We start from the raw sequence: 144,179 nt of genomic DNA, 5'->3' as shown, positions 1-144,179 counted from the left end.
ATTTCAAGGTAAATATACGACATGACAGTATTACATATCTCCAAAAGAATTGTGTATCAGTACACTCACACCCCTCGAGCAATAAGTGCGAGTAGAATGATAGGACTACCCCACTCAAGCAAGAAATTAAATCAGGAGTCAAGTGAGTCTGTTGCAATGAACAAATAGCAGGTAAATATTTGCGTAGGGAGGTAAATACCATGGTACGCTTCAGGGAGTCACGTATTCCATGATATCACCGGAACCGTGGCCATTTTAGACCCATGTGTGTATACATATCACGGTAATTAGTAAGCACAATATCCCACAACAATTTGTCGTGTAGATACAAAGGTGCAAATGTTAACTCTGGAAAATTGTCCTGTAAAGAAGGTAAAGCTCTAAAGAAATTAGATAAAATGAACAAAATATGAGTGGCACACCACTACAAACTCAGGTAGTACAGCCCATGCAATGTGCCCAAAAGGCAGACCAGGAATCAGAGGATGCCATTCACTGGCCCCAGCCTGGCCCAGAGGGCCCAACAATCAGTGCCTGTTGCAGTTTTGGACACACTCCAAACTTTGGTAGGACAACCGGTCCTCATCTCCATAAACTGAGTAAGCTCCAACAGGGATCCAGTTCCAACCATAATGAAGAGTTATAATCACTAGGTAGAAAACTTTTGTATAAAACGCTCTTTGTGAACAAAAGGTATGCATCTTAATGTGCAGGCACAAAATTAACACAGTGTAATGAGGTTCTGGAAGCCTTCATGTTGAACTCCTAGGGGCATAGAATGGGCTGAGTCGTCCTCCGCCGATGGCCTCCTGGCCCGATGAAAAGCATTCTCGTTGGCATCCAACTACGACGATGCATCCGATGCATTTTCAAGGAAATGTGATTGTCCTCTTGCGGTGATACAGAGCCTGGCAGGATATAGCATAGCGTATGGGGTCTGCAGTTTTTGTAGACGCCTTTTGACTTCAGTAAATCAGCCCTGCGTCTCTGTACATACAGTGCCTTGCGAAAGTATTTGGCCCCCTTGAACTTTTCAACCTTTTGCCACATTTCAGGCTTCAAACATAAAGATATAAAATTTTTATTTTTTGTGAAGAATCACCAACAAGTGGGACACAATTGTGAAGTGGAACGAAATCTATTGGATTTTTAAAACTTTTTTAACTAATAAAAAAATGAAAAGTGGGGCGTGCAAAATTATTCGGCCCCCTTGCGTTAATACTTTGTAGAGCCACCTTTCGCTGCGATTACAGCTGCAAGTCGCTTGGGGTATGTCTCTATCAGTTTTGCACATCGAGAGACTGAAATTCTTGCCCATTCTTCCTTGCAAAACAGCTCGAGCTCAGTGAGGTTGGATGGAGAGCATTTGTGAACAGCAGTTTTCAGCTCTTTCCACAGATTCTCGATTGGATTCAGGTCTGGACTTTGACTTGGCCATTCTAACACCTGGATACGTTTATTTGTGAACCATTCCTTTGTAGATTTTGCTGTATGTTTGGGATCATTGTCTTGTTGGAAGATAAATCTCCGTCCCAGTTTAAGGTCTTTTGCAGACTCCAACAGGTTTTCATCCAGAATGGTCCTGTATTTGGCTGCATCCATCTTCCCCTCAATTTTAACCATCTTCCCTGTCCCTGCTGAAGAAAAGCAGGCCCAAACCATGATGCTGCCACCACCACCATGTTTGACAGTGGGGATGGTGTGTTGAGGGTGATGAGCTGTGTTGCTTTTATGCCAAACATATCGTTTTGCATTGTGGGCAAAAAGTTCGATTTTGGTTTCATCTGACCAGAGCACCTTCTTCCACATGTTTGGTGTGTCTCCCAGGTGACTTGTGGCAAACTTTAGAAGAGACTTTTTATGGATATCTTTGAGAAATGGCTTTCTTCTTGCCACTCTTCCATAAAGGCCAGATTTGTGCAGTGTACGACTGATTGTTGTCCTATGGACAGACTCTCCCACCTCAGCTGTAGTTCTCTGCAGTTCATCCAGAGTGATCATGGGCCTCTTGGCTGCATCTCTGATCAGTCTTCTCCTTGTCTGAGCTGAAAGTTTAGAGGGACGGCCAGGTCTTGGTAGATCTGCAGTGGTCTGATACTCCTTCCATTTCAAAATGATCGCTTGCACAGTGCTCCTTGGGATGTTTAAAGCTTGGGAAATCTTTTTGTATCCAAATCCGGCTTTAAACTTCTCCACAACAGTATTACGGACCTGCCTGGTGTGTTCCTTGGTCTTCATGATGCTCTCTGCCCTTTCAACAGAACCCTGAGACTATCACAGAGCAGGTGCATTTATACAGAGACTTGATTACACACAGGTGGATTCTATTTATCACCATCAGTCATTTAGGACAACATTGGATCATTCAGAGATCCTCGCTGAACTTCTGAAGTGAGTTTGCTGCACTGAAAGTAAAGGGGCCGAATAATTTTGCACGTACCACTTTTCAGTTTTTTATTTGCTAAAAAAGTTTAAATTATCCAATAGATTTCGTTCTACTTCACAATTGTGTCCCACTTGTTGGTGATTCTTCACAAAAAATTAAAATTTTATATCTTTATGTTTGAAGCCTGAAATGTGGCAAAAGGTTGAAAAGTTCAAGGGTGCCGAATACTTTCGCAAGGCACTGTACAAATAAAAGTCAGGGTAAAAGGAAATTCACAACCCATTAAAGTGGGCTGCAGGGGAACTCTATGAGCTATTTCAACTATATACAATGTGGTAAAGACCTTCTTCCCAAATATCTCAATTAGCCACTGCTCCAGTCTATGGGGTCTCTAGCCCCAACTTTTTCAGGGAGACCCACGATACGCACATTGTTATGCCTCATACTATTTTCAAGGTCATCAGCCTGCATGTCAACTGTTTTAATCAGCCTGGTATTAGCTTGCGTTTCCCTGACTAGAGGAGGCAGGGGAAAGTGAGACTTTTGTGTTTAGTGGAAGCGGAGGATATATAAACCATAGAAAAGGACAGATGAAAGTAGTTAGTTGTGGAGCTGGTGGAAAAGTGCATTTCCTGGAGGCAGGCTACATTGATTTTTTGAGAATGAAAGTAATTAAAGGCCATTTTTCTTCTAATTGGAGAATTAAGGCTTTGCACCTTTTAAGGTCAAAAGTTTGAGAGCCATGGGTATGTGTGAATATGACCACATGGACACATATGTCCACATAAGGTCCAGGATAGAAATTATCCAATAAGATTCTGGCAAGAAAACCAACCAGGGTCACCAGGCAATTCTGTCCAATTCAAAGATATTTATTATTATCCTGCAAGGCCAAGCTAAGAGTCACCGCATGGGTATAATCAGGGCTCAAGTCCTGCGGGAACGCATGGGAAATGAGTTTCTGTACTTTTTCCACAACAGGAACTCAGTTCCCGTTAGCAGCTGCGTCCTGCAAGACTTTGAAGTATGCGAGCTGTGTGGCAGGTGCTACACCAGCAGCCGCTGACACATCTCGCAATAGTAAGTGCCGCACACCAGGGGTGAACTGACCATTCAGGCATTGCCAGTAGAGGGCCCCATGACAGCTTCCTCTTCGATCTACCTGTCAATCACAACTAACTGATGGGTAGATCAGGTCCCTGCTGTTTAAGAGATTGTATTTAGTCAGATCTCTCGTGATGCGCTCCTCCCCGCCGGTCCCTCCTGATTTTCTGTCTCCTCATCCTCCCCCTCTCAGTCTCCTGCATACTTGCTCTGTGTGTCCTGCTGAATCCCCCCCCCCCTCTATCTTCAGTGCTATATGATGAGAGAACCCAGAGGAGGAGCACAGCTATTCTGCTCACAGGACATCCAGGGAGAGAGGTGAGCCGAGGGAGGAACATCAGTTTGGGGTGGTAAACTGAGCACAATACCTGGCCAAGTTTAATGCCAGGAGGGAAGTTTATGTGGAAATAGGTGAAGGGTTGGAATAGCAGTGAGTGTGTGTTGGAGCCCTGCAGAGTTTGCAGCCCCCCAAGCTAACATACATCTCCTAAGCAGGAACACATCACTATCTCCCTAAGCCTTCTGTCCAGATAATGTGCAGTTAATTTATGACCTTTCCTTTTAACCCTGTGTTATCCAAACTCTGTTCAATGAAAACTCACCACATAAACACTCTATATACAAAATAACATTCCCCAATAAAGATCAGAATATGATGTTCACATTTGCATGGCAGCACAATTGAATGAATGCTGATTATTCAGAGAATTACCGTATTTATGTTTATTGAGGATTTTTTTTTGTTATGTACTAATAGTTAAGCTTCATACACACAATACGAAAATTGGATGAAAAATACCACTTTTGAAGTGTTCGTGCATATGAGAGTGTCTTTTTTTATTTATTTTTTGTTTGGGAGTGGATCTTGGGTGGGAGTTCCCACACTTTTTTCCCCAGGACTTGATCCTTGGGTATAATCAGCCATATGACCATAGCATGCACATCAAAACATTCAGGGAGGAACACTTGAGCCACAAATTTACAAACAGGCAGCTCCACAACCTCCTCCTAGAGGTGAACATACAAAGTGTAGTCTTACCAATTTCAGATGTCCTGCCTATCAGGAGCTGTGGCTGTTTCCATTTGTTATATTTAATGTTTGGAATGTTAGGATATACATAATTTTTTTATGTTAAACAAAGGTTTTATTAAACATACGGTGCATACATGTTGTATTGACTTCATACATAAACTTGAAAAAAACGTTGCATGTCACAAATACTGTATATAAGAAAGCAGGTACACTTTGCCATGAGGATGAGTTCTATGAGTGTATATATTACAAAGAAAAGAAAATCGTTCAAAGGTACATGTCTTAGCCCCTGTACACACGGTCGGAGATTTCCACAACCAAATCCGTTGGATTTTGCCCATCGGATTTTGTCTGTCGGATCTTGTCCGAAACTGTGGCATACACACGGTCGGACAAAGTTGGCAAAAAATCCGATCTTTCAGAACGTGATGACGTAATTTCGTTACGATGGGACTACATTCAGGCTAGTCAAAATTCTCTACACATGATCGGAGTATGTCCGATCGGCCCAGTTGGTCGGGAAATATTTCCAACATGTTGGAAAATTGGGTCCGACGGATATTCCGAGGGAACCAGTCCGATGCATACCACACACAGTCGGATTATCCGACGACGCGGTCCGATAGGACACATTCCGACGGATTCTCCGACCGTGTGTACAAGGGCTTAGTTGTTGTTTCAATCTGTTATGGTTTTGCTACACTACACACAGGTATCAGACTCTTGTATCCAACGGTCCCATATCTTATTATATTTGTCGGGACAGCCTCTGTTAATATATATACATTTTTTGTATGGTAAAGTAATGTTCACTTCAAGTTTCCACTCTACCATCCTTGGGGTGATTGTCTCATCCATTTTTTAGCAATAATTTTCCTAGTTGAAAATAGTGTCTCGTGAAGACACTATTTTGGTATACTTGTCAATGGTATCAGGTAGGATTCCAAGAAGGCACTGTTTTGGGTCAAGTGCTAGGGGTAAACCCATGGTATCACGTAAGAATGCCACAATTTGCTTTCACAACCTCTGTATCCTGGGACAGACCCAGATTAGATGAAAAAAGGTACCTGTTTCCAATCCAAACAACAGACTTATTGTGGATTGAGTTTGTTTATACCTTGCCACCCTAAGGGGTGTAAGATATGTGTAAAATATAGAGCTGCGATAAACGGTCTGACAGTTTAGGGAATACTGCCTTGCATGCCTCCAACGCCTCCCCCCACTCTTCATCTTCCATTGAACCCACCTCTCTCTCCCACCTAGGTTTCAGATCATATGCTATTTTGGTAGAAATGGGGTGGATAGCATGTTATAGAATGTCTAGATTAACTTGTGAGGGTCTGTGCCCTTAATCACTGCCATGATGGCATTAGGGGTAGAGTCTGGGATTAAGTCGGGAAACTGAGACTGTGTTGCGTGGCAGATTTGCAGGAATCTAAAGAACATTCGGTTTTGGAGGAGGAATTCATCTTTGAGTGAATCAAAGGTTTTAAGGCATCCATCTTTTAGTATGTGGTGTAAATAGAACACTCCCTGTCTGGTCCATATACTTGTGTCCTGCATTTTGGTGAATTCAGGTACGTTTTTGTTGTGCCATAATGGCATGTAATCATTATATCGTGGGTTGTCAAGTTTAGAGGAGGCTAAGTCCCATATTCTCCAATATTGATATGATGTGGTATGTCTGTCCCCCTTGCTCCAACCCCTGTGCACCCACTGCTATCGTACATAGTGGGTCTTTGGTGCGTTGCGCCCATTTTGGACATAGAAGAGTTAGAAATCTCTCACCATCCGTCTTATCTATGTGGAATAACTGCGATAACTGAGATGCAACATAATATAAATTGAAATCGGAGAGAGCCGTGCCTCCCAGCTCAGTTGGATTCTTGAGGGTCTGCCACGCCAGTTTGTGTCTGTTGGCTCCACACACAAAGGGCTTTAAAAGGGCCTCTAGAGATTTAAAGTATTTCAGGGGGAGATATACGGGGGTATGCCATAGTACATAGAGCATCTTAGGGAGCAGGACCATTTTAATTAAATTTATGCGACCCCAAACCCCAAGTGGAAGCAGAGACCAAATCCTTACTTTAGTTTTAACTAAGGAGATAAGAGGTTCTATATTTAGGGAAATGTAATCTGCAGGGGATCTAGATATGTATATCCCTAAGTATTTGATGACATTAACTCTTTGCAGTGGTAAACTGGCTTGGGGTTCCGAGGCGGGAAGCTGTCAAGTGGTAGGATTTGAGACTTTTCCCAGTTAATTTTTAACCCAGAGAATATTCCGAATTGTTCGATCGTGCGGAGTGCAGTCTGCAGAGACAGGCCCGAATCGGGCAAGTATAATAATGTATCATCTGCATACATGCTAATTTTTTCAATCAAGGAGCCCATTTTCATTCCTCTAATCTCCAGGTTTGCTAATCTCCCTGGCTGCACTCCATTGCCATCCGCCATTTATCGGAGCCGTCGTTAGCGGTGGAGGCGATCGGGTCCTCTCCCTGGCTTGGTATGGAGACGAGCAAGGGGAAGATGGCCTCCACCTCTCTCCATACCATTGCAGGGTGGAAGCAATGTCAAAACGTCACTTCCACCCATAGCTCTTAAAGGAATTTTTTTTATTTTTTAAAGATGTTAAATGTTTTTGTTTTTTTCATTTTAGTGTAAATATGAGATCTGAGGTCTTTATGATGTTTACATGCCTTGTAATAGGAATAAAAGTGACACAATTAAAAAAAAAAAAAAACAGTGTAAAAATAAAAAATAAAAGGTAAAATAAATAAGAAAAAAAAACGTTTTCAAACGTGCCCAGTCCCGCTTAGCTCGCGTGTAGAAGCGAAGGCATATGAGAGTAGTGCCCCCGCATATGAAACTGGTGTTCAACCCACACATGAGGTATCGCCGCGATCAGTAGAGCAAGAGCAATAATTCTAGCCCTAGACCTCCTCTGTAACTCAAAACACGCGACCTGTAGAATTTTTTTAAAGTCACCTATGGAAATTTTTAGGGGCAAACGTTTGTTACCATTCCACGAGCGGGCGCATGGCACCGGAAGTAAGTTCATCTTACCCCCCTCCCTCTCGGCAATCATCTGGGACATGTCACAGTGGCTCGTGCATGCCCAGCTGTGAAGTCACAGCCGGGCGTCCACAGTGACAATGCTGGTGCCGCAGAGAGGAGGGGGAGACGAGCGGGGCTTCGTTCCCCCACATTGCTGGACCCTGGGACAGGTAAGTGTCCAATTATTAAAAGTCAACAGCTGCAGTATGTGTAGCTGCTGACTTTTAATTTTTTTTGTCGGAACTCTGCTTTAAGAGGCAATTCCACCTTCATTTTGAACTTACTGTAGAGTGATGAACAAATGGTCACTGAAATTTGTATCCTGTTACTGCAAGTGCAGTTAGAAGCTGGAGTACAAAATCAAAACTGAAAAGGAAAAATATGGTAAATACATACATAATCAAATAATCACTATGCTAACGCTAGCCTTATGCTAATTCTAACCCTAGCATGATGCTATTCCTAACTCTAACCCTAGCATTATGCTAATCCTAGCACTATGTTAACCCTAGCACTAAGCTAATCTCCTTATCCTGCTTGCTATTGTTCCACTTGGATCCCTGACTTCTGGACTGGCTGATTACCCAATCTGTTTTTTGAACTCTGGACTGGCTGACTACTCGATCCGGTTACTGGACTCTGGCTATGCTTTAACTACGCTTACTCTATTTACCTTTTTATTTTTATTTAATAAACAAGTGTGATTTAATTGTACTTCTCTCTCGGTCTGATTCATGGTTTCTGACAGTAGACGAAGGCCATGAATTCAGAAGACTCAGTCAATCCATTTATTGGCAATATTTTTTCCAGATTGGATGAGCAAGATCACTGCATGATTGGCTCTGTGCTGAGGTTCTCTCCTGGTCACCACAATACAGTGAGACATGCTTCCTGAAGGTATCCAAGGTCCTGTACACCTCTTCACTCTCCTCCCTGCCGGAGGAGCACCGCAATTTTAGCGATGTCTTTGATAAAGGTCAAGCCGGTAGTTTGCCTCCATACCGGTCTTATGATTGCACAATTGACCTTCAACCTGGTGCCATACCTCCTCATGGCCAGGTTTACCCTTTGTCGGACTTGGAGGAAAAGGCCATGGAGGAGTATGTTGCTGACGCACTTTCTCGAGGTTTCATCCACAAATTCTCGTCTCCTGCTGGTGCTGGTTTCTTCTTTGTGAAAAAGAAGAGCGGTGAACTGAGACCTTGTATAGATTATAGGGGTCTCAATCGTGTCACGATTAAGAATGCCTACCCGATTCCATTGATTACAGAGTTATTTGACCGCCTCAAGGGAGCAACGGTTTTCACAAAGCTTGACTTGAGAGGGGCATACAATCTCTTGCGCATTAAGGAGGGCGATGAGTGGAAAGCTGCATTTAATACCAGAACAGGCCATTATGATTACCTGGTAATGCCTTTTGGCCTTTGTAACACCCTGGCAGTTTTCCAGGAATTTATTAATGATGTCCTCCAAGATTTGTTGCAGTTATGTGTGGTGGTTTATCTCAGTGATATCCTCATATTTTCCAAGTCCCTGGAGAGCCACCACACAGATGTCTGTCATGTGCTTCAGAAACTAAGAAAGAACAATCTCTATTGTAAACTGGAGAAGTGCAAGTTCCATCGTGAACAGGTTACATTCCCGGGCTATGTCATTTCCACTGCTGGTTTGTCCTACAGTGGCCTCGACCCGTGGGTTTACGTCCTCTGCAGCTTTTCCTGGGCTTTGCCAACTACTATCGGAAGTTTATTTGTAACTTCTCGTCTCTGGTCAAGCCCCTGACTGATATGACCAGAAAGGACGGTAACCGACAGAGTTGGTCTCCGGAGTCCATTAAGAGACTCTCAAGGCTGCCTTTGTTTCTGCTCCTGTGTTGGCACACCCTGATCCTACGTTGCCTTTTATCCTAGAAGTTGATGCTTCTGAGACTAGAGTTGGCACCCTTCTGTCTCAACGTCCTAACTCTGAGATCGCTATGCATCCATGTGGCTACTTTTCCAAGAAATTGTCACCTGCTGAGTGCAATTATGAGATTGGTGACAACGAGCTGTTAGCGATCATTTTAGCTCTAAAAGAATGAAGGTACCACTGTGCCTGTTCTTATTCTTACTGAGCATAAGAATCTTACATTCTTGTCTGAGGCTAAGCGACTCTCTCCCAGAAGGGCACGATGGGCTCTTTTCTTGTCGAGCTTTAATTACATTGTCTCATTCTTACCCAGTACTAAGAATGTAAGGGCTGATGCCTTGTCACGACAATTTTCCTCCATTTCCAAGTCAGAATCGGTTCCGGTTCCTATGATTCCTCCTGATCGTATCTTGGCTACAGTTTGCACTAGTCTTACTTCTCCTTTGGGTGACAAAATTCTTGCTGCTCAGGTTCATGCTCCTCCTGAGAAACCTTGTGACCGCTGCTTTGTCCTAGAGAGTCTCCGTACTGCTGTGCTCCAGACTTACCACTTGCCGTCTTGGGAAGAATCAACTCATTTGGGCCATTTCCCAACAATTCAGATGGCCTAGTCTATGGGCTGATGTTACTGCCTTCGTAGCTGCCTGTTCCGTGTGTGTTCAGAGTAAGACTCCACGACACCTTCCAGTGGGCCTCCTACAAACCATACCCAATGGAGAGAGGCCCTGGACTCACCTGTCAATGGATTTCATTGTGGAGTTGCCCAACTCCCAAGGCAACACTGTTATCCTTATCACAGAGAACGTATACAAAGATGAAGCGATCAAACCATAGTAGATAAAGGGTACCACATCCCAATATTGTATGTTACAAAAAATGAGGAAGGAAAAGGGGAAGAGGGGCTGGAGGGTAACCAACCCCCGGGGCTTTTAAACGGTACCCAAGTAGAAAAATCAAAAATAATACCCACAGAAATAATACATTCTTTTTAATAAATATTCAGTAAGAATTTAAAAATGAAGTCCATAGACAAATAAATGTACAGTCTTCTAAAGGAATAAACTCATGAAATATATATAAGAAAGGTACAGTCCATAGCACTACGAAATGTTACCAGTCCAACACATATACTTATGCTGCAATTTTCTTTTCTACATGTTTCGCTCTTGTGAACTTCTTCAGGATAATGCAGCAGATATTAAAAACATGTGCATATGAACTCGAAAGCCTGTAGTGCAGAGATCACATCACAAGACGTGCAATGATAATATATTGGGTTGAGAAGGCGCATTGGAGAATACCGGACCCCAGAGATCTGATAGTAATTATAGTGATCACCATTGAATCAATCTGGGAACCTCATTGGTTTTCAACTGTAACATTGGTGGTATAGGTACTGCCAGACGGTGTAAAAAAATATATATTAAGGAGATGGATATTTCCACCGATCCCCTGTGGCGAAGAGCCCAGCAATCACTGGGTTAGGCAAAAATCCCCACAGTGCCAGCGAGTTACAGCCCCTTCACACAGACCGAGGGGCAGGACCTGCCTCATCAACAGAGTTTGCTCACAACAGTGCCTTGAATTCTGCCTCCCGATTGTCTACATTTATGGCGAATTACGGTTTCCAACCTTCCATGTTGCCTGACCCGTTTGTTCCGCAGAGTATTCCTGTGTTAGAGGAGCATCGCTAAGGTCTTCGTTCCACTTGGGTACAAGTCCAGGAGGCTTTGCGTCATGCTAATGATAGGTACAGACTCCATGCTGACCGCAGACGCCTGCCTGCGCCTTCCTACCAGGTTGGGGACAGGGTCTGGCTGTCATCTCGCAACCTCCGGCTTCGTGTTCCCTCACTGAAGTTTGCATCTCCATTTATAGGGCCTTTACGTATCCTTCGTAGGATTAACCCAGTGACTTACGCGTTGGACCTTCCTCCTAGTATGCGCATCTCAAATGTGTTTCATGTCTCCTTATTGAAACCGTTGGTCTGTAAAAGATTTACCACCTTGGTGCCATGTCCTCACCCTATTCAGGTTGAGAACCATGAGGAGTATGAGGTACAATACATTTTTGACTCCCGTAGGTTCCATGGGCGCATACAGTACCTGGTGCATTGGAAGGGGTATGGTCTGGAGGAACACTCCTGGGTTTCATCCTCGGATGTACATACCCCTGTCCTCCTCCGCTATGTCCATAGATGTTTTTCCCTCAAGCCCGGTGGCCCTCCGAGGGAGAGGGGTCATTGAGGAGGGGGTACTGTCAGGGCTGAATTAGCCCTTCCTTCTCTGGGCTGGCTGCTCAGCTGTTGGATAATTGCCAGCTCTCATCTCTCTTCACAGTTACCCAGCTGTTCCTAATCCAGCTCGTCTGATCCGCCTACTTAAAGCTGTCCAGCTCACTTCATCTCTGCCTTCGCCTTGGTCACATCACAAGAAACCATCTCTTGCGGTTCTGGTTTAAGACTGGTTTGCTGACATCCCTACTGGCTCCTTATCCTGCTTGCTGTTGCTCCACTTGGATCCCTGACTTCTGGACTGGCTGATTACCTGATCTGGATGACTACTCGATCCGGTTACTGGACTCTGGCTATGCTTTAACTACGCTTACTCTATTTAACTTTTTATTTTTATTTAATAAACAAGTGTGACATAATTGTACTTCTGTCTCGGTCTGATTCATGGTTTCTGCTAACCTCTAGCACTGTACTAACCCTAGCACTAGCCCTATGTTAACCTCCTAACACTATGATAACCCTAACCCTACCACTCTGCTAATACTAACCCTAGCCCTAGCCTAATATTATGCAACCCATCGAAAACCCAGTATTGTCACTTATGAATGCAATCTATACACTAGGGGGAGAACCTCAAGGCAATCTAAAGTGGTGTGAAAAAGTGTTTGCCCCCTTCCTCATTTCCTGTTCCTTTGCATGTTTGTCACACTTAAGTGTTTCGGAACATCAAACCAATTTAAACAATAGTCAAGGACAACACAAGTAAACAAACGTAATTTTGTCCGTCCAAACTTGGTTTTGTCCGTCCAAACTTGGTTTCAGCGGACAGTCCGCTTGTGTGTAGGCAAGTTGGACGGACTAAGTATGGCGCATGCTCAGAAAGGATTTACACGGCCGAAGGTTGCATTGCAGTGTATTGGACATAGTTTTTCTAGTCCCGTCGTACGTGCTGTACACGTCATCGCGCAAGTTTTCAGCGGACTGTCTGTTCATCGTGTGTGGTCAAGTCCGTTCATTCAAAAGTTGAACGGACTGTCTGTCGGATTGTCTGACGAACTTAGTTGGGCAGACAATCCGCCCGTGTGTACGCACACCTGAGTTCAATTTCTCTAGCCACACCCAGGCCTGATTATTGCCACACCTGTTCACAATCAAGGCATCACTTAAATAGGAGCTGCTTGACACAGTAAGGTCCACCAGAAGATCCTTAAAAGCTACACATCATGCAGAGACCCAAAGAAATTCAGGAACAATTGAGAAAGAAAGTAATTGAGATCTATCAGTCTGGAAAGGGTTATAAAGCCATTTCCAAAGCTTTGGGAATCCAGCGAACCACAGTGAGAGCCATTATCCACAAATGGCGAAGACATGGAACAGTGGTGAACCTTCCCAGGAGTGGCCGGCCGCCCAAAATTACCCCAAGAGCGCAGCGACGACTCATCCAAGAGGTCACAAAAGACCCCACAACAACATCCAAGGAACTGCAGGCCTCACTTGCCTCAGTTAAGGTCAGCGTTCATGCCTCCACCATCAGGAAAAGACTGGGCAAAAATGGCCTGCATGGCAGAGTTCCAAGGAGAAAACCACTGCTGAGCAAAAAGAACATCAAAGCTCGTCTCAATTTCTCCACAACACATCTTGATGATCCCCAAGACTTTTGGGACAACATTCTGTGGACCGATGAGACAAAAGTGGAACTCTTTGGAAGGTGTGTGTCCAAGTATATCTGGCGTAGAAGGAACACTGCATTTCATAAAAAGAACATTATACCAACAGTAAAATATGGTGGTGGTAGTGTGATGGTCTGGGGCTGTTTTGCTGCTTCAGGACCTGGAAGACTTGCCGTGATAAAAGGAACTATGAATTCTGCTGTCTACCAAGAGATCCTGAAGGAGAATGTCCGACCATCTGTTCGTGTACTCAAGCTGAAACGAACTTGGGTTCTGCAGCAGGACAATGATCCTAAACACACCAGCAAGTCCACCACCGAATGGCTGAAGAAAAACAAAATGAAGACTTTGGAGTGGCCTAGCCAAAGTCCTGACCTGAATCCTATTGAGATGTTGTGGTATGACCTTAAAAAGGCCGTTCATGCTCGAAAACCCTCTAATGTAACTGAATTAGGACAATTCTGCAAAGATGAGTGGGCCAAAATTCCTCCAGGACGCTGTAAAAGCCTCATTGCACGTTATCGCAAACGCTTGGTTGCAGTTGTTGCTGCTAAGGGTGGCCCAACCAGTTATTAGGTTTAGGGGGCAATCACTTTTTCACACAGGGCCATGATGGTTTGGATTTTTTTCACCTTTAATAATAAACACCTTCATTTACAAATTGCATTTTGTGTTTACTTGTGTTGTCCTTGACTATTGTTTAAATTGGTTTGATGTTCCGAAACACTTAACTGTGACAAACATGCAAAGGAACAGGAAATGAGGAAGGGGGCAAACACTTTTTCACACCACTGTAGGATGGAAAAGGACCTGAGGGTCAATTTAGAAATATCATACTGGTGTCCCCACAATAGGGATAAAACTTTATTGAGGAAGGGAATTGAACAAAACACGTGGCCACTCATTAAAATTACAAGTAAAGAGGTTTAACGTTAAACTACGTAAAGGGTTATTAACTGTAAGAGCGGCAAGGATGTGAAATTCTCTTCCACAGGCGGTGGTCTCAGCAGGGGACATCGATAGTATCAAAAAACTATTAGATAAGCGCTTGAATGACCGTAACATACAGGGATATACAATGTAATACTGACATATAATCACACACATAGGTTGGACTTGATGCCTTGTGTCTTTTTTCAACCTCACCTACTATGTAAGTATGTAACTATGTTGGAATACTCATCTGTGTATAATTCTTGAATTTTTCAGAATAAACTCTCATATAATAGAATTTTACAATAATAATAATAGTGCACTTAAACCCAACTTTACATAATAATAAATAGTGCACAAATGTGATAACTAATAATCCACAAATGTGCTAAATGACCAATTACTAATGCTCATTCCTCTATGAGTAGAGATGTAATCCAAATATACACAGAGTGATGATAATAAAATGTGAAGAGAAAGTTCCAACGAAGAGAAACCACCACCTAGGAATATAGTTCCTATTCACCTTCAAAAAATTAAAAAAAGCAAAAACCTGAGTCAAATAACACTTTTCAGAACATGGATCCTCACTCTGATGAGCTTATAAATTTCCTGTGATTCAGATGGTCAGTTTTTCTCCCAAAAAGATGATTTCTAAATGATTGCTCTCAAAGATAAAAATACACCATTGCGCAAGATTGCTGTGTATTCATAACTTCCCAATTAATAAAAGCTATTCACTCACATTTGATTTGGTTAAAGAACGCTGATTGAATGATCAGTAATGCACGCAGCTTTCCTCCTCATTGTACGTCCGGTATAGAAAAACACCGGAGTAGACGTCACTGGCTCCTCCCGACGCGTTGCATCACCGGTCACGTGACTTTCTCAAGGGAAATGAAGCCATGCGACAATCACGTTTGGACATACTCCGTTGATTAATTTTTTGAGGAAAATAATGATGTTTATAAACATTTCTTCAAATAAGGCTGCATAATACAGTCTGCAACTACCTAAAAACACAATACACCCCATTTTTAATAATTAAAATTAGTAAAATGTTAAAAATATATTAAAAAAATATAATGCTCCACCTAGTGGCGAATAATGAGAATAAAATACTTTCAAAACTACATTTTAAAATATATAACCACTTGCTTACTGGGCACTTAAACCCCCCTCCTGCCCAGACCAATTTTCAGCTTTCAGTGCTCTCACAATTTGAATGACAATTAGTCATGCAACACTGTACCCAAATAATTTTTTTGTAATTTTTTTCATACAAATAGAGCTTTCTTTTGGTGGTATTTGATTACTTCTGAGTTTTTTATTTTTTGCGCTATAAATGAAAAAAACTGAATTTTTTTTTAAAAATTATTTTTTCTTTGTTTCTGTGATAAAATTTAGCAAATTATCAATTTTTCTTCATACATTTTGGCCACAATTTATACTGCTACATATCTTTGGTAAAAAATAACCCAAATTAGTGCATATTATGTGATCTGTGTGAAATTTATAGAGTCTAAAAGCTATGGAGCAAATCATAAAAAAATTATCTGATGTACTGAGGCCCATCTCATTTCTTGAGACCCTAACAAGCCAGGAAAGTACAAATGCCCCCCAAATGACCCCTTTTTGGAACGTAGACATGCCAAGGTATTTAGCAAGAGGCATGGTGAGTTATTTTAAGTTGTCATTTTTTCCCACAATTCTTTGCAAAATTAAGATTTTATTTTATTTTTTCACAAAATTGTCATTGTAATAGCTTATTTCTCTCACATGGAATGTGCATAGCACAAATAATACCCCAAAATACATTCTGATACTCCTGAGTATAACGATAACCACATGTGTTAGATTTTTACACAGCCTGACCACATACAGAGGCCTAACATTGAAGTAGCACCTTCAGGCATTCTAGGAGCATAAATTACACATTTAATTTCTCATCCACTTATTACATTTTTAAAGCCCCTGGAACACTAGGACAATGGAAATGCCCAGAAAATGACCCCATTTTGGAAAGCTAACACCCCAACGTATAATCTATGAGGCATAATTAGTCTTTTGAATGGTTCATTTTTTTCCAGAAGTTTTTGGAAAATGTGGAAAAAAATTAAAACGCATTTATTTTTTTACACAAAAGCAAAGGGTAAACAAAAGATTACCTGTAGTTTTAGTAGCGCAGTTGTCGACAGGAGGATAGCACTGGTCCAGGCAGCAGGCAGGGACTTGGTCAGTGACAGCGAACACAATTTTTCAGGCAGCAGGCAGGGATACTGTCCATATACAATCTAGGGTCAGTACAGAAATATTGTCAGCAGTGCCAAAAATATTGGTCCTGGTAGTAGGCAGGTCCATGTGGTATGGTCAGTGCGACATGACGGCAGTAAGTCCTACAGGCAGCAGGCAGAAGTAGGGCCTCATTCAGGACAGAATGGGGACAGGGATAGAGTCTTCTCCCACCCAAATCTCTTTGAAGTCTCCAGACCCGAATCTAGGAATGATAAAACAAAGAAAATAGTTTTCTTCATCCAGACAAACTATTCTGGAGCCCCTCACATATGTGAGACCCCTGTGTTGAATCCCACTAGTCCAGTTACAGGATACAAGATCAGTCCAAGAGGCAGGCAAATATCATGGTCAAACAGTCCAAGGTCAGTTCCAGATCAGGCAGAGGTATGTACAGAATCGTTAGGCAGAAGCATGGTCAAATAACAGTCCAGGGTCAGTTCCAGGTCAGGCGGCGGAAAGTACAGAATCTGCAGGCAGAAGTATGGTCGAATAACAAGCCAGGGTCAGTTACAGAGCAGGCAGTGGCATAAGGGGTGTGAAGGTGTGTGAAGGCAGGAACTGAGGATTACGTTTACCATACTTCACTAATAATTTATTGAAGTATGGTAATGACGAAAACAGTCACCTATGCAGAGGCCTGGTTGGGAAGGACATTGTGCACAATAATAAGATGTGTCTTTTCTGACTCCTGCTCTGGTACACACCTTACATCTTTTTTTATGTCTTTGGCCTGTTGGTTTGGGAGGAATTTTATCCGGAAAGTGGCGCTCGGAGAGTCGACTATTAACATCTGATCTGATAATTTCTGGTGGGCCATTTGGGAATACAAGGGCAGTGAAAACTTCCTCCTGGTAGCCAAAGAAGCGTTTGGGGTTTTGGGTGGAGTTGCGGTAAATGACATATGAATTATAAATGGCCAATTGAAAAAAATAAATTGCAACTTTTTTATACCAATGGTATGTCCGTCTTGTGGCAAGGTAGGGTTTCATCATTTGGTCATTGAAGTCGACTCCCCCCATGAACAAATTATATTCATAAATGCATTTTTTTTTTATGGGGCCATTCCTTCTGGGGATTTCCACGAATGTATCATTGTGGATAGTAGACAACATGTATACATCCCTTCTGTCCCTCCACTTCACTACCAGAATCTCCTTTTTTCGCAGACTTGCAATTTCTCCTTTTCTCAACTTCTTATTGACAAGCCTTTGAGGAAAGCCCTTTCTGATTCTTTTTTACATTGCCACATGCTGGCGTCTTCTTCTGGTGAAAGTTGTGGAACAGGGGCAGAGATGTGTAGAAGTTGTCTACATAACGGTGGTAGCCTTTATCCAGTAGGGGGCATATGAGGTTCCAAACAACTTTCCCGCTGGATCCCAAGTAGTCCAGGCAATTAGGGGGCTGCGGCTGGGTGTCCTTCCCTTCGTACACTATGAAGGAATATGTGTACCCTGTGGCTCGGCCACATAATTTGTACACCTTTACCCCATAGGCCCTTTTGCTGGGGATAAATTGCTTTATTTTAAGCCTGCCGCTAAATTTAATAAGGGACTCATCCAACTCCTTTGTTTGGTGGGTCGGATATCTTCCTCCTCTGAGTCACTCAGTGTTTCACTACTGAGGACTGGCTCATAATTTATGTCAGATTCAGAATCCGAATTTGAAAGGGAATCTGAAAAAGAGAGCTCCCTGTTGCTCTCGTCGGCCGTGGAAAGAATTTGGTACACCTCCTTGGCGGAAAATCATCTTTTAGACATGGTTGGTTGCTGGTGGTGATGAGACTGCACAGGTGTCTGCTAAGCCTGCACTGATGGGCAGTGATGAGGTGGCACTGATGTGCACTGATTGATGGCACAGATGTGCACTGATGAGGTGGCACAGATGGGCACTGATCGCACAGATGTGCATTGATGATTGCACAGATGTGCACTAATTAAGCGGTACAGGTGGGCACAGATATGTACTGACATGGCACAGATGGGCACTGATGAGGTGGCACAGATGGGCACTGATATGCACTGATGAGGTGGCACAGATGGGCACTGATGAGTCGTCACAGATGTGCAATGATTTATTGTACGGATGTGTACTAATTGTACAGATGTGCACTGTTGAGGTGGCACAAATGGGCGCTGTTGAGGTGGCACAAATGGGCACTATTGAGGCAGCACAAATGGGCACTGTTGAGGCGGCACAAATGGGCACTGATGGGTCAGCACAGATGTACACTGATTGATTGCAAAGATGTGCACTGATGAGGTGGCACAGATGGGCACTGATTGGTACAGATAAGCACTGATTGGCACAGATGGGCACTGATTGCAGACAGTCACTGATTGCACAGATGGGCACTGATGGGCACAGATGGTGCACTGATGGCACAAGTTGGCACTGATGTGCACAGGTGGGCACAGATGGCACTAGATGGGTCACTATGGGCACTGATTGGGCATTGTTTGGGCACACTTGTGTTTTTTGCAGCAGCAGCTTTAACTCACAGATTCTATCTCCTCACACGCTGTCTCTGTTTGAGGAGAGAGAGCCAGCAATGAGAGATCATCTCATATGTTTACATTTGAGATCATCTCTCACTGGAGGCGGCGATTGGCCGTTTACAGCGATCTGTGATTGGCTGTGTCCAGGAGACACAGCCAACATGGATTTTCCCAGATACGCACTCGCGGGAGCGCGCTGGGAGCCAGGAAAGGGGGCGATGTCAATAGACATAGTCCCAGCAATGTAGATCCGCGCTGTAGCCATCATTCGGCTATAGCGCGGATCTCAGGAGGTCAAAAATCAGAAACAATTAAGATCGAAATCGATATTCAACCTCAGTGGTGAGAGAGTACCAAGCTCAAAAATCCATCTTGATTCACATTTACTTAAGTCTCTGACCCAATGACCCCCCCTCCAATGGGGTTTGTATTTAGCAATTGTGCAGAACTTGAGACCTGTTGGATTTTTATTATAACATTGTAAAAAGTGCCTAGATACACTATGGTGGTTATTTATGAAAGGTAAATCCACTTTGCACTGTAAGTGCACGTGGAAATGCAGTCGCTCTAATGCCGCGTACACACGATCAAACAATCGGGTGGAAAAGTCCGGCAAACTCAAGTCCGCCGGACAATCCCCCCATGTGTAGCCTCCGGCATACTTGTTTGACCCGAAAGTACGGCGGACTTAAAAAGTAGTTTTGCACTCCAATCTTCCCGCCGGACTCGCATTTCGGCAGACAATCCGGCTGTGCGTATGCCAGTCCGCCGTACTTTTGAAATGAATGGACTTTTCCCGCCTGGAGAAAAGTCCGCTCATTTTGAGCGGGTCTCCAGGTAGGCGGGGCACGCGAAGGAGACGCCGCTGGCCCCGCCACCTGGTATGGACTTAAAGGGGAACCCCAACGCCGGAAAAAGCACCTTGTCCCCATGTTGATGAGGACAAGGGCCTCTTCCCGACAACCCTGGCCGTTGGTTGTCGGGGTCTGCGGGCGGAGGGCTTATCGGAATCCGGGAGCCCCCTTTAATAAGGGGGCCCCCCACCCTATGTGAATGAGTATGGGGTACAATGTACCCCTACCCATTCACCTGTAAAATAAAGTACAAAAAAAAACACAACACACAAGATAAAATAGTTTATTGCACAGCTCCGGGGGTCTTCCGTCTTTCATGTTTTTCATAGGGTAATACCTGATTCACTAACCAAAGCCATGTATGTCTGGATGGAGGTGTGGGCTGGATCCACTTAAGTGCTACAGTTTTACGGGCCATAAATAATGTCTCCAGTAGCATGGTCCTAATATGTCTTGGCCATTGCTCCTCATCGAGGACCCCCAGCAGACACACCAGTGGGGTACATGGAACAGGAATTGATAAGAATTGATAAGACTGCAGACAATATCTCCAATACCTGTTGCCAGTATCTCACTATAACTGCACAGAGCCACATAACATGCGCAAAATCCGCACGTGAACAGGTGCACCTAGTGCAGGCAGAGGTAGGTATACGGTGCATTGAATGCAGTCTGACTGGGGTCAGCTATGTTTGATGTAGCATATGAAGGTGGAATCATTAATTGAATGTCTGAGATACAGATAGATGGATGGAGCATGCCTCCTCCTAATCTTCATCAGACAAATTGGGGGACAAGTTGTTGTAACTTGATGCACACCTCCAATGGAGTCCCACTAGGCGTGGCAGAGAGTAAATGTAGATACAAAGTTGAGCTAAGTCCCCTAGGGCCCTGAGATCGAAGCACTCTTATCAGAATTGAATATGTAGCACATGTCAAAGTTGTAAATACCTATAAAAGGTAGATTGGGGCAATACATATTTCCTTTGCAATCCCTCAAAAGAAGCCAATACATTTCCATCATAGATGTTGTCCAGAGAAACTATTCCCCTATGCTCCCAGAATCCAGAGTCCACAAATTGCTTAAATGGGGGAACATTGGATTGTGACAGAGTGGTAGGGCCTCTTTAGTATCCTGAAAATTTGTAATTTTCTTGGTCTCCCTCCACACCGTACAGGCCAATGTCAATATTGGTATGTGTCTTTTTCCCAGTGCGGCCATAGGTGCCTCCAGTACTATCAACAGATGTTTGATTTTAAGGACATAGGCGAGATATGACTCAACCACCGCACGTGTAGCCAGTCCCAACCGGGTTGAAAGGTAAGCTAAATTATTATATCATTAAGACGGAAATGTTATTATTATTAGAAACAGGAGTTTTGGCTGTGTGCTCTGCATATGGGCAAAATTTCCAGGACATCAATGGTGGGCCAGGGACTTACGGAGCAAACGGAGCCCCCCTCTGCACAGGTAGAAAGGGGGAGAACGGGCCCCCCACCCCAAAGCACCTTGTCCCCATGTTGATGAGGACAAGGACCTCTTCCCGACAACCCTGGCCGTTGGTTGTTGGGGTCTGCGGGTGGGGGGCTTATCGGAATCCGGGAGCCCCCTTTAATAAGGGGCCCCCGGATAACTGCCCCCACCCTATGTGAATGAGTATGGGGTACAATGTACCCCTACCCATTCACCTGTAAAATAAAGTACAAAAAAAACACAACACACAAGATAAAATAGTTTATTGCACAACTCCGGGGGTCTTCCGTCTTCGGGGGTCTTCTCGCCGGACTCCTCCGCTATCTTCTTCTAGCTCTTTTGCTAGCAGAGGAGCCTGGCATTCTTCTTCATCGCTACGGCCTCTTCTTCCGACTTCGGGGGTCTTGTCCCCCTCTTCAGTTCTTCTGCCGGACCACCGCGCCCTCTTATAGCTCTTTTACAGGCGGTGGCCCGGTCTTCTGTCACCGCCGCTGCCGCCTTCCATTCTTCTTCTTCTCCTTCTTCTCCTGGAGATGTTGACTCAAAGCTCTCTCCGGCCGCAATGCCAGGGACGCGCTGCGCGGCAACTTATATAGGGACAAGGGGCGGGGTCATCGGTTGATGTCACATGGGTTGATGTCACATGGGCTGATGTCACATGGCGCCAGTCCCAGCATCCTCCGGGACTGTGACATCATAAGGGGCGGGGTCACCATGTGACATCAACCCATGTGACATCAACCGGTAACCCCGCCCCTTGTCCCTATATAAGTCGCCGTGCAGCGCGTCCCTGGCATTGCGGCCGGAGAGAGCGTCGAGTCAACATCTCCAGAAGAAGAAGGAGGAGAAGAAGAAGAATGAAAGGCGGCGGCGGCGGCGGCGACAGAAGACCGGGCCTGTAAAAGAGCTATAAGAAGGCGCGGTGGCCCGGCAGAAGAACCGAAGAGGGGGACAAGAAGAGGCCGCGGTGACGAAGAAGAATGCCGGGCTCCTCCGCTAGCAAAAGAGCCCAAAGAAGATAGTGGAGGAGTCCAGCGAGAAGACCCCCAAAGACGGAAGACCCCCGGAGCTGTGCAATAAACTATTTTATCTTGTGTGTTGTGTTTTTTTTGTATTTTATTTTAAAGGTGAATGGGTAGGGGTACATTGTACCCCATACTCATTCACATAGGGTGGGGGGCCGGTATCCGGGGGCCCCCTTATTAAAGGGGCCCCCGAATTCCGATAAGCCCCCCGCCCGCAGACCCCGACAACCAATGGCCAGGGTTGTCGGGAAGAGGCCCTTGTCCTCATCAACATGGGGACAAGGTGCTTTGGGGTGGGGGCCGCGCGGCCCCCCCTTCCCCAATGCACCCCCTATGTTGAGGGCACGCGGCCTGGTATGGCTCAGGAGGGGGGGCGCTCGCTCGCCCCTCCTTTCCTGGCCGGCCGGGTAGCGTGCTCGGACAAGGGTCTGTTGTGGACTTGGGGGTTCCCCTTTAAGTCCATACCAGGTGGCGGGGCCAGCGGCGTCTCCTTCGTGCGCCCCGCCTACCTGGAGACGTGCTCAAAATGAGTGGACTTTCCTCCGCGTGTGTGGGCGAGTCCGTTCATTTCAAAAGTAGGGCGGATAGTACGGCGGACTTAGCACGCCGTATTAGTCCACTGAAAAAGTGCCGTGTGTGGGCAAGTAGCCCGTTCGGAAAGTCCGACGGACAGTCTGGCGGGAAGTCCGCCAGACTAAGTCCGTCGGATGGTCGGCTACGTGTGTATGCGGCATTAATCTAAGGGGTAGATCTGAAATGACTGGAAGCTCTGCTGATTTTATCATCCAATCATGTGCAACCTAAAATCTGTTTTTTTACTTTCCTTGCATGTCCCCCTCGGATCTACAGCGACTTTACTTCCAAGTGCACTTGCAGTGCAAAGTGGATTCTCCTTTAATATATACCCCCTATGTTTCAAAAAAACATTCATTATATTTTGTATATGCTCCTGTATCCTTTTCCACAAGGGTCGTTTTGTTCTTCCTATATATTGCAATGAACATGGACATTGCAACATACAGTGGTGTGAAAAAGTGTTTGCCCCCTTCCCCATTTCCTGTTCCTTTGCATGTTTGTCACACTTAAGTGTTTCGGAACATCAAACCAATTTAAACAATAGTCAAGGACAACACAAGTAAACACAAAGTGCAATTTGCAAATGAAGGTGTTTATTATTAAAGGTGAAAAAAAATCCAAACCATCATGGCCCTGTGTGAAAAAGTGATTGCCCCCCTTGTTAAAACATACTGTAACTGTGGTTGTCCACACCTGAGTTCAATTTCTCTAGCCACACCCAGGCATGATTATTGCCACACCTGTTCACAATCAAGGCATCACTTAAATAGGAGCTGCTTGACACAGTAAGGTCCACCAGAAGATCCTTAAAAGCTATACATCATGCCGAGACCCAAAGAAATTCAGGAACAATTGAGAAAGAAAGTAATTGAGATCTATCAGTCTGGAAAGGGTTATAAAGCCATTTCCAAAGCTTTGGGAATCCAGCGAACCACAGTGAGAGCCATTATCCACAAATGGCAAAGACATGGAACAGTGGTGAACTTTCCCAGGAGTGGCCGGCCGCCCAAAATTACCCCAAGAGCGCAGCGACGACTCATCCAAGAGGTCACAAAAGACCCCACAACAACGTCCAAGGAACTGCAGGCCTCACTTGCCTCAGTTAAGGTCAGCATTCATGCCTCCACCATCAGGAAAAGACTGGGTAAAAATGGCCTGCATGGCAGAGTTCCAAGGAGAAAACCACTGCTTAGCAAAAAGAACATCAAAGCTCGTCTCAATTTCTCCACAACACATCTTGATGATCCCCAAGACTTTTGGGACAACATTCTGTGGACCGATGAGACAAAAGTGGAACTCTTTGGAAGGTGTGTGTCCAAGTATATCTGGCGTAGAAGGAACACTGCATTTCATAAAAAGAACATTATACCAACAGTAAAATATGGTGGTGGTAGTGTGATGGTCTGGGGCTGTTTTGCTGCTTCAGGACCTGGAAGACTTGCCGTGATAAAAGGAACTATGAATTCTGCTGTCTACCAAGAGATCCTGAAGGAGAATGTCCGACCATCTGTTCGTGTACTCAAGCTGAAACGAACTTGGGTTCTGCAGCAGGACAATGATCCTAAACACACCAGCAAGTCCACCACCGAATGGCTGAAGAAAAACAAAATGAAGACTTTGGAGTGGCCTAGCCAAAGTCCTGACCTGAATCCTATTGAGATGTTGTGGTATGACCTTAAAAAGGCCGTTCATGCTCGAAAACCCTCTAATGTAACTGAATTAGGACAATTCTGCAAAGATGAGTGGGCCAAAATTCCTCCAGGACGCTGTAAAAGCCTCATTGCACGTTATCGCAAACGCTTGGTTGCAGTTGTTGCTGCTAAGGGTGGCCCAACCAGTTATTAGGTTTAGGGGGCAATCACTTTTTCACACAGGGCCATGATGGTTTGGATTTTTTTTCACCTTTAATAATAAACACCTTCATTTACAAATTGCATTTTGTGTTTACTTGTGTTGTCCTTGACTATTGTTTAAATTGGTTTGATGTCCCGAAAACACTTAAGTGTGACAAACATGCAAAGGAACAGGAAATGAGGAAGGGGGCAAACACTTTTTCACACCACTGTATATACTACCCCTTCTGTCCTACATGAAATTAAATCTTTTAACTGGTATTCTTTTTTGGTAGTATTAGAGGTAAACTTAATACATTTTTGCCCATTGAAGTTTGTATTTCTACATGCATAGCACTTTTTACATGGGAAAAATCCTTTGCCCTTATAGAACCAGAACTGTTGGTAGATCTTGAGACATTTTTAGCTATCAGGTCGCTTAGGGTTGGAATATTTCTATATATAAATCGCGGTTTCTCTGTTATTACAGTTCTTAGTTGTCTATCTGCTTTGAGCAATGACCAATGTTTTTTAATTATGTGTTCAACTTGTCTGTGCTGGATATTATAACTCAAAATTTATAGGTACTTCTTGATACTAGCCCACTGTTCTTTCTTTATCTTGGATTAAAGAGTCCCTTGGTAGATTTTATACTTCTTGAATTTTCTCCTTTATAAACCCTTCATTGTAGCCCTTAATGGATACATTTCTCACCTACTTTCTGTGCTTGTTCTAAAAAAAACATTTTGACTACTACAGTGTCTTCTTAAACAAATCATTTGTCCCTTAGGTATACTTATTAGCCATGGATCATAAGCATGGCAGCTATCAACTGGTATGTAACTATTTCTATCTACTGGCTTAAAGAATGTTTTCGTTGTTATTTGATTATCATCTATTTGTATTTCCAGATCCATAAAATGGATAGTCTTCTCCTTGCTCTCATATGACAATAAACATTTTTTGATTATTATTAAATTTTTCAAGGAATTGAATCAAATTCACCATTCCAAATTATAATTCAATCGTCTATGAATCTTTTATAAATTACCAATTGCATAGAAATATTGGGATATATGACTTCATCTTCCCATTTAGCCATAAAAATATTGGCAATGCTTGGTGCATATTTTGCTCCCATTCCAATCCCATTTAATTGTCTTTAGAATTAAGCCAAAAATAGTTATGTTGTAATCCAAAAGCTAGACATCTCAGAATAAATCATTTTTGCTTTGAAATAAAATGACTGAATTAACCCATAGCCCATCTAGAAGCCTGAATCGCTTCCTTATGATTTATAATCGTATACAATGAGGATACATCCTCTTTATCTATCAAATATTCCTGTGTTGGTTTGATCTCAATAGTGTTCACTATGTGGATTAAATGTTTAATAAGAACGTGTGAGTGGTACTAGAGGTTGCATAAATCTATCCACATATTCTTCCAATCTTGCATTAACCACTTTTATACCAGGCACTTAAACACCTTCCTACCCAGACCAATTTTCAGCTTTCAGCGCTGTCGCACTTTGAATGACAATTGCGCGGTCATGCTACACTGTACCCAAACAACATTTTTATCATTTTGTTCCCACAAATAGAGTTTTCTTTTGGTGGTATTTGATCACCTCTACGGTTTTAAATTTTTTGCTAAACAAAAAAGACCAGAAATTTTGGAAAAAAATATTTTTTTGTTTCAGTTTTAAAACTTTGTAAATAAGTAAGTTTTCTCCTTCACTGATGGGCACTGATGGGGCTGCACTGACGGGCACTGATAAGGTGGCACTGATGGGCACCGATGAGGTGGCACCAATGAAGTGGCACTGATGAGGTGGCATTGATGGGCACTGATATGTGGCATTGATAGGCGGCACTGATGGGCACTGATGGGCGACACGGATGGGCACAGATAGGTGGCACAAATTGGCACTGTTAGGTGGCACGAATTGGCACGGATAGGCGGCATGGATGGGCATGGATAGGCGGGACACGGATGGGCATGTATAGGTGGCACGGATAAGCATGGATGGGCACTAATAGGCGGCATGGATGGGCACTGATAGGTGGCACAGATGGGCACTGATAGGCGGCATTGTATTGTATTGTACTAATGGATGCCAATCAGTGCCAAACAATAATGCATGCCAATCAGTGATGCCCATTGTGGGCACTGATTGGCATCCATTGTGGGCACTGACTGGCATACCTGGTGCTGGGCATCCCTGGTGGTCTGGTGGCGTCCCTTGGTAATCCAGTGTGGGCATCCTCGGGGGGCTGGGCTGATAATCAATCAGCACAGACCCCCCGTCAGAGGAGCAGCCGATCGGCTCTCCTCTACTCGCATCTGACAGACACGAGTGAGGAAAAGTCAATCAACGGCTCTTCCTATTTACACTGTGATCAGCCGTGATTGGACACGGCTGATCTCGTGGTAAAATGTCTCCATCTGAGACTCTTTACCGAGATCGTAGTTGTGGGGTGTCAGACTGACACCCCGCAAGAACAATCGCCGTGATGCACTGCCCCGGGGGCGCGCAGCGGCTCAATATCCTGAGGATGTCATATGACGCCCGGTCAGGATTTTGAAACCACTTTTCCTCCGTTATTCTGCTATATGGCGGGCGGCAAGTGGTTAATTGATAATATTCCATTGATCATAGCTCTTCCTGGTGGTTTGGCCTGATCCTTATGTATTTTGGGCACTGTGTATATTAGCGGTACTCTGCATGTTTCCGGTATTAAATATTTTTCTTCCTTCTTAGTGAGTAGATTCTGCGCACTTCCCTTTTGTATTACTTCCTGTAGTTTACTTTTGTACTGTTTAGTTGGATTTCCTCTTAATTTTATGTACGTATTAGTATCATTCAATTGCCCCAAAAGTTAATTGATATAATACTCTTTTGATAATACCACAATGCCCCCCCTCCCTTTATCCACAGGTCTTATTACTACTTTTTAAGTTTCCTCTAATTCTTTTATTCCTCATTTAATGTCTTGGGGATCCTTCATTTTTTAATTTATCTAGATCTTGTGTTACCATTTGGTTGAATACCTGAATATGTTCATTATTATGGACTTGTGGATTGAATAATGGTTTATTTCTTAGTTTACTGTAAATAGTGGCCCCTGGTTTGCCCACTTTTCCTCTCTCAGTCACAGAAGGTTTGTTCAGCATGTATTTTTTAATATTTAGTTTCCTCGTATACTTTTGAATATCCACATACAGTTCAAATTTATTCAAATTTCACTTTGGTGTATATTTGAAGCCTTTATCCAGTGTCAATAATTCAGATGTAGTCAATTCTATTCCACTTAGGTTATAAATACCTTCTCCTACTATTCTCTTTTTCTTTTGGATCTTGTATCCTCCTCGGCATCCCCTTTTGTGTTTGGACTTCTCCCATTTCCTATCCTGTCATGCCGTAGAGGCATTCATTCGTGTCTGTGCTGATCCAAAAAAGAGCATTGTGGTTCATCATCTCTATATACTCTCAATACTTCATACCTATTATGAGTAGGAATAGAGCTTCTTCTGAATTCATATTGATAATGGCCATAGTAACCATGTTTCCTTGATTGATAATATGGATATTCCCCTTGATCCCTTCTCTCCTGATTGTAGTTACTATGGTTACCCTGGTTGCCATAACCACAATCTTCCTGATTCGCATACTGATTATTAGGTTGATTTTGTGATTTCTGATTATTTTTATTTCCATTTTTCCAAAAAGGTCTTTTGGTGATTTGGGCCATGGTTTGAAATTAGTCTTGTTCTGCCACCATGGTTTAGAAGTTCTGGGTCCATTATACTCATTACTATATGGAGGTCTTGTGGGTCCTTTAAAGTCATCCCTAAGCTCTATTGATGGTTCAGGGGTTCTACATCTTGGATCTCTTCTTGGCGACATCATCCGCACCTCTTTCAGGAGAGGTGACCTTTAGAATCATGGGACTGCAATATGGGATGCAACCTTTATCTCCTTTTGTACCTGCATTTCAAGAGATGCGCCCAATACATCAGTACTAGAATTTTCATCAGCAATTAAAACTCCATGTTTACCTTGAGAAAAAAGTACAAGATGGATAGGGGAAGTGTTGTAAATATGGAGAAGTGATACATATATGAGGGAAAAATGCATCAAAAACCCAATATGCATTGCGTTAAATTTAAAAGAGAAGTATGGGAAAAAATTTTTTTGTAAGAATCATACTTACCTAGGTGGATGCAGCATCAGTCCAATGCTGCATCTGTCCCCTTCCAGCTCCAAGACTGGACTGTGCCTGGAGATTTTTACCACTTTATATAATGGGTCATTACCCCCATAACAAAATGGCATTCGTTTAACCACTTCAGCTCCTGAAGGTTTACCCCCCTTCATAACCAGGCTATTTTTTGTGATATGGCAATGGGTTACTTTAACTGACAATTGCACAGTCCTGCGATGCTGTACCAAAATAACATTAATGTCCTTTCTTTCCCACAAATAGAGCTTTCTTTGGGTGGTATTTGATTAACTTTGCAATTTTATTTTTTGCGCTATATAGGCAGTGGTTTCAACAGAGGGCATCGATAGTTTTAAAAAAACTATTAGATAATAAGCACCTGAACGACCACAACATACAGGGATGTACAATGTAATGCTGACATATAATCAGATACATAGGTTGGACTTGTGTTTTATTCCAATCTCATCTACTATGTAACTATGTACCGTATTTTTCCGTGTGTAAGACGCTACTTTATCCTTAAATTGTTAGACTGAAATTCGAGCAGCATCTTATACACGGTCAGTCAGCCTGGGAGAGAGCGTAGATGGTCATAGCTTACGAACGGCTTCCTCCAATCACGAGCCGTATGTTAGTGACGTCAGCTGGAGGTAGAGGCGGAGGTGGAGAGTGCGCAGATGCGATCCCGTTCAATGTGGAGACTGCGCAGATGCAGAGAGCGGAGCGTTTTGAGCCCAAGATGTCACAGAATAATAAAAGTAAGAGACTGTCTTATTCTGCAAAATTCAAACTCAGTGTAGTTAGCTATGCAAAAGAGCATGGGAATAGAGCTGCAGAGAGACAGTTTGGACCTCCCCCCACTGAGAATATGATCAAACAGTGGAGAAAACAGGAAGAGCAACTCCTTAAGATGCCAAAAAAGAAGAAGGCCTTAAGGGGAAAACCAGCAAAATGGCCAAATTTGGAGCAGAGGCTTAAAACTTGGATTTTGGAGCAGCGCCAGAGTGGCTTATCTGTGTCAACCAAACTTATTCAGTGTCAGGCAAGAATGTTTGCAGGCGAAATGAACATTGTTGATTTTACAGGAAAGGCAAAATGGTGCTTCAATTTCATGAGGAGAGAAGGGCTGGCCATGAGAACATGAACAAAGTTAGCTCAGAAAATGCCACCAGTTTAGGAGGATAAAATCCAACAGTTTCACTCCTATGTCATACAACTTCGGAAAAAATATGATTTTGAACCAAGTCAGATTGCAAACATGGATGAGGTCCCTCTCAATTTTGATGTGCCTTCCAACAGAACTGTTGATGTGAAAGGAATCAAAACAGTGCCAATAAAAACAAGTGGCCATGAAAAGACACACTATACTGCTGTGCTTTCATGCTGTGCAGATGGTACTAAACTGCCTCCTATGCTTATTTTCAAGAGGAAAACCTATCCTAAAGAGACCATACCACCTGGCATTATTGTGCAAGTTCAAGAGAAGGGATGGATAAATGAAGACATTATGGCCATTTGGTTTGCAAAGGTTTGGTCCAGAAGACCTGGAGGGCTCTTAAAGAAGCCAGCTCTGCTTGTCTTTGATTAATTCCGAGCACATTTAACAGAAAAGACTAAAAGGGTTGCATCAGATTTGCGAACACACCTAGCAGTTATTCCTGGTGGACTTACAGGTCAGCTACAGCCGCTAGATGTTTCAATCAACAAGCCATTTAAAGTCCTGATGAGAGAAGAATGGAGCAGATGGATGCAAAAAGCAGGTGATAACTTGACCCCGGCAGGAAGAGTGAAAAAACCAACCATTACCGAGGTCTGCAATTGGGTCCTAAACTCATGGCATGGCGTCAAACAAGAGGTGATTGTGAAGTCCTTCAAGAAATGTGGAATCAGCAATGAAATGGACGAAACTGAGGATGATCTCACATATTTAGACAGTGACTCAGAAGACAGCAGTGATGCAAAAGAAGTTGAAGAAATTCTGCCTGGAACTAGTGATGAAGAAGAGAACATTGATGCAACAGAGGTTGAATAAAGTGATATGATGCATAATATACTGGTATGTAAACGTTAATTACTAAATAAAACTGTGTTCTGTTTTACCTGTTTAAAATATGGATTTCTTAATTCTGGGTTGCAAAAGTGGGGGGCGTCTTATACACGGAAAAATTATAAACAAAAAAGACCGACAATTTTGAAAAAAAAAATACATTTTTTACTTTCTGCTATAAAACATATCCAAATGTAAAATTTCTTCATCAGTTTAGGCCAATATGTATTCTGCTACGTTTTTGGTAAAAAAAAAATCAGAATAAGTATATACTGATTGGTTTTCGCAAAAGTTATAGCATCTACAAACTATGGGAAAGATTAATTATTTTTTTTACTAGTAATAGCAATGATCAGTGATTTCTAGCAAGACTGCGACATTGCAGCAGACAAATCTGACACTAAGTGACACTTTTTGGGGACCAGTGCAAAAAAAATGCACTGTTATTGTACTAATGACACTGGCATGTAAGAGGTTAACAATAGGGGCGATCAAAGGGTGTTCCTTGGGAGTGCACTGATGAGGCTGCCATGATAAGCGGCACTGATAAGCATCACTAATGGGGCTGCACTGATCATCAGGGCACTGATGATCAGTGCCCTGATAATCTGTGTACATGTCTCCTTTCACACTTGCCATTTACCAGCTCTCCTTTCCTCACACTGTGACAGCGTGTGAGTAAAGTACTGGAGATAACCGGCAAGTATGTTTATATTGGGATCAGCTGTGATTAGACATAGCTGATCACATGGTAAAGGGCCACTGTGATTAGCCCTTTACTGCAATCACAGAGTGTGCTGGAAGACCGCCCCAAGGGGCACGCGAGGCATGGTTCTGGGAGGATGACCACTGACGCCCTCCCAGAATAACAGAGCTGCGCTGTAGCCGTCTTTCAGCTATAGCGTGGTAATCAAGTGGTTAAGGAGAATTGACCCGACATTTATGAATAGGATTTGACAAGTTTAAAGAGGCAGGCTGGAGACTGAAGTCTCAAATCACACATCCTTGGTAAGCTACAACCTGTGAACCTAGTCACCTATTATAAAGCATAACATCTTATTAACCACTTAAGCCCCTGACCAATTTGCAGCCAAAAGACCAAGCCCCTTTTTGCGATTCGGCACTGCGTCGCTTTAACTGTCAATTGCGCGGTCGTGCGATGTGGCTCCCAAACAAAATTGGCATCCTTTTTTTCCCACAAATAGAACTTTCTTTTGGTGGTATTTGATCACCTCTGCGGTTTTTATTTTTTGCGTTTATAAACAAAAATAGAACGTCAATTTCGAAAAAAATTCAATATTTTTTACTTTTTGCTATAAAAAATATCCCCCAAAAATATATAAAAAAGAACATTTTTTTCCTCAGTTTAGGTCGATGCGTATTCTTCTACATATTTGTGGTAAAAAAAAAAATCACAATTAGTGATTATTGATTGGTTTGCGAAAAAGTTATAGCATTTACAAAATAGGAGATAGTTTTATAGCATTTTTATTAATGTTTTTTTTTTACTAGTAATGGCAGTGATCAGCATTTTTTTATTGTGACAGCGACATTATGGCGGGCATATCGGACATTTCTGACACATTTTTGGGACCATTGTCATTTATACAGCAATCAGTGCTATTTAAATGCACCGATTTCTGTGTAAATGACACTAGCAGTGAAGGAGTTAACCACTAGGGGGCAGTGTAGGTGTTATGTGTTTTTTTATTGTAGGGGGCGTGGCCTGGCATGTAACGTCACTGATCGTCTTTCCCTATAAAAGGGAACAGACAATCGGTGACAGCCACAGTAGGAAGCATGGGGAGAGGTTTGTTTACACAGACCTCTCCTTGTTCTTCAGCTCTGTGACCCGATCGCGGGGCACCAGCGACGATCGCGTCCGCTGGTCCCGTGGCCACAGTCACGGAGCTCAGGACTGGGTTGGGAGTGTGCCGCCGGCAGTGCGCTCCCGACCCACGGCTGGGCACTTAAAAAGCAACGTACAGGTGCGTGCTTGTGCCCAGCCGTGCCATTCTGGCGACGTATATGTGCAGGAGGCGGTCCTTAAGTGGTTAAGAGATACCATACTCGCTTGGTGGGAGGTAAAGACAATTCTTCATAGCCCTGGCCATTTATCCCTCCCCCCCCCCCCCCCCCATACTGTTTATGCAATCTACTCCAGGATTTTCTTCAGGTCCATGAGCTTAAAGCATATTTTAACTTTTCCTAGCTGAGCTGGGATGACACCTACTTCATATTTGTTACATATTCTCATTCACATAGCATAAATGAAAAAAAATGAAAAAATTGCTGCTTACATTTTACTTTTGCCTATTTACTGTATATCTGCCTATTTATATCGTTCCATGTTACTATTAATTCCAAATTATATTTAGATATGATGATTATTATTATTAATGAACATTTTATTATAGTGTTATATTGATTTTTAATTTGCTATAGTTTGGTTTGTACTTTTATTCTGTATACAGCATTTTTAATATTTGAAACTGTATTGAATTTGTTACTGCATGTATTTCATTTATAGTTAATGTATTCATATAACTGTGGAGCTGACTAAGCGGACTGGAGGACACCTCTGTCCCTCTTTTTTCAGTCAGCAGTGCAATTTTATTCATTCCCCTTTTTTTCTTCCTTCTCCTTTTTAATTGCAGTGTTAAATTTGTTCATTGTGTTTTTTGTCATTATGGCATTCACACAGGCTGCAAGCCCTATCACCGTCTGACAACTGGGTCTCAAGTGTGATCTTAGATATGGCGGCTTGCTTCGTTCGGTCCTCTCCCTGATTGACTCCTGTTCTATTAGATTGATAGTTCAATCTAATAGAATGGATGGAGGTGGGGCCTCTGAAATGCGTTGTAGACCAGCCCCTCCCTAGCTTGCCTGTTGGCAATTGTTAATCTAACAGCAGCATGTAAGAGCTTGTGAATCCGCCGCTGTTTGATCTCTCTAGAGCAGGTCCAGGCTTGTGCTCACAGCAGTCCTCTATTCCATACAGACAACTACCTGTTCGCCTGTCAAAAACCATGAAATCAGACCAAGACAGAAGTACAGTTAAATCACACTTGTTTAATAATAAACGTAAAAAGAACAAACGTAGTCAAAACATAGCCAAAGTTCAGTAACCGGAACGGATAGACAGCCAAGCCAGAAGTCAGGGATCAATGTAGTGGAACAGAAAGCAGGAACTGGAGCCAGAAGGGATGTCAGAAACAGGTATGCAGGAGATAGTTTCTTGTGATGTGACCAAGGCGAAGGCAGAGCTCCTCTGGACTGGACAGCTTAAGTAGGCAGGACTGACGAGCAGGATCATCAACAGTAACTGTGGAGAGAGATGGGAGCTGACAATTAGCCATCAGCTAAGCAGCCACCTCAGAGAAGGAAGGGCTGAGCCCAGCTCTCACACCGCCCTGCACACTACACAAACCTTGTATGCTGTATGTAAAAATCTATGATGTAAGTGATTATGGAATACAATTACTGAAGTTTTTACTCATACTCACCTGGCACCCTCCTTCTGTTGTTTGGTTTGGTTTGTCCTTGAGGGAATCCCACACCCTGTTGAGGAGCTGCCAGTGATTGTGTGTGTCTCCCCTACCTACCCATGAATCTGTCCATCTGGCAATCCCTTCTCCATTGCCTTCCATGGACTATTTTCATTTTTATATTTACTTTTATTCTAATTTTATCTTATCCCATCTCCAGTAAGCCTTGACTCACTATAAGTATTTTAAAAAAAGCCTCACTAGTTACTAATTTGTGTGTTGCTTGGTTGTTGAAATACTAGAAATTCCTGGATATATGCCTGTCTGAGGAATAATTAATGTCACACAGTCTCTAACCACAATGTTTTAGCATGGACAAGTTATTACAGTGCACCTTTCCCCTAACACTACATTAGATCTATGACCTACAGTACATACTGTAAGCCCATTTAAGAAAAATATGTCAAGAATTACAAATAAAAATAATCCACAGGTCATTTTTTGCTTTTGGCATCTCCCTGAGATTACATTCACACAGGGGCAACTTTGGATCTGACTTGAAGTCGTCCCAAATTGCCTCAAGTCTCGCAACATGATAAAATCAATTTAAGTGAATGACAGCCATCTTCCGTACACTACTGAAGTCACTCCGACTTCAGAAAAGGTTCCTGTACTACTTCAATCTGACTTCTAGGCAACTTGTACATATTGATTTCAATGGAAGTTGCCTCCCAGTCGGATCCCCTGTCTTAACTGAAGCAACTTTCCAGGAAGTAAAAATAGTTTTCTAGGCCAACCCTTCCCTCCCACAAAGCTGATTATTATGTGATTGGCCACTGGCAAAGTCCCCTGTCCTGGAGGCAACTTCAAGTTGTCTTGTAAGTTGCCTCAAGTTGCACTGTGATTCACACTCAAGTCGTGTCCAAGTTGCCTCAAAAGTCTCGCTGGAAGTCGTGTTGCCCCTGCGCGAATAGACTGTGAAGTTGAGTCTTCCCACAATATATCTTCAAGAGTGTCCCAAATGCCAACTGTCACAAGCTCCACTAAGTCATCTACACCTGATGTGCCTACTTATCCAGACATTTTGGAAAGGCACTTTTGATACTTTGAATAAAAATATACATTTACATTACAGAAGAAAACTTCATCCTGTTTTCAGAAGATCAGTGCCAGTGCCAAAGGTACAAATGCAGTTTATGAACTCACTGTACCAAATTTGATCAGATTTACATTTTAGTAACTAAAAAATGTGTCCTTACAAACTGGCTTTACCTGCACTTGCCCTTTGTTCAAGATCTCTTGGGTGAACTACAGAAACATATCTCTACATATATTAGACACTGTTCAGTCCAAGGAGATCAAACCCTTTATGCCAACATAACACATATATGCAGCCCCACTGCACTGGGCTTTTTCCGTGGGGCTGCATATATGCATATCTCTCTTTGTACTGGGAGTGTTGTCCGTGGTCTTACCAAGAGCCCTATACTAATGTTTGGGACCCGGAACTACCAATTCTGGGTCCCCTGATCACTGTGGTAGCCTCTGATTAGCTATGAAGCCCATCCGTGTTTCTCTCATTCTCTATGAATGGAGAGGAAAGAACAACATCCTTGCAGAGAGAGAAAAAAAGTGTGTGTAAAAAAAAAAAGAAAAAAAAGACCTGGATCAAAGTTTGATCTAGGTCAGTGCCAGGGTTAGTGTTTGGGTCATGTAAATGTAAAAGGTCAGGGTCAAAAGTAAAGGTCAGTATATTTTTGGCATGAACTTTTTTTTACATCTTTTTAAATTAGCACCAGTGGTGGGCCAGATTTCCTTTGCTAATAAAAAAAAAATCAGGTTATATCCATAACCATTTGCTACCAAATGAAAGCCCAATTTGTCCTGAAAAAAACAAGGTATAATGCTCCTGGATGCACAAAGTAGTTGTGATGATATGTACAGTTTAACTAACACATGTCAAAGTTGTAAAATTGTGCTTAGGCATTAGGATTTGCTTTACCCTTAGGTCCATAACTTTAAATCCTGAAGACCATATCTACCTTAAACAATGTCCAAAAACCAACTCCATAATTTTGTGTATGCCTTTAAACATACAGCTTGGAGTCACACTGGAAAACTTGTGACCTTTAGCCATTTCTAATGACGTCTACCAGCCTTCCACATTGCCCCACAAAAATTACTCAATCTCCTGGAGCCTTCAGACCTCATTTTCTAGCTGACAGCTTATGATCCCTGGCCTGTAGTCGACCCTTCACTATCTGCAGTCTTAAATATTACAACTGTAATTCCCTGAATGTGACCTTGTCCTTGGCTGTCTGTGGCCATGTTCTTTTTGTTAATTCTATAGCTTTATTCTACATGGGTATTTATAGGTACTACATCATAGTAAAAAAATTCAAAAGACAGCTAAATTCTCTGGGATACATCACTTATCTTTGTATGGACTGGGCTATGTACAATTCTGGCACCATTTCTGTGTATCTGAACTGCTGTAATCTCAGCTCAATGTGGCATGTCTTTCTTGATATCTAATGCAATCACTGTATCCTGTGTGTTTTAAATTGCATTCCTCAATAAATAAACATTAAATGAAAAAAAATGCACCATGTTATATAGTTAAAAGTTGAGAAAATAGGATTTTTGTACTCACCGTAAAATCCTTTTCTCTGAAGTACATTGACTGACACAGCTTCAGTAATCTTGACCGTAGGGTTATTACGCCACCTTCAGGAGAGGACTAGGCAGAACATGTAATTCATGTGAAAAACAGAACATTACAGTTCCGCCTAGGGGGCGGTCCCTCTGGTAATAACCCCTCAGCCTGCTTCCTGCAGCTCAGTACGTCAACAAGCAGTATAATGTAAACTAATAGGGGAGGGTGCTGTGTCAGTCAATGAACTTTAGTGAAAAGGATTTTACGGTGAGTACAAAAATCCTATTTTCTCTTTCGTTCATTGACTGAACAGCTCCAGTAATCTTGACCGTAGGGACGTCCCCAAGTAGTGTCATAACGAGGGGTGGGAACAGCAACATAACTTCACCCACAACCAGTGGTGCCCCCTAACAGGGAAGTCACCATCTGAACTAACCGCATCAGAACTTGGGGTCAACCAAATGCAGCACAGTGCATTAACATTCAAAAAAGGTAACTTTTTCTTAACAGAAGTAAGAGTGTAAAATTGCAACATTGCACGCCAGCCTGCAAAACTTTGCCGTCAAAGCAGGCGTCAGACGATGCGCTTACATCCACTTTGTAGAACTTTGTAAAGGTGTGAACGGACGACCAAGTTGCGGTCTTACACACTTGAGCGACTGACGCTTGATGTTGGAAAGCCCAAGAGGTCCCAATTGCCCTGGTGGAATGAGCCATGACAGGAAAGGGGGCACCTGTCCCTTCAAGGCGTGTCACGTACCTGGTTGGAGGCCGAAATGCCAAGAGGGCTCCCCTTGCGGCTGAGTGCAGTACACCCCTGAAGTTGGGTACAGAGGGTGTAGTGCCCAGAGAAGCACAGGTTGCCAGATGGATTCCGGAGATAAGAGCTGGTGGGCACCTGAAGGACACCAGGTAATGCAGGAAGCACAGCAGAGTTAAACTATAAGAATCCTCGGTAATACTTGGCAAGGTGTGCGTAAGGAGCAGTAGTGGAAGCCAGGCCAGGGGTCAAACACAGTAGATCCAGCAGGAGGATGAGGCAGGTTGCAGAAACGGGGACGAATCAAAGGTCTAGTATCAAGAAGCAGGCAGGAACAGGTAACTGTAGCGAAGTCCGTGATACAGCAAGTCGGTAAAGCAAGCCAGGGGGTCAAAACCAGAAGAGCAGTTCAGACAGGTCAGGAACAAGCCGGGTCACAACAGGAATCCAAATAGTACCACAGAGGTTCAGGAACACAGGAAGACTGACAAACCAGCAACTGCAGACACCAGCAGACTTCCTTATATAGGCCCATGTGACCTGCTGGTAGAGATACTGGGTCCTAAAGTCCTTCTCCTGCCAGAGATTCTGGGTCCTAGAGCCCTTCTCCTGCTGATGGCTCCCTGACAATTGACTCTATAGCCCGTTCTCCTACGGCCATTTCCCTGACAGTGCCCCCCCCCCCCAAGGGGCAGCCTCCGGATGCCCCAACAGGCCAATGCTTCGGGATGTCTTCTGTGAAAGTCTCGCGCAAGTCTAGGAGCATGCACATTGTTTTCAGGCTCCCAGGAATTGTCTTCGGGAGGGTACCCCTTCCATTTGATTAGGTACTGAACCTGCCTACCCCTCCTCTGGCAATCCATAATGGCTTCGACCTCAAATTCTGTTTCCCCTTCTACCAAGACTGGAGGTGGAGGTGGCTCTTCTCTTCCAGGGAAGGGACTGGGTACAGCTGGTTTAAGCAGGGATATGTGGAACACTGGATGGATCTTGTAAGTATTGGGTAGTGCCAGCTCAAAAGCCACTGGGTTTATCTCTCTTTTGATTTCAAAGGGACCAATGAATTTGGGTCCGAGCTTCCGGGAGGGACATGAGAGCCTGAGGTTTACTGAAGAAAGCCATACCTTGTCCCCAATCTTGAAGACAGGATTCCTTCTTCTTCTTTTATCATGGAACTTTTTATAGTCCTCTTGGGCTTTTCGCATGGCCTCCTGTAGCAACTTATAGTTGGATTGAATGAACCTTAATCGATCCTGGACAGCGGGAGCAGAAGTTTCAGGTATAGTATTTGGAAGGAAGGAGGGATGGAATCCATAGTTTGCCCAGAAAGGGGACTGATTGATTGCTGCATGCAAAGAATTATTGTATGCAAACTCAGCACGGGGAAGAAGGGAGATCCAGTCATCCTGCGAGCAAGTACAGAAACACCGAAGGTACTTTTCTAAGGTCTGGTTAGTCCTCTCTGTTTGACCATTGCTCTGAGGGTGGTAAGCTGAGGAAAGACACACTTCTATTGATAGAGATTTGCAGAGATCCCTCCAGAACCTGGAGGTGAACTGTACCCCTCTATCGGAGACAATACTATCTGGTAATCCATGTAATCTGACAATCTCTTTAATGAACATGTTTGCTGTGTCTGAGGCGGAGGGTGTGCCACTCATCGGAAGGAAGTGTGCCATTTTGGAAAGGCGGTCTACCACCACCATGATGGTGGTGCATCCCCCAGAGGGGGGCAGGTCTACTATAAAGTCCATTGATATTTCTTTCCAAGGTTGTTCAGGAATGGGTAATGGCCTCAAAAGTCGCCATGGCTTGGCATTGCAACCCTTGCTGCGCTGGCATATGGTGCAAGAGTTCACATACTTTCTGCAGTCCTGTCTTAGGCTGGCCCACCAAAATGAGCGCTGAATGAGTTCAGTGGTTCTTCGTATCCCAAAATGCCCAGCAAGTTTATGGTCATGTGACATTTTTAGAATCTGGAGTCTGACTGGCTGGGGAACAAAAATTTTATCCTGGTGCCACAAAAATCCATCTTGATTTCTCAGTGAGGACACTTCTGATCCAGAGCACTGGGTTGAGGCTTGCTTGATTAAGGTCTTTAAGTCAGGTTGGATAAGCAAAAAATTCTGGGTAGATAGGATCGTACTTGGCTCTGTCATTTCAGGGGTGTCCGGAAACATTCGGGAGAGTGCATCTGCCTTCCCATTCTTGGAACCTGGCCTATATGTAATATGGAAATTGAACCTGGAGAAGAACAGAGCCCAGCGGGCTTGCCGAGGTCTTAAACGCTTGGCTGTCCTGAGGTACTCCAGGTTCTTATGGTCTGTAAAAATCATAATGGGATGAGCAGCGCCCTCCAATAAGTACCTCCATTCTTCTAGGGCAGATTTAATGGCCAGAAGTTCTCTATCTCCCACGTCATAATTTCTCTCTGGTGGGCTCATCTTTCGAGAGAAAAAGGCTACGGGGTGAAGAAGAGCCTTAGGTCCCTGCCGTTGGGACAGGATTGCCCCTGTAGCTACTTCAGAGGCGTCCACTTCCAATAATTAAGGCAGGGTCGGATCTGGGTGCCGTAGGATTGTGGCGGAAGTGAACAGATTCTTTAATTTGTCAAAGGCTGTCTGGGCTTCTGGAGACCACTGGAACCGGACCTTCTGGTGGGTCAGCTGAGTGATGGGTGCTATGGTGGTGGAGAAATCCTTCACAAACCTCCTGTAGAAGTTAGAGAACCCCACGAAGCGCTGAACACCTTTCTTGTCTGAAGGAGCTGGCCAGTCTAGTATTGCTTTCACTTTCTTTGGGTCCATTGAAATTCCTTCTGTGGAGATAATGAGACCCAGGAATTGAATAGATGTTTTTTCAAAATCACATTTGTCTGCCTTAACATATAGTCCATGTTTTCTCAAGGTTGAAAGCACCTTTTTTACGTGGATTCGATGAAGCTCCAAAGAGGCAGAAAAAATGAGGATATCATCGAGGTATACGATTACAAAGTAATCCAGGAATTCCCGAAAAATGCCATTCACTAGATGCTGGAACGTGGCTGGGGCGTTGCATAACCCGAATGGCATCACAAGGTATTCAAAGTGGCCGAACCGTGTCCGAAATGCTGTTTTCCACTCATCACCCTGGCGTATGCGGACAAGGTTATAAGCGCCCCTCAAATCCAATTTAGTGAAAATCCGGGCGGTTCGTAACCTTTGAAAGAGTTCAGGAATGAGAGGGAGTGGGTATCTGTTCTTTACAGGGATTTTATTGATTTCTCTGTAATCTACACACGGCCGCAATGTACCATCCTTCTTCTCCACAAAGAATATACCTGCCCCAGCAGGAGAAGAAGAGGGTCGGATAAACCCCTTTTCTAGGTTCTCGTGAATATATACTCGTAGGGTCTCCAGCTCATTTTCAGATAGGGGGAAGATTCGTCCAAATGGGATCTCGGCCCCCTGGGAGGAGTTCAATTGGACAGTCATAAGGCCAGTGAGGTGGGAGGACATCAGCCTTTTTCTTGCCAAAAATGTCTATAAACTCATGACAAGCTGGAGGAACATACCGGAGATTACTGAGAGCAGGTTGCACCGCCAGACAGCTAACAGGCTTATTTGAGCTGGGAGTAAAGCAATGCTGCAGGCAATATCCTGAAGAAAGAGAGATTTCCTTCTTGGCCCAATTGATCTGTGGGTTATGTGCCTGCAGCCATGGAATTCCCAAGATGATGGGAAACATGGGGGAACATAGGACATCAAATCGGACAAATTCTTGACGGTATCTGTGGTAGTGAAGATGGGCATGGTTTCCTGGGTGACAACTCCAGAACTGGGCAGGGAACCATCAGCCAACAGAACCTTGAGTCTTTGCTTTTTTTCATAGAGAGGCACACCAAGTTTCTTAGCCAGAGATAAGTCCATAAAACAGCTACATGCCCCAGAATCAATAATTGCTTGTAGCCGAATCTCCCTTTCTGCCACTTGTAAGGAGATGGGAAGAACAAGGTAAGAATGGCAGGATCCAGAGACTTGGAGATATGTGGAAGTTGGTGGGTAGACCTTACTGGGTCTTATGGGGCAGCTGCGCAAAAAATGTCCGGCCCCTCCGCAGTACAGGCAGAGATTGGCCTGCTGGCGGTGTTGAGTAAGGAAGGAACAGGCCGGGCCAACTTGCTTTGGTTCCCTTTCAGAAATTGCAGGGCAAACAGCTGTGGGTGCTACAGCAGGAGAAAACTTGGGTAGCATCTGTGTAGGCTGGAAGGATTGAGCATGTTCAGACCGCTGCTCCCGCAGGCGCCTGTCAAGCTGAATGGCTAGGCGAATAAGTCCATCAAGAGAGTCAGGAATAGCAACTCGAGCCAGTTCATCCTTAAGGATCTCAGACAGTCCTTGGCAGTACTGGAACCTGAGTGCTGCCTCATTCCAGTTAGTGTCAGTGGACCATCTGCAGAAATCCACGGTATAATCTTCCACTGGGCGTTTTCCTTCCCGTAGAGCAACTAAGGTAGATTCAGCGGAGGCCGCACGCTGGGGGTCATCGTACAACAGAGTCATGGCCTCAAAGAAAGTGTCCATAGTATTCAAAGCAGAATTTTTTTGTTCCAGCAGGTTATGAGCCCAGGCTTGGGGTCCCTCAGATAATAAAGAAATGACAAATCCTACTTTCACAAACTCAGAAGCAAAAGTTCTAGGTTGGAGGGCCAGGTACAGTAGGCAGGCATTCTTGAAGGCCCTGAACTTTTTCCGGTCACCGGAGAATCGTTCAGGTGTAGGTATCCGTGGTTCAGGAGGAGGCAAGGAAACTGGAACCGTATTAGAGGAGGAAGAACTAGAGTCCACCAAGGCTGGAGCAACAGGCAAATGCTGCAGCCGATCCTTCAACTGGAAGTAGCCGTCCTGGAGCTTCTGTACAGCTTGTGTAAGGGTGGTGACTTGTTGACACATCATCTTGAGCGGGGAAGCACCTCCGTCGGCCTCGGTCATGGCTGGTTTGTACTGTCACGTACCTGGTTGGAGACCGAAATGCCGAGAGGGCTCCCCTTGTGGCTGAGTGCAGTACACCCCTGAAGTTGGGTACAGAGGGTGTTGTGCCCAGAGAAGCACAGGTTGCCAGATGGATTCCGGAGATAAGAGCTGGTGGGCACCTGAAGGACACCAGGTAATGCAGGAAGCAGAGCAGAGTTAAAGTCTATAAGAATCCTCGGTAATACTTGGCAAGGTGTGCGTAAGGAGCAGTAGTGGAAGCCAGGCCAGGGGTCAAACACAGTAGATCCAGCAGGAGGATGAGGCAGGTTGCAGAAACGGGGACGAATCAAAGGTCTGGTATCAAGAAGCAGGCAGGAACAGGTAACTGTAGCGAAGTCCGTGATACTAGCTGGGATCAGGTATAGGAGAAGACAGCAAGTTGGTAAAGCAAGCCAGGGGGTCAAAACCAGAAGAGCAGATCAGACAGGTCAGGAACAAGCCGGGTCACAACAGGAATCCAAATAGTACTTTCACAGAGGTTCAGGAACACAGGAAGACTGACAAACCAGCAACTGCAGACACCAGCAGACTTCCTTATATAGGCCCATGTGACCTGCTGGTAGAGATACTGGGTCCTAAAGTCCTTCTCCTGCCAGAGATTCTGGGTCCTAGAGCCCTTCTCCTGCTGATGGCTCCCTGACAATTGACACTATAGCCCGTTCTCCTACGGCCATTTCCCTGACAAGGCGTAAGCCTGGACCACAATCTGTCTTTTCCACCTGGAAATGGTGGACGACGAGCTACCGAAACTAACAGAGAGTCTGACTTCCAGAAGGGAGCTGTGGCAGACAGAAATACCCTTAGAGCCCGGACCACGTCCAAGGAATGGAGAGCCATCTCCGGAGGATGTGTCGGTTTAGGACACAGAGATGTTAACACAATGTCTTCATTGATGTGAAACCACCTTCGGTAGAAAAGGAGGTTGCGTCCACAACACCACCTTATCCTTGTGGATAACAAGATAGGGCGACTTGCAAGACTAGACCGCCAGTTCCGAAACCCTCCTGGCCGGTGTAATGGCCACTAGGAAGACCACTTTATGAGAAAGAGTCAACAAGGGATTTTCCCTGTTCTAAAACGGCGGTTTCTGAAGCTCCGACAGCACCAGGTTCAGATCCCACGGGGCAAGGGTGGACGCACCGGAGGGACTACATGCCAGACCCCTTGTACAAAGGTGCTCACTAGAGAGTGAGATGCCAGGAGTCGTTGGAAAAGACAGCCAAGGCTGATATCTGTCCCTTGATGGTGCTTAAAGCCAGTTTCTGTTCTACTCCTCGCTATAGGAACAGCAAGATCCTGGAAACGGAATCGGTGCGCGGACCCCACCCCATCTCCTCACACATAGAGATATAAGCGTTCCAAGTACGATGGTATATCTTCCTAGAAGAAGATTTCCATGCCCTCAACATAGCTGAAATCACAGAGTCAGACAGGCCTCGGTTCCTTAGCACCTGGCCCTCAACAGCCATGCAACCAGTGATGGTAAAGCAGGATGGAGGATCGGACCTTGAGACAGAAGGTCTGCTCGCATCGGTAGCCAGGATGCGACTGCAACCAGGCGTACTTCTGTCTAAGTCTGTTTCATGGTTACTGACAGTACGCGAAGGCCATGAATTCAGAAGATACAGTCAATCCACTTGTTGGTAATATTTTTTCCAGATTGGATGAGCAAGATCACCGCATGGATCAGTTTGCCTTGGCGTTACAAACGCCTCTGAATCGCACGGCTCCCTTGGAATCCCCCACGGTGGCTGCTCCGGTACAACCTGAGTCGCAGGCCATCCCTGCTGCTGCGTCTGTGCAGGCACCTGCCTCGAGTATTACCTCTATAAAAGGTATGTCTGGTTCTGCTCCGCTTCCCCAATGATTTGGGGGCGATCCAGTTCAACGCAGAGGGTTTCTCAATCAGGTTGATATATACTTTGAAATGCTGCCCCAGACGTTTCCTACGGACAGAAGCAAAGTAGGTTTCGTGACATCTTTGCTTTCTGAGGGAGCCTTGGCCTGGGCTAATCCTCTATGGGATATGCAAAAACCTGTTGTCTTGAGTTACCCTCAGTTTGTGGCCTCCTTTAAAAGGGTTTTTGACGTTCCCGCACGCTCCGCTTCTGCTGCCAAGTGCCTTACGTCCATCAAACAGAGTACGAGAACTGTTGCTGACTACGCCATTGAATTCCGTACCCTGGCAGCAGAGGTTGCTTGAAACAATGAGGCCCTCGTGGCTGCTTTTTCTCATGGTCTCTCGGATTCCATCAAGGATGAGATAGCAGCCCGAGATATACCCACTGAGCTGGAGAGCTTGATCTTAATTGCCATCCTCATTGACTCCAGACTCAGAGAAAGACTTTCTCTTAAGGAGCACTTGCGGAAGACTCCTGTACGTTTGCCTCCGAGCTTTGTGGTCCCACCCATGCCTCCCTCACCTCCCATGCCTCCTGGTACTGAGTTGGTCAGTGAAGATGAACCCATGCACCTGGGCTTCACGCGTCTCTCTGCGGATGAGAGAGCTTTTAGGAGGAGGGAGAGATTGTGCCTTTATTGTGGCCAGGCAGGTCACTTTTTGAAGTCTTGTCCTACCCGTCCAGGGAACGCCCAAACCTTGAGGTCCTGTCATGGACAGACCTTAGGTGGCGTTGTTTCATCCCCAGTTATCCAGAAGGATAAGCCCCTGGTTTTGGTCACCCTTTCTTGGGCTGAGTCGTCCATCGAGATACAGGCTCTAATCGACTCTGGTGCTGCAGGCCAGTTCATTGATGCTGCATTTGTTTCACAGGACTCGATTCTGCTGCAGCTGCGTGACACTCCACTTGCCATTGAGGCTCTTGACGGGAGACCTTTACAGCCTGCCCATGTGACTCATGAGACGGTTCCGTTGTCCATGGCCGTAGGGGCTCTTCACCATGAGATAATCCAATTCCAAGTTATTTCCTCACCCAGATTTCCGCTGGTTATTGGTTATCCTTGGTTACAGAGGCACAACCCCTCTTTTGATTGGCTCCGTGCTGAGGTTCTCTCCTGGTCACCACAATGCAGTGAGACATGCTTCCTGAAGGTATCCAAGGTCCTGTGCACCTCTTCACTCTCCTCCTTGCCGGAGGAGTACCGACGAGTGGAAAACTGCATTTAATACCAGAACAGGCCATTATGAATACCTGGTAATGCCTTTTGGCCTTTGTAATGCCCCGGCAGTTTTCCAGGAATTTATTAACGATGTCCTCCAAGATTTGTTGCAATTGTGTGTGGTGGTTTATCTCGATGATATCCTCATATGTTGTGTACTTCAGAAACTAAGAGAGAACAATCTCTATTGTAAACTGGAGAAGTGCGAGTTCCATCGTGAACAGGTTACATTCCTGGGTTATGTCATTTCCACTGCTGGTTTTTCGATGGACCCAGAGAAACTGTCGGCAGTCCTACAGTGGCCTCGACCCGTGGGTTTACATCCTCTGCAGCGTTTCCTGGGCTTTGCCAACTACTATCGGAAGTTTATTCGTAACTTCTCGTCTCTGGTCAAGCCTCTGACTGATATGACCAGAAAGGACAGTAACCCACAGAGTTGGTCTCAGGAGTCCATTAAGGCCTTTGAGATTCTCAAGGCTACCTTTGTTCTGCTCCTGTGTTGGCACATCCTGATCCTACGTTGCCTTTTATCTTAGAAGTTGATGCTTCTGAGACGGGAGTTGGCACCCTTCTGTCTCAACGTGCTAACTCTGAGAGCGCTATGCATCCGTGTGGCTACTTTTCCAAGAAATTGTCACCTGCTGAGTGCAATTATGAGATTGGTGACAGAGAGCTGTTGGCGATCATTTTAGCGCTGAAAGAATGGAGACATCTCCTTGAAGGTACCACTGTGCCCGTTCTTATTTTTACTGACCATAAGAATCTTACATTCTTGCCTGAGGCTAAGCGACTCTCTCCTAGAAGGGAGCGATGGGCTCTTTTCTTGTCGAGCTTTAATTACATTGTAGTCAGAGTCCTCATACGGAAATACGACGACCCTAACTACCAAAGCCTGAGGTGTGCCTTGGCCTGGCTGGACAGTATGCCTAAAAGAGGGCAAAAAGATACAAAGTAGGTGTGATGTGAAAGCTACAAAGAAGGCCCGTAACAATCGTTTAGTCCGGAAAATGCAAATGCCCAGCTGACTACAGAAAAGGGGGGTCACGTATGTAGCTGCTGACATGGAGGATCTCCAGCACCCCATGAACCTGACATAAAGAAAGGACCCCCTGCGAGACCTACAAAAATTGCCCAGGAACCAGATGAATAACAGAAGAGGGATTAGGATTCCAGCCTGGTTTGGCAAGTAACCTGGATGTGAGAACAACTGTTAGTAGTGAGAGGATGGAGAAAGCGCAGATCCACGGAATGATGCAGAGAAGGCCAACTTACTTACCCGACACTCAGGCTAAGGTACAGAAATATGACCACAAACCCCTAAGCTTGCCCATCTATACCAATGATGGGGAAGCTGTAAGTAGTAAGAGAGAAACTGCCTAGAGCACTAACTGGGAACTGCCAAGGGAAGGAGACAGGAAGTCTGAGACACCACGAGAACCTGGCCGGTAACTGGTAGGCGTGCCAAAGAGAAACATCCCCGATTCCCCTCCCTTGACGGTTAGAGAGGGTGAGCCGCAAAAATGAACAGCTTGACAGGAGTTTGTAGGTCCTGAAAACTGGTCCCCTGATGAAAACTACATGGAATTGGCAGATGAGGCCAAATTGCCGATGCAATACCCAGCGAAAGCCATGAACATGAACCTATGAGACCAACCCGCCTTGTGAGAAGCCCACTGCAAAATCTGGATAAGAACCATTGGCCAGATTGATTACCTGAGATGACACTGCCCCCAGTTCTACAAGACACTGAAAGAAATTCCAACATCACCTGAAGGTGCACTGAGAAGAACAGGAGTCGCAGCTGAAACCTCAGTGCAAGCCTAACGGGCTATGAACCCCACCATCCCGACTAACAAATAAGAGAGCATACAGAAACTGCATGAACTGGGTTGAAGAATCCTGCACGAAACATGCGCTGCACTGGTGGATGGAAGAGGTTGAACAGAGTTGGGAATAACCCCCTGAATACTGCCCCCCCCAGCTGAGGCTGGGAAAGGGGTACCCTGGTGATAATTGAGCTAAGAGTTTGGTCCCACCCCTAAAAATGGGGTGCTACCAAGCACTGAACCCCCATACGACGGAGAAGGGATGAATGTGCACCGGCCTCCTCCGCAACCCACTCCAAACCCTGAACCAAGTAAACACAACAAGCGAAAAGAGAACAGACAACCAACACACAAAACAATACCCCTACGTACCTGACAAGTATGAGGATGTAAGTGCAGAAATGACAAGACCAACAGCGCGTGAATGTGAACCTAATGCTGACACAACCCTAGTGTATGTAGCGAGTGAGCCCGAGCAACCTGCAGCGCCAAAACAGGTAATTAAAAACGAACACTCAGGGCTGAGGTACCCACAGACCATGGTGGGTAGTAGTAAAGGTATGGTGAACGTGCACGTATGACGTATGGTATACGGGCGAGAAGATTGTGGGACGACAATCAATTAAAAACGAAACCTCAGCCCGTATGGGTCCGTAGACGTGACGGACCCTGGATGTGTGCCCTAGCTAACAGACATACTACGAACATCAAGCTATGACATGAAAGTTACAAACAAAAGCTATGACAGAACAACAGAGACAGATAGCAAACAAACCCTTCGGGCTAGTGTACCCACAGACCGTGGTGGGTGGACATACAAGAGTGAAGAAATAAGCATGCAACGTATGACGTACAGTATACGGGCGAGAAGATTGTGGGACGACAATCAATTAATAACGAAACCTCAGCCCATATGGGTCCGTAGACGTGACGGACCCTGGATGTGTGCCCTAGCTAACAGACATACTACGAACATCAAGCTATGACATGAAAGTTACAAACAAAAGCTATGACAGAACAACAGAGACAGATAGCAAACAAACCCTTCGGGCTAGTGTACCCACAGACCGTGGTGGGTGGACATACAAGAGTGAAGAAATAAGCATGCAACGTATGACGTACAGTATACGGGCGAGAAGATTGTGGGACGACAATCAATTAATAACGAAACCTCAGTCCGTATGGGTCCGTAGACGTGACAGACCCTGGATGAGAGCCCCAGCTAACCTACACTACGAATGACAATAATGCTACGAATGGAAAAGCTATGACAGAACAACAGAGACAGATAGCAAACAACCTTCAGGGCTAGTGTACCTACAGACCGTGGTGGGTAGATGTACAAGTGAAATGAAAAAGCATGCAACGTATAACGTATGGTATGCGGGTGAGAAGATTGCGGAACGGCAAACAATTGAAACCTCAGCCTGTATGGTCCGTAGACGTGACAGACCAGGAAATGAGCCCTGGCTAACAGAAAAGCTACGTACAAAACGCCATGACAGAAAGCAGACAGGTAGCAACAACCCTCCGGCCTAGTGTACCCACAAACCGTGGTGGGTAGATGTGCAAAGAAATGAGCGTGCACCGTACGATGTGTGTTATACGGGAGAGAAAATAAAGGGACGACAAACAAAATGAAACAAACCTCAGCCCGTGCGGATCTGACAGAAATGCCTGGACAGCAAACGCTATGACGGGAATGCAGGACAGCAAACGCTATGACGGGAATGCAGGACAGCAAACGCTATGACGGGAATGCAGGACAGCAAACGCTATGACGGAAATGCAGGACAACAAAAACGCTATGACGGAAATGCAGGACAACAAAAACGCTATGACGGAAATGCAGGACGGAAACGCTAAGACGGAATGCTGGACGGAAACGCTAAGACGGAAATGCAGGACGGAAACGCTAAGCTGGAAATGCAGGACGGAAACGCTAAGACGGAAATGCAGGACGGAAACGCTATGCCGGAAAAAACCTGGACCGAATGATATGACAGAAAAGCTGGACCAACGAAAAGCTGGACCGAACGATATGATAGAAACACTGGACCGAACAACTGACAAAAAGCTGGACCGAACGATATGACGGAAACCCCTGGACAGAGCGTGATGACAGAAGAACGCAGAGACAGAAACCTGGGGCTGAGTGCCGTGATAAACCCCGTGACTGAAATGGGTGCCTGGACGTGCAGGGGGGTACGAGAGTGCCGGGAGGTGAACAGGTGGGTGAGTGCCCCCCCATGAAAACTGGGAAGCGTGTGGGCATCCCCTCTATGGAGCATGGCGAGAGTTTCTGGGAGGTGAACTGGCTGGCAAGCGACAAGTGGACAGAAAAAACGCTGAGACAGAAAACGCTGGACAGAACGCTGTGACAGAAAATACTGACAGAACTGTTGAACAGAAAATACTGTGACCGAAAATGCTGGACAAAAAACACTTACGACCGAAACCTGGACAGAACGCAGGCTGTGATCGACACATAGGCCAAATAAGCAAATTCACAAGAGACAGCAGCAACCCTGGCAGACCTGCTGTAATGGTGATTGCCCACCCACGGACTGACATCCTCTGTTACAGCAGCAGAGATGTCAGTGACAGTTCACCCCCAGAGCACCGTCGCGCCCCCCCCCCTCTCTGGTGGAGCCAGAGGAGAGGAGCAGGAGGGGACAGAAAACTGACCTCCCCACGAGGTGTGCGGCACAGATGCCAATCCCCAACCCCCCCCCCCAGAATCGGCGGGAGAACAGCAGGGGCAAGCAGAGTGCATAGGGAGAGAGGAGCTGCGGGGCAACCAATCCCCTCCCACACACTGGGAGAAACGGCGGGTGCCCCGCACATGAGGGGGAGCCGGCGGCGGCCGATCACCTCCCCCCACCAAGAGGATTGGTGGCCGCTCTGCACATGCGAGGGGAGAGGGGGAGCTGGCGGCGGCCGATCACCTCCCCCTCCCCCCCCATCAAAAGGATCGAGCTTGATCTACCCTGATAAGACAGGGGACATATCTGTATATATACACATACATACACATGAGACAGTACGGTCCTGGCAATCCTCCCCTATATTGGACATGTCAGGGGTCACATTGTACAATACATATATGAGACGGATCAGTCCCAGCAACACTCCCCTATATTGAGACCCAGTAATCGATGTGCAGTATGCCCCCTCTATATAGGAAAATGACAGCAGCCGAACCCCCCCCCCCAGAAACCAGGAGAAGCGGGCGGGAGGCCCCCACAAGGAGCAAGACCCCCCCCCAGGACAGGGGAGCTGGCGGGCAGCCAAACCCCCCTCCACCCGGCGGAACAGCGGGAGAAGTGGGCAGCCCCCACGTGGAGCCAGACCCCCCCCAGGACAGGGGAGCCAGCGTGCAGCTGAACCTCCCCCCCCTCCAGCTGGCGGAACAGCGGGAGAAGTGAGCGGCCCCCACGTGGAGCCAGACTCCCCCAGGACAGGGAAGCCGGCGGGCAGCCGAATCCCCCCCTCCCGGCGGAACAGCGGGAGAAGCGGGCAGACGGCATGGCCCCCTCCTGGAGCCAGATCAGTGCGGCAGAGAGAGCTGATGGGCGGCCGAACCCTCCCCTCCCCCTCCCGGTGGAACAGCGGGAGAAGCAGGCGGCCCCACGTGGAGCCAGATTCCCCCCCCCCCCCCACAGTGGAGCTAACCAGCAGTCAAAAACCCCCCTCTCCCGGCGGAACAAAGGGAGAAGTGGACGGGCACCCCAGGACAGGAGAGCCGGCCAGCAGCTGAATCCCCCCCTCTCCCGGCGGAACAGCGGGAGAAGTGGACAGGCACCCCAGGACAGGAGAGCCGGCCAGCAGCCGAATCCCCCCCTCTCCCGGCGGAACAGCGGGAGAAGCGGGCGGACGGCGCAGCCCCCTCGTAGAGCCAAGCTGATGGTGGCTGAATCCCCTCGTGTGAACGACAGGCAGGAAGGCCCCCTCGTGGAATGGGTTGATGCGGATGATGGGCAGACTCCAGCGGTGCCTCCACCCAGAAATGAGCCGACGAAGGCTCTGATGGAGGAGGAGGGATTTAAAGCCCTCAGACTCCTCCTACAAATTCAGGCTAGCCTGCGGCCAGCCTTCCAACTTGTCTCATTCTTACCCGGTACTAAGAATGTAAGGGCTGATGCCTTGTCACGACAATTTTCCTCCACTTCCAAGTCGGAGTCGGTTACGGTTCCTATGATTCCTCCTGATCGTATCTTGGCTATGGTTCGCACCAGTCTTACTTCTCCTTTGGATGACAAAATTCTTGCTGCTCCGGTCCATGCTCCTCCTGATAAACCTTGTGACCGCTGCTTTGTCCCAGAGAGTCTCCGTACTGCAGTGCTCCAGACTTACCATTCTCCCAAGGCAGCTTGCCATCCTGGGAAGAATCAACTCATTTGGGCCATCTCCCAAAAATTCTGGTGGCCTAGTCTACAGGCTGATGTTACTGCCTTCGTAGCTGCCTGTCCCGTGTGTGCTCAGAGTAAGACTCCACGACACCTTCCAGTGGGCCTCCTACAACCCATACCCAATGGAGAGAGGCCCTGGACTCACCTGTCTATAGATTTCATTGTGGAATTGCCCAACTCCCAAGGCAGCACTGTTATCCTTATGGTGGTTGTCCGGTTCTTAAAGATGTGTCATTGTATTCCACTTAAGAAGTTGCCCTTCTCTAAGGAACTGGCTTCCATTTTTGCTCGGGAGATTTTTCACTTGCATGGGCTACCCAGGGTGATTGTCTCGGATAGGGGCAGTCAGTTTATCTCCTGGTTCTGGCGAGCCTTTTGTGCCCAGTTGGGAATCCAGCTTGCGTTCTCTTCTGCGTATCACCTGCAGTCTAATGGGGCTGCAGAACGAGCCAATCAGTCCTTGGAGCAATTCCTACGTTGCTATATTTCTGGCCATCATAGCTGGTCTGACCTATTACCTTGGGCAGAGTTTGCTCACAACAGTGCCTTGAATTCTGCCTCCCGATTGTCTCCATTTATGGCGAATTATGGTTTCCAACCTTCCATGTTGCCTGACTCGTTTGTTCCGCAGAGTATTCCTGCATTAGAGGAGCATCTCCGTTGTGGTCGTTCCACTTGGGTACAAGTCCAGGAGGCTTTGCGTCATGCTAATGATAGGTAGACTCCATGCTGACCGCAGACGCCTGCCTGCGCCTTCCTACCAGGTTGGGGACAGGGTCTGGCTGTCATCTTGCAACCTCCGGCTTCGTGTTCCCTCACTGAAGTTTGCACCTCGGTTTATTGGGCCATTCCGTATCCTTCACCGGATTAAGCCAGTAGCTGACACATTGGACCTTCCTCCTAGTATGCGCATCTCTAATGTGTTTCATGTCTCCTTATTGAAACCATTGGTCTGTAACCGATTTACCACCTTAGTGCCACGTCCTCACCCTATTCTGGTTGAGAACCATGAGGAGTATGAGGTACAATCCATTTTTGACTCCCGTAGGTTCTGTGGGCGCATACAGTACCTGGTGCATTGGAAGGGGTACGGTCCGGAGGAACGCTCCTGGGTAGGGATGAGCTTCGTGTTCGAGTCGAACATACGATCAACTCGAACATCGGCTGTTCGCCCGTTTGGCGAATTCCGAACATTATGGGCCGTTTGCGCCGAATTCGTGTGGCGCTCACGGCCCACAATGCACTGCGCCATTGCAGTGCCTACTCCTGGGTTTCATCCTCTGACGTACATGCCCCTGTTCTCCTCCGCGTATTCCATAGTCGGTTTCCCCTCAAGCCCGGTGGCCCTCTGAGGGAGAGGGGTCGGGGGGGGGTACTGTCAGGGCTGGCTTAGCCCTGCCTCCTTTGGGCTGGCTGCTCAGCTGTCGGCTAATTGCCAGCTCTCTTCTCTTTCCACAGTTACCAGCTGTTCCCGATGATGCTCGTCTGACATGCCTATTTAAAGCCTTCCTGCTCACTTTTCCATTGGCCTTCACGTTGGTCACATCACAGGGAACCATCTCCTGCTGTTTGTTTCAAGACTGGCTTGCTGAAATCCCACCTGGCTTCTCATCCTGCTTGCAGTTGCTCTCCTTAGATCCCTGACTTCCGGCCTGGCTGATTACCCAATCTGGTTAATGAACTTTGGACTGGCTGACTACCCAATCTGGCTACAGGACTCTGGCTATGCTTGACTACGCTTTTTTCTATTTACCTTTTTTATTTTATTAATAAACAAGTGTGATTTGATTGTACTTCTGTCTCAGTCTGTTTCATGGTTTCTGACACCAGCAGATCCACGTCTGGTGTGTCCCACCGCAGGCACAGAAGCCTGAACATCTCCGGATGCAACGACCATTCTCCTGGATCCAGCATCTGGTGACTTAGATAGTCCGCTTGGCAGTTTTCTATTACCGGGATATAAATGGCCGACAGAGCCAGTACATGTCGCTCTGCCCACTGAAGGATGTGAGCGACCTCCCGTGCTGCAGCCGAGCTTCTTGTTCCTCCTTTATGGTTGACATATGACACCGCCATGGCGTTGTCTGACTGCATCCTGATCGGACGCCCTCTTAGTCTCATCGACCATGTGGAGAGGCATTGCCTGATTGCTCGGAGCTCGAACACACTGATCGGCAACTTGAATTCCTCTTCCGACCAGAGGCCCTGGGTCGACTGTACTTCCAGTACTCCACCCCAGCCGGCCAGGCTGGCATCTGTTGTGATCACTGTCCAATGTAGAGGTAGGAACGTCTTCCTGGACCGAAGTGCCAGGAATCTCAGCCACCAGAGCAGGGAGTCCCTGACTGACTAGCTCACCTGAATCTACCGATCCAGGGATAACAGATATTTTTTACATTTTGTCAATATCTCCTTCTGCAAGACTCTGGTGTGAAATTGGGCATACGGTACCGCCTCGAAGGATGCCACCATGAGACCCAGGACTCGCATGCAGAAGCACAGCGATGACCACCTGCGGTGCACCAACAGCTTCACCACGGCTCTGAGAGTCTGCAGTTTGTCTGAAGGGAGAAACACTCTCGCTTCCACGGAGTCCAGCAGTAAGCCTAGGTACTCCAGGCGCTGAGTCTGTATAAGCACCGACCTTTTGAGGTTCAACAGCCACCCAAATTCCTGCAGGGTTTGCATCGTGATCGCCACATCCTCCTTTAATTCTGAGGCGGAAGCTGCTCTCAGGAAAAGATCGTCTAGGTAACCCACGATTGCGATCCCACATTGTGGCAACAACGCCAGGTCCAAGATTGGATGTACCCCTTCCTTTTTGGGGACTACAAACAGATTGGAGTAGAACCCCTGAAACCTTTCCGATTCCAGAACAGGCACTATCACCCCGTGGTTCAGCTGGTCCCTTACTGCCCCCAACAGGGCTTCCCGGCGAGCCGGGCCTAAGGGTATGCTGGAGGGTAAAAATCTGTTTGGTGGCCAAGAGAGGAACTCTATCTTGTAGCCCGATGAAATAAGTTCGCAGACCCATTGGTCGGACAGCCGAGAGGCCCACTGGGCTGCAAACTCCCGAAGGCGACCCCCCACCTGAGTGACGGGCGTGGGCAAACCTTCATGCAGAAGCATTTTTGCTCGCTGGCATGTTAGGCTTGCGAGTCCAGGGACGCTTCTGTCCCTCAGTAGTCGCCCTGTTGGACTGGGAGCATTTAGCCAAAGCCCTGGGCAGATGAAAAAGTCTCTTTTGAGCAGAAAATGAGGGCCCTTGCCTGCGGCGTGGCTCCTTACTCTTCCTGGCCTGTGGGAGCAAGGTGCTCTTCCCACCTGTGACATTCTTAATAATGTCATCCAACGAGGCTCCAAGTAGCCACTTACCAAGGAAGGGTAGATCCATCAAGGCTTTTTTGGATGCCTGGGCCAAATCAGGCCCCGCAGCACCACTGCTGACACTGAAGCCCTGGAGAGCAAGGGAAGCGTATCCAGGGCCGCGTCACAAACATGCTTAAGGCCATGCACTAACTGGTCTGCTAGTTCCAGAAGTAGCCTGCTGCTCCTCCAATTCATGGTGCAAAAGTTTTGCCCATTCTGTAAGTGTCTGCGACACTAGTGCTGTAGCCAGTACTGGTCGTATTGCTGACCCCACAACTGTAAATAAGGAAAGGGCCACTGCCTCGGCCTTCCTGTCGGTAGGGTCCTTAAATGCAGGAGTCCCTCTACCAGAATCGTGGTTACTTTGTTTTACCTGGATACTGGGGGGTCCACAACCGGAGGAGCTGACCATTTTATAAGAAGGCTCTCCTCAAAGGGGTAGCGCACCGCCATTCTTTTAGGGACCGAGAAGGTCCGCAGCAGGCTTCCCCATTCCTTGTATATGAACTTATCGATTACGGAAACACCTTAGGTGCACGGGCTGGCTTATGGGACCCAAAAGTAGAGACAACTCAGGGACACAGACCACCAGCGCAGCCCCAAATCCAGGATCAGAGCCCCCTGGAGGACCCCTGCTTACAGGTACACACACCGCTCAGCAGCCCAGCCATGCAGCATCCCCCACAGAGGGGGGGGGGAACATAGGGACATGGAGAGAAGAGAGGGAGGAGAGGGACCCCCTAATTGACCTCCCAGGGAATGCCCAACTGCTCAATCCCACCGAGGCAGAAGAGCTGTACTTACCATCCGGACGAGCTGGGGACATCCCATTACAGACCGACTCCCGAGCAGTACAGGGTGGCTGCTGGCCATGGCACACTGTGATAAAGACATCGGTAGTCCGGTCATATGTGTGCCCCAGAGCGTTGCACTGACTGGCCACCCCTGGAGCCTGAGGGGCATGTCCTGGCCAACCCAGCACGTAGCTAGGGTCTGCACACGCTTGATGGCCAGGCTGAGGAGACTACAAGGATCTAGATTATCCAGCCTGTCACCCAGACGGCTGTTGATAGAAGATCACAGGATCTTAAAATCTTGCACAAAAGGCATAAAATCCAGAAAAATTCCCAGGACCAATGGTCCCGCAGGGAGCCTAGGTCCTTCTCCTTCGCTAGGCAGAAAAAAAACTGAGCTGCAGGAAGCAGGCTGAGGGGTTATTGCCAGAGCGACCGCCCCCTGGGCGGAACTGTAAAGTTCTGTTGTTTTTCACATGTATTACATGTTCTGCCTAGTCCTCTCCTGAAAGTGGTGTAATAACCCAAGATTACTGGAGCTGTGTCAGTCAATGAACGAAAGTGAAATATATTTTTAATGAACCTTTTGTACAGTATGTATCTGAATTATGTTTTTTATGTTAGCTTTTTTCCTGTAAATCCAATAAGTTTCCTATTGGAATTACAGGAACTAAATTTATTTAGGGTAGGTTAGAAATTGTTGTAAGATTTATACCAGTCTGTTCTACTTTGGTATGTGAAACATCTGCTGTGTTAAAATAGCCAATTTATTTGAATTGGTTATCTATTGCCCCACAAAGGACTAAACTTGTGCATGCAGCATTTTAGGCAGGGCACTGCAAAGTGCATTCATGTGTTGCCACTTTTTGTATGCCATTCAGATTAAAAGGCAATGTATATCACCAATGAGCTTAGACCGCACAATGGTGTGAACAAGCCCTTAAGGTTCTATTGCTTTACACAATGCTGTTAGTTTGGATCACAAAACTTGGTGGGTCTAATCACACAATTTTTAGGAGGTAAAATAGGTTACATATACAGTACGGTGCATATGTTTTAGGCAGATATGAAATGCTGTTAATTAACCACTTGGGACCCACGCTATAGCCGAATGACGGCTACAGAACGGATCTCCTTTTCCGGGACTACGTCTATTGACGTAGTCCCGTACACGAGCGGCCTGCACGCCCCCTGAGGAGCGCGCGCGGCGCGCTCTGTGATCGGCGAGTCTATGAGACTCGCCTGATCACCGATCAGAGCAAGGGGTCGATCCCGACCCCTTATGACGTGATCAGCTGTCAGCAAATGACAGCTGATCATGTGATATAACGGAGCCGGTAATCGGCTATTATTCCTCCTCGCGCTGACAGCGCGAGGAGAAAAAAAAAAAGCCGATCACCGGCGGCCATGATCGGGACATCAGTCCTGATCACGGCCAGCCCTGCCAGTGCCCACCTGCCCCCTTATCAATAAAGATGATACAAAAATAAGTGCCCCCCGTCAGTGCCCACAGTGCCACCCAGCAGTGCCCACAATCTGCCTCAACAAAGGTGCTGCACCCCAGTGCCACATATCCGTGCCCATCAGTGTCATCTATCAGTGCCCATCAGTGCCACCTATCAGTGCCCATCAGTCCCATCTATCAGTGGTACCTATCAGTGCCCCTTAGTGCCACCCATCTGTGCCACCCATCCGTGCCATCTTATCTGTGCCCATCAGTGCCGCCTTATCTGTGCCCATCGGTGTCGCCTTATCTGTGCCTATTAGTGCCGCCTTAACTATGCCTATCAGTGCCCACCAGTGCAGCCTATCAGTGCCCACCAGTGCAGCCTATCAGTGCCCACCAATGCAGCCTATCAGTGCCCACCAGTGCAGCCTATCAGTGCTGCCTCATCAGCGCACTTCAATGAAGGAGAAAAATGACCTGTTTGCAAAATTTTATAACAAACTATTAAACATGATTTTTTTTTTTTTGCATCTTTTTTTGTTTGTTTAGCAAAAAATAAAACTCCCAGCTGTAATTAAATACCACCAAAAGAAAGCTCTATTTGTGGGAAAAAAATGATAAAAATTTCATTTGGGTACAGTGTTGTATGCTTGCGCAATTGTCATTCAAAGTGCATCAGCGCTGAAAGCTGAAAATTGGTCTGGGACTGAGGGGGGTTTAAGTGCCCAGTAAGCAAGTGGTTAAGCATGCTTTCAGGAATAGAAGTGTTAATTGTTTATATTTATCAATTAACAACATCAGTTCCTCTATGTATACTTTCACACAGTTTTTGAAGAAAACTCGGCAGGTAGGTTGTTTCAAACATCTTGGAGAACTAAGCACAGATCTTCTGTGGATGTAGGCTGCCTCAAATCCTTCTGTCTCTTCATGTCATCGCAGACAGACTCAATGACGTTAAGATCAGGGCTCTGTGGGGGCTAAACCATCATTTGCAGGACTCCTTGTTCTTCTTTATGCTGAAGATAGTTCTTAAAGTGTAAGTTCACCTTTGCAGAAAATCTGTAAGGGGACCTTAAGCTGGACCCTCTCCCCACCCCCCTCAGTTTCGCTGTACCAGACTGCCACAATCCCCTGCTGTCAGACATGGAAAAGCTGCTTCACCAGTCCAGGGATTTGAAACCCCTGTGGCTTAACCTTGTGTCCGTATCGCTTAGGCATTACAGACACCAAGAAGATTCTAACTGGCCAGCACCTTCACATGGATGGCAATAACCAATCAGAAGCCACCTAATCCATACTGTCAGCACTGCAAGGAATGGAGAAAAAGCTACCAGGATTTCTAATCCCCGCACTGGTGAAGCGACTTTTCCATGTCTGAGAGTGGGGGATCATGGCAGTCTGGTACAGCGTGACCAGGGAGATGGGGTCCAGTGTAAGGTCACCTTGCAGATTTTCTGTAGAGGTGAACTTACACTTTAGTGACATTGGCTGTATGTTTGGGGTTTGTCCTGATGCAGAATAAATTTGGGGTCAATCACATGCCTCCCTGATGGTATGGCATAATGGGTAAGTGTCTGCTTGTATATCTTAGAAGAGGACACCTTTGATCCTGACCAAATTTCCATTTGCAGAAATGCAGCCCCAAACTTGCAAGGAACCTCCACCATGCTTCACTGCTGCCTGCAGATACTCATTATGCCCTGTACACACGGTTGGAGTTGCCGATGGAAAATGTGTGATCGGATCATGTTGTCGGAAAATCCGACCGTGTGTGGGCTCCATCTGACTTTTTCCATCGGATTTTCTGATGCACAAGGTTTGAGAGCAGGATCAAAAATTTTCCGACAACAAAATCTGATTCGCATAAATTCCAACGGACAAAGTGCCACCCATGCTCAGAATAAACTAAGACAAAAGCTATTGGATTCTGGTCCATTTATAGTCCCGACGTATGTGTTTGACGTCACCTTGTTCAGAATGATCGGATTTTCCGACAACTTTGTACAACCGTGTGTATGCAACAAAAGTTTCGGCCAAAATCCATCGGAAAAAATCTGACGGATTTTGTGGTCGGAATATCCGACCGTGTGTACAGGGCATTACTGTACAACTCTCCAGCCCTTTGGTAAAAAAAAACTTCTTCTTGCTACAGCCAGATATTTCAAATTTCAACTCATCAACCCAGAGTGCCCCAGTTCCTATGTTTTCGTGCATAGTTGAGTCACTTAGCCTTGTTTCCACATCCAAGGTATGGCTTTTTTGCCCACAATTCTTCCATGAAGACCACATCAGGCCAGACTTCTCTGGACAGTAGATGGGTGTACCCAGATCTCACTTGTTTCTTCCAGTTGTGTGCTGATGGCACTGCTGAACATCTCCCAGTGTTGAAGGGAAGTAAGCATGTGATGTGAAAGATGTGTCTTTCATCTTCTGCATTAAGTTTTCTTGGCCATCGCTTCTCGGCCTTTTGGCTAAGATCAAGTGTAGTATCTGTTCTTATCAGTTGCCAAAGGAGGCGCTGGTCCATCCCTATAGAGGGTTTGGGCGGCGCTCTCCGATGGTGTAATTTGCATCCCGAAGGATGGTTTCGGTAGGGGCCACGTCGTGCCGCCCGACAGTAAACTGGGGGCCGATGCATGGTCGAGTCTGAGCCATCTGGAAGGATGCACCTGGTGAGGGCGGAGAACCACTGGTCGGCGCCAGGGGAGGGGACCCTGGCAGACCGGCTTGGATTGTGGCAGCTTTAGCCCCAGTCAGTTTTTCGGGAGGGAACGCTTAGCTCTTCTGTTCCAGCAGAGGGGCGGCCGGTACCTTTCGAATATAATTAGGTAGGAGTGACGGGAGTGAGGGTGGGACCTGATGGCAAAGGGTCTCACTAAGCTCGCTGATCTCCATGCCTTTCTGGCTGTGGTGGGGGCTGTCGTAGTCTGGGCTGGGCTGTCGGGGATGCTTTTGTTGGAAAGCCCATGGTGATGTGCCCCTGGAGTGGCAGTCCAGGGGTGCCTTCTTTCACTGTGCGTCAGCACTTTGATTTAGGCACCTAGGTCACGTCACCATTACACGCTTTTTTTACACCTGCCTCTAGGGCCCGGCCTTTTGGCTAGGACCAGAGGAATTTTTGATTCCTGGCCGGAGGGCCGGCCATTGTATCTCACAATGGTCACTTTTCACTCTCCTCTTCACTATCCCTTCCCCACTTTTTATTTATTTTATCTGTGTGTGTTTGTCACTGTGTGTCACTTCACGTTTGATTAGTAGGGTGTCGGTCCTCGGACCAATCCTGAACGTCTTGTGGGAGAGCGGACATAGGCCTTCTGGCTTGGTCCAATCTCCATGAGGGGGGGCCTACCTTCGGGGAAGCCCCCATAGTACCAAGTACCTAGGAGGTTCTGTTTCGGCAGTCCTCCCGGGGAAAGGAGGGATTCCGGTTTCGTCCGGGTCCCACTTGTTGAGTCTGGTACCTCAGTCCCTGTCTGGAGCCTAACGCCCCGGGGGATCAGGGTATGGTCCTTCTTTTGGAGGACATCAGGCACCCGTCTGCACTTTTTAGTGTGTCACTCTTTATGTGTGTGCACTTTTTTTATGCACCGGGTGGAAGTTTTTTGGGTGTGTTTGCACGCCATGGGCTTTTTCAATAGAAAAAAAATTAAGTTTTCTTGGCCATCCACTTTGTCTACGGTTCATTGTGCTTCAAAAGAGCTTGAACAACACATCTTGAAACCCCAGTCTGCTTTGAAATCTTTGCCTGGGAGAGACCTTGCTGATGCAGCCTTGCTGCTGTGCTCAGTCTTGCCATGTTGCATGGCCTGTGATATCAAAACTGTCTTCAACAACCTCACCTTAGTAGCTTTCTCAACCAGTTTTAAGCCTCCTACACAGCTGTTTCTGTTAATGACTGTTTCAACCTACACACCTACATTATTGATAATCATTGGCACCTGTTTGGTATAATCACACACCTGACTCTAATCCTACTAAATCCCTGACTTTGTGCAAGTGTGCAAGGGTAAAAATTGATGCTGGTTTGAAGCCAAAGAGTAGTCACACCGAATATTGATTTAATGTAGAATCTTCTGTTCCCTCACTTTGTACAGAGATAAAAATAAACAATTAAAATATATATTTTTGAAGGCACTACATTTGACTACACTAGTCAGCACCATGACTAGTGCACCTGGATGTCATTGTTCTCTACAGCAGTGGTCATCAACTTCGGTCCTCAGGACCCACTAACAGGCCAGATTTGCAAGATAACTGAAATACATCACAGGTGATATAATTTGCTGCTCAGGGATAGCAGTATTCTAGTCTGCATCTCCCCAAGGTAATACATAAAACCTGGCCTGTTGGTGGGCCCTGAGGACAGGGTTGATGACCACTGCACTACAGTATAAAACAGGGATGCCAAATAAAATTTCAGTTTGGGCCACATCAGCACTATGGTTCCCCTTAAAGTGGTGGTTGTATCTTTAAGACTATATCAATTTATCCAGGGCATTTTTTCTCAGAGAATGGAAGCAGGAGCTCAACCATCTCTCCCCCCCCCCCCGGTGGGTGTGGCTAAATTGCACCAGCAGTGGGAGTATCTCAAAGGGGTATTAAATACCAAAGGTAGGCTATGCACACAGTTCAGAGGTACGCTATGTACAGAGTGCAGGGTTGAGGAGTTTATTACATACAGAGTGCAGAGTTCAGCTCTTTCACAAGCTGATCACATTTCACTTCCATCCCTCATCGGCTCTGACTTCTGCAACACTCTCCCCCTCCCTCCACCTCTGAAAAAATCTGCTTCCACAGGCCTCATCTCTAACCGCCCCCCAAAGCTTCTTTTCCTCTCACCTACCTGGGCCTGGCTCTAGTGCCTCCTGGCAATATAGGCAGCTTGGCCGCCCTCATCTGTAGGGAGATCATTGGTTGGTATGTGTGCACCTGAGCGACTTGCCAGGTGATGCCAGTCCCACACTGCACCTGCATTTCCCTTGTCCCCACTGTGACTGCAGAACAGGCAGGGATCTGTGAGAGCCGCTGAGAGGAAAGCTGTCCTTGTAAACACAGAAGGCTTTTGTGTGTACAAGTGACAGTGTTGAGCAATGAGCGGAGGGCAAGACAGAACTGAAATGACCTGGAGGGCCAGATTCAGCCTGCGGGCTTTGTGTTCGACACATAGGGTATAGAGTAAGGTACTAACACAGACTGTCCTCATTGGTAAGCCAAGATGGAGCCACGTCACGTTTCTCTTAACTTGGTTTTATTGGACGAATTAAATTGTAATCTTGTAATAAATGGGGAAATAAACATATCTTGCACATTCATACATATCATATGTCAATAGCGTTATGTGCTTGAACTTCATTTAATCTTAACAGGTAGAATTTATTTCCCTTATTGCAATATTTTCCTTTACATACATTTTCTTTTGAAAGCACCAAGGAAATCTATTTTGTACAATTGCAGCGTTCATCAGGACAAATATATCCCAAAGGCAGTGAACAGCGCAATATCAGTTACATGTGCAATATACTATAGATAATCTAAATAGTAATATAGATTGAAAGCATAAGCTCACTGCTTGACTGTACATGAGTATTCCTGCACTGGAGTTTCCTCTCAAGGAATATGTCATGGTAATCCTTGTGATGTTACTGTACCCAGCTTGTCAGTATCGCCAACTTCAAGTAACACACATATCTTCCTATTGGTCCAAATAAAGCACACAACACATGTTATGACATGTTTTAAAGACAGTGATGGTAGTTTTTTTTTCAGATCTGCAATAATATTCTGCTTGTAGGAGATTTGATCTATGTAGTAACACTTCTGTTTGATGTGCCTGCACTGAAGGGACATCAATATCCATTCATCAGCAAAATAAGTTCTTGTTTAACAGAGCAGCTATAACAAATGGCAAACAGAATATAAAACATATTTAAAACCAAAATAAAAGTTATATTGCAGCTTACCAGTCCTTAGATAACTTGTCTGCGTTCATTTCCTTTGTTAAGGAATTTTCCCCTGTATTTTCACATGGTAATCCTTTGAATAGCACTTCCTGTCTTAAAGCGGTTGTATACTGTTCTTTTTAACTTTTACCTACAGGTAAGACTATAATAAGCCTTACCTGTAGGTAAAAAAAATATATCTCCTAAACCTGTATAGTTTAGGAGATATTGCCCTCGCAATGCGCTGCTGACTGCAGCGGCGCATGCGCTCAGGGGTATTTTCGGCTGAAAGCCCGGCAGACGCCGGACTTTACCGGCAAGAAATCTCCCACGCGCATGTGCGGGAGTGACGAAATCGCGGCTCCGGCCACTCATAGTGCCTTTTCCCTTGCAGGTCAGAATTTTTTTTTCTGCGGGTTTACTACCGCTTTAAGGTGGCTACACTCATGCCTCCTCTGTAACTATGGGGGAAACCATGGCTGCCACCCAGGCTGTTCTCCCTATTTGGATATGAAGAGATCTTCCTCTTCCTTTAATTGGGGAGAGTGGAGGGAGAGAATTGTTATTTCACAGAAGATATAAGATTTAAGGAAATAAGATTGATTGTGTTTTCATTCCACCTCACAGGAAGTGAAAAAACACTGCATTTACACTGGCCGGATATATTTTGTACTTGCTGAACATGTTCTTAGCCTAAAAAAAAGGAAACAAATGCAGACACCACATCTAAAAGCTCCTCTTAAAAGAGAAGAGCAGGAATCAAATACACATACTCAACTATATGGTTGCAGCATTGATCTGAGCTGCAGCTGTCCCCTGCCGGCTCCACACTGAGAACTGAGTAATCAAAGCCAGCTGTCAGTCACCACTCTGTGCTCTGCCCCTCCAGCACTCACTGAAAGACCAGGATGTGGAGGGGGTGGGAGCAGAAGACTTCATTTTCCAGGTGGCTCACTGAGAGGCTGAGCTAACTGCTGGTCAGGCATCTGGGCAGATGCCAACATTATTGTCGGTATCCTTGCAGAGCCTAGATCAGCTCTGTGACGTCAGTGGGCTAAAGCTGCGTCACAGGGGTGCAGAACTAAGTGAGCTTTGGACACACTTCTCCTTTAAAACATATCTAAACCTCCAAACAAAATTGTAATAAATTGCAGCTTATCAGTCGTTAGATGTGGTGGCTGCATTAGCTCTCTTTGTTAGGCTAAGAACATTTTCAGCAAGTACAGAAAATACCTGTGGATCTTGGCAGAAATGCATTGTCTTTGTCACTGCCTGAGAGCTCAGGAAAAACTACAAACATATTTATCTTTCTTGTCCTAGTCCTTACTAGTCCAATAATTCCAGCCTTGTAATAGATGAACAAAGGAAGACATGTTTTGAAGTCCTGTCTGTGTGACAACCATGACTCCTACCATGGATACAGTGGAGAGTATCCATAAAGAGGCAGAAAGTGTGTTATAGCCAGGATTACCAGTCATTTTCTGTGCTAGCATGGAATAATCTTATCCTGTATGGAACTGGGCAGGCTGGATTTTTGTTGGATATTCTATTAATTTCTGCTGACACGACAGAGGTGAACAACACAGATAACTCTGCAGCTTGTAAATGCGGTTTTATAGGCAGTAGTGACAAAATCTTCAGAGCTTAATTGACTAGTGTAGTGTATGTGCTTATCTATATACAGCCAATCAAAATCCCCAACATATTTCCACCTTGTGCTAATGGAAAACTTCATTTCTGATTGGTTGCTGATGTACATTATGATTTCTCTGATCACATTTTAGAGATACAGCCAGATCAAGCTGACTGTATACCTTTCTAGGTACATTTGGGGTGTACATGGTACAAAACATCTCCCATGTGACCACATCTGCTGAATATTGTTGCTATTACTACCAATTAGATTAGGGGCACAAAAACTTGCAAAACCAAACTAGGTATTGTAGCACCTCCTGGCAATTACCTAATCCTAGTATCTTCTGCCGTTACCACTTATTCCCATGTGCCTGTACCTTACACTATAATAGATTCTTCTCCTACCTCATTTTTGCACTGAAGAATCGACAATACCACAATAAGACCAAATGACATACCTCTTATCACATAGAACAACATACTTATCCTGCTAAAAATCCTTTCCAGTCTCCATCAGACCTGCTCAACAATTCTCTTAAACTGCCTAAATATGAGTCTATAAGAACAGCTGTCAATGTAGTGCTGGACTAAGACAAAAAACGAACTAGCCCTAGCAGAACACATATGAACACAGATTTTGCGAATCTAGTGGACCATAAATGTTCATATGCTGGTATCACTGCTGCACAGAGGTTGCTTGCAGATGTCTGCAAGACGAAATTTTCATCTGCACAAAGACGACTGACAAACGCCAGAATTTCTGGTTGGCCAACCCCGGCTTGTCAGCAACTAAAGCCTTTTATGAATTAGACAACTTTAGACATTTTTAACTGAAATTGCTAACAGTCTACGTTCCACTTTTTATAAAAAGGCCTTTAGTTTAAGTCAAGTGCAACACACATGGGAAATGACAGAACCACATTATGCTGCACAATTCCAGGTTGCTTGTATGTACCCTTATTGTGGTTTCACGGATGTCATTCTTCCATATAACCAGTTGTTTCACTGCAGTTTTGTAGAAGGAAAAAGCTATTCAACAGGATAAAACCAATGTACTCCTAGCAACCTCTGCATTCCTTCTTACAATCCCTGGCTCCTAAAAGTATGAAACTTGTGCATTGTAGTCACACGACTATCCTAAAGGAGAAAAAAAACTCCCAAACCTACCTGGATCCCAACTGTGCATTCTTTACCAGAACCTCTTGTTACCGGAGGCATGGAGCAGATGCTTCTTAGTCACACGACTATCATATGAGGAGATAAAACTGAACTGTCCTGGCTGCTACCTCTGTATATTTTTCCCAGAATCCCCATTTCTTGGTCATAGTGCTGGTGCTCCTATTTTGTTGGCTGCTCAATGGTGTCATCTGGGCAGCTAGTCCTCCACTGCTACTATATAATTGCTCTTTTAGGACAGAAAGTGATGCTTAGTAGAAGACACTGAGGGTTATTTACAAAAACTGGAGCATAAATCTTTAGTTAAAACTTGTTTAGTTGATTAGCACAACCAATTAGATTCTGTAACCATTTGAAAGAATAAAATGTATTGGCAATTATGGAAAATTTGTACTAGTTTTCTTTATCCTGAATTTTGCAGATCAGCCTTACTATGAGCATTCTTGCAATGTGCTTTAGTTTTGACAATGCTTTGAATGTATCAATAGCAAGTAAATGGACCCAGTATCTGTTTTCTTTAAACATTCTAGACCAGAGTACTACTAGTAACAGTATTCAGCAGATTATTAGGAGAGGCAGTGATACTGTGCTTATACAAATACAATAACATTCGCGGGATTGGTTTGATTTACCCCCTTTTGATGAATGTGTGGCCTGCTTAGTAGAAAGATGATTAATATATATTCTTTATTTGTGTTAAGAGCTGCAAAAAGATATGTGTGATTATGAAAAAAATAAATGAATTGAATTTGCAATGTGAAGAAGGTTATAAAATATAGCTGTCCACATAGAAGGATTGTGACTCTTGTATCCTTACTAGTCACTGTCGCTTCTTTCAGCCAGTACGGCATCAGTGTCCTCTGTGATTTGTAGAAGGGAATGAGGATCAGGGCTTTCTCCTCTCAATAGCTCGGTTCCCTCTTCTTCTACTTCATCTCCTCCAACTTCCATCATTTCTGTGGCCTGAACCTCTACTTCACCCTCCCTGATTTTCTTCACATAGAAAGTAAAGGGAGGCACCTTATAGACAGCGGTTTTGGAACGGGCATAGACAGGATGGTCGGGTGTGAAGGACTTTTTAAACTTGTCCTTGGAGGTCTTCATCTTTTCTCGTCTTTCGTTTGTCACAATCTTGGTTCCCAGCTTGGTCATCTTCTTCTCAATGTTGTGCCTGGTCTTCTCCAAGTTCTGCTTGGTCTTTTCCAAATTCTCTTTGGTTCTAACCTTGGTTTTTTCCATTTTTTCCTTTGAGAAAGCTTTCTTTATGTCATCAACTCTCCTCATTCCACTTTTCTTAATTCGTTCAGCTCTAGACACTTCAATGATTTCTTCCACCTCTACCTCTTCATCAGATGACAGCTGTATATGATCTTCCTCTTCTTCCTTATTCTCATTCTCTTGAACTTCTCCTTCTATTTCATGCTTCTCTGTGTCTTTCAAAGACTTGCTGATGCTAAGCTTGGCAGGCAGCTTCACTTCATCCTGAATAAAGTAAATACAAAAAAAAAAAGGTAAGACAACAAATTAAATAGAGTAAAAGTAAAAATATTGGGCGGGAACTACCAATTTTTATATTATATTGATAGGAAACTGTTGGGTAAATCTAGGATCTGGGTGTACTTGAAGACCATAGATGTAATAACAGCATATAATGTCAGTCTTGCACCTTCAAACATTCAGAATACTCTCACATTATAATACACATATATTTAATAGACAGTAGCACAACGCCAATGGCAGCTATAATGCCAAGAAACAGTTTTTCAGACAAGTTCCCTTTAAAAAAGTGTTTGTGCTCTTTAAATCTGAGTCCCAACCGTGTTTTTTAGTTTATTAAAAGTTAGCAGCTACAAAAAGCTTATGGCTTCACGGCCGGGTGATGCACTCTGCTATTGGCCAGGAAATCTTCTGGGACCTGTGATGTGTCCAAGAAGATTGTTAGCAGGGAGGGACCGCCTAGAGGGAGAGGAGGAGTCACCTAGGCAGACGAGAAGAGGAAGCAGGAAGTGGGACAGGAAGTACCTCTAAAAAGAAGGTACCCACCCCCCCAAAATGTGCCATGTAAGGGTGAGAGGAGTGCTTAAAGCCCACTTTTGGGTGGAACTCCGCTTTAAGTGGTCACCTAGGGAGCTAGTTAATAAACAGAGGAAGGTGAAAAACAGCAAAAATCTAAGATGTATTTAAAGAAGAACTCCATGAATTACTTCACTATTTATGGATATACTTGCAGCACCCTGGTGTTGGAACAGATACAGAAGCTGCAGAGTCATGTGCAGCTGCTCTGTCTGCCCCTCCTCTCCTCTTAACCACTCATTTTACTTTTCAGCATCTGAAACTACACATAAAACAAAGACTTTTGTGAACAGACAGCACAGGGAGGTGTGAGCAGTCTGCAACTGCATCTTTCCTGCTAGAGCAGAGAAAGTGTAGCAATAGCTGTACTCCTGGTGCTCAGTAAAACTGTAAATTTTAAAAGTAAAAGATAAGTCAACGAGGTGGCATACACACAGCAAGCACATTTTAAATAGCGAAGAAATTCCCATAATTCTTATTTCATGCTTTGAATATTTACTGTAAATGTGAAATGTTAATTTAGTCAGCTGCGTGAAAGTATAGCAACACAGTATGGACCACAAATTGCAATTATAAGCAATATTTTTCCAAAATAGTAAAGGCTGATCGGTACTCCAGGAAGATAATTTGTATTAAAAAATTTTTTAAAGTCCCCCCAACCTAATTAACATTCTTAAAGATCTCAGATCTCACTATTGATTCTAGCAGTTGTCAGATCCACAGCGCTCTAGCTTTACTTACATTACATGGCAAGCCAACTGGGCCTGATTTGCAAAGCTAGGCTGTTTACTACTGTTATGCTGTGGTTTTAATCCTCTATAGGGCTTTTTATTATCGCAGAGTAGTTTGACTTTAGTGCTCAAAATAATCTCAGTAAGTAAGAAGCTTAACAAAGGCATTTTATACATCAGTTTTTTTTTTAATTACAGCAACATACTGCATTTTTGTTGCATTTTAAGTGTTTCCCGTAGGTTGCACTTGGAACATTTGAATTGTTCATGCACATATTTAATATTTAATTGTTCATGCATATATGGTTTTAACAGGCCTTTTATATGCCTAGATATTTGTATACAATTTATAGGATGGTAGAAGACACCACTTCTCAAAAACAGACTTTACATCCTAATAATACCGAGTTGAATGTGTTAGATGAAAGCCCCACCTCATGCAGGCTGTGGTATGTGACACACATTCTGTTTGTTCATTACTTTTAACTTCAGCCGGATTTACACAATTTTCTGCAGTCCGCCGGCTGCCAATGGAATCATTTTATTTTTTTCCATGTGCATATTATTTTCCATCCCCAGCCCTGTGCCAAAACTCTCAATAAACACACAAAACTTAGCTCTGTCTCACACAAAGTTAGGAAAAAGTATAAGGCCGTTTTTCATAATCTATAACAGTTGAAACTTGATTTGAATTGGATATCGACGCATATTTGATAAAGCTAAATAAATATTTGATTGTCTTGACTACGTTAAATGGATGGAAGTACTGGTTACCATTGGTTACAAAGCCTAACTGTTCCCCAATTTGCCAATACAGTGGTGATTTTCAGAGTCACAAAGGATAAGGTCACACGGGCATTTTTACCATTCATGATCTTGCCAGACAATAAGATCTTCTACAAGAAACAACTTGATGTTTTGTAGTAATATAGAGAAATAAGCCTTTGGCTATAAGCGGTAGGAAGAAAACCTGTTCCTTTATAGGTAATGACCACTCCAACTTCCTGTCTTCAGGAGAAATGTGTTTATCTCACATAAGATTATTTACACCCAATTTGCAATACTGTAATCCAGGTTACCGAGAGATTGCACATTTTGTGCAGGTGTTACAGGGACAGCGAATCAAATCAGTGCTCAACTGATATCATATATTCTAGCTTGGTTAGCAATGAAGAAACTACGAGAAAATGTCTGAGTAAGGCGCCAGATCACGAGGTAAATTGGCAAATTGGTGCGCAATTTCCAGGCTTCTCACTCATCTAGGTTGAGGACCTCAAGGATAATTGTTTTGAGTGGAGAAAATGGGCTGGGTAGTTTTCTCCAAGCCTGATAAAGGTCTTTCAGCTTAGAAGCTTTGCAGAGTATTGGAGGAGTATGGACCCAACCCTGGGTCCATGTTTTGGTGTTGAACAGCACCCGCTGATTGTGCAGCTGTGTGTAGCCCTTATGAATAGGGTGCTGACTAATATTCAAGACTCCACGCTCCCCATGAATCCGTGTGGCTGCAAGAGAGCAGCCAGAGGTGTGTATGTGTTCACAGTGCTTGAGAAGTGCTTGTAGAAGACAGAATCCCCAAGACCCCTTTCACACCACAACGCCCATTGTGTCGGCGGTAAAACTCTGCTATTTTTAGCGGCGTTTTACCGCCGAATTTGCGGCGCATTTACCCTCCGCTAGCGGCCTCGAAAGGGTTAAAACCGCCGGCAATATGTCGCAATAGCGGCGTTTTGCCGGCGGTATTACAGCGCTGCCCCATTGATTTCAATGGGGAGCAGCGGTGGAGGAGCGGTAAACACACCGCTCCTTCACCGCTCCAAAGAAGCTGCTGGCAGGACTTTTTTCTGACGTCCTGCCAGCGCACCACTCCAGTGTAAAAGCCCTCGGGGCTTTCACACTACACACAATGGTGCAGCTTCTTTAGGGCGGATTGCAGGCGCTATTTCTAACGCTATAGCGCCTGCAAAACGCCCTGGTGTGAAAGGGGTCTAATCCTGAGGGAATGAGTAGTGCTACTAGGACACTTAATGGAACATTTTGAGTTATTCTGCAGCATTGGAAGGTGAATACTGAAACCCTGTTTTATATTAAAACTGAACTTTTCTTTGAATAAATGCAGGCAAGGATGCCTTGAAAAGTTTGGCAAATGATTGTGTCCTTAACCACTTAAGGACCGCCTCCTGCACATATACGTCGGCAGAATGGGCACAAGCACGTACCTGTTCGTTGCTCTTTAAGTGCCCAGCTGTGGGTCGGGAGTGCGCCGGTGGTGGCGCGCTCCCGACCAGGTCCTGAGCTCCGTGACCATGGCTGCGAGACCAGCGGACCCAATCGCCGCTGGTGTCCCGCGTTCAGGTCACAGACCTGCAGAACGAGGAGAGGTCTGTGTAAACAAACCTCTCCCCGTGCTTCCCACTGTGGCTGTCACCGATCCTCTGTTCCCTGATATAGGGAAAGATGATCAGTGACGTCACATGCCAGGCCACGCCCCCTACAAAAAAAAACACATAACGTCATACATAACCCCTACACTGCCCGTTAGTGGTTAACTGCCAGTGTCATTTAAACAGGAATAATCAGTGCATTTAAATAGCACTGATTGCTGTATAAATGACAATGGTCCCAAAAATGTGTCAAAAATGTCCGATGTGTCTGCCATAATGTCGCAGTCACAATAAAAATCGCTGATCGCTGCCATTACTAGTAAAAAAACAAAATATTAATAAAAATGCTTAAAAACTATCCCCTATTTTGCTATAACTTTTGCACAAAACCAATCAATAATCGCTAATTGCGATTTTTTTTAACCAAAAATATGTAGAAGAATACGTATCGGCCTAGACTGAGGAAAAAAAAGTTTTTTTTTAATATATTTTTTGGGGATATTTATTATAGCAAAAAGTAAAAAATTTTGCATTTTTTTCAAAATTGTCGCTCTATTTTTGTTTATAGCGCAAAAAATAAAAAACGCAGAGGTGATCAAATACCACCAAAAGAAAGCTCTATTTGTGGGGAAAAAAGGACGCCAATTTTGCTTGGGAGCCACGTCGCACGACCGCGCAATTGTCAGTTAAAGCAACGCAGTGCCGAATCGCAAAAAGGGGCTTGGTCCTTTGGCTGCAACTTGGTCCGGGGCTTAAGTGGTTAAAGCTGAATTCAAGGCATGGCAATTTTTACGTATGTGCATCCTTTCTCTGTTGGGGTCCTCCAAGGTTATTCTTAGTCCCCTCCTATTTTCATTCTACACCTCCTCCCTGGGTCAGCTGATAGCTTCCCATGGCTTCCAATACCATCTCTGTGGTGACAACACCCAAATCTATTTCTCTACCCCTCAGCTTACTCCCTCAGTCTCCTCACATATTACTAATTTACTAACAGATATATCAGTCTGGATGTCACCTCAAACTCAATCTATCCAAAACCAAACTTAGCATTTTTCCTCCACCACATGCCCCTTCCTCTGATCTATATATAATATAATATATATATATATATATATATATATAATATATAAGCCTATCCCTGCATGCCAAGGTGTAGTCCTGGACTTTCCTTTATGCCCCACGTCCAATCGCTGTCGTCTCAACCTCTGCAACATCTCCAAAATACACCCCTTTCTAACCAATGACATAACAAAGCTCTTAATGCACTCCCTGGTCATCTCTCGCCTTGAGTACTGCAACTGCCTTCTCATTGGCTTACCTCTACATAGGCTATACCCCCTTTAATCCATCATGAATGCTGTTTCCAGACTCATCCACCTTACCAATAGCTCTGTGTCTGCTACTCCTCTCTGTCAATCACTCGACTGGCTTCCACTCACCCAACAAATTAAATTCAAAATACTAACAACAATTTACAAAGCCATCCACAATTTAGCCCCCGGCTTCATCAGTAGCCAAGTCTCAAAATACCAACCTAATCATTCTCTTTGTTTCTTTCAAGACTTCCTGCTCTCTAGTTCCCTCGTCACCTCCTCCTATGCTTGCCTCCAAGACTTTTCCAGAGCCTCTTCAATCCTATGGAACTCTTTACCCCAATCTGTCCAATTATCTCCTACTCTATTAGCTTTTAGAGAATCCCTGTAAACACTCCTCTTCAGAGAAGCCTATCCTACCCACACCTAACAACTGTATTTTCATTTTCTCCATTAGTTCATCCCCCACAGTTATTACCTTTGGTTTCACTTGACCCTCCCTTTTACATTGTAAGCTCTAATGAGCAGGGCCCCCTGTGTTGAATTGTATTGTAACTGTACTGTCTGCCCCCATGTTGTAAAGTGCTGCACAAACTGTTGGTTTATATAAATCCTGTATTATAATAATAATAGGTTCAGCATGGACCAATGAGACTATATACGGTATGTGCCATATCTGTGGGATTCACCCTGGACATTGGAAATCACTGTAGTATGCACTATTACTGCAGTGATTACCTCTAGCTTCTGAGTCCTGGGCCGAGTATATATATATATATATATATATATATATATATATATATATATATATATATATATAGTATATATTGTGCAAAAGAAAATTAGGAGTAAATATAATCCTCAGCATCTGCCAGAGTACTTACCATAGATCTTTTCAGGACATGTTTTGCAATATGTATTTTTTATGTTTAGAATTTGAGCTAAACATATCCCTTTTTTCTCTCTTGTCATATGGCTGTAGTGCACATTGTGGAGTGTTTTCTGAAATCTGATGAACAGATCTGCATTATTAGCCAATGCATGTTGTAAATCACTCTAAGCTCACATTACCATTAAAGAGCATCAAAGCAGGCAAAGTATCACAGGCCTATGTAGACTGAACACATGGGAATGTGCTGCTACACTGGACAGAGTTGTGTGTGCATTATGGACTGTATTTACCACCAAAGTACTGTACATTGCATATGTATCATTTTTCTACTGATGTATGAGCACAATTTTCCTCCCCATCACTTCTACAGAATACTATTGATGACATATAGCTATAGAATGCAAAGATCTTTGGATCTAGATCACATTCAAACTGGCTAAATGAGTTCATCTCATAAATGATTTGACACTGGGAACCAATGGAGCACAAGCCAAATTGATCGTTTATTTTAGCAATCATGATGCTGTTTTTTGGAGTTTGGTAAACATAATTGGACTGACTCAGCAGTGATCTAAATAATGAGAATGTTCTGTATTTTGCAGCTGGACAAAGCCCTGGAGGGTCAGTGAAATGAATCAGAGATGCCGTAGTTAAGCCTGACAAGCTTGTGTGTTTGTGTGTTCCTTTATGGAAAATAGAATTCATCGGTACATTAACACTACAGGCGACGGATAATGAAAGCTCATTGTGCAATGTGTAATATTTTGGAAGCATGGGAAAGAATCATCTGCCCACAAAGGCTCCTGCCTCCCCCCCCCCCCCCACTCCATAGTCTGAACATGAAGGCTCATGGGACCCCCAGCGTTCCTGTTTAGCACTGAATGTAGCAGAGCATACGCTGTAAAGATGGTTGGATTGCACTTCTGTTTCTATCATCTGTGTAAGGATGATTTGTTTTGCTGTCTTTAAGGTTTCATGCACATATGATTTTAACAGGCCTTTTATATGAATGAATGAAGACTTGTATAGCGCTGCAACTGCGAACTGATATCTGTATATAATTTATACATTGGAAGTCATTTAGCAAGGAAAAGACAGACTTTTAAAGGCACTACACAGACATCCATTTAAATCATAAAAAAAAAACATTCTATTTGCACTTCTGGTAAAACAACTAGTTTAATAATAATAAAAATAAATCCCAGTATAAAACCATGTGATATCTTTGTACGTGTGCTGGACATTTCATGCATGAAATCTCCACATTCAATGCCTCCCCAATTATCATCTTACATCCACTTATACTGTACAGTATATTTATGAAGCCCTAAACATGTACCATTGTCAGTCACAGTCAGTGTAGAGCTGCTTCATCAGGACTGTCATTGTGGGTAATGTCACTTAACATATGTCTGTATATTTTGGCTGTCTATCCAGCAGGCGCAACAACACGGGCTCAGTCAAAAATCCCACCAACAAGTAAAGGTGGATACAGAGACATGCAGGAAAATGGGGATGCCCCCTAGACCATCAATAGGTAGGGTGTCGCCTCCCTTTTTCATCGCCGCTGCCACCCCCATATTCATGAGTCTGGCCCCTTTCAGGATGCTGGACCCATAAATTACAGCAGCATTCTTTTTTTGAAGCATCTGATCAGAGCCAGAGCTCTAATAGGCTTCAAAACAGGGTGGACTCCGCACACAGAGCATTGCGTTTAGAGCCCACCCAGGTGTGTTAGAAAAGCGAATGAATATCGGCAGGTGCACTGTTTCCCCCCCCCCCCCCAAAATAAATGATCACCAGCCGCCACTGGGGTAGATTATGACTTATGAGGACGATGGCCTATGAAGGCCGCTATTCCAAATCTATGCACAGTTGCAACCCTGACCCAGGAAAGAAGCTCCTAACATAGGATGGAGTTTTATTTGTATAGGCAATCACTGGATTGCCTAGAGCAGTGGTCATCAACCCTGTCCTCAGGGCCCACTAACAGGCCAGGTTTTATGTATTACCTTTGGGAGATGCAGACTAGAATATTGCAATCACTGAGCAGCAAATAATATCACCTGTGATGTATTCCAGTTATCCTGCAAACCTGGGCTGTTACTGGGCCCTGAGGACAGGGATGATGACCACTGGCCTAGAGGTGTTACAGGCCTCCCCACTTCTAGTATATCAATATACACTGTCCTTTGGGGATCAAGAGGTTGGAAGAGGTCTAGATCATTGATTCCCGATGCTTTCCAATGTCTGGAGAGCTGCATGTGCTTGCCATATAAGTGAATAGCTGTACATGGTCAGGCTCTTGTAAATGCAGATGCTTCTTTGAATCGTCATACACCCACGCATGTGCAGCCACATGTATATTCCAAATATGAAGCTCTTGCCAGTAAAATTATTTTATCTATTTTAATTCTCCACTGAGTTGTCACCCTTTAGTCTGCACAGCTACCATTGTACTACAAGGCTGCTTTGTCTGCTCTCAGCACAGGCTCTATGGGAAATATAGTGTAGGACTTGTCACACTATGCAACATTACTGCACAGCTGCTTTCCTGTCTACTGACCCATCAACACTGCACAGGAGGAGAAAAGTGCTCACATGATGGCCTACAAACAGAAAAAAAAGTGCATTTTATAATTAAAACAAATTATACTGTGAATTACTGCAAAACATGGGCTTCATGTGAGAGCTTGTTGATCAGGCTTGGCTGACAGCACACTGGATTGTGCAGGTATCATTTATAAAAGATAATACAAATAAAGAAGTCAAACATTTACATTTTCACCGTTACAACAGGCATATCGGGCTATCTTATCTTTATTTTAGATGATCTTGGAAATCTTTCTCAGATACACTAAAGCCTGCAAGGACCAGCACTGGAAAGATGTGCCAGCTGAACCAGATCAATGTGTCCTTATTTATTGTGCCTTTGTAAAAACAGTTTATTCTTCTTTACCATAGGGATAGGTGTTTGCAATATGAAGTGCAACTATCTTTTCATTGACCTTAAAGACCAGAACCGGTCTCACATTGTTCTACAAACACTTCTGTTTTCCTAAACTGTAACAGCCTCAGCCTGCCTTCATGAACTGAAGATGTCTCAACTTTGACGATTGATCATGAAGTGCCCGGCAGTGGTTATTTTTATATAGTCAACACGTGTAACTTTTACTGCTGGGGTCCTTGTTGACACTGTCTGTACACTCAGAAAGTTTGAAATTCTATTAGTACACAGCAGCTTGTAGATGTCATACAAACTAATAGACACTAGATTATGTATGAAAATGATAGGCCAAGATTCCAAGAACCAATCAGAAATGCGAAAGAAACATTCTACATGCAAATGTGGTACAGTTGTAGAGGACAACCATGTACTCTTGTGTTGAGGTTGGACAAGGGAAGGTGTGATATACACTCTGATTCTGTACTTGCCAAATCGGCTGCAGAAATCTCCCTCCACTGAGTCTGGCTGCATCCATTTTAACTGTGGGCAGCTGAAGCTGCTGCCTGTTCATTTCCTGGATTTACACAGACACACAGAGGCACACCTCCAGCTCTGCAGCTCTCATTGGCTCTCGTATGACTCACCCCCCCCCCCCCCACCCTTCCCGGCAAACTCTCACGAGAGTGAGAGAGAAAGCTGTGCATGATGTCATAAGCCTAGGCTTATTACCAGACAAGAAACAGGAAGTGGTGTGTATACGGTATTTACTGGCAGCAAAAAAAGTTTTACTATCCTAAGTTAAAACAGCAAGGGCAGAAGATTTAATAGCAAGCTGAAAAAATTACTGAAGGTCTTCTTTAACTATGTAAAGCTGACAATAGTATCTGGCATGAATGAAACAGCCATCCAGATGTAGTATATCTAACACTCAGTACACACAAATGTACTTAACATTATACAGTAATATAAAGGGAGAGCAGATGTAAACATAGTCATTGATGGGCTGCTAAAAGGACGCATTCACTCATCAGGTCTGCATTTTTATTTATTGTAGGTGTTGAGGAGGACAAGGGCAGGGCTAACTATTTTCCCTGTATATTAGTTTAACTATAAAGCAGTGGTTCTCAACCTGTGGGACACGACCCCTTCGAGGGTTGAATGCCGATTTGCCAGGGGTCGCCAAATCCCAGGCTGTTTCTGGAGCCTGCACCACTCTCTCAGCCTTTTCGCGACCGCCCAGCTAAGCTGTTCCTGGAGCCTACGGCCGCCCATTCAGTTCACGACATGGCTGAGGGGGGGGGGGGGGGGGGGGGGGCGGAGAATAGAGGCAGTTGACTGGTGAGGAACGTAAAGTGGGAGGGGATGGAAGAGACCCTATCTCCTGATTTTGGCATAGGTGTCACTGCTGCGAGACACCACAGAGTTGGAGACACAGTGAATAACACTGCCTGTGATTATAGTTGCCACTACAAATCTCAGATCAACAGATGACCTTGATCAAGAGCACCTAAGTTGGCTGATCAGAACTCCCCCCAGCATTGCCACTGCCCCCCCCCCCCCCCCACCACCCAACAGAACTGCCACTCATCCCACCCCCCGAAACAAGGAGCAAGAGAAGGGGAAAAAAAAGAGAGAATACATGGATGAGAGAGGAAAAGAGGGAAAGGAACAATGAAAAAGGGAGAGAAAGAATTAGATATAGAACAAGAAAGACAGATAGAGATAGAGGGATGGGGGAAAACAAGAAATTAGGATAGAGAGAGCTAAAAGGGAAAGAAAGGAGAACAAAGAAAAAGAGTGGTACATCCTAAAATGTACCAGAAGGGGGTTTCAATATTGTAGGAGTGGAAGGGACTCAAGGGAGCACTAAACATCCGTGGGTTAGGGGAGCAAATTACTTGTCTTGCCTTGGGTGCTTACATCCTACGCTACGAAAATAATTTTACTGTTAGGGGTCCCCACAACTTTTTTTTAGGGGTCACGGCATTAGAAAGGTTGCGAACCACTGCTTTAAAGTGACCCATCACATCTGCAATGTAAGAAGCTGAATACTTACCTCTCTGGTGGGTGGCTCTCTTAAAGAGCTCGGAGCACAGCTGCTATCGGACACTTTCATGTTGTGCTCCATGGTTACCCCCGCTGACTACAATGTCCCTACAGAACACAGTATTGACATAGCTGTTGGCAAAAGGAATCATGGTGCTTAGTGGAGGATGGACTATCCAGCACACCTAAAAATGCTGGAAGGCAGCAATGCTCCCAGCTTTGCAGGAGAGCAAATATTTCACTTGTTGCCCACCAGAGAGGTAAGCATTCGGCTTCCACTATTAGAGAAGTCACAGGGTTGATTTATCAGAGGTGGCAACCATTTGTACATAGTGCTGCAGCTGCCGGCAAGCTAAGCCGGAGATCTGAGCTTATGCATATTGTTAATGTCCACTATGTACAATGCAGAAGATTGTATTGCTATAGAAACCCCAGAGTGTTGGGTGAGGATAGATTTATGGGAAGGAGCTCCCAGAGAGCCAGCTGCTCCTACCTATCACACTGACATAGGCCAGGGGGCATGCCTGCCGCAGGCTGCAGCACACTGTATATAGATTAATAATCCATGCCATGGCCACAAGCGCTGTTTTTTCCTTAAAATGTGGCTAATCTCTTTAATCACTGAACGTGTATATAAAGACTCGTGTTAAAGAACATAAAAGGTCTTTCATTAGTAATAATGGGACTTCTGTAAATAAAGGTAAAAATTGAGAATCTGGGCACCCAGAGATTTGATAATATCCTATTGGGCTGCTTAGAGCAATCTCATGGTCTCCAAAAATTGTTCTGTGCGTTTTTCAGACACTTTACACTATAGCCATTATAAAGCAAAGTGCAGAGCACAGAGACGATCGCTGTACCCTGTCTGCAGGGTTAAAGGTAAGCATCTGGTTTTATCCCGTTGGTCCTTGCCTGTTTTCACTGCGGAATCGAGAAAACTGATTTAAAAGTACATTCTGCTTTCACATGAGCACTTTGCTATTCCAAATATTTAAGGCACACAGCCTTCCTGTTCAATGGATTTCATTTTAATCCTGCAATTCATCTTGTGCACCTGTCTGATCGCTTGCCAAGTCCATATGCTGTCTGAATTCTTATTTAGTAAAGGTCCTGAGCTGAAAATATTACTAAAGTCAAATCTATTATTTTTAAATTAAAATAACAAACGTTCTACTTACCTGCTCTGTGCAGTGGTATTGCACAGAGTGGCCCTGATCCTCCTCTTCTGGGGTCAATCTTGGCTCCTCCTCCTCTTTTTCAGACTACCATAGCCGGCTGCTGTCCAGTGTTACCAACCTTCCAGATTGAAACTTATGCCGCATACACAAGATTGGACTATCCGAACAAGCAGACCTGCCCACACACCACCGGACTTTTCAAAATGAACAGACTTTTCTCCGTGTGTGGGCAAGTCTATTCATTTAAAAAGTCCGGCGGACTCCCGCCAGAGTCCGGCGGATTGTCCACCGGACTTTTTAAATGAATGGACTTGCCCACACACGGAGAAAAGTCTGTTCATTTTGAACGTGGCTCCAGGTAGCCGGGACTAACGAAGGAGGTCGCCACCTCCATCGGCGAGATTGACACCTTGCTGGCCCCGTCACCTGGTATGGATTTAAAGGGGAAGCCCTACACCCTACGCCGAAAAAACGGTGTAAGTCCATAGCAGATCCTTATCCAAGCACGCAGCCCGGCCGGTCAGGAAAGGGGGTGGGGACGAGCGAGCGTCCGCCCCCCCTCCTGATCCATACCAGGCCGTGTGCCCTCAACATGGGGGGGTGCTTTGGGGAAAGGGGGGCCCCCACCCCAAAGCACCTTGTCCCCATGTTGATCAGGACAAGGGCCTCTTCCCGACAACCCCTACCCATTCACTTGGTGAAAAAAAAATGTAAATAAAAAAACAACACAAAATAATTTATAAGACAACAGTAAAGTTAGCCCAATTTTTATACTGCGAAAGATAATGTTACGCCGAGTAAATTGATACGCAACATGTCAAATTGCGCCCGCTTGTGGAATAGTGACAAACTTTTACCCTTAAAAATCTACCAGTTTTGAGTTACAGAGGAGGTCTGGGGCGAGCGAGATCCCTGTTCTGCCTCCCTGTACAATGATCGCGGGTGGCCGGCGTACATAAAATCTGATGTACCCACGGCCACGCTTCTGCGGCGGGCATGAGTGCCCACAATATCACATGCACGGACCGACATACAGGTATACCGGTTTGTGCAGCCGAGTTGCCTTGCCGCAGTATATATGTGGAAGGCGGTTGGCAAGTGGTTAAGCAAACGCGCAAAAAAAGCCAGTTAATTGCTACACCCAGGTGTAAATGGAGCCTAATGCCCTGTACACATGGTCGGACTTTCCGACGCTAAAATCCGATCATTCAGAACGAGGTCACATAAACCACGTACGACGGGACTATAAAGAGGGCAGTAGCCAATAGCTTTCGTCTCGTAATTTATTCTGAGCATGCGTGGCACTTTGTCCGTCAGAATTGTCTACACACGGAAACTTAAACGATTGGATTTTGTTGTTGGAAACTCAAACTTTGTGTGTCGTAAATTCCGACGGGAAAAAGTCCAATAAGGCCGCACACAATCAGATTTTCCGACAACACGATCCGATTGCACATTTTTCGTCGGAAAGTCCGACCGTGTGTACAGGGCATTAGTGTTGTCTGCCTGTTATTGGCCAGGTAAGAAAGTTTTCAACAGATTCTAAAAAAAAAAAACTAAGCGCTGAAGAAAAGTGTATACAGTGAGGCAATGATCCCGAAAATCCCTGAAAATTCGATTTTGAGTTTACATACACTTTAAAGGAGTTGTAAAGTCAAACGTTTTTTTTTATCTTAAGGCATCCTATGCTTAAGATAAAAAGCCTTCTGTGTGCAGCAGCCCCCCCTGGGCCCCCCTAACACTTACCTGAGGTCCCTCTCTGTCTAGCGATGTCCACGAGTGTCTCAGACATCTGAGATTCTCCCTCCTGATTGGCTGAGACACAGCAGCGGCACTATAGGCTGCCCCTGCTGTCAATTAAAGTGAGGGGCGGGGCCGGGGCTCCTTGTCTGAATGGACACAGGGAGCTGTGACTCGGCTTGGGCGACCCCACAGCAATCTGCTTGCTGTGGGATTACTCTGTGCAAATTCACAGCAACAGAGCAGGTAAGTATAACATGTTTGTTATTTTTATAGGGTAAAAAAACAAGACTTTAATCACTTTAATAATGTTCTACCTCAATATAATTAAGCATATATAATGTAGACCTAAACCTTTTTTTGTAAATTGCATAGAGCAAGTAAGAGTTATAACCACTGTCAAAAAAAAATTTGCCATCTATGTTCCATTTTAGAGATTTTCCTTCAGTTCCTGTCCCATAACAGGAAGTGAGAAGAAATCCCTGCAAATTAAGACCCTCAGATCACCAGAACTAGTGTCCCCTCTGGAAGATTTCCTCTCTATCACTTTTACAGGGACAAATTAAAATTTTAGATTTTCTTTACTTTCAATGATAATGGTAATCAGGACAACTAGAGAGGGTGAATCTCCCTAATGGGGACACAGGCAGCAATTAAAACTGACAAGCGCTCTCATTCCTCTCCACTCTATCCAAAATAAAATAAGAATAATTTGCCTTTAGCTATAGTTTAAGCTAACGTGCCCTGCTAAGGTTACATGTGACACCAATAGCTTGAAACATCCATAAATAACCCAAGTTGGCTAAATATATAATAATAACTGGACAGGTTGTTTTTTCATGTCAGTTGGAGATGAGCGGAGGGGAAGGACGTTTGAGTATTATACAAGAAATGATTTGTTGTGCTTTGTAAATGGCATGTTCATATTACACCTATCTTACGAAACTACACACACAATCCCTTTAATTTTTTTTTTAATTAAAGCAGAGCTTCACTCAAAAGAAGAAGTTCTGCTTTTCCTCCTCCTCCCCCCTCCTCTCTCATGTTGTTTTTGGGGGGGGGGGGGGGTACCTGATCTTGACAAGTACCTACTCCCACTTCTGCTCCGACCACCTAGGTGATCAGAGTAGAGGTTCGCCCCCCAGCTCTCCCCGCAGCCTTATGCGGAACCATTCATGGGGTGCAGTGTGGTTTGCACATGCCCAGTGGGAGATTAACTACCAGAGTTAAGATGCTGGCGCCGGGGAATCAAAGAGCCCAGAGTCAAGTCACGTGAGGACATCGCAAGATCCTGGGACAGGTAAGTGTGCGTTTTTTTAAAAGTCACCAGCTACAGTATTTGTAGCTGCTGACTTTTGCATTTTTGGTTACAGGGTGAAGATCCTCTTTAATACAAACCTGTAAGGTTTCTGAGGTCCACTTAGGCTGGCCATACATGGTCGAATTTCGAAAGAATTTTCTTTTCAAAATCAGAAAATTTGTGTTTTATGATCCGATGATGCCACCACTGATTTAGAAGTTTGGCCAATCAAGCCTTCAATTTCACCTCATGTTGCTACAGAAAATAATTTTTGTGGCTGGGAATTTACTTTTCTTTCTAGGAATTTTCTTTTCTTGCACATGCGCATTTCTTTTTCGACTATATTTCTCGCACGATTCTCACATCATTGATTAGAAAACTGTTTGTTTTTTAAAAAATTTCCAACATGTCCGATTACTCAAATTTGTTGCTGCAGCCCACTAATGGTGTGAAATACGAACAAAAATTCTTAGATAAGATTTCCGAAAGAAAGTTCTTTCAAAATTCGACCCATGTATGGCCTGACTTAAACAGTCTTCACCAGTCTGGCATAACCCAAAATTCTGCTGCCTCTCCACTCTATATTATTTAAGCTTTAAAAGAACACTGAGGTTCTATGGTAAATGATGATTTTGCTTTATGTTACTATTTTTTAAGAAATTGAAGCTGGGAAATGGGAAGTTATACTGTTTCCAAACCATCACAGTGCCTACCCATAATTCCTTGCAATGGGAGTAAATAATGTCCAAGGGAAGCTATTTGTGGAGTGACGGAGTTATTCCCAGGCCATAGTCTGGCTTCCATCCATAACCCGGTTTAGCTCATACAGCTCTTTCTCTTCCATACATTCCTGGTTCACACGGCACCCGACACATCACAAATAGATACAATTTAAGAAATGACATGAGATATATGTAGGGAGCCATTTACTGAGTGGTTGTTGCATGGTTCTTATAGGTATTACGGTATATACATTGATGTTGGTATACTTCTTTAAGCAACTATACCAATGAAATATGTGCTAGAATCCTATCCTGTGCACATTACACATCTGTTATCCACATGATCACACAATAATCTACAATATATATCACAGCTAAAGAGTTTGCTTAGTCCTTTTATTGAATAATTGCACAAAAATCACCTAATGTATATCATATTTTCTCCTGATCTTTTTTTTATTTGATTATTATTTTTTTTATTAAATAGCATGAACATGATAACAAACATTTTGCCAAAACAGCCACCTTTTGGGTTATGGTCCTTTCAAGTGGGATGATAAAGTAATTTTTAAATACTCAGGGATTCTCATCTGTCCAGGGTAAAGGGTTCTGGACTTAGCCGTTAAAGAGGGAAAACTGATTAACAGGTTAACTGATTCCCAAGAGTATTAAAGTGGTTGCAACCCTTACATATACCAGTGAAGGGACTATCCTCATGTGATACACACAGATGAAAAAATTCTCCTACATAAGTTGTATTTTCCTATCTGCAGTCTTCTCTACATCTGTTTATAGTGTAGAATTTATCAGAGCTTGTCAGAGAGTTCCGAAAAAAAAAAGGGGGGGGGGGGGCTGAAGTTATACTCTGCAGAGCTCAGTGAGGAGAGTCCTAAGAGCTGATTGGAGGGCAGAGACACACCCCCCTTCACACAGCTCACAGGAACAGAGCTGAGCCTGTCAATCTGCTGGAGGTCCCTCTCCTGTCACTAATTTTCTCTTGGTGTTAAGAAAAAATCCAGACGTTCAGTGAGATCTTGGGTGAGAAAAAGCCTCCAGCCCTGACTATGGGTACCTTGGACCCTAAAGGATGAAAGTGGTTGTAAACCCACAAAAAAAATAAAAAAATCTGCAAGACAAAGGCATAATGAGCTAGTATGTATAGCATACTAGGTCATTATGAAATACCCACCTTAGATCGAAGCCCCCCACAGTGGTCCCAGTACAAAGCTCTGGCTGGCAATATCGCTCACTTTCAGGTATCACGCGCTCCGACGCTGTGATTGGCTGGAGCCGTGATGAAATCACTCCCATGCATTTGTGCAGGAGCCGCCGGTACTGGCACACTAGCTGAAGCAACGGTACAAACGTGCCATTTCGATCACATCGGCACATGCTGATACAGGGGATATCTTCTAAACCGTACAGGTTTAGGAGATATCCGGCGCAGCTACAGGTAAGCCTTATGATAGCCTTACCTGTAGTAAAAAGTAGATTGTAAGGGTGGGGGGGCAGGGGACAATGAGCAGGAGCCCATGACGTGTTGTATGGGACAGGACACAATGGTGAAGGAACCATATTACATTTTTGTTTTGGGGTTTAATATTGCTTTAAATCCAGCGACCGGGACACAGAAGGACAAATCAGTCCTTGTAAAAGAAGACCTTACCACATCTGTCTAGGACAGTCAAGTGTAATGAGGATCATGGAAGGGCCTTCATATTCTGCAAAGCAGACAAGGAAGTAGAATCAGGGTATAAAAGGCATAGAACGGGTGTACTGATCCCACAGAACCATCAGAGCATTCACTGCTTCCACTGAACCTGGAGGCCAGAAAGTCCACATTACCCCACTTGTAACATCTCCAGGTGTAGGAACCTATGCCCCAGGTCCAGTCACTCCCAGCTGAGGAAGTATACCTGCCAATTGTCTACACCTGAAATGCACATGGCTGACAGAGCTGAAGGCCAGACTCCTCAGGAGGCTTGTTTGAGGATTTAGCAGATTTTAAGTGCCAGGCCTTACAGGGTGGACAGGAAACCAAGGCTGGAGGGTCTAGACATGGAAGCGGAAAAAGGAATTGGACATTTCTTAAACTCTGGTTCGCACCAGAGTTGCTGGGAAGTCACGCTACTACAGCGCAACTTCAAAGCCAACTATCAGTGCGATTTCATGTGCAGCTTGCTGACATCTGTGCGTCTTCATTTAACAGATGTCAATGCAAGCTGCACTAAATTCGCAGAGAAATATTGCAGAATCCTTTTTCAAGTCGCAGTGACTTAAGTTCCATTGCCACAAATGGGGCGCAACTTATGCAACTTTGAACTGTCAAGTCGCATTACAGGTCACACTGGTGTGATCCAGGGATAATAGATAAAGAAGGAACATAGCAATCTGTTCTTTGGGCTTCTTCCACTGAGGAAGAAGGATGTCCTTGCCACCTTTATGCATATACATGCATAAAAAATGCTTAAATAAAATGATATTACTATGTAACCCAATGTTAACCCTACTCAGCGCTAATTCTCTTCTCCCCTTAGCTATTATTTTTTTGCTGCTTTTTTCTACATTTTTTGCCAATGATATTTAAACTTTTTCTGTTTTCATGAGTTTTGTTTGCTATTTTTCTCTTAGTGTCGTATATAAAACAAATGCGCCTAACAGAAAACTGGGATTTCTAAACAGGGCTAATTATAGAATTAAATGCATATTTTTTATTTACAGTAAAACAATTTTTTTTTTCTTTTTACGCTAAGGCCTCTTTCACACGGACGATCCGTTCAGGTCCACCTGTCATTTTTTTAGGTGGACCTGAACGGACACTCCATAGACCTCTATGGAGCGTCGGATGTCAGCGATGACATGTCCGCTGACATCCGATCCGCTCCGATCTGAAAAAGTGTGACGGAGGAAAAACCTACTTTTCCATCCGTCTGAGGATCGGATGACTACGGACTCTACGGTCCGTGGTCATCCGATCCCCCATAGGGGAGAGTGGTACTCTGACAGGTCCGTCCCTGCACAGTCTGTCACCTTCCTGCTCAGCGGGGATTGACGGATCGATCCCCCACTGGGCAGAGCAGGCTCCATACACGGACATGTCCGTGTGAAGGAGCCCAACACTGTTTCAAATAAAAAATAAACCTTTTTTTTTAAATTCTTTTTGTCTATAGACTACATAGAAAATATATTTTGCGAGACAATATTGCCAAAATAAAGAATTGTTTGTACCCTAAGGCCCCTTTCACACATGCGGACATTATGTCCGAATTTCATCCATCCGTTTGCGGATGAAATACGGACATACATGCATTCCTATGGGATAGCGGGTGTCTGCAGATAAACATTCGCAGACACCCGCTATCGTCCGCCTCCGCAACTGTTCGATTCTGCAGACGGAGGAAAATCCTATTTTTCTATCCGTCTGCAGAGCGGATCAGATGAATACGGACAGACGGTCCGTGCTCATCCGATCCCCATAGAGGAGAATGGAGAGCTGACAGAGCGGTCCCTGCACAGTATGCTGGGACCGCCCTGTTATCCGCCGGCTCAGCGGGGACAATGGAGCGATCCCCGCTAAGCAAGCGGATCATCACGGGGCTGATCATTACTGATCCGTCCCGTGTGAAAGGGGCCTAAAAATAAAACAATATATGTATTACTTTGTTATCTTATGCAATGACAAAGTTATTACTGAATGAACAGGTCCAAACTAGCAATATAAAAACTACTCTGACCCATAAAGAGTATAAGGGAAAGGTACAAGAGCTGAACTTATTAAAGGACCCTGCATTCACTATATCCAATTGCCCACAGTACACAGTACATGGAAATACAATTATTTTAAACTGCTAAATACCTTTTCTCATCGACAGTCTTGTGACTTCTATCAGTGTCCAGCAGAGCACTGGTTAAAGCTTGTAGGAGGCATTTTTATTAGCCCCTGATTGTCCTATGAAGATACAGGACCCTTGACCCGCTGTCTGGACAGTTCTGATTGGCCCTGTTTGATAACATGCACTCTCTCTCCCAAGGAAAAAAAAATCTCTAGCAACACACACCAAACTGAGCATGTGAAGCCTGTCCCCAAGGTTCTGTACTATCAGGAAATGGATTGGGGACAGTGAAAAAAGGGGAGGATCAGAGAAGACGGGCTTAAACAGCCTTTTTACACAATGTGGAGGATCCACCCTTAGGTTCCACCATGAGTATAACAAGCATGCTTTACTGCATATACAGGCTGATTTCACTGTTGTGGGTTTTGTAACACTTTAAACTGAGGGCTCTTTTGCTATAATTATACTAAAACAACGTCCCCAACCTGCAGCTGATAGTCCTATTTATTTCTTGCAATTCCCCAGGTTCCTTGTCCAAGGAACAACCAGAACACAAAATCTGTATTAGCAATTAGCATCTAACAGGAACATAAAAGAACAATAGAAGGGACTTGGGCAGGCGTCAGTCATTAAACAATGAGTGTGAGAAGCATCCGGATACACATTCACAGATTGAATGCTTACTACGTAATACTGTACATTAACACTTCACATGGCAAATGTCTGCTTTGTTTTCCAAGTTCTCTGGGGGGGGGGGTTTCAAGATGTACATTAGTACTCGCAAATCTATATTGGGCAAATTCACTTTTCCCCAAAAAGGCTTAACAAGGGAGTATAAGGCTGGGTTATGGGGAGGCCTACAAGCATATGGACATTCCCCAATTCTCCAGATGTCTTTAGGCATCTTTGCATATTGCTAAGATTATACAACAACGCATGGTATACAAAAGTATGTTACACATTTTGTGATGTTACAACCAAAAACGTAAATGTATTTTATATTCAGAATATGTTGGTACTATATAAAAATGAAATAAAAAATGCCCACCAGCATAAAGCATTTTACCATATACGGTATTTCACAAAAGTGAGTACACCCCTCACATTTTTGTAAATATTTTATTATATATTTTCATGTGGCAACACTGAAGAAATGACACTTTGTTACAATGTAAAGTATTGAGTGTACAGCTTGTATAACAGTGTAAGTTTGCTGTCTCCGCAAAATAACTCAACACACAGCCATTAATGTCTAAACCGCTGCCAACAAAAGTGAGTACACCCCTAAGTGAAAATGTCAATATTTTGTGTGGCCACCATTATTTTCCAGCACTGCCTTAACCCTCTTGGGCATGGAGTTCACCAGAGCTTCACAGGTTCTGTCCCTTCCGCTCCTCCATGACGACATCACAGAGCTGGTGGATGTTAGAGACCTTTGAGCTCCTCCACATTCTGTTTGAAGATGCCCCACAGATGCTCAATAGTTTTTAGGTCTGGAGACATGCTTGGCCAGTCCATCACCTTTACCCTCAGCTTCTTTAGCAAGGCAGTGGTCATCTTGGAGGCGTTTTTGGGGTCTAATCATGTTGGAATACTGCCCTGCGGCCCAGTCTCTGAAGGGAGGGGATCATGCTCTGCTTCGGTATGTCACAGTACATGTTGGCATTCATGGTTCCCTCAATGAACTGTAGCTCCTCAGTGCCAGCAGCACTCATGCAGCCCCAGACCATGACACTCCCCCCACCATGCTTGACTATATGCAGTCACACTTGTCTTTGAACTCCTCACCTGGTTGTCGCCAAACATGCTTGACACCATCTGAACCAAATAAATTTATCTTGGTCTCACCAGACCACAGGACAGGTTCCAGTAATCCATGTCCTTAGTCTGCTTGTCTTCAGCAAACTGTTTGCGGAATTTCCTGTGCGTCATCTTTAGAGGGCTTTCACACTGCTGTGCCCATAGCGTCGGCGGTAAAACACCACCATTTTTAGCGTTTTACCATCAGATTTGCAGCGCATTTCGGCCGCTAGCGGTGCACTTTTACCCCATGCTAGCGGCTGACAAAGGGTTAAAACCGCCCGCAATAGCAGCGTTTTGCCAGTGGTAATGCAGCGCTGCCCCATTAATTTCAATGGGGAGGAGCGTTAAACACACCACTTCTTCACCGCTCCAAAGAAGCTGCTGGCAGGACTTTTCCTGACGTCCTGCCAGCGCACCGCTCCGGTGTGAAAGCCCTCGGGCTTTCACACTGGAGACAATGGTGCAGCAGTCTGAGGGCAGATTGCAGGCACTATTTCTAACGCTATAGCGCCTGCAAAACACCCTTGGTGTGTGAAAGGGGTCTTAGAAGAGGCTTCCTTCTGAGACGACAGCCATGCAGACCTATTTGATGCAGTGTGCGGCGTATGGTCTGGGCACTGACAGGCTGACCTCACACCCCTTCAACCTCTGCAGCAATGCTGGCAGCACTCATACATCTATTTCCGAAAAAGATAACCTCTGGATATGACGCTGAGCACTTAACTTCTTTGGTCAACCATGGCAAGGCCTGTTCTGAGTGAAACCTGTCCTGTTATATCGATGTATGGTCTTGGCCACCATGCTGCAGCTTAGTTTGAGGGTCTTGGCAATCTTCTTATAGCCTAGGCCATCTTTATGTAGAGCAACAATTCTTTTTTCAGATCCTCAGAGAGTTCTTTGCCATGAGGTGCCATGTTGGACTTCCAGTGACCAGTATGAGAGAGTGAGAGCTACACCAAATTTAACACACCTGCTCCCCATTCACACCTGAGACCTTGTAACTCTAACGAGTCACATGACACAGAGGAGGGAAAATGGTTAATTGGGCCCAATTTGGACATTGTCACTTAGGGATGTACTTACTTTTGTAGCCAGTGGAAGGCCAGAAGGAAAATGATAAATGGTTTTCAAAATTGTTTAGAAATAAATGTGAAAAGTGGGGTTCCGCTGATGGGGACACAGATGTAAGGAGGGGCTCTGCTGATGGGGACACAGATACAAGGAGGGGCTCTGCTGATGGGGACACAGATACAAGGAGGGGCTCTGCTGATGGGGACACATATGTAAGGAGGGGCTCTGCTGATGGGGACAAAGATGTAAGGAGGGGCTCTGCTGATGGGGACACAGATGTAAGGAGGGGCTCTGCTGATGGGGACACAGATGTAAGGAGGGGCTCTGCTGATGGGGACACAGATGTAAGGTGGGGCTCTGCTGATGGGGACACATATGTAAGGAGGGGCTCTGCTGATGGGGACACATATGTAAGGAGGGGCTCTGCTGATGGGGACACATATGTAAGGAGGGGCTCTGCTGATGGGGACACATATGTAAGGAGGGGCTCTGCTGATGGGGACACAGCTGTAAGGAGGGGCTCTGCTGATGGGGACACAGATGTAAGGAGGGGCTCTGATGATGGGGACACAGATGTAAGGAGGGACTCCATTCATGGGGACACACATGTAAGGAGGGACTTCGCTGATGGAGACAAAGATGTAAGGAGAGACTGTGCTGGGGGCACCTGATGTAAGGAGGGACTCTGCTGGGGGAACCTGATGTAAGGAGGGACTCTACTGGAGGCACCTGATGTAAGGAGGGACTCTACTGGGGGCACCTGATGTAACGCTAACCACACCCCCTTAGAGCCACACCCTTTAAGTCACGCCCACGATACGCTGAAACACACGCTCATTTCCGCAAAGTGGGAGGGGTCAAAAAGGAAGGTGCCCCCATCCTAAAACTTCACCAGCCGTCACTGCAGCTGAGTGAGCAGAGAACTCTCTAAACTTTTTACGTGAATGAATTGTGAAATTCTGCATAGAGGTCATGAAGGGGGTTGAATCGAGATCACGATTTTTTAATGACTACTAACGCTCCTACACTGCCCCAAAGATATTGCTTGCAGGTCTTTTTTTCGGGTCATGCAAGCGCACCACCCCAGTGTGAAAGGGGTCTAAGAGGCTGGCATCACCAGCTGCAACTGTATTCAACTGGAGGTACTCCTTTTATCATGTTCTAGGTAGCTCACCTTATGAACCCAAGGCACTTTTAACAGATTTACCACAGAACAAAAAGAGAGACTGATATTGCGTTACAGTTATTTTTCATTAAGACACCCTACCCTTTCACCTGAATATTAAATTAATCCCAACTACTCTGCATGGGAACATCTGCAGAAAATTGTCAGTTTCTTAAAATCCGTACAAACTACCAATGTACTGCTGAGAGCTGTAGTAGTTCATTAAGGCTGCTTTCACACTGGGGCGGACGGGCATTGATGGTAAAACGCTGATAGTTTTAGCGCGCTTTACCATAATTTTAGCGGCACTATTCAGCACTTTTAACCCCTGCTATCGGCCGAATAAAGGGTTAAAGGGGTTGCAAAGCCTCATGTTTTTTTAACCTTAATGCATCCTATGAATTAATGTGAAAAAACTTCTGTCCATGAGCCGCCCCCCAGTTTTATTCACCTGAGCTTGTTCGTTTCCCCCACCGGAGACACACTCTACCTCTCTGCCCAGGGTTCTTGGCTCTTGATTGGATAGATTGATAGCAGCACAGCCATTGGCTCCCACTGCAGTCAATCAAATCCAATGATGCGGGCGCTGGGGGCGAGTCGAGCATTCTGTGTCTATGGAAGCAAATGCTGGACTCAGGCGCACGCACACAAGGTAACCCCCCCCAGCCGCGAGCGCCATTGGGGACCCCAGAAGAGGCAAATCGGGGCCATTCTGTGCAAAACAAACTTCATAGTGGAGGTAAGTATGATATGTTTGGTAATTTTCTTTTTTTTTTAAACAAGGGTTTACAACCCCTTTAAATGCACCCATGTAGTGCTTTGCATGCGCTTCGGCAGCGGTGCACATTAATTTCATTGGGCAGGAGCGGTGTATACACCTTCACTGCCCCAAAGATGCTGCTTGCAGGACTTTTTTTTGGCTACTTTCACACTGAGGCGCAGTGTAAAGTACACCGCTCACAAAGCTCCCCATTGATTTCAATGGGCAGCGGCTCTTTGTGGGTGCTCTTAACCCTTTTTGGCCCGATAGCAGGGGTTAAAATCCCCCGCTAACGGCTGAAAAGCATTGCAGATTTCATGCATCCCCTGCAACAAGAATGTCATTTTTGGCAAGTTATTTCCAGTAGGAATATGTCTAAAGGGATGCAGGCCCAGCAGCTTTCCTCATTGGTGCCCCGCAGCTGCCACAGGTGACTGATAATTATGAAAACACTCCCATTAGACCCACTGAGCACAGAAGCACACACAAACACACAGGGATTTCTTCAGAATAACAAAAGGTAGGAATTTGCGACAAAGGTTGTTATAATCCTTGCAATGTATATAGAGCACCCAGAGGGGAATGTTTTTTTATCAACAAAAGTGGAGTTACACTTTAAATATGTCCGTATGCTTATGGTGGTCACACTCGCTTTTATTTTATTATCCGATCAATGTGCGATTCAATTAAAGCAATCAAATCTGTAAACTATTGAACAGCCATAACTTCCCTCCTAATCGATTTAGACTCAATTTAGATAAGATTCAATCAAACTAAAGCTTCATACACACGGTCAGATTATCGGACAAATTTTGGTCCGTTTTTTGTTGCATGCTGGTCTCATGTTGAAAGTGAAGAGGTTACTTTCATACGAAAACTCTCGTACAACAGAATTCAACTTCAGAAGTGATGTCATATGTTGAATTGTTTTGTATGTATTCTTTCATTACTGAGCAAACGTAGTGTTGCTCTTACGATTTTTTTTCGGGTAAAAACTGTACTAATTTATACGAAAAATCGCACATTGGGGGTTATTTACTAAAGGAAAATCCACTTTGTGCTGAAAGTGCACTTGGAAGTAAAGTCGCTGTAGATCCGAGGGGGACATGCAAGGAAAATAAAAAACAGCATTTTAGCTTGCACATGATTGGATGATAAAATCAGCAGAGCTTCCCCTCATTTCTACCCCTTAGATTTAGAGTGACTACATTTCCAAGTGCATTCCAGTGCAAAGTGTATTTGCCTTTCGTTAATAACCCCCATTGTGTTCACGTACAATAAATATTTTATAATCTGCACATACAGTTTTTGTCGTTCTGAAAATTCGTAATCAGCTGTCGAAAGCACCAAACTAACGGCAGATCGTTCGTCAGACGAAATTTTACTTCTGGTTTTCTTATCGTGTGTACAGGGGGGCCTTAAGTCGATTGGTCAGGACAGACAATTATCAAACATTTTGCATCGCTTGGAAACACTTAAATACTTTGCTCATGAATATGACTGTATTTCGATCGATCAGATGAATTATTCCTATCTGAAGAGATCGTTAGGAAAAGAAATGGATCATTTATAGAAGTGTTAATGATCACCATAAATGTGATTGGTAAGGTAGGAAGGATGCAGAGAGAAAGAGGAAAATGCAAAGCCAGGCTTTGAGAAGTACACACACATTGTGATTGAGCTATGTGTGCTTATTCTGCAGGGGATTGGGCAGAACTCATATTATCAAGTGACTTTTTTTAACACACATGCTGTGTTTATCGAATCATGCTAGTAGTGAATCAAGTGTAGAAATCTCAGCCCATGTGCAAAAAATGACAATAAATATGTCAAAATTGAAATGATTAAGAGTTATAATACATTACTAAGTGCTCTACTTTTCTGATTTGTCACTTCCAGATCACGGACAATCACTGTTCACTATCATGCATGTTGCCTTAATAAGGTCTTCAGCAGGAATGAGGCTGTCATTAGCTTGCTTTTCTTAGAGGGGGCACAGAATTTGGGAAAGTAGTACATTTGCCTTACCATCATCAATCCCAGTGCAGTGACTCACTGGAATAATCCCACTTCTTCCACAGTAACGGTTACCATAACACATCCAAAAACAGCCTTCTGCACAATGTAAACTTTTTGCCTGCTCTCGTAAGTTACAAAGGATCATTAATTCTAGTTTCAGAGATTTAATCAGAGGTTACTGGGATGGATATATACATACAGCGGGTAAAATAAGTATTGAACACGTCACCATTTTTCTAGGTAAATATATTTCTATTCCCATTACATTTTCACCACATAGTTACATAGTTAGGTTGAATAAAGACACCGGCCCATCCAGTTCAACCTGAGTGAATGTCTACAATTGTCCCTACCCCTGTACATCACACACTCACATCGGTCCCTACCCTCAAGGAGCCCACATTCCAAGGTCCCCATCCATATACTAGGGCCAATTTTGGACAGAAGCCAATTAACCTAACTGCATGTCTTTGGAGTGTGGGAGGAAACCGGAATACCCAGAGGAAACCCACGCAGGCACAGGGAGAACATGCAAACTCCAGGCAGGTAGTGTCATGGTTGGGATACGAACCAGCGACCCTTTTTACTGCTAGATGAGAGTGCTAACCACTACACCACTGTGCCACCCATAGGTAACATGTCGGTAACAACCCATGCAATCCATACATACAAAGAAGCTAAAACAAATACATTCAGAAATGAAGTTATGTGTGAAAAAGTATTGAAAATGCTAACTGGAATTTATTTAACCACTTCAGCCCCGGACGATTTTACCCCTTCCTTACCAGAGCACTTTTTGCGATTCGGCACTGCGTCGCTTTAACTGACAATTGCGTGGTCGTGCGACATCGCACCCAAACAAAATTGACGTAATTTTTTCCCCACAAATAGAGCTTTCTTTTGGTGGTATTTGATCACCTCTGCAGTTTTTATTTTTTTCGCTATAAACAAAAAAATTGACAATTTTGAAAAAAACAAACAAACACAATATTTTTTACTTTTTGCTATAATATCCAATTTTTTAAAAACAAAAACAAATTTTTTCCTCAGTTTAGGCCGATACGTATTCTTCTATATATTTTTGGTAAAAAAAAAAAAAAAAAAATCGCAATAAGCGTATATTGATTGGTTTGCGCAAAAGTAATAGCGTCTACAAAATAGGGGATAGATTTATGGCAATTTTTTTTTACTAGTAATGGCGGTGATCTGCCGATTTTTTTCATGACTGCGACATATCGGATACTTTTGACGCATTTTTGGGACCATTCACATAGCGATCGGTGCTATAAAATTGCACTGATTACTGTGTAAATGTGACTGGCAGGGAAGGGGTTAACACCAGGGGCACTACAGGGGTTAATTATGTTCCCTGGGAGTGATTCTAACTGTAGGGGGAGGGGACTCACAAGGGGAGGAGACCTATCAGTGTTCCTCTGTACTGGGAACACACCATCGGTCTCCTCTCCACTGACAGGATGTGGATCTGTGTGTTTACATACAGAGATCCATGGTCCTGCTGTGTTCCCCGGCAATCGCGGATGCCCAGCGGACATCGCGGCCACCGGGCATGCGCACCGGGTCCAGAGCCGTCTTTAAGGCAGGGCAAAAGGGGCAGCGGCCCTGTCATTGTTGTGGGGCCCAAAGCAGCTGCCGCATACTTGTCAACTATCCCGGTTTAAATTCCCTTGAAGTTTTAGTCCTGTGTTGTGTCCCGATATCTCAGTGTGAAGTGTTGGTACTAATGCTTCCCAGCTCTGCCCTATTGTTTACAGATGACTCACCTGCAGACCCCGTGTTTACATGTAAATAACCGGCATTCATATGTAAATAGCGGTGGCATTACTAAGTAAATAGCTGTGGCCAGCAGCATTCATATGTAAATAAAGGCGGAGGAGGAGATGATGTGCTGAAACCTCTAGCAACCAATCACTGAGCAGTATTACTGTACAACCAATTAACAGGTAGAAATAATTTGCTGTAACTTCTAGCAACTAATCAGTGAGCTGCAATGTGTGCTGTAACCTCTAGCAACCAGTCATTAAGCAGTAATGATATGCTGTAACCACTGGTAAACAATCGCAATTGCTGCCTGATCTGATTTTAAGTCTAGCTGCTATTTATTATATGTATCAGAGCAGGTGGAGAGCTAAATTGCATGGTTGGGGCTCAAGAAAAATTTTGCCCAGGGTCCAATCAATATTAAAGATGGCCCTGACCGGGTCCCAAGCACCCCCTAGACAGCCGGGAATGGGTGGACGTCATATGACGCCCACCCGGGATGGGAGATCCCATCTGCGGGCGTCATATTACTATGGGTGTGTAGGGAAGTGGTTAATACTTTGTACAAAATCCTTTGTTGGTAATGACCGCTTTAAAGCGCCTCTTGTATGGAAAAACTAGTCCCATGCTTTGCTCAGGTGTGATTTTGGCCCATTCTTCAACACAATCTGTCTTCAAATCTTGAAGGTTCTGTGGGCCTCTTCTATGAACTCTGATCTTTAGTTCTTTCCATAGATTTTCTTTTGGATTCAAGTCAGGTGATTGGCTGGGCCATTCTAGCAGCTTTATTTTCTTTCTTTGAAACCAATTGAGAATTTCCTTGGCTTTGTGTTTGGGATTATTGTCTTCCTGAAATGTCCACCCTCGTTTCATTTTCATCATCCTGGTAGATGGCAGATTTTTGTCAAAAATGTGTTGGTAAATTTTTCCATTCCTCTTCCTTCCATGAAATGAAGTTTTCCAGTACCGTATGATAAAAAACAGCCCCACACCATCATGTCCCCACCTCCAAAAAGTCACTGTTATGCTTTGGGGTGATGTGCAGTGCCATTTGTCCTCCAAACGTGGTGGCATCCAAAGAGTTCAATTTTGGTCTCATCTGACCAGACTATATTCCCCCAGTATTGCACAGGCTTGTCTAAATGTTGTGCAGCAAATTTTAAACAAGCTTCAACATGCTTTTTCTTCAGCAATGGAGTCTTGTGTAGTGAGCGTGCGTACAGGCCATGGCGGTTGAGTGTATTACTTATTGTCTTCTTTGAAACATTTGTCCAACTAAACACAAAAAAAAAACTCAAAGTGTAGCGCTGGTGGATGTCAGTCTCTGCAACCTCAACTGTATGCTGTTAAATAAGCTTACTACTGCTTGTAGTCCCACATAGATAAACAGATAATTCCAAAGGAATGTTGTCGCCAAGGTATATATAACCATTAACGTTTATTAAAAAGTAATAATAATCATAAAAACCAGACTGGTTAGTAAAAATGTCAAATCATCCCAAAGTTATGAGAAACAACAGAGGGCTCCGCATACCAGGGAACGCTGCTGGAGAGGAGAGGGGAAGTCGTCTGCCCAGGTAAAAACAGGAAGAAACAGCTGGCAGTTCACTTGAACGGATGTACGCTGCAGTGTATAGCAGCAAGCCTACTGTAAATCCCCCGTGGCAGGGGACAGGCCACAAGCTGCACCACCCGGCCGGGATGGACAGGTGGCATGCCGAGATGTTGTTACAGGCGGCTCCGGAGCTGTACAAACAGCAGGGAGATAATGGACATAGTGTGAGACAGTCAGTCACGGGGCTGTCGTCATGATGGCGCATTTCGGGTGTGGCCCTTCTTCAGGTCATCGTTTTGTTTGTGTTTTGAAACAATTGTACCTGCTAATTCCAGGTCTTTCTGAAGTTCTCCACAAGTGGTCATTGGCTCTTCGACAACTTGACTGAAAATTATTTCACTCCTCTGTCAGAAATCTTGCAAAAAACACCTGGTTGTGTCTGGTTTATGGTGAAATTATGTTCTTTCCATTTCTGGATTATGGCCCTAACAGTGCTCACTGGAACATTCAGAAGTTTAGAAATCCTTCTGCAACCAATGCCATCAGTATGTTTTGCAACAATAAGGTTGCAAAGGTCTTGAGAGAGCTCTTTGCTTTTACCCATCATAAGATGTTTCTTTTGTGACACCTTGGTAATGAGACCTTTTTATAGGCCAACAGTTGAAACTGAACCAACTGATATTAATTTGCACTGACAAGAGGTAGGATTTCTTTCTAATTACTGATAGATTTCAGCAGGGCCCATGCCTTTTTTCACCTCCCTTTCTTTGTGTGTCATTTCATTTTATTACACATAACTTAATTCATGAATTTATTTGTTTTTGTTTCTTTGTATGCATAAATTGCATGGGTTGTTACCGACACGTGGTAAACATTTTGTGTCAAAAGTACCTTTAGAAATATATTTACCGAAAAAAAACAAAAAAACAATAATGACGCATTCAATACTTATTTTACCCGCTGTATATGCAGTGTCTTGAAAAAGTATTCATACCTCATGAAATTTTCCACATTTTGTCATGTTACAACCAAAAACATAAATGTATTTTATTGGGATTTTATGTGATAGACCAGCACAAAGTGGCACATAATTGTGAAGTGGAAGGAAAATGATAAATGGTTTTCAAAATGTTTTACAAATAAATATGTGAAAAGTGTGGTGTCCATTTGTATTCAGCCCCCCCAGTCAATACTTTGTAGAACTATGACAAATTGTGGAAAATGTCAAGGGGTATGAATACTTTTTCAAGGCACTGTTCTTATGAACTGTGTGGTGTCCCAGAAGATCGCTGGCAGGGAGGGGCCCCTAGGGCAAGAGGAGGAGTCACCTAGGCAGCCGGGACAGGAAGTCCCACTAAAAAGAGGACACACACTCCCCCCCTCCAAAAAAATGACATGCCAAATGTGGCATGTCAGGGGGCGAGGAGTGCTTAAAGCCGAAGTTCCACTTTAAGGCTGGGTTCACACCGCTGAGGCAGCGAGAACCGGATGTGATTCGCACCGCACTGCAGTGCAAATCACATCCGATCTCTGTGCGATGCGAGTTCAGCCATACAGATAGTATGGCTGAATTCGTATCGCACCCGCCGCAAACTCGCACGGGACCCTTGTTTTGGTCCGCAGCAGAATCGGATCGCATGGGTGTTCACACCATGCGATCCGATTCCTGTCCGAGTTTGCAGATCGCACTGCGATATGCGAACTGATCTGGGGGTGTCATTAACATTTCACTGACACTCCCAGCAGTCCGCATAGGGCAGTATGAACTGCCGGCGGGAGTCATGCGATGAGGGAAAACGCAGCGGATTTGCGGCGTTCCCGCATCGCTCCAGTGTGAACCCAGCCTAAAGGAGTGAGGTTATTTTTAATTCAAAGAAAGAGTTCCAGTAAATTTTTTGTTTATTAAAAGTCAGCAGCTACAAAAAAAGTTCTTCTGATTTTTAATAAAAAAGACACTCACCTGTCCCACAATCCACTAACGTGGCCACCCAAACCCTCCATTCTCTCCCCTGCCTGTTCATGGCACTGGCAATACTACTGTGGGCATCTGGCTGTGACAGCTTGCAGCTTCACAGCCGGGTGCGCAAGTTTCTCTGCGCCTAGGCGGTCCAAGCGGAAGTGGCAGCACAGCTGTAATTGTGATGCATCATGATGCATCGTGGAATCTAATTGAATCATTGACCAGATAATCGTAATCGAATCAAATTGTGAGACCAGTGAAGATGCGCACCCCTAAAGCAAACAAGTCCTTAGACAGCCATACCACTGTAGCAACATGCCAGGGTAATAGGTGTAATCCTAGACTCTGACCTATCCTTTCAGCCCCAAATCAATCATTGTCAAAAGCTTGTAGACTTCACCTCCATAACATCTCTAAAATACGCCCCCTTTTAACAAATGAAACCACCAAGCTACTCAATCACTCCCTTGTTATCTCTCGTATTGACTATTGCAACCCCCTTCTCATTGGCCCACTTCTCTATGGGCTATCTCCTCTTCAGTCTATCATGAATACTGCTGCCAGACTTATCCACTTTACCAACCACTCAGTGCCTGCCACCCCTCTCCGCCAATCCCTACACTGGCTACTGATCGCCCAGTGAATTCAATTCAAAACACTAACCACAACATACAAAGCCATTCACAACTCTGCCCCAAGCTACATCACCAAACTTGTCTCCAGATATCAACCAAACCATCCTCTCCGCTCCTCTCAAGACCTCCTACTCTCAAGCTCACTTGTTTCCTCCTTCCATGCTCATCTCCAGGATTTCTCCAGAGCCTCTCCCATCCTCTGGAACTCTTTACTTCAACCTGTCCAGCAATTCCTTAAAACTGATTTCCTCAGGGAAGCCTGTCAGGCCTCCAACTAATCTTTTACCACTTCTATCAGCTCATTTCCCACAGTTACAACTTTTTGTACCACCTGCCCCACCCTATTAGATTGTAAGCTCTTCTGAGCTCTTCTGAGCAGGGCCCTCTTAATTCTCTTGTATTTTATTGAACTGTATTGTCTCCCTTTTATATTATAAAGTTTTGTGTAAACTGTTGGCGCTATATAAATCCGGTATAATAATAATAACAAAACTTGACAGATCCTTTCTGAGTACAGAAGAAAGGTTTGTGAGATGTGAGGCTTATTGTACATTCGCATTTTTAATCCTACCCATTTAATACCTGAACTGACCCTAATGAGCTAAGGAAGACTTTTGCTCCCTATGACCATCATGTTCTAGAGACTTTTCTTGCGAAAAGATATTGATAAGACAGAATTCCAAACACGGGCAACAAAAATGACGCAAGGTCTTGGGCATAAAATATACCAAGTGAATGGAGGAACTTCACCGTTACAAAGGCACCTTTATAAATGTTTAGTAATGGCAAGTTACAAACAGATAGAGTACTTATTGATAAAAGCAGTCTTTTTATTCCTTAAATACCATATTTGACCATTTTTACTAAGGGAAGATGAATCCATCTTTCTTTACTTCCTGGAACATGTGACAGTGCACATGATCTGAGGGGAAAGGCACTGGTGATGCAGCCCTTCCAGGATGCGTCGGTGAGGCCCTGGTTGCATCACCAGTGCCTCACTCAACCAGAAAGTGGAAAAAAAAATTAATTTGAAGTAAAAGCAAAAATAATTGCTTTAATTAATGAAACTAAGAGGATTTTACATCAATACGCAGAGCTGCCTCATATTGTGATTTTTAGTGAGGGGGGGAAGGGTCCACTTTAGACAGACCACTTGGTCTTTTTCTGCTGTCGCTCTATATTTTAAAATGCAAAATGAAATGTTTTAAATTAATTTAAATTTTAAATGCTAAAACATGTATAATGTACCAGAAAATCAGACCACGTGGGTGCATAGTATGCATACCATATTTTGACACTGACATCCAGGACTCGAGAGTGGATCTTACCTAATGACACTGCGGAACTGCTGAAGGCAACTTCAGTTTTATTGTGGTATCTCAATACAGCTTAATAATTTGTCCAGCGCATTTGCAGGATATGAGTTTATTTTGGCCTTTATTGATATATACTATAGTACTTACAGTACATAACAAGTATTTGTAGAATTTCTCACTACCTGAATGTTCCTGGACACCAGTGTGTCAAGAGTGTGTGAAGGCATACTGTCTTAAATCCCTTGATCTTTCTATAGAATGATTTCAGTGCTGCTATCCAGTTCCTTTGCCTCACTCAGCTCTGTGGACAGTAAGCAGACACTACACTGGTGTTAACTTGGCAAAGGCAGCAATCCATATTTAGCCGAGTGATTCACATTTGAGACATGCAGGATTCCTGAATTCCTGCAGCCTTCAGAGACCAGGCATCAGCAGCACTATCAGAGCAGGACACTTGTATGAGAGGGGTCTCTGCCACTATTCATACTCTGGCTTCGTGGCAGTTTAAGAGCTGGCCTACATGGCCTAGTATGAACTGAGGACATCCAACTAACATTCCTACTAAAAGATTAACCAGCATTTGTGATCTCAAAATGGAAAATAAAGTGGGCTACAGATGAACACTCGCTTTCCGTATCTTCTCTTATTACAGAAACAATTTAAAGCTGAACTCCAGGGAATTAAAAATCCTTTGTCATGAGGTTCTCCCTATACTGCAAGGGTCAAGTGATGCTTACTGCCTATGGTTCCAATAAAACTGACTTTTACTTACCTAATGCCTTGCTTCCTCAATGTTATAACATTGACCCCTGCAGCTGCCTCTCCAAAGCACTCACAGGCACTCTGATGTCATCAACTACACAAAGGGCCAATAGGTCTGTAATGTAAGTAAGGACGCCTATGGACTGTCTACAAGTAGGATTGTCAGGGAGTAGAGGAGAGTGCCGGGTGCCTAGGGATCATAGGATAAGGCAGATAAAAGCTCTTTTTACTGGTACCCTAGGTATAAATCACATTTAAGCCTTACGGAGCCCTGATGCATGGGAATTTTTTGTTTGTTCCCAGACTTAAGCTTCAGACTTGACATTTATGTGCAGAAAGTGGGATTACGCTCTCGAGCATGGGTCTTGGCTTAAACTAGCATACAAGAGTGCTCCAGATTCGGGTCTTTAGGATGTTTGATAGGAAGGTTAAACTGACCTGTAGGCACTAGGGGTTTTGAATACAATCGCAGCATGGATTCCCCCCCCCCCCCCCGATTCGGACGTTCGCGATGCTGCACCGATGCAGCGAGTTGGCCAAACCAATTTTTGATGACGTCACCCGTCGTTCCATGCAGTGCTCTGCCTCTCCGGGAGAAACACAAGAGGCAAAGCCTGCATGGTGAATAAAGCCCCCCCCCCCCTTCACTGAAACAGAAAGTCAGCTGATGAGTTGACAGCCAGTACAGTGCAGGGGGAGGAGCCTAAGGAGACCCAACATAAGGAGAGGCTTCACTGGAGGGGGAAAACACACTGAGCAGCATGGAGAAGGAGAAAATCTGAAAAGGGGGTATGACCCCCTGAGCGAATAGGGATGGCAGTGGGCACAGGCACTTTATCCCAGTTATGGTTCAAATAATTATTAAAATGCCTTTCTGGCTTTTAATGGAACTTCTAATCCCATTCTTATATATCCTGCTCAAGTATTACTAGCCTTGTACCTGTGTCTCCAATACCTGTCAAACAAGCATTGTTAAATGTATGTGAGTGATATTTGAACTACGGTAGCTTCCTTGAGATTATTCCCTCTATTTCATATTTAAGCCATGACTGGGCTTCTGGGCCAATCTTGGCCATTTTCCCCTCCCACTTCCTTAGCTCCTACCAACTACCTCCTCTCCAAGTGGTTCATGCTTTTAACTGTTGCAGACTGCTTATTCGTAGGACAACCTAGAGAGAGATGCAAGAATCTGTTGCAGGGTTTTATCTCCCAGTATATACCATAAACTGAAATATCAGCTTTAACTGCACAGCTTCTCTAATAAATCAGTTTAGTTTTAAAAATGATGCTAATTTGTCTAAGATACATATTACCATGTTTTATGCCTGTATGAAAATTTGTAAAAAGGTGACAGATGTTCATTTCCACCAGGTTTATGTTCTCATTGTGCAAGAGACCTTCTGAAATAAGGCGCTGATATATTCAGCTTACAAAGCTTTAATTCGTATGCTGAAAATAATGGTCTTCCCTAATGTGGAGTGCTGGGAGAAAGATCTTGGAAACCTAGAGCAGGAAAAATTCAAAACAGACCTGGAATAATTCAATTGACTCATTAATCATTCATGTCCTGGTATCTTGGGGCCCCCTTATTGCTAAAGGGGGCCTCCAGATTCCAATAAGCCCCCTGCCTGCAGTACCCACAACTACCAGGCCAGGGTCCTGGAGAAGAGGCCCTTGTCCTTTTTCAGGAGGGATGTCCCTTCCTGATAAAGTCCTCCCCCCATATTGAGGGAATGTGGCCTGGTATGGCTCAGAATGGGAGGGAACCATGCTATTTTTGTGTTTAAAAACCCATAATAGACCCAAAGGGCTTCCGCACCATTTTTTCTATTAACATTTTTACTCTGTGCTGTCGGTTGGGAATCCCTGGCTGACAGCGTGGATGAGTCACTGGTTGTCAGGATGCCAGCTCCTTACAATCAATACAAAACGCTGGCAAAAATGTGCCAAAAATGCATATACATGGTGCGTTTCCATTTTAAGTCTATAGGGTCAAAAGCACCAATGAAACATCTGTACCTTTCCAAAAATGTGTCATGTGATTCTGTGCAACACAAGTCGCATCTGAAATCGCACTAGCGTGAACCAGACCTAAAAAAGTCTCAGTCCCGAGGGGGGCTAACTTTGTGGCAATTCTCTGTGAGATGAGTTGTAATGTATCGCCTGCATGTGTACCTAAAATCCATAATAAAAATGTGTCAAAAAGAAAATAAAGGTCATTATCTCAAATAGGAATCTTTATAGCTTAGTGAAATGTCCCTTATAACTTCATCTGTCTGCTTTGCTTCTATAAGTATGTAAAATAGGAAAGGCATTGAAGACACCGAATAGGATTCAGTCTGAATGATACTACACCAATCAGAGTCAATGAATGAGTCACTAATGCCGCATACACACGATCGGAATTCCGGCCAGAAAAAGACAAATGAGAGCTTTTCATCGGAAAATGCGACCGTGTGTATGCTCCATTGGAATTTAGCTGTCCGAATTTCCGCCAGCCAAAAATTGATAGCATGTTCTCAATTTTCCCAACAGAAAACATTTCGGAAAGAATCGGAAATTCTGATCGTGTTTATGTAATTCCGACACGCGAAAAATCATGCATGCTCAGATTCAACTACGAGACGGAAGCTATTAGCTACTGGCTATCGAACTTCCTTTTTCTAGTCCTGTTGTAGGTGTTGTATGCCACTGCGTTCTAAGTGATCGGAATTTGGTGTGACCGTGTGTAGGCAAGACAGCTTGAGCGGAATTCCGTCTGGAAAACCATCAGAGCTTTTTCTGCTGAGAATTTCGATCGTGTGTACGCGGCATTACAGGCTCACTGCAGAATCTATATTGCTGCCAAAAACACACAGTAGTAAAGTTTAGTACTGTTCTTGTTTTTTACTTCATGCAGAAGGGTCGCAGAGACAGGCCATTGATGCTGGCCACAGACTCTTAGATCTGTACGATTTTGTTATCGTCCTTTATTTTTTAATACAAATCAGCCCAATTAAACTCCTTTTACAGCAATGAAAGGATAACTAATTGTTCCCTTTTTGATCAGGAATGGGTTTGAAACAATCCTGAGGCCGCGTACACACGGGCGGACTGTTCGCCCAACTTTGTCCGCTGAACAGTGTTTCAGCGGACAGTCCGCTCGTGTGTGGGCTTCAGCGGACAGTTTCAGCGAACAGTCTGACGAACAAAGTTTTTCGGAATTCCCGTAAGACAGTCCGCTGAAACTTGGTTTGAGCGGACAGTCCGCTCGTGTGTAGGCTTGTTCGACAAACTAAGTTTCGCGCATGCTCAGAAAGGATTTACACGGCGAAGGTTGCATTGCAGTGTATTGGACGTCGAATTTTTCGTCCCGTCGTACGTGCCGTCCACGTCATCGCGCACGGTTTCAGCGGACTGTTCGTTCATCGTGTGTGGTCAAGTCCGCTCATGCAAATTTTGAGCGGACTGTTTGTCGGATTGTTTGACAAACTAAGTTGGGCGAACAGTCCGCCCGTGTGTACGCGGCCTCAGTTGTTTGTAGTCATTTTCCAGCTTTGGGTTTCCAAGTTTTTATAATTATTAGCACATTAGTTATCGCCTATATTTCCTGACAATTGAAGTCAAGTTCAGATCACATATCCCTCTACTGAAAATTGTACAACCCCAAGCTAAAGCCTTCCAGCCATTCACTAAGTGTATACTTCTCATTGCTTCCTAATACAAACATGTAAGCCTTGGTACCTCAGAGATCAGGAATAAGAATTATGTGAAGCATTCCACCCACACACCGAGATGAAGCATACAACCTCGCATATTAACTGCCCACGCAGGCATAGTCAGAGACGGGTACTCAGATATGATCTTTCTCACCCACTCCTCCCACACACTGACCAGCACCTCTCGCCTACCCTGACATACACTCTGCACATAAGCAACTCACATATCACCCAGTAATAGAACACTAACTGTGGCATGACAAGAGTGCTGGCCTTTTCTACTAAAGAACAACAACTCTACTACATGTTTATCAGGAGTACCTGGCAATCAAGAAGTCAGACTTCTACATATAGGAATCTTGCGCACAGACGCCCGGGCTTGTGCAACTTAAACTCCAATGTCATTTGCCAATCAGGGAAGCCCAGGTGCTGCGTATAGCCACCCAAAGACATCAAAGGCTGTGCATGACTGCAGTCAGGTACATGCCTGTACTCAGGTAAACACTGACATAGCAATTGGGCGTATTCCAAGAATATACATTTTTTATTCTTCAAATACGCTTGTAAACTTGTAACCTCCTTCTCGGTCCAACTACCCCCCCCCCATGACTTCCCCATTAATATCAACAACACAACCGTTGGTCTCTTCACACATGCCTGGGTGTAATCCTTGACTCTGACCTCTCCTTCAGCCCCCACATCCAATCACTGGCTAAATCCTGCCGCCTTCACCTCCGCAACATCTCCAGAATTCGACCCTTCCTAACTAGTGACACCACAAAGCAACTTATTCACTCCTTCATTATTTCCCGCCTTGACTACTACAACTCTCGCCTTAATGGCCTACCCTTAAGCAGGCTATCCCCCCTTCAGTCTATTAGGAATTCTACTGCTAGACTAATATACCTCACTAACCAATCCGTGACTGCTGCTCCTCTCTGCCAATCCCTTCACTGGCTTCCCCTAAACCACCGTGTAAAATTCAAAATGCTAACCATAACATACAAGGCCATCCACAACATCGCCTCCATCTACATCACCAACCTCATCTGCAGATATCGCCCAAATTGTCCCCTCCAATCCTCCCAGGACCCCCTGCTCTCTAGCTCTCTTGTTACCTCCTCACATGCTCGCCTTCAGGACTTCTCCAGAGCCTCTCCCATCCTCTGGAACTCCATGCCCCAGTATGTCCGATCAGCCCCTAACCTGTCCACCTTTAGGAGATCCCTGAAAACTCATTTATTCAGGGAAGCCTATCCCACAGCCACCTAACAACTATCCTTGAGCCACCCCCATCAAATCATTCTCTGCAGCTATTACCTTTTGTACCACCGCCTCCCTTTAGAATGTAAGCTGTATGAGCAGAGCACTCGTGTACCTTATGTATTGAAGTGTACTGTAATTGTGTTGTCCCCCCATACATTGTGAAGTGCTGCATAAACTGTTGGCACTATATAAATTGTGTATAATAATAATAATAATAAGCTATACAGTATACTATACCTACTATATAGTGTTTATGCAAGTCCTGGCATATAACCAAGTACAGCCACTCCCAGCTCAATGTGTTTCATAAACTTCCTCAGGAGAAGGAGTGTGTCATGGACACACTCCGCATGATGCCGCAAGGGGTTACAGGCACACGGATCCATCAAGAGGTGTTCCAGCTCACGGGCATCCAGTGGCTAATAGACGTGCGCCAATGCGCATACGCGCGCACATTGCGCACACTCACGCGCACACCCACGCCAATGCACACACTCTTGCTGTTTGATCTGCAGCTCATCCTGTGAACTGATCCTGAACCCGCATCTGTTCCAGTATTGACCTGACTCTCCTGACCTTGCGGCTATCTCCAATCCTGACCCCTTGGCTTGCCTTGACCTGCCCTGTGTACCTGCTTGTCTGATCATCTGTTGCCGAACCTGCCTGGGCTTGACCATTCTCTGCCTGCCATCCCTGTCTGATTGATCTGCTGTTGTGACCTGGCTTGCCTGACCCTGCTTCTGCCTGCTGCCCTGTGCTTTGGCACACCTACCGGCTGCCGCACCTGCCTTCAGACCTGCATCTGTGTGCTTCGGCCTGCTGCTCCGAGCGCATTCCTGTTGCTGCCAAGTGGACACCATCCTCAGTTCAGAGAACCCTGCAGGCTCTCATACTCCACTGTGCTCCGAGGGTCACTGTCCTCACTCCAATGATCCCGGAACCAGAGCCGTACGAGAGGTCTCCCTCTGCACGTCAGGCTCATCTCCAAGGTACGTATCAGAGTGAATGAATAATACCAGATCAGCCTAATAACAAAAGCAAAGCATCGGGAAAAAATGTGCATTGCCAAGAAAGAAATGATGTGACCCACAAGGACCTCACACAAGGTCCTCACCCATCAAAAGGGGAGGAAGAAATAAGCATAACCCAAAAGTAAATCCTCTTCCTTTCCATAAGGACCACGGCGGATCCTCCACACTTGAGACATGCACCAGTAAAAATGTCCTTATGGTCATTTTGGGATTAAGGAACATTTAGCAAGAGGATGTATATTTGGGTTATCTAAAACAATTTATGCCTATTGTGCAAACAAAAACATGTAAAGTATAATAAAAAATGTCATAATCAATAATCACCCCCGATCTGACTGTAGTAAGGCGAAACATCATTGCATACTCCATGTAACTGTACACTATTACTGCTCTTTTGCTTTGACTAATAAATGTAGAGGGCCCAAAGCCTAAAAGTGACAGTACTGGGTTCAGTTAAATAAACCTAGAGAGTCAACCCAAATAATGTTACACTTTTTAAAAGTTTAAAGGAAAAAGTTTTTTCTCTTAACCACTTTCAGACCAGACCATTTTGCAGGCCAATGACCAGACCACTTTTTGCGATTCGGCACTGCGTCGCTTTAACTGACAATTGCACGGTCGTGCGACATGGCTCCCAAACAAGATTGACGTCCTTTTTTCCCCACAATTAGAGCTTTGTTCTGGTGGTATTTGATCACCCCTGCGTTTTGAATTTTTTGTGCTATAAACAAAAATAGAGCGACAATTTTGAAAAAAACGCATTATTTTTTACTTTTTGTTATAATAAATATCCCCCAAAAATATATAAAAAAACTTTTTTTTCCCTCAGTTTAGGCCGATACGTTTTCTTCTACATATTTTTGGTAAAAAAAAAAAAAAAAACGCAATAAGCGATTATTGATTGGTTTGCGCAAAAGTTATAGCGTTTACAAAACAGGGGATAGTTTTATGGCATTTTTATTAATAATTTTTTTTTTTACTAGTAATGGCGGCGATCAGCGATTTTTATTGTGACTGTGACATTATGGCAGACACATCGGACATTTCTGACACATTTTTGGGACCATTGTCATTTATACAGCAATCACTGCTATACAAATGCAGTGATTCCTATGTAAATGACACTGGCAGTGAAGGGGTTAAGCAGTGGGTGGCAGTGTAGGGGTTAAGTGTTCCTAGGGGCGTGTTACTAACTGTGGGGGGCTGGGCTTTGTTTTAGTGAACACTGATCTCTGCTCCAATCACATGGAGCAGAGATCAGCGTCACTTGTTGCTAGGCAGAACGGGGAGATGCAGTTTACAATGGCATCTCCTCGTTTAGCCGCCCCGTGAGACGATCGCGGGTATGCCTGCGGCGATCGAGTCTGCGAGAACCACGACTGGGCTCACGGGGGTCCCGACCGGCACGTGAGCGTGCCGCCACCGGCGCACTCGTGATGGCAGGGCGGCATTTAAAACTGGAGGTACCTGTACGCCAATATGCCTGCCCGTGCCATTCTGCCGACGTACATCGGCGTGCGCTGGTCAGAAGGAGAAGTCCAGCCTTAGCTTTTTAGGCTGGGCTTCTCCTCTGGGTCACAGGAGTGCAATTCTTTTGCACTCCTGTGACCCATTTTCAGCTGAGAGCGGTCTGAAGTCCACTCTCCGCTGACGTTACTGCCATGAGTAGAGGCAGTGCGTCATTCCGACTTCCCAAGTCTGAATCCGCCAGCTGCCTTGATTGATGCCAGTCTCAGTGAGCCGATGAGATGGCCGCTTCCTGCCCCTCCACAGCTTGGTGCTCCAATGAGAGTGGAAGAGCAGAGAGGAGAAAAAATGACTGACAGGCAGCAGCTCTCCTCTCAGGGATCTGTGAAAACGGAGCCATTGGCGATGTTCGTGGCTCGGTTCTCAGTGCAGAGTTGGCGGGGGACAGCTGCAGCATTGGTCTGATGCTCCCTCCACATAGGTAAGTATGAATAAAAAAAAACAAAAAACACACCTCTCTTTTAAGTTTTGGTTAAAGTGGAGATGGATTACCTGTCAGTTTTTGCTATTTGTCACCCCCTCTCTATTTGTCATGTGTACCGTTATCACTGAAAGTGAAGGTAAACCCCAAATTTTGGGCTGTCCCTAGAACAGTAATAGAGGGGAAATAGTCCAATAGGAACCCTAGTTCTGGTGACCTGGGGAGCCCAAGGGGTTCCCTTGATATGTAGAGATTTCCTCTCACTTTCTGTTTTTGTCAATAGGACAGGGAATAAAGGGAAATTTCTCTAAAGGGGCACAGATAGCAAAAAGAAAGAAAAAAACCTGACAGGGTCTTACACTCCCTTACTGACTCTATCTGAAATGGAGAAAAAACTGCTTTGCCTATAGTACTACTTCAAGACCTGGGAAGCTTTGTTCACACTATAGCGCCTTGAATCCCTCATTACGCTGTATACACAACAGCAGCATCTGTGAGGAGATCAGTCACTGAGGGTCCAGCTTGTGTTTACTACGGAGTCTTCTGGAATGTGTGCCCAAATATTCACACCACTTTATTAGTCCTAAGCTGGACAATCAAAAATATTATAGAATGTTTGCTAATACATTTATATACATCTTTTGCTCTTAACACACTTATTACTGTAATATTTGTATGTTTCATGCATACATAAAAAACATACAAATATAAATTTGTCAGGTTCAGATGTCAGGCTTTTGAATTAGGAAGATAAATACGACATGAAACAAATCCAGCTCGTTTGGTTCTCTGCCCTCGGCTGCAACAGCATCTGGCACCTGTTAAATGGCGGGTGCCCATGGAGACGACACTATGTTCTTTTACTAAAAGTAACCCAGCCTTTGGCATGTGTTGCTTTTGAAAGGCTGACACTATGCTCACAATTGTGTAATGTTTGCAGTGCTGATTTGTGATCATTTTTACAGAAAACAGAAGCTGAAGACTTTTCCTTTGACAAGTTGCCTGCGATTGAGGCCCCATTAGCGAACCGATCTGGTCTGCCTGTCAGTTTTTCAGGCAGAACCGATCGGACCATCCATTCTCCTCTATGGAGTGGCGGGAGTCAACATACATGTGTCCATTAACCACATGCTGAGGTACGTCGGCAGAATGGCACGGACAGGCAAATGGGCGTACAGGTACATCCCTTTAAATGTGTCACTGTGCCATCGCATGAGCGCCGCCGGCGGCGATCTCCGGTCGGGACCTCCGTAAATATGATTGCGGGTCCCGCAGACTCAAACGCTGTGGGGATACCCGCGATCGTCTCACGGGGCAGAAGAATGAAGAGATGCTAATGTAAAAAAAGCATCCCCCCGTTCTGCCTAGTGACAGTGTTACTGATCTCTTCTCCCTGTGAGCAAAGATCAGTGACGTGTCATACACAGCTATGTCCCCCCACAGTTAGAAACACTCCCCAGGGCTCTCTTAACCCCTACACTGTCACCTAGTAGTTAACCACTTCAACACCAGTGTCATTTACACACAAATCAATGCATATGTATAGCACTGATTGCTGTATAAATGACAATGGTCCCAAGAAGGTGTCAAAAATGTCCGACGTGTCCGCCATAATGTCGCAGTCATAATAAAAATTGTTGATCGCCGCCATTACTAGTAAAAAAAAAAAATGATTAATAAAAATGCCATAAAACTATCCCCTATTTTGTAAACACTATAACTTTTGCACAAACCAATCAATAATCGCTTATTACGATTTTTTTACCAAAAATATATAGAAGAATACGTATCGGCCTAAACTGAGGAAAAAAATGTTTTTTTTATATATATGTTTGGGGGATATTTATTATAGCAAAATGTAAAAAATACTTTTTTTTTTTCAAAATTGTCGCTATTTTTTTGTTTATAGCGCAAAAAATAAAACCGCAGCAGTGATCAAATACCACCAAAAGGAAGCTCTTTTTGTGGGGGAAAAAAAGACGTAAATTTTGTTTGGGAGCCACGTTGCAGAACTGTGCAATTGTCAGTTAAAGCGACAGAGTGCCAAATAGCAAAAAGTGCTCTGGTCTTTGGCCTGCAAAATGGTCCGGGACTTAAGTGGTTAACACCCGCCCACATCCAATCCGATCCAATAAAGACAGCTCGATGGGAATCCGCTCCCCATTCATCTGGCGGATTGGATGGCAGTTGTGTGTGAACCGACAGGCGATTTGTTTACATCCGACTGCCCAGAGAGGAGAGCAGGCCATGTCTGTGTCTGTACTGCATAAGCAGAGTGGACACGGACCAGCCATCTGTCTTGCTCAGCGGATATCAATGGACAGATCCCCCGCTGAGCAGAGGGACACCAACAGAGCCCATGTGTAAGGGGCCTAACATTTTCATACCTGGCTGATCCCAGGTCTCAATATATTTACATAGTTACACTGGTCCAGACTGGAAGCTGGAAATCACTGTAATAGACACCGCTACTCCAGTGATCGCCGCTAGCTTACTGGTCCTGTGCCAAGCGGCTACCCTGCTGCTAAGTGGACACAGGAGTTCATTTGCTTGCACTGCACAGGCACCATTCAGAGACCACTGGGGGAGATTTACAAAATCAGATTCACACAGGATCTGGTGCAGTTGTGAATATTAACCAGTCAGCTTCTAACTTCAGCTTGTTCAATGAAGCTTTGACAATAAAACCTAGAAGCTGATTGGTTACTATGCACGGCTGCACCTGATTCTGTGTGCACCAGTTTTAGTAAATCTCCCCCACTGTGTCTTTTCTCAATGAATGCAAAGAAACCTCTGATTGGACGAGTTGGAGATGGTGACATCCCCATCTCTCCACCTTGTCCAATCACTCGACATCCCCATCTCTCCACCTTGTCCAATCACTCGACATCCCCACCTCTCCACTTTGTCCAATCACTCGACATCCCCACCTCTCCACCTTGTCCAATCACTGGACATCCCCACCTCTCCACCTTGTCCAATCACTCGACATCCCCACCTCTCCACCTTGTCCAATCACTCGACATCCCCACCTCTCCACCTTGTTTAATCACTGGACATCCCCATCTCTCCACCTTGTCCAATCACTCGACATCCCCATCTCTCGACCTTGTCCAATCACTCGACATCCCCATCTCTCCACCTTGTCCAATCACTTGACATCCCCACCTCTCCACCTTGTCCAATCACTCGACATCCCCACCTCTCCACCTTGTCCAATCACTCGACATCCCCACCTCTCCACCTTGTTTAATCACTGGACATCCCCACCTCTCCACCTTGTCCAATCACTGGACATCCCCACCTCTCCACCTTGTCCAAACACTGGACATCCCCATCTCTCCACCTTGTCCAATCACTCAACATCCCCTCCTCTCCACCTTGTCCAATCACTCGACATCCCCACCTCTCCACCTTGTCCAATTACTTGACATCCCCACCTCTCTCGGACCTGTGCCGAGCAAGCAACTTTCTCTGTTCAGCGATTGAGCCGTGCCTATTACTGTGATTCCTAGCTTCCACAGGGATCCCACAGTAATGCCCAATACATACTTCCACTGATCCAACCTGGACCAATGTAACTATGCAAAAAGATCAATACTTACACTTTAGCTTGAACTTGCCAAGAAAACCTCCAAAAACAAGGATGATTTTGGGTAGAGCTGCATTTATTTGTATATTATTTATGTGTGTCTATACAGAGTGTGTAAGAACAGCATACAGTATGAAAACCTGATGCAATGGATGAAAAATCAAAGATCCTAATCACTAAAGTGACACAGCTTCATTTCTGCCACCAAGTACCATCTAAATCAGCCTTTCTCAACCTTTTCAACACAGATGAACCCTTGACATAGTTCTCCGGTCTCGGGGAACCCCTGCTAAAAATGAGAAATCTACAACTCATGATACATTAGTGTGATGGTCAGTGAGAGGAATGGTCCTTACACTTGTGGTCATTGGGAAGAATTACCTCCTTATGCCGTGTACACACGATCGGAATACGCGTTGGAAAAAGCTCTGATGGTTTTCCCATCGGAATTCATACGGAATTCTGCCCAAACTGTCTTGCCTACACACGGTCACACCAAATTCCGACCACCAAGAATGCGGTGACGTACAACATGTACGACGGGACTAGAAAAAGGAAGTTCAATACCTAGTAGCCAATAGCTTCCATTTCGTAGTTGAATCTGAACATGCGTGAGTTTTTGCGTATCGGAATTCTATACACATGATCGGAATTTCCAATAGAAAGTTTTTCCATCGGGAAAATTGAGAACATGCTATCAAATTTTTGCTGGAATTCGGCCAGATAAATTCCAATGGAGCATACAAATGGTCGCATTTTCCGATGAAAAGCTCTCATCTGTCTTTTGCTGGCAGAAATTCTGATGGTGTGTACGCGGCATTACAGATACTGTAGCTAAAAAGATCAATGGTGCCAGTGGGAACTTATCTGAGAGGCAGAAATTGCCCAATGCTGAAGAAACCCCTAGCAACCTCTGGAGGAACCCTGGTTGAGAATCACTGATCTAAATGAATCTAAAAATGGAGATGTCTGTCTACCCTGCAGCCTTAGCATGCTCTAAAAACAATACTCTATTATAAACTAGAACAAAGTGACTCATGCTTGAAGTAACAAGACATTTATAACAAACTACAGAGGTTTCCTTTCCCAACATGTTTAAACAAAACCAGTTATCTTTGTAACGCTCTCCAACAGAACCATAAAACATTATTAAATATTTCGAATAAATACACTGATTCAAAGATGGGATTTTATATGTGCCTATAGGGCTCCTAACTATATTAACCACTTTAGCCCCCGGAAGAATTTACCCTCTTAATGACCAGGCCATTTTTTGAGATACAGCACTGCTTTATTTTAGCTGACAATTGCGCAGTCGTGCGACACTGTGCCCAAACAAAATTGATGTCCTTTTTTTCCCATAGAGCTCTCTGTTGGTGGTATTTGATCACCTCTACGGTTTTTAATTTTTTGTGCTATAAACAAAAAAAATTTTGAAAAAAATATGTTTTTTTTTATTTTCTGCTATAAACCATAAAACCCAATAAAAATCTTTCAAAAATCAAATATCTTCATCAATTTAGGCCAATATGTATTCTGTTATATATTTTTTGGTTAAAAGAACAAAAACACAATAAGCGTATATTGATTGGTTTGCACAAAAGTTATAGTGTCCAAAAAATAGGGGATAGATTTATGGCATTTTTATTATTATTATTATTTTTTTTTTTACTAGTAATGGCAGTGATCAGCGATTTTTAGCAGGACTGTGACATTGCAGTGGACAGATCGGACACAACTGACATTTTTGACACTTTTTTGGGAATCAGTGCTAAAAATATGCACTGAAATGTATGCAATTTTTTTCACACAAATAGAGCTTTGATCGCCACTGGGTTTTTAATTTTTTTGTATATTCTGAAAAAAATAAAAATACTTTTTACTTTTATGCTAGAAAACATCAAAATCAAATTTCAACATACATTTAGGCCAAAATGTATCTACAATGTCTTTGGTAGAAACAAAATCCCAATGAGGGAATATTGATAGGTTTGTGTTAAAGTTATAGCATTGTAGATGCATTCTACAAACTATGGTATGGAATTTTTCCTCCTTTTTTTAAAATGTTTTTTTACTAGTATTGGCAGTGATCAGTGACTAGTGGCGGTGATAGACTATGATAGTGCAGAGGGAAAATTAGTGAAGTGACAGCCAAAACCGGGGGATGCACCTGGCTGCATTTGATGGGCACAAGTGGCTGCATTAGACGGGCACAGTTGGCTGCATTTGACAGGCACAAGTGGCTGCATTTGATGGGCACAAGTGGCTGCATATGATGGGCACAAGTGGCTGCATATTATGGACACAAGTGGCTGCATTTGATTGGCACAAGTGACTGCATTTGATTGGCACAAGTGACTGCATCTGATTAGCATAAGTGGCTGCATATACTGAGCACAAGTGGTTGCATATGATGAGCTCAAGTGGCTGCATTTGACTGGCACAAGTGGCTGCATTTAATGGGCAAAAGTGGTTGCATATGATGGGCAAAAGTGGCTGCATATGATGGGCAAAAGTGGCTGCATTTTATGGGCACAAGTGGCTGCATTTTATGGGCACAAGTGGCTGTATATGATGGGCACAAGTGGCTGTATATGATGGGCACAAGTGTCTGCATTTGATGGGCACAAGTGTCTGCATTTGATGGGCACAAGTGGCTGCACATGATGGAGCACAAGTGGCTGCATATAATGAGGCACAGGTGGCTGCATATAATGGGGCACAGGTGGCTGCATATAATGGGGCACAAGTGGCTGCATATAATGGGCACAGTGGTTGCATTTGATGGGCCAAGGGGCTGCATATGATGGGCATAGTGGCTGCGTTTGATGGGCACAATGGCTGCATATGATAGGCACAGGTGACTGCATATGATGGGGCACAATTGGCTGCATATGATGGGCACAATGGCTACATTTGATAGGCACAGTGGCTGCATTTGATGGGCACAATGGCTGCATTGTATGGGCACAGTGGCTGCATTTGATGGGCACAGTGGCTGCAATTGACGAGGGGAGGGATTCAGTATTTTTCAGCTTGTTTGCACCCTCCAAAACACTTTGAGCACCAGCCACCACTGATGGGAGCCATTCAGAGATGAATGCATTTTCTCAATGAATAAAAAAAGTTTTCTGATTGTACTAAGTGGAGAGTCACGGCAGTGGCATCATGATCTCCACCTTGTCCAATCAGGGAACACTTTGCATTCATTGAGAAGGTGCAAAGCAATCTCTGAATAATGCCCATACCAAACAGTCGATCTCCTATGTTTACAATGCAGCAGGGAATCTGCCCAACACAGCACCCAGAAACAAGTGGAGATCACTATAGTAGCGGTGTCTACTCCAGTGTCTTCTAGCTTCCAGGGGTATAGGTCAAGTATAGTATATATACAGTACATATTTACTTTGGTCCAATGTAACTATATAAAAGTATCCACACCTTTAACTTATAATGGAACAAGAATGTTTTTGCTAAAATGCACCTTGAAGATTTTGAGGCCACATGAAAAAAGGTGTTATGGTCAGATCAGACTAAAATTGAATTATTTGGCCTCAACACCAAATGCTATGTCTGGTGGAAATCCAATACAGCTCACCATCCAAATAACCCCATTCCTACAGCAAACCATGGAGGTGGTAATATTCTGTTATGGGGTGTTCCTCTGCAGCAGGGACTGGAGCACTTGTCAGGATAGAAGGAAAAATGTATGGGACAAAATACTGTCAAATTCTTGAGGTAAATCTGCTGTCCTCTGCCAGAAAGTTGTCAATGGGAATAAGTTTTACCTTCCAACATAACACCGACCCAAAGCACACAGCAAACATGACCACAAAGTGGTTGAAGAAGAAAAACGTGAATGTCCTTTCATTGGCTAGTCAGAGCTCAGACTTAAACCCCATTGAAAATCTGTGGAATGACTTGAAGAATGCAGTCCACAACGGGTCACCATCAAATTTAACTGAAATTGAGCAGTTCTGCAAAGAAGAGTAAAGGCTGTAATTAAAGCAAAAGGTGGTTCAAAAAAATACTGACACAAAGGAGTGGTCCTTTTTCCAACTCCCCCAATGTTAAAAGTTGCACTAAAAAAAAAAACTAAAAAAAAAAACAAAAAATAAAAAACAGCCATTCATGAGTAAAAAAAAGTGCCTTTTCTTCCATCAATCCAATAATATTTTCCTGCGTGACCGTTGGTTGCACACATGCATTGTACATGCCACGACTATTAAAATAATTTGCTATGAAATATGAAAACTGAATGTTCTTTTTCTTCTCATAGTGAAGAACTACATGCCATCTGTATGACTCATTGCTGCCATGACAAGGAATAATAAACACTCAAATGCGTACTTATCATTTTTGTTCTGCTAAAGAAAAAGGGGCACTGTCTGCAATAGAATAATATTGTCAAAGTCATATGACACAAACTCATCTTGATCCTATCTATTATCATTTAGGGGGACAAAGGGTTCTATTGCGTGCAAAAATGCTGTTTATTTGCACCGGACTGTGCAGGATACTAATCAAGAGCCCACCAGAAAGGAGGAAATGGAAGATGTCACACTACAGCGAGCCTTGTGACTCTTCTCAGCGGTACCCCACCATGCTGTATGGTGTCTCAATGGTACTAGTGGACAGCTTCAGAGAACAGGAAGGACTGGCAATAAACAAAGTATACACATGGGAGGGTGGAGGCACAAATATGCCAGCAGTTGTGGTACAGCTGGGTTCCCTACTCTCCCAGAGTCTAATGCTGCTGTGACTTCCTTTACTGTAAATATGGGTCTAAAATCAAGTTAACCACTTCAGCCCTGGAAGGATTTACCCCCTTCCTGACCAGAGCACTTTTTGCAATTCGGCACCGTGTTGTTTTAACTGACAATTGCGCGATCGTGCGACGTGGCACCCAAACAAAATTGACGTCCCTTTTTCCCCCACAAATAGAGCTTTCTTTTGGTGGTATTTGATCACCTCTGCGGTTTTTATTTTTTGCGCTATAAACAAAAAAAGAGCGACAATTTTGAAAAAAAAATGCATTATTTTTTACATTTTGCTATAATAAATATCACCCAAAAATATATAAAAAACATTTTTTTTCCTCAGTTTAGGCCGATACGTATTCTTCTACATGTTTTTGGTAAAAAAAAAAAAAATCGCAAAAAGCATGTGGCACGTCACTCATCTCTGCTCATCGATCACAGGGAACAGAGATCAGTGACACTGTCACTAGGCAGAACAGGGAGATGCTTGTTTACATCGGCATCTCCCCGTTCTTCCTCCCCGTGAGGCTATCGTGGATATCCCGCAGATTTTTTTTTTTAACCACTTGGGATCCGCGCTATTGCCAAATGACGGCATTAGCGCGGACCTACTTTTACGGGACTACGTCTATTGACGTCGTCCCGTGCACGAGCGGCCTGCGCGCCCCCTGAGGGGCGCGCGCGGCGCGCTCTGTGATCGGCGAGTCCATGAGACTCGCCTGATCACCGATCCGTGCAAGGGGTCGATCCCGACCCCTTATCACGTGATCAGCTGTCAGCCAATGACAGCTGATCATGTGATAGAACGGAGCCGGTAATCGGCTATTATTCCTCCTCGCGCTGACAGCGCGAGGAGAAAAAAAAAAAGCCGATCACCGGCGGCCGTGATCGGGACATCAGTCCCGATCACGGCCAGCAATACAAGCGACCACCTGCCCCCTGCCAGTGCCCACCTGCCCCCTGCAGTGCCATCCTGAATAAAAGTAAGTGCCCCCCGTCAGTGCCACCCAGCAGTGCCCATAGTGCCACCCACAGTGCCACCCACAGTGCCCACAATCTGCCTCAAAGGTGCTGCACCCCAGTGCCGCCCATCAGTGCCCAGCAGTGCCGCCCATCAGTGCCCAGCAGTGCCACCTATCAGAGCCACCTATCAGTGCCCATCAGTCCCATCTATCAGTGGTACCTATCAGTGCCCATCCGTGCCACCCATCCGTGCCACTTATACGTGCCACCCATCCGTGCCATCTTATCTGTGCCCATCTTTGCCCATCAGTGCCGCCTTATCTGTGCCCATCGGTGCCGCCTTATCTGTGCCTATTAGTGCCGCCTTAACTATGCCTATCAGTGCCCACCAGTGCAGCCTATCAGTGCCCACCAATGCAGCCTATCAGTGCCCACCAATGCAGCCCATCAGTGCCCACCAATGCAGCCTATCAGTGCCGCCTAATCAGCGCACTTCAATGAAGGAGAAAAATGACCCGTTTGCAAAATTTTATAACAAACTATTAAACATGATTTTTTATTTTTTTTGCATCTTTTTTTGTTTGTTTAGCAAAAAATAAAACTCCGAGCTGTAACTAAATACCACCAAAAGAAAGCTCTATTTGTGGGAAAAAAATGATAAAAATTTCATTTGGGTACAGTGTTGTATGCCCGCGCAATTGTCATTCAAAGTGCATCAGCGCTGAAAGCTGAAAATTGGTCTGGGACTGAGGGGGGTTTAAGTGCCCAGTAAGCAAGTGGTTAAATACAAATACTGCAGCTGCAGACTTTTAAAATAAGGAGGACACTCACATGTCCAGGGTCCTGCGATGTTGACACCCGAGGCCGAACCATCCCTTGGTCCCCGGATGCTGCCGTCACCATGTTTGGTATGGAAATCAGGAAATGAAGCCTTGCGGCTTCACTTCCCATTTCCCTACTGCGCATGCGAGAGTCGTGCAGCACTATAAGAATGGTCCGCTCTGTCTCTGGGACCCGTGTGTGTCCCAGCAGACAGCGCGGCGAGACAGGAAGAGGCATAGACTCCCGTGGGGAGCAAATACCTGTCTTAGGCCGCGTACACACGCGGGGACTGTTCGCCCAACTTTGTCCGCTGAACAGTGTTTCGGCGGACAGTCCGCTCGTGTGTGGGCTTCAGCGGACAGTTTCAGCGGACAGTCTGACGAACAAAGTTTTTCGGAAATTCCGTAAAACTGTCCGCTGAAACTTGGTTTGAGCGGACAGTCTGCCCGTGTGTAGGCTTGTTCGTCAAACTAAGTTCCGCGCATGCTCAGAAAGGATTTACACGGCGAAGGTTGCATTGCAGTGTATAGGACGTCGTATTTCTAGTCCCGTCGTACGTGCCGTTCACGTCATCGCGCAAGTTTCAGCGGACTGTTCGTTCGTCGTGTGTGGCCAAGTCCGTCCATGCTAATTTTGAGCGGACTGTCCGCTCAAACTGTTTGACGAACAAAGTTGGGCGAACAGTCCCCGCGTGTGTACGCGGCCTTAGACAGGGAGCTGCACCCCCCTCCCCCCGAAAGCTGCCAAATGTGACACCAAAAGATGCAGACAAAAGATTGGGGCTCGTGCACAAATAATTCTGCATTTAGATTAATATGGCTTTTTTTTTTTTTTACAGACCTGAATGAAGCTCTGTTGTAGCCGGTGTGTCCATGACACATGGAGGCATTTATCTCTGTAATCTAGAGCTGCGCTTAGGTACATAATAAAAAAATGCCCAAAGCCTGCTCCTGACATGAGTGTATTTGCGTATTTTATGCATATATGATTGCGCATGCGCATAAATCCATTCTAGTTGTAAGAAAAGAAAAATAATTCTAAGCTTGAAAAATGCAAGTACACTACACGCCAGTACATGCGTTAATTTAGGCCTATTGCATATGGGAGTATTAATATGAAATATGCCCATTTACGCTTTATCCTTGTGCCAGGAGCTAGCAGAAGAATCCAGCATATAAAATGCTCGACCTGGTGCGTATTTATGTATATGTGGAAATGCTGGATTGGTGAGGGGACACATTGGATAGTCCATAAAATCTTTTATATTTGAAGGCACATTTAATACCGAATGGTCATGACTGGTTACTACACTGTGTACATTAGAAACATTATCATTAAGATTGCATTATCTGGAGTGGGCTTAATAGCATACCATGACATGGTTAACCTGCACGATTGCTTAGAGGAAAATGTTATGGAGACTCTTTTACTTTGGAAAATAAAATGATGGGATTCGGAATATTTTCCCAGGGATAGCAGTTGGAGAAGTCATAGCTCCTGGTGTCGCACCCCATTCCACTGCTCCAGTGCACGCCCCGTTCATCGGAATGATTCTACACCCACCGCTCAGCAATGAGTCACAGAATACCAGAACGCACTCATCCCTTTGGCAGAGGTCCTTACAAACATGTCGAGTTAAATTACAGGCAGCGAATATCTCTCTTTGTATTGTGTGCTTCTTTGGTAGAATCTGCAGCTGGGGTTGTGTGCGGTTCATGAACAGTACAGACGTTGCCATTAACCGCTATGGGATGTGCTAACGGTGCAGCAGAATGTCTATCCTCAGGCTGTAGAGTTTATAGAGAGGACTGGTTCACAAGCAGGACGGCAATGTCTATCTGAAAGAACAACTCATGCACAGGATCGTTTAAAGGCAAACTCCGGGAAAAGTAAAAGTCCTCCCTTGCAATGGGCCTGTGCCTGAACTGTAAGGTTTAACTGCTTATTTCTGTCTAGGAGACAGGAAAATAACTTTTAGGGTAGATGTACTTCTAAATATTGCTTTCCTCAGAAGCCTAATCCGCATTTGGATCACACTTCAGAGGTTACTGACAGGCAGTGAGGAAGTGATGCGATTCTGCCGCACCGACAGTTTTAACCCCATGTTTACCGACAAACGCACTGCACCTACAAGCACAGAACGCAGTTGTGGGGTTTGCCGAGCTTCCCTATTTTCTTGACTGTGTAGTGATCAGTGGGTAAACTTTGCTGCAGTTGCAAATTATTGTGACTGCGGAATGTAAACACCCCTGTCCACTGCCTATTACAACTTAAGGGGTCGGTTGGTGGATGGCAAAAAATGTGGCTCAAACGAACATCCTTGCTGCCATCCAGCCACACATCTAAGTAAAGCACTTACTTGATCCTCTGTACCCCTCATGCTCCAGCAGTGGACTGTTCCTCAGCATCAGGCTGACCCCCCCACCTTCAACATCTGCAGCAATGCTGGCAGCACTCATACGTCTATTTCCCAAAGACAATCTCTGGATATGACACTGAGCATGTGCACTCAACTTCTTTGGTCAACCATGGAGAGGCCTGTTCTGAGTGGAACCTGTCCTGTTAAACCGATGTATGGTCTTGGCCACCGTGCTGCAGCTCAGTTTCACGGTCTTGGCAATCTTCTTATAGCCTAGACCAGTGATGGCGAACCTTGGCACTCCAGATGTTTTGGAACTACATTTCCCATGATGCTTATGCACTCTGCAGTGTAGTTGATGGGAAATGGGAAATGTAGTTCCAAAACATCTGGAGTGCCAAGGTTTGCCATCACTGGCCTAGACCATCTTTATGTAGAGCAACAATTCTTTTTTTTAAGATCAACAGAGTTCTCAAAGTTGCCATGAGGTGCCATGTTGAACTTACAGTGACCAATATGAGAGAGTGAGAGTGATAACACCAAATTAAACACACCTGCATTCACACCTGTGACCTTGTAACACTAACAAGTCACATGACACCGGAGAGGGAAACTGGCTAATTGGGCCCAATTTGGACATTTTCACTTAGGGGTATACTCACTCTTGTTGATAGCTGTTTAGACATTAATGGCCGTGTGTTGTGTTATTTTGAGGGGACAGAAAATTTACACTCTTAGGGCCGGTTCACACTGGGGGCGATGCGAGGCGACACGACTTGCCTCGCCGCGACCTGCCGCGACCTCAGCGGCGACTTGCAAATGACTTCTGTATAGAAGTCAATGCAAGTCGCCCCCCGAGGTCGCCCAAAAGTAGTACAGGAACCTTTTTTCTAAGACGGAGCGACTCGAGTCGCTCCTCTTAGAACGGTTCCATTTTACAGAAGGGGGGCGACTTGTCAGATCGCGGCACGGCAAGTCGTGTCGCCTCGTGTCGCCCCCTGTGTGAACCGGCCCTCATACAAGCTGCACACTCACTACTTTACATTGTAGCAAAGTGTCATTTCTTCAGTGTTGTCACATGAAAAGACAGAATAAAATATTTACAGAAATGTAAAATTTTGTGAGATACTGTGTATATATATATATATATATATATATATATATATAAAATCAGCCATATTTGCTTATTACATATACAGACTATGCTTCCTGTTTGTCAGCTTTAGTGTTCTAATACTTTATTGTTTTTTATCACTATGGGGATAATTTACTTTATGCACTGGAATCGGATCGCATAGGTGTTCTCACTGTGACCAAATGCAATCCAATTCTTGTCTGAATCCACAGTTCGCACTGCGATCGCAGAGAGCAGCGTGAACTGCCTGGGGGAGAGATGCGATGCAGGAACCGGCGCTGAAATCAGAGCGATTACTCAGTGCTGACACAGGTTCGCTTTGACCAACCAGAATCATCCTGATCTGTCCCCGAAGCCCTACAGAAAGCAGGAAAAGAAGAGCAGGGATTTCAAATCCCTGGACAGGTTGTTAAACCAGCCACCCAGACAGTGGTTTGATTCTTAGCTGGTTCAGCGGGGACCGGCAGGGATTTGAACCATGTACTGACAGGCTGATTGTACCCAAGATGATTGATTGATCAATTTGGGTACAAACAGCCAGTTGGATTTTACATGCGATTATTGCAAGTAGCTATTATAGCCGCTAAGTAAGCATTGTGTTCTCCCGACAGGAACGACTTCCCCAGCCCAACTCCCCACTGGGAGAATGGCTCCATGAGAGGGATTCCACCATCAATACTGATTGTGTTAATTGGGGAATTGAGCAACTTTATTTTCTGCAACTCATGGCTGCAGGATAGGAAATTGCTCCATCTTTTGCTGGCTTTAATCTTTTGTGAAAAGGTGGACTCAAACTTTAAAGCTGAAGTTTAATCTACTTATATTTTTCCTTTCCTGGTTTTTCCTCTTTTCCTAATAAAGTTTTTTTTTTTTTATATTTATAATACCTTTCTGTTTTCTTTACATTGTGATAAGCTCACAGTGCGCAGCGTAATCAGAGTTAGATGTCGGCACCGGAGGCCGAACCGTCCCTCGGTCCTCGGATGCTGCCCCCTGCCATCTTCGGTAAGGGAAGCAGGAAATTAAGCATTGCGGCTTCACTTCCCGGTTCCCTACTGCACATGCGCGAGTCGCACTGCACAATTCCGAATGGTCCCTGCTGTCTCTGGGACCCGTGTGTGTCCCAGCAGACAGTGTGGTGGGATAGGAAGAGGCATAGACTCCACAGGAGTCTATGCCCAGAAGTGGGTGCAAATAACTGTCTTAGATAGGTATCTGCACTCCCCTCCCCCTGAAAGGTGCCAAATGTGACACTGGGGGGGGTTCCGAAAAGTGTAGGTTCAATTTTTGTGTGAACATCTGCTTTAAAGTGTTACTAAACCCACAACAGTAAAATCAGTCTGTATATGCAGTAAAGCATGCTTGTTATATTTACTGTGGAATCTAAAGTGTTAATTCTCTGCACTGTCTTCCACAGTCTCCAATCTATCCCATCTGCTGATAGTACAGTGCCCTAGGAGGCACTCTGCACATGCTCAGTTTGGTGAGTATTGCTAAAGAGTTTTTTTTGGGAGGGTGCATGTGATCAGCACTGTTCAGACAGAGGGTTATGTGTCCTGCAGCCTCATAGGACAATCAGAAGAATGAAAACTCCTCCTTCAAGCTTTAACCAGACACTTATAGGAGTCACAAGAGTGCTATATACTGCTGATGAGAAAGGGTATTTAGCCGTTTATATTTACTAATTGCATTCCCATGGTCTGTGTACTGTGAGAGACTAGATATAGTGAATGCAGAGTCCTGGGTAGGGATGAGCTCAGGCGTGTTCGCATGGTCCATGTGCAGAGCCCGCCAGGAAGTAGGCGCAGCGATGCGCTAATCACAGGCAGTGAGACATTGCCCCGTTTCGCGGCTGCAAAGATCGGGCAATGTCTCACTGCCTGTGATTAGCGCAGTGCCAACTTCCTGGCGGGCTCTGCACATGGACCATGCGAACACGCCTGAGCTCATCCCCAGTCCTGGGATTAGTAACACTTTAACACTGCAAAGTAAAGAACTAATAATGTGAATATATACATTAAGTGAACAACCTGTACTTATTTTTTAAACTAATCCCTCCAGATCAGTAGTCACCTGAGCCAATCCACTCACAGAAGAAGGGGTAATATTGAATGTATCAGATTTATTGTCTACCATGAAAATCCTAACTACTTATTTGTGCTATAATCTACGGAAGGGAATACAATTCAGAAACAATCGATATACCTGCTCTTGGCAATGTATGTTCATTAAAAATGATGTACTCCCCCCTTAAAGTGGACCTTTCAGTAAATGTAAGGTTGAATGAATAAATGCCTTATATGGGCTGAGATTGTTATCAGACGCAGTACTAGGTATTGGATCCGGCATGTTCCAGCTATCAATAAATGTTTGGAATAAGCAAGAAAAAGTGAGTTATGAAAATGAAAGGATCAGTTGGCTAAAATGGATGTTTCCAATGCCATATTCTTCCACAGAAATATTGCCGAAAAGACAATTTCTGTGTTTTATCATAACATGTGTGTTTCTCATTGGTCCTTGTACTTACACTATTGCCAGGCGTGCCAGAGGGGCTGAGGCTATTATTGGGGTTGAGAGGCAGAGACTGAATAAACATAAGCAGCGCCTACGGGGGTATCACTACACACAAAGAAGAAGAAACATGGAAGGGTTGGTGGGCACACCCTACATTCCAAAGCGGCTGGGACTATGAAAGGGATATCGCATGGTGGAAGTCAGCCAGAAGGTCCAACTATAGCTGCAATATCAGTTCTGGGATGACTGGTCACTTAACCACTTAAGAAGGTTTTACCCCTTTCATGACCAGGCCATTTTTTGCCTTTTTGTACTGCGCTACTTTAACTGGTGATTGTGCAGTCATGCGATGCTGTACCCAAATGAAATTTATGCCATTTTTTTCACACAAAGAGCTTTCTTTAGGTGGTATTTGATCACCACTGGGTTTTTTATTTTTTTGTATATTCTGGGAAAAAAAACAATACTTTCTACTTTTATGCTATAAAACATATCAAAATCAAATTTCAACATACATTTAGGCAAAAATGTATCTACAATGTCTTTGGTAGAAACACAATCCCAATGAGTGAATATTGATTGGTTGTGTTAAAGTTATAGCGTCTACAAACTATGGTATGGAATTTTTCCTCCTTTTTATTTTTTTATTTTTTTACTAGTATTGGCAGTGATCAGCGACTAGTGGTGGTGATAGTTAGACTATGATAGTGCAGGGGGAAAACTGACACTAATGCCGCGTACACCCAACCGCACTTTCCGGCAGACTAGGTCAGACAGAATCAATCCGTCGGACAATCCAATCATGTGTGGGCTAATCCAATCGTTTTTCATTTTAAAAAATCAGACGGACCTAGAAATAGAACAAGTTTCAAATCTGTCCGACGGACTTAAAGTGGTTGTAAACCCTTACAACACACTTTGACCTACAGGTAAGCCTAAATTAAGGCTTACCTGTAGGTCTGAGAAATATCTCCTAAACCTATACGGTTTAGGAGATATTTGCCTGAAGACAGGCACCGCAGGCGCAGTGAGTGCGGCATCGCCAACGGCGAATATGCCGCGCGTGGCAGCTCCCGTGCGAGTGCGCGGGAGTGACATCATCGCGGCTTCGCCGAATGACAGCGGCGGAGCATCGAAGACCCACCGAGAAGATGGATGCGCCGGACTACAGGGGACAGCGGTGACATCGCTGGCTCCTGTGTCAGGTAAGTGACACATAATGGACTACTATGCAATGCATAGTAGTCCATTATGCTTTACCTTTCCAGGGAATGAAAGAGGAAGTAAACTCATCAGGGTTTACTACCTCTTTAATCCCTATCGGGAAAACCGTTCGTCTGTATGCTGGTCCGACGGACAAAATACGACACAAGGGAAGCTATTGGCTACTGGCTATTGAACTTCCTTTTTTAGTCCCGTCTTATGTCATCACGCTCAAAACAAATGGACTTTTGAATGGACTTACTCCGTTCATGTGTGGCCAAGTCTGTTCGTTTGGAAAGTGCGTTGGAACTCCACTGAAAAATCAGTCGGGAAAACCTGTCGGACCTAGTCTGCCAGAAAGTCCGGTCGTGTGTACGCGGCAGAACTCACACTGGGATGGAAATGACCAACTGACACTGACATCACCAGTGACACAAATACAGTGATCGGTGATAATACTATAACTGTCACTGTACTAATGACACTGGCTGGGAAGGAGTTAACATCTTGGGGTAATCAAGGAGGTAATTGTTTGCCTGCTTCACTTACTCAGGCCCCTGAAAAACAATATTTAGAAAGGCTACTAGTAATTAATAGTAATTAAAGTAGAAGTCTAAATAAAAAAAAAAAAACATGCAATGTCTCTTCTACAATAAAATAAATGTACCTACCTGCTCACAGTGTGCTTTGAAATGTACACTGAGCTGTGCACACGCAGCTCAGTTTACATTTGGACACAGTGCCTGCCTGCTGGGATAAATGAAGTCATCCTGCACTGTCCAATTAAGGCAGCCAAAGATCAGCGCCTGAAAGAAGCTGGGGAGAAGAAGGGGAGCAGATGCCGCCAACGGACCTCACATGTATTGAACCACTGAGGCCAGGGTAAGTATTTTGGACTTTAGTTCCGCTTTAAATACTTTTATTTATTTCACACTATAATTTCTCTCTATTATCCCTTCCTTTTCTCTTTTTATGTTTTTTTTTTTTCCTCTGATCTTTTTCTAATTGATCTTGCTGAGAAAAATATCAAATTTGACTCAAGTATTTTTTAAGCAGGTTATAGAAATCATACATATGGAAGCGTTGATCTATAAAATGGCTTTGATAGCAGGAATCCCTAGCAGTCTTATTTATGTCTTTTGAGGCATGTCTCCAGACTCTAAAACCCTTCCATCATGTTCGTAGTCTTTGATCATCTGCAGTTATGTGCCTACAGTCTATGACAGTCTTTGTAGTAGAGCTGCGCGATTAATCGTTAAGAGTCGTTATCACGATTTTTTCCCCCAAAGTATTTCCCTATTCTTTCTATGCAGACAATTCTCTCTGCTCAAAAGAAAGGAAAAAAAAACAGGCAGTCTGCCAAGAATCACAACATTCTTTAGCAGTGGAACTTAAGTATAAACATTGTAATGATTTGTCCTTCAGATCAAATGAATACACTTTGGTGTGTAAATGAGGGAAGTTTAACCACTTAAATAACTAAACCTTTTTCTGACATTTGTTGGTTTCAAGTTAAAATCATTTTTTATTTTTTTTTTGCTAGAAAATTACTTAGAACCCCCAAACATTATATATATATATATATATATATATATATATATATATTTTAGTAGAGACCCTAGAGCAGTGATGGCGAACCTTGGCACCCCAGATGTTTTGGAACTACATTACCCATGATGCTCAACTACACTGCATAGTGCATGGGCATCATGGGAAACGTAGTTCCAAAACATCTGGGGTGCCAAGGTTCGCCATCACTGCCCTAGAGAATAAAAAGGTTGTTGCAATATTTTATGTCACACTGTATTTGCGCAGTAGTCGTTCATTTTTTTTGGGAAAAAAATTACACTTTAATAAATAAAATAAAAAACTAACCAGTAAAGTTAGCCCAATTTTTTTTGTATAATGTGAAAAATTTTACGCCGCGAGAATCATGATCTTTTTATTCTAAGCAAACAAATTCTCATTTTGCCCAGAATCGTGCAGCTCTACTTTGTAGCATTACATTCACTGAATGCAACACACAAGGTTGTTTATATCAAGATAGTTGACCACTATTGGGTTAGAGAAATCTTTCCAATGGAGATACATAAAAAACACAATCTTAGTTTAGTGGAGGGCGGTAACAAGTATTTTTCTTCTGTCCATGATTTTCTGTCCCAGTGACAACAGCACCCTCCACTTTTTGTACAGGTGTCACTGGGTCAGAGCGTAAGAAAAAAATCTCCCAAATGGGGTCAATGAAATAAAAACTCTACGGCCGCGTACACACGGGCGGACTGTTCGCCCAACTTTGTCCGCTGAACAGTGTTTGGGCGGACAGTCCGCTCGTGTGTGGGCTTTCAGCGGACAGTTTCAGCGGACAGTTTGACGAACAAGGTTTTTCGGAATTTCCGAAAAACTGTCCGCTGAAACCTTGTTTCAGCGAACAGTCCGCTCGTGTGTAGGCTTGTTCGTCAAACAAAGTTGCGCGCATGCTCAGAAAGGATTTTCACGCCGAAAGTTATAATGCAGTGTATAGGACGTCGTATTTTTCGTCCCGTCGTACGTGCCGTTCACGTCATCGCGCACGGTTTCAGCAAACTGTTCGTCCGTCGTGTGTGGCCATGTCCGTCCATGCTAATTTTGAGCGGACTGTTTGCCGAAACTGTTTGACGGACAAAGTTGGGCGAACAGTCCCCGCGTGTGTACGCGGCCTACAGGAATGTTAACTCTTCCCCATTATATCTTAAACTGGTTGTAGAGGCTGAAGGTTTTTTGCCTTCATGCTAAGTATGCATGGATGTAAAAAACCTTCAGCTTCAGTATGCAGCCCCCCCCCCCCCAATACTTGGCCAAGCCCATTCACAATCCAGCAGTGTGCATGAGATCAGCTGCTCTCCCAGGTCTCTTCTTCCTTATTGGCTGAGAGACGGCAGTGAGAGCCATTGGCTGCCACTGCTATTACTGCAAGCTGCTACGGGGGCACTCGTGCGTGTTTGCTCCCAAGCCCCACTCTGTATGTTCATAAGACACACACAATGGGACACGCCCCATCCTCCACTCCCTCCTCACAGGCTATGATTGATAGCATTCGAAGAAGAGGAGAACTGCCGGCGGGAGACGCAAGAAGAGGAAGATAGGGTCTGCTCTGTGCAAAACCATTGCACAGAGCAGGTAAGTATGTCATATTTGTTATTTTTTAAAACAAATATTTTTTACCTTTTAATATCACTTTAAACTTAAAAAATGGCTGGAGCTGGGTTCTAAGTGCATTGTCAAGAGCAATAACGTCCAATATTGTACAGTGGAAGAATAACAGATATGCCCCATTCATCCCTATGGACAGGTAGATTTACTATAAATGGTCTTGTGTCCGTTTACACCCACCTCCTTTTGGGTTTGCTAAAAAAAAAAAAAGGAAGGGGATTCCATCGTCTTCCATTTAGGCAGAGAGGATTGGAGGTAGATTGGCAGCCCTCAGAGCAGAGCGCGTTCTGTTCATGTCTGTGCAGAAACTGAGCGGACACGGATGTTTCATCCGCTGGCTCTGCTCCGATCAGCACGGGAGTTGTGAGCTGATGGGAATGGATTCCTCACAGTGTGAAAAGGGGCCAAAAACTGCAGAAGGACCATCATGAACATGTAAATATAAAGAGTTATCAGTCTGCAAGCACCATAGTTGATAACATTGTATAACAATTTACAGTAACATTTCACTAATGAGTTTTAAAGCTTTCAATGCACAATACTATCTGATAATCACTACATACCCAAACATGCCAAATATTCTTCTCTACATATTAAACGCTGTTCTGCAATAAACATGCAGAGGGAACGTGTGTTGACAAAAGACTACTGTAGCCCAACCATTCTCACCCAGGTTTTCGTGGAACCCCAGGGTTCCTACAGAGGTTTCTAGGGGTTCCTTAAGCTGTGGCTGGATGACCTTTTATTTGATAGTGCTTGCTTGGTTCCAGTACCAAGGCGACTTGGCACAACCAGCAGCAAGAAACCAATGATCTTTTTAGCTGTTGTTAAGGGTGGCATTCCGACCATCTCTATAAGGGTTGCATTCTTCCTACTTACCACCAATTTGTAATGAACATTTTTTTCCCATTGACCCCCAACAAATTGGTTTTAGCAAAGGACCTGAAAATGATTTTATCCTGCAGAGAAGGATGCAATTTTACTGTGTGGCTGGTTACATCTAAAAGATAGGGACAAGTCTTTAGAACCCAGGACTGTCCCTTGCTATAATTATTTCTCCAGCTCTGACAAGTTGTTATTACTTAGAAGATGAAAAAACATTATGTTGAAATAGTTTTAACAAGGCAGAGTACTATTGAATCATGGTAAGACGCTAACTGTATGGTGTCACATCACTTCACACATTACTGAATAATTGAGTGCACACTTCAGTATGGCTGGAATATAATATAATAGAGAATATAAACCATAGTGCTTATATACACACAGCTCCAGACATTAACACTCTAGAAACATCTGTGCCATCATATAAGTCATTTTCATCATCCTTACAGCCAGGATATATTTACTGTATATCAGCCTTTCTACCCCTGAAGAACCTCTCAAACAGTTTTCAGGTATCAAGGAACCTTTGCTAAACCCAATTTATCAATGGTCGGTGGTATTTATTGGTCAGATTTTGAAGGTTTACCCAATGTCAGGCGTAATAGGCTAACAAAAATGTAAGCAAAACTTTCAAATGAACCTGCGCTTTGACCATGGCACCAGGTTCTCTTTAATGGTGGCTTCCTCAGCTTCTTATATTTTGCTTCCCTTTGCTCCCTCTTTATTCTGTTTACCAGGGCAGTAAAATAAAATACGTGGCATTTCTAAGTATGGATTATAATACTCACTACTTTTTCTGCAGGTTTGGGTGAACATGTGCCTCACTCCCTTTTCTGCTAGTTTGAGGGAGAATGTGCTTCGCTCCCTTTTCTGCAGGTTCAGGAGAACATGGGCCTCGCTCACTTTCTTGCAGGTTTGGGAGAACATGGGCCTCGCTCACTTTCCTAGAGGTTTGGGAGAGCATGGGCCTTGCTCCCTTTTCTGCAGGTTTTGGAGAACATGGGTTCGCTCACTTTCCTGGAGGTTTGGAAGAGCATGGGCTTTGCTCCCTTTTCTGCAGGTTTTAGATAACTTGGGCCTTGCTCCATTTTCTGCATGTTTGGGAGAACATGAGCCTCACTCCCTTTCCTGCAGGTTTGGGAAAACATGAGCCCCACTCCCTTTTCTGCTAGTTTGGGGGAGCATGTGCTTCGCTCCCTTTCCTGCAGATTTTGGAGAGCATGGGCCCCACTCCCTTTCCTGCAGGTTTCTGAGAACATGGGCCTCGCTCCCTTTCCTGCAGGTTTAGGAGAGCATGGGCCACACTCCCTTTTCTGCTAGTTTGGGGAAGCATATGCCTGGTTCCCTTTCCTACAGGTTTAGGAGAATATGGGCCTTGCTCCCTTTCCTGCAGGTTTGGGAGAACATGGGCCTCACTCCCTTTTCTGCAGGTTTGGAAGACAATAGGCATCGCTCCCTTTTCTGCTTGTTTGGGAGAACATAGGCACCGCTCCCTTTTCTGCTGGTTTGGGAGAACATAGGCATTGCTCCCTTTTCTGATGATTTTGGAGAACATAGGCATCGCTCCCTTTTCTGATGATTTGGGAGAACACAGGCATCGCTCTTTTTTCTGATGATTTGGGAAAACATAGGCATCGCTCCCTTTTCTGCTGGCTTGGAAGAACATGAGCCCCACTCCTTTTCTGCAGGTCTTGCTCTCTCTTTTGATGGTTTGTGAAACAAGGGCCTCGCTTACTTCCCTGCAGGTTTGGGAGAACATGGGCCTCGATCCCTTTCCAGTAGGTTTGGGAGAACATGGGCCTCGATCCCTTTCCCGTAGGTTTGGGAGAACATGGGCCTCGATCCCTTTCCCGTAGGTTTGGGAGAACATGGGCCTCGATCCCTTTCCCATAGGTCTGGGAGAACATGGGCCTCGATCCCTTTCCCGTAGGTTTGGGAGAACATGGGCCTCGATCCCTTTCCCATAGGTTTGGGAGAAAATGGGCCTCGATCCCTTTCCTGTAGGTTTGGGAGAACATGGGCCTCGATCCCTTTCCCGTAGGTTTGGGAGAACATGGGCCTCGATCCCTTTCCCGTAGGTTTGGGAGAACATGGGCCTCGATTCCTTTCCCGTAGGTTTGGGAGAACATGGGCCTCGGTCCCTTTCCCGTAGGTTTGGGAGAAAATGGGCCTCAATCCCTTTCCTGCAGGTTTGGGAGAACATGGGCTAAATTAAGCTACAGCTGTGGCTCCCAGGTGTTGTAACAGGCGCATTTTACTCTATATGGTTGTACACCCTAATGAATGACTCTGTGTATGAGCCCTATGCAAAAATTACTTAAATGCACTTTAAACACATTGTGGTAAAACACAGCTACATACTATGTGTATTGTGTTGCTGTGCCAGTCATTTACCTACACAATAGCTGACACAACTGTGCTACAGCACTCTACAACCCATATGCCATGGGTTTGGTGCTGCTAAAAATGATGCAAGTGTGTTTTTTCTTGTACATTAAGATGGGTTGTCAGCCCTCTCATAAATAATGGGTTGCCATAACGCACTAAACCATGTGTATTAACACACGCACATGAGTAGAAGTGCCTGCAGTGTTATAAACAACTTGGCCTATAGCCATGTACATGGGATATTTTAGCATATTTAAGTACCTGAATGTTAACAGTTATCCAGTGTACTGGAAAATGTATTTGATAGATGCAACAGATGGGTGACAATCAGAAATGCTCTTCATTTAATTGTTTGATACCTATACAAGTAAAGGCTAACGATCAGTTATTTGCGGGATCGGTTGCAGCTACAGTACTGCTCTGAAGTGTACATGCCCCATACCTCTCATAGCTGACATTTTGCAAAGACACGAATATGAACTGCAATGCACCCTGGGAAATATGGTGACAAACTGTATAATGTGCTTCCCTACTGTGCTAGAAATGCAAGATCCAGATGGGCCTTCCAGCTTATAGAAAACATATGAAACAGACAAACCAAGTGCTTTACCTAAAATCTTGTGTCTTACAATCTAGTGTTGTGATCTAATCCTGATTTGGACTTTATTTGGAATGTATGCCTTTTCCACACCCTTTAACCCTGTAATTGTTTCAGAGAACATTGAATAACACTGAAGGTTGGATTCACACTGCGCATGCACCTTGTGTGGTAACAAACATGCATTGGTGTAAAGGTGAATGGCCCACATAGTTTCCCTTATAAACTAAGCTTCAACGCATAAATACAAACCTGTCTCCTAGTAAAGAACAGGATTTCTATGGGTCATTCACTTTTATGCAGTAACATGAGTTGAGCTGCATTAAAATGGACACGTGTGACTAGGCCCTGAATTGGCCACGTTGAATGTTACATACAAATAAAAAGTACGGTACTAGCTTTTAGGGTCCCAATGCATTCACATGCCTGAAAAACAGGAATTCTGTGTTCCAGACAAGCATCCCTGAATGTACTACTTGGTACAGCATTCAGCCCCACCCTGCCACAGTGCATTTCAGCCTGCCATAGACTTTAACAGGCTGCAGGGCTGGATGTTGCACCTGTGCCACCCATGCACACTAAAACACGGGAACTGCAAACACAGGGGATATATGCCCCGGGTGTAAGGAGCCTTTCAGTGTAAAAGATTTCCTGTCTAAACTAAATTTATTATTGAGAAGAGAACAAACACAATAACTGCATATTTTCATCTAATCATTACTACTGCAAACATTTAGGACTTGAACAACACATGAATTTTAGCACACAGATATCTAGGTATGTAGAATTTGTCAATGTGTAGCAACTGTTATTGAGCATTTGATTCCCTTAAACAAATTGTCCCAAGTATTGCTTAGATCTCTGGCAAGTAGGTAACTGCCAGTGCCAAACTGTGGTGTTGTCAGAAGAGGCAACTACCTTGGGCACTTTAGGAGAGGGGTACAAAAAGGGCATGACCTGCAACCTATTCAGCTGAAGTAGTTCCCAGATCATGGGTGTGGGGGGTGGACCACCTTTTGGCTTCTTTGCTAAAACACCTTGTCCCATCACTGGTAACTGCACCAAACATTCTCATGCAAAAGGAATATAAAAGCAGATCTGACCCCAACCACCATAGTCTTCTATAAGCTTTAACATGTTAATGTAAATTTAAAAGTCAATTTCAATATTGTGCCGATTTTATCAAAAGAATACCTGCTAACCCAGCAAACCTAAAAGGTCTTTGTTCTGATCTGATAGTTCCTGCTATTGGGTGACAATGCCCTGTCTGTAAATTGTTTGTCACCCAATCACACTCTCTACCAATGGAGACTACAAGTGGGCAGGCCAACACACATTCCAAATGCATTCTTCACTGTTGTCACCATCAGGAAACTCGCCTGAGAAATGTCATGCAGACACGAAAAGGCTGCCAAGAGGCTGCAGAGGATCAGTTGCACTGAGAGGCAACAAATAATGAAAAAAAGTAGAAACGGTATTCTATTTATAAATAGTGAAATAGTTTATGATACACATTGCTGTGTACATAAATGTTGCTCAGTTAGAGTTTACATTTAATTTAATGGACCACAAAAGCATATTCTGTGCAAATAAGACCTTCTATTTTAAAAGCGTTCTGTTCTATGACTTCCTATGCAGCTTCGTTCTTCAAGAAATGTATTTAGATATTCATAGAAAGCTAAACACCGTTCTACAAATTCAGTTTCTTTTTTTTCTGACTCTAAAGACTTTAATGGGAGTGCATGAAAAATGTAACTAAATAAAAAAAATAAGTACAAAAAAATGCATGAGAATGCAGGTACAGCACACAGGGAACATCATTGATAGTTGTAATACACTCATTGTGATTATTATTTAAAATCTTAGTTGTTTCACTGTTCTTCCATTCCTCACGGTGCTGAAGCATTTAGAGGGTGCAGGGTGTGGAAGAGGAATGCGAGCCAATAAATTGTTTCTGATGAGCTTACAAAGATGTGCGATCTTGGATGTGAAAGATGATGGCACTCCTTAAATCCAGCAAAACAATTAAATATATATCAGATTAAATTGTTGTTTTGGAGCCACGGGACCTCACATTCCATGCTTTGCCTGCTTCTGAAACAAAGGGCATGCACTGAGATGTATCTTTTGTACGTTCCATTGTTAGATTTAAGGAGTTTGAGGAACGCATTTAGAGGATGGTGCCACCACTGCCACACACTTATATGTCCATTTGAGGGTATACAGGGAGGGTGGGTTTAATGCATTTGACCATAAATATGGGAAAACACTATGTTTCCAAACTCTCTTTTTGAATGATGGACATTTGTACCATGCATATTTGTTATATCATAGATGTAGACATACTGAATAGAGATAAAAAAAAAAGTAAAGGCGGAGTTAAGAAGTACAGATAATTGTTGTTACTTGTACCTGCACTGTAATTGTTTTGATTTTGTACCTGCTGTGGCCGGTTTGGTCCTTTCTTCCGATTATAAAAAAAAAAAAAAAAGAAGTACAGATAGTATAGATCAGTGATTCTCAACTAGGGTTCCTCCAGAGGTTGCTGGGGGTTCCTTCAGCATTGGACCATTTCTGCCTCTCAGATAAGTTCCTACTGACACCATTGATCTTTTTAGCTATCTGTAAGGAGGTAATTCTTCCCAATGACCAAAAGTATAAGGACCTTTCTTCCCACTGACCATCACACTAATGTATTCACACTAATGTATCATGAGTTGTAGATTTATCATTTTTAGCAAGGGTTCCCCGAGACTGGAGAACTATTTCAAGGGTTCCTCAGTGTTGAAAAGGTTGAGAAAGGCTGGTATAGATGGTGTTAAAAGGAGTCATATAGAGAAAAAGTATGGAGGCCGCCATTGCTGACCTCCTTTTGAATAAACTAGACTCAATATCAATGGATCACCGGGATCATATATGGATCCCATGGATTCAGTGCTTTCTAAGTCACTGGTTGCTTGTTCTAGGTCAGTGTTTTAATTACTGAACTCAGAGAAAGCCCACTGACTTGTATTTTCAAAATGAGGTTGTCACTGCACCACAACTCCACAATGCAAACCCCTGTGCATTGTGGTGCACTGTGGAAAAAAGGTTACTGTCTGCTTTTTTCATGTGTTGTGGTGCATTTACAGTCCATTCAAATAATTGTGATAGATGTTAATGTGCAAAATAATGCACATACATTTTTGGTGGTAATGCAACACACCTAGTAAGTTTAGGGCTATTTTCACACTGGGGCGGGGGTGCATTAGCGGCAAAGCGCTGCTAATATTAGTACTTTTAAGTCCCAGTAGCGGCTGAAGAAAGGGTTAAAGAGCCAGTGTTGCGGCACAGCCAAAGCACTTTGCAGCCGCTTTGGCAGCGCTGCACATTCATTTCAATGGGCAAGGCGTTTTGGGAGCGCTGCTTGCAGGTCTTTTTTTCCCATCCCGCAAGCGCACCGCCCCGGTGTGAAAGCACTCTGCCTTTTACGCTGGGGAGGCATGAGAGGCACTTTACGGGTGCTGTTTTTAGTGCTAAAATGCTTGAAAAGAGCCTCACTGTGAAAGGGGTCTAAAAGAGGCCTTAATATTCATGGTAGGTGTTGGTGTACTGAGTGGGGTCTAGAGTACAGATCCTAGCAAACTTTATGTAGTGGGTGGGGTGGGGCATAGGGGAAGGGGGTAGAACTGAAAATTCTGGTATCATTAACGTGTTCATATGACATATGGAGCAACTGAGAATTCTGCAAATATCACTTCCCGTATTTGCTTACTTTTTCACATTAAACTTGTTTCATCAAAAGTAGTTGGACTGATGTGGAAAGTTCACTATTGCCGATACATGCATTGATCTTTCAGACATGCCATGGATGAGATGTAAGGAAGGGTATGATGTGTGTATGGGATGTAATGAATGGAAGGATGTGTACGGGATGGGATGATGTGTGTACGGGATGGGATGTAATGAAAGGATACAGTGTGTAATGGAAGATGTATATGTCGGATGGGATGATGTGTATGGACAAGGATGATATCAGATTGATCTCTCTCTCTCTCTCCTGGTACATCATGACCTTGAAGTTCTTCCTTCTCAGTAGTTTGGACTTGCATTAATGTGTATAGGACAGGTTGATGTGCATGGGATGGGATGATATGTATGGGATGAGATGAAGTGTGTATATAGGATAGGTTGATGTGTATGGGATCTCATCTGGTAGATCATGACTTTGAAGTCCCTCTTCTTGAATAGTTCAGACTTGTTATATCGGATGGGAAGATGTGTAGGGGTTAGGCTGTTGTGTATGGGATCTGACCTGGTAGATCATGACTTTGAAGTTCCTCCTCCGGAGAAGTTCGGACTCGTATGGGATGGGACGATGTATATAGGATGGGGTGATGTATATATGGGATGGGGTGATGTATATACGGGACGATGTACAGTATATAGGACAGCTTGCTGTGTATGGGATCTGACCTGGTAGATCATGACTTTGAAGTTCCTCCTCTGGAGAAGTTCGGACTCGTATGGGATGAGACGATGTATATATGGGATGGGGTGATGTATATATGGGATGGGGTGATGTATATGTGGGATGGGGTGATGTATATAGGATGGGGTGATGTATATACGGGACGATGTACAGTATATAGGACAGCTTGCTGTGTATGGGATCTGACCTGGTAGATCATGACTTTGAAGTTCCTCCTCCGGAGAAGTTCGGACTCGTATGGGATGAGACGATGTATATATGGGATGGGGTGATGTATATGTGGGATGGGGTGATGTATATAGGATGGGGTGATGTATATAGGATGGGGTGATGTATATAGGATGGGGTGATGTATATAGGATGGGGTGATGTATATAGGATGGGGTGATGTATATATGGGATGGGGTGATGTATATACGGGACGATGTACAGTATATAGGACAGGTTGCTGTGTATGGGATCTGACCTGGTAGATCATGACTTTGAAGTTCCTCCTCCGGAGAAGTTCGGACTCGTTGCTCTCCAGCTTCTTGATCTGGGTCTGTTGTCTCTCCAGGTTGTGTCGGACGGTCTTCACATTGACGCTCACCTTCCTCACCTTCTCCAGCAGTTTGCCGGCCGTGTTGCTGGTGGTGGCATGGGACTTGGTGAGTTTGGTCAGTTCCCCCTGGATGCTGGTGACGGCGCTCTCCATCTCCTGCTGTCGGACCTCTAGCTGGCTCTGGGTCAGCTGAATCTGGTCCACGGCTCCGATGATCTTGTCCAGCAGGCTCAGCACCAGCACCCCGTTCATCTGGTCGGCTTTGATGGGCTCGGTGTCCGAAGTTTCCCCGGGTGGGGTGTCAGGGAGGACGGTGGGCTGCTCCACTATCTGCAGGCTTGTGTCCGCCATGTTCAGCTGGAGGAGTCCGGGAAGTTTCCTCTGAGAAGAGAGGTGAGAGGGGAGAACCGGGCGGGGTGCGGAGAAGACGGATAGTGTGAGTGCGGGATAGAGGAGCTCCGCATAACTGTACAGGGGAGGGGAGGAGCCGCACTGTACTCTCTCCTCCCCGTCACCGACGGACACGCCCACTGTATATATTGGAGAAGCCTGCTGGCAGATGATGAAAATAGAAGGGAGGTGACCGGGCAGAGTGCAGGCATGTACAGGCTGAGGAATGTCCCAGCACAGGATTAACCCATAGGGACCCCAAACAACCCCTCTGTACCTTTATTCTCCTCAGCTCGACCTTTTATTCGGTCACCTAATATGACTGGCACTGAAGGAAAAACCTTTATAGTTCTTGGAGAGGAATTAGAACAACTGTCAGTTTTTTTATTGCTTTCTGTGCCCCCATAAGGGAGCTTCACCCTCTCTATGGGTCACTATTGGGCTTCTTTATGGTGCTGAACCTTCATCAATGAGAGTGAGAGAAATCCCAATTTCTGGGTTGTTGAAGCGGAGCTCCACCCTGAAAAAACAAACAAACAGGCTCATAAAAATACATTAAAAAACATTTGAAAAAAAATTTTTTTTTACTTACCAGAAACGCCTGTTGCTAGGCAGTCATCCTAATCCGCACCTTCAGTCTCGGTCTCCTTGTGTTGTCTTCTGGGAAATAGAGGCGCACTGTCTTCTGGGACCTGTGTGCGTCTGCCGGCCATTCACAAAGTGCCGTACGACTCGCGCATGCGCAGTAGGAAATAGACAGTGAAGCTGCTCCACTGCCTGTTTCCCTTAGTTTGAATGGCGGCGCCAGCACCCAATCCAATGGACGGATCGGCCTCAGGAGGCAGACATTGCGGGCTACCTAGACAGGTAAGTGTCCTTATTAACCAGTTGCCGACCGCCGCACGCCGATGTACGTCGGCAGAATGGCACGGGCAGGCATAAGGGCTTACATGTACGTCCCTTGCCTCCCGCGGGTCGGGGGCCCGATCGGGCCCCCGCCCGGTGCCTGCGGCGGTCGGTTTTCGTCCGGGAGCGATCCGGGACGAGGGGGCGGCCATTCATTCATGGCCACCCCCTCGCGATCGCTCCCGACGAATAGAAATCCCCCGTGACATCACTTCCTCTCCTGTAATGTAAACACAGGAGAGGAAGTGATGTATTCTCTCCTCCGTGTCGGTATTTTTCGTTCCGACACGGAGGAGAGCGGATCGGTGAGTTGCACCAACACTCTACACACACAGTAGAACATGCCAGGCACACTCACACCCCCCCGATCACCCCCCCAATTACCCCTGCCCCCCAGTCACAGTGACACCAATGTCATTTTTTTTTTTTTTGCATTGGTGTCATTTGTGACTGTAATAACTGTTAGGGCAGTTAGGGTTAGCCCCCTTTAGTTCTAATGTACCCCCCTAACCCCCCCAATAAAGGTTTAACCCCGTGATCACCCCCCGTCGCCAGTGTCACTAAGGCTGGGTTCACATTGCAGCGGTTTATGAGAACGAATGTGATTCGCACCGCACTGCAGTGCAAATCACATCCGATCTCTGTGCGATTCGAGTTCAGCCATTCGCCGCACCCGCCGCAAATTCGCACGGGACCCTTTTTTTGGCCCGCAGCAGAATCGGATCGCATGGGTGTTCACACCATGCGATCCAAGTTTGCAGATCGCACTGCGATATGCGAACTGATCTGGGGGTGTCATTAACATTTCACTGACACTCCCAGCAGTTCGCATAAGGCAGTGTGAACTGCCGCCGGGAGGCATGCGATGCGGGAACCCGCCGCGGATTCGCGGCGTTTCCGCATCGCTCCAGTGTGAACCCAGCCTAATAAGCGATCATTTTTCTGATCGCCGTATTAGTGTCACAGGTGACGCTAGTTAGGCAGGTAGGTATTTAGGTTCGCCGCAGCTTTTTATAGCGCCAGGGACCCCCATATACTACCGCATAAAGCCCCCTGATTGCCCCCTAGTTAACCCTTTCACCAGTGATCACCATATAACTGTTACAGGTGACGCTGGTTGGTTAGTTATTTTTTTATAGTTTCAGGGCACCCGCCATTTATTACCTAATAAAGGTTTAACCCCCTGATCACCCGGCAGGTGTCATTTGTGACTAATAACTGTTAGGGCAGTTAGGGTTAGCCCCCTTTAGTTCTAAGGTACCCCCCTAACCCCCCCAATAAAGGTTTAACCCCGTGATCACCCCCCGTCGCCAGTGTCACTAAGGCTGGGTTCACATTGCAGCGGTTTATGAGAACGGATGTGATTCGCACCGCACTGCAGTGCAAATCACATCCGATCTCTGTGCGATTCGAGTTCAGCTATACAGATAGTATGGCTGAATTCGTGTCGCACCCGCCGCACCCGCCGCAAACTCGCACGGGACCCTTTTTTTGGTCCGCAGCAGAATCGGATCGCATGGGTGTTCACACCATGCGATCCAAGTTTGCAGATCGCACTGCGATATGCGAACTGATCTGGGGGTGTCATTAACATTTCACTGACACTCCCAGCAGTTCGCATAGGGCAGTGTGAACTGCCGCCGGGAGGCATGCGATGCGGGAACCCGCCGCGCATTCGTGGCGTTCCCGCATCGCTCCAGTGTGAACCCAGCCTAATAAGCGATCGTTTTTCTGATCGCTGTATTAGTGTCACAGGTGACGCTAGTTAGGCAGGTAGGTATTTAGGTTCGCCGCAGCTTTTTATAGCGCCAGGGACCCCCATATACTACCGCATAAAGCCCCCTGATTGCCCCCTAGTTAACCCTTTCACCAGTGATCACCATATAACTGTTACAGGTGACGCTGGTTGGTTAGTTATTTTTTTATAGATTCAGGGCACCTGCCATTTATTACCTAGTCTCACTAGTGTACCCCTAAATTTAGGGGTGTCTACTTTCCAAAATGGGGTCATTTGGGGGGGGTTTGTGCCATCTTGGCATTTTATGGCCTTCAAAACTGTAACGCCCTTAGAAAGCCTGAAGGCGGTGCTTGGTTTTCGGGGCTCCGTACGCGGCTAGGCTCCCAAAAAGTCCCACATATGTGGTATCCCCGTACTCAGGAGAAGCAGCAGAATTTATTTTGGGGTGTCATTTCACATATGCCCATGGCATGCGTGAGCAATATATCATTTAGTGACAACTTTGTGAAAAAAAAAAAAAAAAAAAAAGTTTGTAATTTTCCCGCAACTTGTGGCAAAATATAAAATATTCCATGGACTCAACATGCCTCTCAGCAAATAGCTTGGGGTGTCTACTTTCTAAAATGGGGTCATTTGTGGGGGTTTTGTGCCATCTTGCATTTTATGGCCTTCAAAACTGTAATAGGTAGTGAGAAGTGAACTCAAAAATTTACGCCCTTAGAAAGCCTGAAGGCGGTGCTTGGTTTTCGGGGCCCCGTACGTGGCTACGCTCCCAAAAAGTCCCACATATGTGGTATCCCCGTACTCAGGAGAAGCAGCAGAATTTATTTTGGGGTGTCATTTCACATATGCCCATGGCATGCATGAGCAATATATCATTTAGTGACAACTTTGTGAAAAAAAAAAAAAAAGTTTGTAATTTTCCCGCAACTTGTGGCAAAATATAAAATATTCCATGAACTCAACATGCCTCTCAGCAAATAGCTTGGGGTGTCTACTTTCTAAAATGGGGT

The 144,179-nt window shown here is 44.6% G+C and overlaps 1 protein-coding gene and 1 pseudogene across 1 annotated transcript; one reads left to right on the top strand and one right to left on the bottom strand.

Annotated features, from left to right (window-relative positions):
* Positions 1-60,489: 60,489 nt before the first annotated feature.
* Positions 60,490-60,594, top strand: LOC143937532 (U2 spliceosomal RNA; annotated as a pseudogene).
* Positions 60,595-67,456: 6,862 nt separating this feature from the next.
* CAVIN1 (caveolae associated protein 1) lies at positions 67,457-140,589 on the bottom strand. The gene is made up of 2 exons (XM_077459526.1): positions 140,058-140,589; positions 67,457-68,270 (listed from the first exon to the last, which is right to left on the bottom strand). The coding sequence occupies exons 1-2, from the start codon at positions 140,481-140,483 to the stop codon at positions 67,605-67,607; spliced, it is 1,092 nt and encodes a 363-aa protein (XP_077315652.1). The 5' UTR covers positions 140,484-140,589; the 3' UTR covers positions 67,457-67,604.
* Between the last annotated feature and the right edge of the window lie 3,590 nt (positions 140,590-144,179).

Source organism: Lithobates pipiens, unplaced genomic scaffold (assembly GCF_037356315.1).
Source record: "Lithobates pipiens isolate NorthernLeopardFrog02 unplaced genomic scaffold, aLitPip1_a1.2 Scaffold_28, whole genome shotgun sequence".
NCBI lineage: Eukaryota > Metazoa > Chordata > Amphibia > Anura > Ranidae > Lithobates > Lithobates pipiens.
Note: the sequence above shows the minus strand (reverse complement) of the source record. Positions and strands in the feature narration are given on the sequence as shown.

What these genes read in the sequence shown, in the direction of transcription:
- CAVIN1 (XM_077459526.1), bottom strand. Translation starts at nt 140,483, where the DNA reads ATGGCGGACACAAGCCTGCAGATAGTGGAGCAGCCCACCGTCCTCCCT. An exon ending in TCAAAGTCATGATCTACCAG is followed by an intron (nt 68,271 to 140,057) that starts GTCAGATCCCAT and finishes TACTTTATTCAG; the next exon opens with GATGAAGTGAAGCTGCCTGC.